Below are 144179 nucleotides of genomic sequence, written 5' to 3'. Positions count from 1 at the left end.
TGGAGACAGGAAAACCTGGCACAAAGTTGTACTGATAACTGCTCCCAAGTGCAGCAATTTGGTCATGGGTGAAAGATGGCTCTTGATGCTGATGAAAAAGCTGTGGCTTTGGAGGCAGGACAGAGTAACCTGTAGATCTCGATGGGCAGAGTGGATGGAGGAGGACAGTATTAACATGTCGTCCAAGTAGCATTGGATCCTCACTGGAACAGAACATAGCAAAGCCACCAATGTTGCTAGAATCTTTGTGAAGACCCTTGGAGCCGAGGAGAGGCCGAAGGGAAGGGCTCGATACTGGTAGTGGGCATTCTGATAAAATGGAGAAACTGGCGATGATGAGGCCAGATGGGGATGTGGAGGTAAGCCTCCATGAGATCAATGGAAGAGAGGTCGTCCTCCTGAATGCTCTCTAGAATAGAATGCAGTGTCTGCATTTTAAAACACCCCCTGAGGCTTTGGGAACAATGAAAAGATGAGAGTAAAATCCATGTCCCCATTGTAAGGTGGGGATTGGTTGAATAGCCCTTATGTCGACTAGGTGTTGAATGGCTGAATTCATAAGGGCTCTCTTTGAAGTGTCCTGTGAAACAGGGCAAATCAAAAAAATTTCTGTGAGTGACAATAGAAATTCCAATTGTAGCCCTGACCTAACAGTGTTGAGCATCCAGGCATCCGTCCTTGACGCCTCCCATTTGGAGGTGAAGAAGGCTAAACGACCTACGATGGGTGGGGAGAACGAGATATTACTTAGAGCGATGGAAGGAACAACCCCCTCCCCCCGAAAGGGTCGTTTACCAGCAGAAGGTTGTTGTTTGCCAGGTGCTTCTGGGCATTGTTCTTGGCATTGAAAATATGCCCTCTGTGGCTGAGTAAAGCGGGAGGTGGTCTCTGCCTGGAAAGCAGGTGGGCAATAAGGAGCTGGGAGATAGTCACCTTTTTCCCTGAGGAGGAAAGAATTTTCCATTTATCTCTGATCTCAATGAGATACAGCTCTAGAGCCTCACTGAAAAGCTTGTCTTCTACACAGGTGGCAGAAGCCAGCTTCTATTTTTGGCATCACAAAAGCCTTCTCGCCACCACCGAAGATGCCATGGCCTTTGATGCAAATTTGGCGGAATTGGAATCCGCAGTGAATTCCGCAGCTGCTATAATTTAGTTAAGGTCCTGATGAGACCTGAGGTCAGAGGCTGGCAATTGGTCCTGCAGTTGGTGCAGCCATTGTAGAGATGCCCTCGTCAAAAACAATGCAGCAGTCAAAGCCCAGACAGCCCACACAGCTGCTTGGTGGTTGCATTTGAGGGTCTGTTCGGAATGCTTATCTTCTGCTTTAAGTACATCTTCAGGCTTGGTGGGAGTGCCAGAAGAAGAGAATGAGGCCACAACCGAAGCATCTACAGAGGGCACTGCAAGGGCATTGGCTAGGGATGTGCTGACACTGTAGAACCGCTTGTCCAGAGATGATGGGAGAGGACCTGCCAAAGGGGAGGAGCACTGCTCCTTGACCATATCGAGAAACAAAAGGAGGGAAGGTAAAACCTCCGTGTGTACTACAGGCTTGGAGAAGAGGGAGTCTCCTTGCCCAGAGGGTTCCCCTTGTGGTTCAGGAGCCACTTCCTCAGGTGACAGCTTGGCAGTGACCAGGGCCTGAGCAAGGGTTTAAAGAGGGCTGGTTTAAAGACCAATGCAGAGGAAGGCTGATCTGGACGAGAGTCTTCTTCCTCTGAAAGATTGCAATCACAGATTTCGCCCTCTTCACATTCTGAACGAGAAGCAACTGTGTTCAGATGGGGAGGCAACCTCTTTCCCTTCATAATCCTCCCATTCAGCCTGTGAAGAATGGGCCCTGAGGTCCTGAGGCCTGTGAAAATCTCACTGAGGAGGTAAGGAGCCTATGGACTGAGGAGGGAGAAGGGCCTGAATCCTTTCCAGAGGCTGAAGAATCTGTTGAAATCCTTCAGCTAATCCCTGTCTAATGGCCAAGGAAATGACATCTTGGATCTCCCTGGGCCTTTTAGCAAAGGTAGAGTTGGAGAGCCAAAGGCCAGCTGCTGTGGGTGTGAAGGTAGCTTCCGGCCTGATTTGGGAAGAGGCCTGAACTCTAAAGGGAAGAGAGGGGGCATAGGTCCCAGAGGCTTGCTGGAAATAGGGCCCAGATCTGCTCAAATCCTGAGGATCTAGTTGTTCCTCAAATTCCTCAGGAGACCGGGGGGTTCCAAAGACTCCATGAATAACTTCCCCTCCCCTTGGGGGGGCTTCCCTGGGAATCCTGATGTTCACCTGGCTGGGAAGCTTGTTGCAGTTGCCATCTCATTTGTTGAATTGTTTTGTTAAATTGCTTCTCTAGAGCCGCATGTCTGCGTTTCTCTGTCCTCAACTCAGCCTGAGTTGTCCTTCTTTGGGGCTAGAGCCTTAGCTCTGAGTTTTGCAGCCACTTCCCTCTTGAGTAGTACGCTGTCTGTGTCTTTTCCTTTTAGTGGGTTGGAGGGTCTGTTCCACTGGGGGGGAAAGCTCTGCATGAGCCTTGTCCAGATCCATATTAATATATGCAAGGCTCAAGCATAGTGAGAATGGCTCTCAAACTGAGCTTAAGGCTGGCAGAGAGTCCAATTGAGTCTTTTTTGATCTGAAAATGGCCGCCGGGCCACTTAAAATGGCCACTTACCTCGTGGTCTGAAGAATCTGCACTCCAAAATGGCCACTGCATGTGTCAAGGGCTCCAAAAGGTGATGTCGCTCCTTAGGCTATTGCGAGCCCCGAACAATAGTATCAGTTGGAGAAGGTAAGAGCTGCCATCTGAACAATCACCTGTCTGGCACTGTTATCGGTTTGCTGATCGGATTTACGATCGTGCAAACCGCAGGCTATGGGGAAGGTAGCTCAGACGCTTCCCAGCTTGCCTTCACAGCACGTGGGCAACATTGATCCCAACATTGCAGGAGAATGGAGCCCCGCTCTCCTGAAGATGCAGCTACCTGGAGCCCCGGGAGCTGATTGAAGCAAGGATAGCTTTGTTTGAAAATTGCTGAAACTAATCACTAACACTTTCAGAGACCCAGCTTGGGACTTAAAGAAGCTGAGTCAAAGCTGGGGATACTCCCGAGGGCTGGCTTTTATATACAAGAACAGACCCAGCTTAATGATGTCATAAGGAGTCTACCCATCCTGGGCTCTCACTGCAGCATGGAGGAGAATAGGTTGACCGCCTCTTCTTTGTGTCACCCCACAGATAATGGAACACTGCTATCATATCACTCCCAATCCTTCTTTTTATTAAACTAGACAACCTAATTCCTGCAAACATTCTTCATATGTTTTAGCTCCAATCCCATAGTCATCTTTGTTGCTCTTCTGTGCACTCTTTCCAGAGTCTCAACTTCTTCTTCTTCTTCTTTTTCTTCAGCGTTTGTCTCGCGCTCGGGCGAGGTCCGCTAATGTCCTTAAGTACTGCTTCCACACCTCTCTGTCTACCACGTATGCCGGGTCTGCCTTCGCGATCTCTAGATCGGCCTTGATCGTGTCCATCCAGCGTTGCTTAGGTCTACCACGCGGTCTCGCTCCTCCGACAGTCACCTTCATTGCAGAGTTGATGATAGATTCTTCCTTGGCGCGGCTCACGTGGCCGAACCAACGTAGCCGGGACTGCCTCATGACCGTGGGGATGGGCACGGCGTTGAACCGTCTACGCACTTCTTCGTTCCTGACGCGATCGAGTCTCAACATTTTTTATAAAGTGGCAAATAAAAGTGGGTGCAATATTCTAAGTGTGGTCTTACTAAGGAAGCAGCATTCCTGAACTGTATTTCATGCAGAGAGTATGTAATAGCATTTCCAGCATAGCAGAGCAACTCAATGCATCTTTTCTCAAAAGTAAAATACATAATTATGGGATTGCAACCAATATTGAATGGTAATATTGAATGACAGATCATGGGGCTTTTGTTTACACCTTCCTTGGGAACACTTTTGTTTTTCAGGTTATAAAGGACACTTCTTTATTGCCAACCATAAACCAATTTTAAGAGCTGTCCTATGAGCATGACTTTTAAGAAATTGATTTTTTCTCTCTATAGTGAGCCAAACATTGCCAAGACTGGAGTAGCATTGCTTTAGCTGTATGAGTAAACAAATATAAAATTTCAATCATCCCACCATCATGGCATGTAGTAGCCTGTAATGGATAAAATAGATTTTGATTATAGTTTTTCAAATTAAGTAAGTATTCACAAATAATGGTTTTATGGTCAAATGCTCAAAACATTGTTTGAATTTGAATATTTCATCTGAACTAGCCTATTTTAGCTGATGTCTTCACTAGTGTAGCTTTTTTCATCTTACTTTAAAAATAACTAAGGGCAGACCGATGTATACATGATCAAGCTGGACTGTTATCACAATATAAGCAATATAATACAATAGTCTTGCTGATGGATATGAAACATTCAAAAGAATATCATCTCAAAAGTGAAAAAAGGATGCTTACTACTTACTGGAAGGATATTAAAACATAATGTAAGTTTGATTTTTGGTAAATCATGTAGTTTGCCACAGCATAGCAATGATGTTCCATTGCATTCTTTGCAGAAGTTTTTTTTTCCTATTTTTCAGTCTAGCTTATAATTCTGGGATATCCCATCTAACAACTGAATTTACTCATATCTTGCTTAGTTTTTATGCATGTTGTTCAATGCAGTTATATTTAATGTGCAGATTTTAATTTTACAAATAGTATAATTACAATAATTAATTATTGTGAGTTGGTAATTATTGGGAGTCCGGTAGGTATAAGCAGGAAATTTAATAAATACTTTCCCAGAAAAAAAGTACAATTTGTCACTAATAAAGATTCTCCTAGAAAGCAAAAGGTTTCTAAAGAACAAAAAACATTTATTTCATGGCTACTAGAGTTGAAATTTACTTTTGCCATTCTAATAATTATTACTTTATCTTTCCAGTGGATGTTACTTGCATTCTTAAAAAAAAACATGTTCCTTGCAAACATACATTTAATTTAAATAGTGTTTGTACTGGAGATCTTCCTAACAGATTGTTCTCAATTATTAATTTTTGCTTTTAAAAATAAGTAGGGACCTGACCCTTTCTTTTTAAATTCAACAGAAAAAAATATGTGTTTGGATTGTGACACATGATATTCTTGAGCTGTCACTCAATTAGCAGGATCTTTTGAACCTATGTTGTCTGTTTTTCCTTCCTTCCTTTCTCCTGCTGACTGCAGCATGGAGTGTTAATGAACTGCAAACATGCAGAAGCTTAAACAAAGACAAAAATCTTTCAGTCAGCCATTTGTTTTCTTTACAATTCTAAAGGGCATAAATGCCATTTAATATCTGGAGACTGTGTATGTGAACTCTAATAACTTAAAATTGAGGTATTACTTAACTATTATTGAACTTAACTTTAGAAGACACATTAGTTATATTGGACTATGGTTCTATAGTACATATTTTAAATTCCTAATGAAGATTAGAATTAAGTTCAACAAAATGTTCTACAAAAAAAAGTGTGGCACATTGTGATATCTTTTGTAACAAATGCAAACTGTTTTCTTACTTACGGTTTATTTCAATAGATAAATGTCTATAACAAGCTTTTCTTTGAAAACATTACATAATCAGTACCAAAATCTACTCCAGGACTCAGACTTCCTAGGTTAAATAGAATCTGACTATTTGATGGAATACATTTTTCCATACAATTGATATTGTTAATCAATGATTTAAACTGTTCACCAAATCTCTTTCCAATCTCTGTTTCAATTTTTCCATGACTCTCTAGAAAGACTGGGTTGGGAGGCAACCCCACATTCTCTTCAGTATGCATATAACAGTACGTATATTAACAGTATGCAAAATCTATATAAGCCTTGTGCATTTTGGCTTCCCTACCCACTCATATATAATGGGCAACCCTGGAATACTAATTCAGGTTCAAGCACTGCCTTCTCAAGATTTGAGATCCTGGTTTACAGAAAATGCATCAATTAGCTTAAATGGCATAGCAAAACAACCCAGTTTACCAAAACTGCAAGTTTTCAATTAAGGAAGTAAAAAGAAAACGGAGTTGTGGACACATGTATCAATTGTGTAAGTAATGTATCAATTATACATTACTTTAACATTACGTATTTATTACCACTTGCTGTTCTGACGCAGGTCACATAGGCACATGCAGGCACCAATAAAGTGTTTTATTGCATTGCTAAACCATAAATGTGTTGATAAACCTCCACTGCACTTTTCCCCATAAAACAACCACTCACAGTCAATGTAACCCAGCACCAGCTGGTCCACTAGTCACCAGAACCAACTCCTCCAAACAGAAAGGAAGTCTAAGTCCACAAACCAGACGCAGAGTTTGCAAAACAAGGGTCTGTAAGCCAAAATCCAGAGTCAGAAACTGCAAAGCAAAGTATGCAAATCCAAAGGCTGAAATTCAAGCCAAAGTTCACAAGTTAAGTTTTCCAAAAGTCAGGGAAGCATTGCCAAGACAAATGGTTGTTCCTAATGAACACCCTCTCCAATTTCTGGTTAAATCAACCTGAACCAGGTGTTCCTTATGAGAAGGGGTGAGGCAGCCTCCTTGCAAGCAGCTTCACAGTCATCCTCTGCACTTCCCTCTGCGCCCATGGATTGGATGGGGGAGGCAAATGTTTCTCATCAGGGGAATTCTCCTCCATGCTGCATCAAGAGCCCAGGATGGGTAGACTCCTTTCTATGATGTCATTTAGCTGAGGCTGTACTAAGATATAAAAGCCAGCCCCCGGGAGAGACACCGGCTTTTGACTCAGCTCCTTTCAGTCTGTAGCTGTGTCTCTGAAAGCATTCTGTTAGATTGCACTCATCAGCGATCTTCAGTACTTTTTCCTCACTTCAAGCAGCTCCCAGGGATCTGGGCAGATGCTCTTCCAGGAGAGCAGGGCTCTCTCTCCTGCAACGTTAGGAGCAGCATTACCAGAGCTCTGTGCAGGCAAGCTGGGCAGCGTCTGTAGACCTCCCCCATGCCTGTAGTTTGGAGCGACTGTAAAAGCAATCAGCAAACTGATAAGAGCACAAGCCAGATGATTGTGTGGCTGGTTGCTGCGTTTTTCCCTTGCTGACTTCGCTCGGGGCTCTGTATAGCCTAAGGAGCAATTCTTCGATCTTGGCGCCTGTTTCCTCTAGTCAGTGGCCATCTTGGATTGAAGCCTTCCACTACAAGGTGAGTGGCCATTTTGTAAGCCTAGGGGGCCATTTATACCCTAAGGGGCTTAATAAAAAAATTTCTAAACAGCTTCTTTCCAATGCAAGAGCCTTTATTCTACAAATGGAGCAAGATAAGGCTCAGGCAGAGCTTCCCCCCCCAGAGGAACAGTCTCTTAAGCCCAATAAGAGAAAAAGACATAGGCAACACACCCAGTCAGTCGAGAGGGAGGTGGCTGCTAAAATCAAAGCTAAGGCTCTAGCCCCTAAGAAGGCAACTCAGGCTGAGTTGAGGGCAGAGAAGCACAGACATGCAGCCCTAGAGAGGCAGTTCAACACAACTATTCAACAGAAGAGAGTGCAACTACAGCATGTTTCAGGTGATACTCGTGGGCCCCAACCAACCAGGGGAGGAGAAGTTATCTATAACCCTTTCTATCCTCCATCCTGGTCTCCTGAGGCTCTTGCAGTACAATCAGATCCTCAGGATCTAAGCAGATTTGGGCCTTATTTCCAACAGGCTTCTGGGCCCTATGTTCCTCCCCCTCCCTCCAAGCCTTGAACCTCTCCACAATCTGGGCCTGAAGCCACCTTTACTCCCACAGCAGCGGGCCTTCGGCCTTCTGCCTCTACCTTTGAGCATAGACCAGGGGGATATCCAAGATGTTGTCTGATTGGCCATTAGGCAGGGATTGGCTGAAAGCTTCAAGCAAATTCTTCAACCTCTGGAAAGGGTTCAAGCCCTTCTCCCTTCTCAATCTATCAGTTCCTTGCCTCATCACCCTGATTTACACATGCCCCAGGGCCTCAGGGTCCATTCTTCTCTACCAGAATGGGAGGAGGTTGATGAGGAAGGAAGGCCTTCACCATCTGAACACAGTTACTCTTCTCGTTCAGAGTGTGAAGAGGGAGAGATTTTTGACCAAAATCTTTCAGAGGAAGAGGATTCTCGCCCAGAGCAGACATCCTCTGCATTGGTCTTCAAACCTACTCTCTTCAGACCATTACTCAGCAAGGCCTTGGTCACTGCCAAGCTGTTGCCAAGGGAAGTGGCTCCTGCGCCACAAGGAAATCCCTCTAGCCAAGGGGATTCGCTCTTCTCCAAGCTTGTAGTGCATGCAGAGGTTTTACCTTCTCCCATTTTGTTCCTGGACATGGTCAAGGAACAGTGCGCTTCTCCTTCGGCAGGTCCTCGCCCATCTTCTTTGGATAAGCATTTCTACAATGTCAGCGCAGCTCTGGACAATGCCCTGGCAGTGCCTTCTGTTGACATTCCGGTTCTGGCCTCGTTCTCATCTTCTGACACTCCCACAGAGCCAGAAGATATCCTGAAACCGGATGATATATGTTCCGAACAGACCCTCAAGGGCAATCACCAGGCCGCTACTTGGGCTGTTCGGGCTTCAACAGCAGCATCCTTTTTCATGAGGGCATCCATACGGTGGCTGCACCAACTCCAGAATAGATTGCCTGTTTCTGACCTTTGGTCTCACCAAGACCTTAATAAGATTATCGCAGCGGCGGAATTCACTGCGGATGCCACTCTCAATTCTGCCAAATTTGCATCCAAGGCCATTGCATCTTCTGTAGTAGCAAGAAGACTTTTATGGCTCCAAAATTGGCAGGCGGAGTCATGCCAAAAATGGAAGCTGGCTTCAGTCCCATTCGCAAGCGATAAGCTTTTTGGCGATGTTCTGGAACTTTATCTCATCGAAACCAGAGATAAATGTAAAATTCTCTCTTCTTCTGGGAAGAAAGCCGACTATCGCCCTGCTCCTTATTGCCCTCCTGCCTTCCAAGTGGAGACCTCATCTCGCTTCCCCCACTATCAAAGGCCGTACTCCCAATGCCAAAACCAATGGGCGGAAGCATCTGGCAGGCAACAACCTTCTACTGGTAAATGGCCCTTTTGGGGGAGAGGGGGTCGTTCCTTCCATCGCTCTAAGTAATCCCTCAATCTCCCCACCCATCGGAGGTCACCTAGCCTTCTTTGCCTCCAAATGGGAGGAGTCAACAACAGATGCCTGGGTGCTCAGCACTATTAGGTCAGGGTTACAATTGGACTTCCTAATGCTACCCCGCCACCCCAACTTTTTGATCTGTCCTGTCTCTCGGGACATTTCAAGGAAAGCCCTCATGAATCAGGCCATTCAGCACCTTCTTGAAATCAGGGCTATTCAACCTGTTCCCCCTTCTCAACAGGGACGTGGGTTTTACTCTCACCTTTTCATCATTCCCAAAGCCTCAGGGGGGTGGCGAGCCATCCTTGATCTAAAATTTCTCAACCAATTTGTAAAATACAGGTGATTTAAAATGCAGACTCTGCATTCTATTTTAGAGAGCGTTCGGGAGGGCGACCTCCTCTCTTCCATTGATCTCACTGAGGCTTACCTCCACATCCCAATTTGGCCTCATCATTGCCAGTTTCTCCGTTTCTGTTATCAGAATACCCATTACCAGTATCGAGCACTTCCCTTTGGCCTCTCATCGGCTCCAAGGGTCTTCACAAAGGTTCTGGCAGCATTGGTGGCATCTCTGCGTTCTATTCCAGTGAGGATCCAATGCTACTTGGACAACATTTTGATTCTTTCCTCTTCCATCCATGCGGCCCATCGGGATCTGCAAATTACCCTGTCATATCTCCAGAGCCATGGATTTTCCATCAACACCAAAAAGAGCCAGCTCTCTCCCAGAACCAAATTGCAACACCTGGGAGCAGTCATCGATACCACGTCGTGCCAGGTTTTCCTGTCCCCAGCTCGTGGAAAGAGCCTTGCAGAGATCATCAGCCAGGTCCAGCAACATCAAATTTTTCCCCTGTCACTTCTGTCCAAACCTCTGGGGAAGATAGTCTCCTGTATTGGCATTGTCCCGTGGGCTCAGCTCCACTCCTGACCCCTCCAATGATTCCTGCTTCCCTACCAATGAGCAGAAACCAGCCACTCATCCATCAAGGTCCCGCTCCCACCACAAATCCAGAGATCTCTCAATTGGTGGCGTTCCCCATCAATCTGGAGGGGACCCAGACAGGCTAGTGATAACCACCGATGCCAGCCTCCTGGGTTGGGGTTCCCATATGCAGGGCCAGATAGCTCATGACGTTTGGTCCAGAACGGAACAGACCCTTCCCATAAATTGGCTAGAGCTCAGAGCCATTTTTCTGGCTCTCAGGCATTTCAGGCAATCAGTGACTGGCTCTCATGTTCTAGTCCTTACGGACTACATGGCCGCAAAGGCTCATGTCAACCAGCAAGGGGGGACGAGGTCCAAAGCCCTCATGAGAGAGGCTCTACGGTTGGGGTTATGGGCAGAGAAACACCTGTTGTCGATCTCTGCGGATCACATCTCCAGGGTCGACAACTCCCAAGCAGACTGGCTCAGCAGGAGCCTAGTTGACCAGGCAGAATGGTCCATTCCTCCATCTCTATTCAGGGACCTTTCCCTCATATTTGGAACACTGGAGGTGGATCTCTTCTCCACTCCTCAAAACGCCCAAGGCACAAGATTCTTCACCAGGTTTCCTTGCCAGGGAGCAGAGGGGACCAATGCTCTTCGATACAGATGGCCCAAGGGTCTCCTCTACGCCTTTCCCCCATTTCCCATCATTCCGGCAGTAATTCGGAAGATGTTGGAGGAATGAGCGGAGCTCCTCCTCCTGGCACCCTATTGGCCAAGGAGGACCTGGTTTGCGGACCTGGTCAACCTATCGGTGGCTTCTCCTTGGAGGATCCCAGCCCATCTAATCTCGCTTCAGCAGGGGGCTCTGCTCCACCCAGAGCCCCAGTGGTTCAAGCTGACCATGTGGCACTTGAGTGGCAGTGGCTAGAGGAGACTGATCTTCCAGAAAGGGTCATCCTCACTATCCTGGCTTCTCGCAAACCTTCTACAAGGCCCATCTATGATGCCACCTGGAGGGCTTTTTTCCGATGGTGCCTCAGGGAGGGTCTTTCTCCTGCTTGAACCCAGTTGGCAGAAGTTCTTAGCTTCCTTCAGCATGGGCTGGAGAAAGGTTTGGCCCCCAACACCTTACGCAGGCAGGTTGCGGCCCTCTCCTCGGTCCTTTCATGGGGTTCGTTTCCTTCCTTATGCCATCACCCTTCAGTCAGGTGGTTTTTGAAAGGGGCTTCCAACCTGCACCCTCCGGTGGTTCACAGGTATCCTTCCTGGGACATTCATATGGTCCTTAATGCCCTACAAAGCCCCCCTTTGAACCCCTTAGAACAGTGTCTCTCCGTTTCCTGACTCTGAAGGTAATGTTCCTTGTTGCCATAACTTCTGCCAGGAGGGTTTCCGAGCTTGCTGCTCTTTCCATCAGACAGGAACTTTGTACCTTTCACGATGATAGGGTTGTTCTTCATCTGGACCCCTCATTTATTCCGAAGGTTAACACCTGGTTTCACAGGTCCCAGGACATTGTTTTGCCTGACTTCTGTCCTTTCCCGTACCATGACTTAGAGCGGCAGTGGCACATGCTAGATGTAAGAAGGGCTCTTAGAATATACATTAAGCGCACTTCCTCCTTCAGAAAGTCGGAAGCCATGTTTGTTTCCTTTTTCCCTTCTCACTTGGGGCACACTTGGGGCTCCTACTATTAGCAGGTCAGTCAGGTCTTGCATTGAGCAGGTCTATAAAGCTGCGGCCCTTCCAATTCCCCGAGGTCTGACGGCACACTCTACCAGAAGCGCGGCCACTTCTGCTGCCTGGACAACCCAAGCATCCTTGGAAGAGATTTGTCATGCGGCCATCCCCATCTCCTTTCATCAGACACTACCATCTGGATGCCTTTGCCTCGGCGACTGAAGCCTTCAGAAGATGGGTGCTTCAACAAGTGGTTCCACAGTTGGTGTGATGAGCCGGACGAGGACCCGTCTGTGGACATGCAAGCTTTGGTATGTCCCATCCTGGGCTCTCGATGCAGCATGGAGGAGAATGGGCATTGGTAGAAGTTACCGTGAACGCCCTATCTATGCTGCGAGAGAGCCCAGCCCCTCCCTTGATTCATCCGGAGAGGGTAAGACATATTTCTGTATTCATTTTGAGCTTTCAAAGACACCTTTCAGTCTGTCAAGTATCTTCACCAAAGCTGGGGTCTCTCCTGCGGGCTGGCTTTTATATCTTAGTACAGACTCAGCTACATGACATCATAGGAAGGAGTCAACCCATCCTGGGCTCTCTTGCAGCATAGACAGAAAGGGCATTCATGGTAACTTCTACCAACACCCAATCTGTTACCTCTCATCACATCTGCCCATCTGCAGCCAATCTTCCCCTGCATCTGTGAAGGCACAAGGCTCCCTGTCCGTCTGACTACTTTCTCCAATGCCGTAGGGGTCTGGGACAGCATCGTTTCCTCAGCCCCTGGGCTCTCTGAACATTTCAGGGGAGATGTGCCAATGTCTGTCAGATAGTTCTAGTTCCAACTCCTCCTCCTCTGAACTGGAATCTGATGGAGCCATGACACTTGGTTCCTGGTTGCAATTCAACCTTATATTCAAGATCATCATTTTTATGTCTCTGCATACCTCTGGATCTGGTTATCTGAGGGGTAGCCTTTGCTACCTCTGTTCATCCAATTAAATCAAGTAGCGTTAATTCTTTCCAATGTCTATGTGATTCTCACCTGACAGAGCTTCAAAAATAAGCATTTTCAGTAGCTGCCCTCCACCTTTGGAACCCACTACCAGTAGAGACCTGATAAGTTTTACCTACTTTGGACTTCAGGAAAATGTTGAAGACTTGGCAAAGAAGGTTTCTATTACTTAAGGTAAGATTCACAGCTTCCTGACAATTTGCATTCTTCAATTTAACATTTATTTTTTTAGAATACTTTGTATTTTGGATTACTTTGTTTTATTTTAATAATGAACCACCTTGAGACTTTGGGGGAATTAGTAGTGTAGAAAAATAAAATAAAAATAGGAAGTAAGTACATGTTTCCAGGTCCAACCAAGCCTGGTTCTGACACATAAAGTTTTTTATAGCCTTGGTCCCTTTGCAAAACATCTCTTCTGAAGTTATTCCATTGTCATGAGAGAGGTCAGAGGACTGTGGACTAGGAAACAATCTATTCTGTGACAGCCCCAATGCTGTGGAATGTCACAATTCCAGAGGTTTAATCAGTGCCTTCTTTATGTGCTTTTCAAAAGGCTATCAAGGAAAATTGTACATTTGTGGGGCTAATAAATTGATTCAGTTTCATAAAAGATGTGTTTATTGGGTTTTTATTGCAGTTAGGTTTAAGTATTGCAAACCTCTTAAATCCTGAGCTCGCACAGAGTACTGGCTCCTACAGAGCAAAACCTGGCAGGACAGTGATAATCCTAGAATTCCTTTTTTCAAACTCGCATTGAAGAATTTGATAGAAAGTTTAACTTGATTTCAAATATTTGCAACCATAGTTTTAGTAAAACCATAGTTTAATTTTGTATGTATCCCTTCTTTTAGGCACACAGGTTTAACTGAACACTATTTAGAATAACTTAATGATATACTGAAATGCTACTTTATCTTTTTCTTAGCTGGCATCCTCCAGATGTCTGGGACTTCCTGTCATTGTAGCCACTAATCACACTGTCTGGGATACACAGTCCCAGCACACCTGCAGTATGCTGATTGGAGAAGGTTGCTATAGGCTGTTATAAAGGAACACATTCAATTTACACCTGAATAAACATGCAAAGAATTAATTAAATATTTCAACTTCTTTGACATTTATCTACTTTCCTACCACTTCTGTCAATGGATGGGGCGTTGGTTCTTACCTGATACGCTTCTTTTCGTAGAGCTGTTGAGAGTGTCCAGGTTGGGAGGAGCTCCAGTCTCGGCTCTTCCAGGCTGAGCTTGAAAATTGAGGAACGCCCCTCACCGTCACGTGGTCTCGGGCACTCCCAGGTTTTTGCACAGGCGAGAAGGAAAGTCCTGTTCTCATCACACTCAGGAAAAAAATATATTAGATTGCTCGGTCGAACAGCCAGGTTTCCCACCAGACGGCCTACGGGTGGGGCTGGACACTCTCAACAGCTCTACGAAAGAGCGTATCAGGTAAGAACCAACGCCCCTTTTCCATAGAGCTGTCTCGAGTGTCCAGGTTGGGATTCTACCAAAGCTTGGCTAGTCCTGCGGGTGGGGCCCCGTCTGGTATAGAATCTCTCCTGGAACCCCGATGACCCGCTGGAAGGCATGCCCAACAGGAGAAAAACCCTGGATATTGGAATGTCTCAACAAGGGGCCTAAAGAGGAGGCGGAGCTATCCGGGAGGCAGTCCCGCCAAATAGGCAAACAGGTGTGCACTGGGACCTGGATTCAAGAAACTGGGAAGATCGACCCGTGATGGGAATTCCCCTGGGAGAACTCTGGGACAGAGAGAAGGAGGGAGGCGCAGAGATCTGTGTGAGGCCGGGAGCTGCAAGAAGGGACCCGGCTAGCATTGAATGGGGGTAGATGTGTTGCCGACCAGTTGCCCAGGGCAGGGTGAGGAGGACAAGAGTGCTCCTGGGGTAGGAGCCTGTTGGAAGCAGGGGTTAAAGGTCGGAGTAGAGAAGGCCTTCTCGCACTCCTTCCTCTTTTTTTTTTTTTTAAGGGACAAGCGCCTGAGGCGATTGCATTATCGAGCGACGGAGCGAACCTCTCCGGATCCCGGGAGGGCTTCCTGGAAGAATTACCTCCGGACCCATCCGGCTCCGCTCGGTAGGGAGATCTATAGGGAGAGGATCGGTAGTATCTGGCAAAGGAGGAGGAGTGATAAGAACCCTGGCGAGGAGAGGGGGAGCCTCTGAAGTCGGACCTCCTAGAGAGGGAAGGGAGGTACTGCGCTTGTTCCGGGTCTCGGCCAGGAATGGGTGAGAACCGGTCCAAATAATTTCCCCCAGAGATGGGGGCTGTTGCTAGCTTAGTCTTGTTTTTAACGTCCGCTTGCCAGTGGCGGAGCCAGAGTAGGCGGCGGGCGGTAACCTGGGACGAAATGGCCCTGGTGGAGAACTTTGCCGCCTGGAAGGTGGCGTCTGCAGAAACTTGGCTGCGGCCAGGATCTTGGCAATGTCCTGGTGCGCCCTGAGATTGGCTGTGGGGACATGCTGCTTGAGCGGCTGGAGCCACTTGATGGAAAGACCTGGTGAAAAGCAGCGCGGCAGTGGAAGCCCTGACTGCCCAGCGTCAGAGAGGTGAGCGCGGCACAGGGCCAGTTCAGCTCGCTTGTCCTCGGGCTGGAGAGCATCAGTGAGTCGCTGGGAGTAGAGCGGGAAACCAGGCCCACCACGGGCTCGTCCACGGGGAGGATCGAGCAAGGTGGAGAACTGCGGTTCCAGGTTAAAAAACCGCTTGTCCTGGGCGTTGGGGGGGAGGGGGCCCGAGGGAGGCCAGCTGCCTAGAAACCATGTCTGAGAATATGGGCGGGACAGGGATCACCTCAGTTTCCGCCACGGGCTGAGAGAAGAGAGAGAGTCGGGAGGAACCCCTGCCGCCGCTGGGTTGGGTGGGGGAGGGGTTCAGACCCGAGGTGGTCCTGGCTTTGAACAGGAGGGACCTAAATAGGTGCGGTTTAAAGAGCCCTAGAAAGCGGGCTGACCTGGAGGAGGCCCTCGTCCTCCGACATGTCCCCTTCTAGGGGACCTGTTCCCGAAAGAGTTCACTGCCTATGAGGGACCTCATGTCAAGGTCCTGCTCGTCCCCAAAGAGGGAAGGGTCCCGGGTTCTTGGGCCTCCATTCCTCCAACTCCAAAGGTAAGGTTAGGTCCTCTTGAGGAGTTGCCTGACCATGCGAGGCCGCCGATCCTAGGGCCTCGGGGCCGCGGGCCGAGGAGCCAGACCGGCCAGCTGCTGCATCTGTTGCGCTACCCTTTGCCGGATGGCCAGCTCCATAGCCTGCATTAGGTTTTCGGGTATTTCCGCCATGGGGAGAGACTCCTCCGGGCGCAGTTCTACAGCAGTGATGGGCAAGGTGATCTCAGGGGCCTGTCCAGGCTGTGGGGAGAAGCAGAAGCAGGAGGGGAGGAGAGGAGGATGGGTGGAGGTTGATGGAACGGAAGGGTCCGGGGCACAGAGGCTTGACTCCTGAGAGCGTCTGTCAATTTCCCCTTCGAGGGCCCTGTGTCGCCTGAGGGCATCCCTTTGGGAAGCTTTGGATGGTTCCTGTGCCTGTTTGCGCAGGTGGTGGGATTGGCCTTGGCCTTCAGAGAAGTGCCACGAGAGGTATTGTCGTCTGCCATCTGGAGAGGAGAGAAAAAGGAAAAAAATTTTTTTGGTTAATGGGAGGCGGTTAACGGGTCTGGGTACAGCCTAAGCAGAGGCTGGAACTCCCAATGCTCGTGTTGCACCCCTTTTTGTCAAGGCCACAGAATTGTTCTGTAACGTGTTGGGAAGTAGGGCCTAGCCGGGGCCAATCAGCCAGAAGAACGCCAAGCTGTCCCTGCCGGGCGAACCGGGGGAAGGGACATGGCAAGCAACTAACTCCTTAGTTGGGGGGGACTTAGGCAGGATTGCAAGGTATTTGAGCAGTCCCAGGATCTGCCCAGGAGTCAGGGAGGCAATGCGGCCTACTGGTAGGCCTCTGAAAAAAAAAACCAATGACCCTGGGGCCGCAGGCAGAAGGGAATAATGTAAGCTGAAACCAGGTCTGGATGCGGCCTACGGAGGCCGGGAATCCCAACGCACGTTCCACGCCCCCTTTTAGTCAAAAAATTTTTTTCTGTTTTGAGTGCGAACCAGGGCCTAGCCCAGAGACCAATCAGCCAGAAAGGTGAAGCCAGGCAGCTACCCCTGCCGGACGGACCGGGGAGGGGGGGGGAAGAGCTGCTACTTCGCCTGCTGGGGAAAAAAAGGCTGCAGGGCCAACAGACCCTATTTCTGCAGGAGGCCTGTTGGTAGAATAAAAGACAGGCTGAGACGAGGGAATCCCAGGCTGCCTAATAGTCAGTTAAGGCTGCGGCCTGTAAAAGGGCCTCTAGTAATGGCGGACGGCCATGCGGCCACTCCCAAGATGGCGGCCGTTCCAGGGCACACCCAAGATGGCGGCCGTTCCAAGGCACACCCAAGATGGCGGCCGTTCCAGGGCACACCCAAGATGGCGGCCGTTCGGGACACACCCAAGATGGCGGCCGTTCCAGGGCACACCCAAGATGGCGGCCGTTCAGGGGCACACCCAAGATGGCGGCCGTTCAGGGCCCACCCAAGATGGCGGATGCCACAGGGGGCCCGAGATGGAGGCCGCAAGTAACGGAGCAGCCCCAGCAGCAGTAAACTCCCAGGAAGATTAGGGCCTTTGGGAGAACCAGGGAAGCGTACCCTGGGCTAGAAGGCGTTCGCGGGGCAGCGGCTAAGGCGAGAGGCAGGCAGAAGCGAAGCGGCCTCGCGCGGAGCGGTGGCGGCAAGCGAGCGGGGGGAGTGCTCGAAGCGCTCGTTTTCTCCCCTTAAAAAGCGGCTCGGATATTAAAAACACTCCCTGGGGAGTTCAAACCTGAGTTCCTGCGCTGCCTGCCGGTGATCCACGTGAAAAGCAATGAGAGAAGAGGCCTAGAATGCTGAACGACCGGAGCAAGGAAAAACAGCCTGTTAGCCACGAGGCTGAGCAAAAAACTGGGGAGTGCCCGAGGACCACGTGACGGTGAGGGGGCGTTCCTCAATTTTCAAGCTCAGCCTGGAAGAGCGAGACTGGAGCTCCTCCCAACCTGGACACTCGAGACAGCTCTATGGAAAAGGAAGATTTTTACTTCCAATTCGGTAGTTTGTTCCCTGCTGCCTTTAACATGCAAACATAGAACTTTCTGAAAAGTTGAAAAATCTATTCACGATGGCTCCCAGCTGAAATTAGTTAAAAGAAAATTGTGGATAGAACTGCCTTTTTTTTTTCACTAATTCATACTTTTTGTGAGCAAAAGGTCTTGCCTCTAAGACAGAACCCTGGAGAGAAAATTAATGAGCCCTTAGCAGTCCCTGGGTATAAATGGCAATATTTTTCAGCTATTCATCTTTGTTACAAAGGACTGCAAAAAAAGAAACTTTACAAATTACGGTCATGTAATTTAAGCATAATTTGGCCAGGAAAGTCTTTGATCATCTAAAAAGATAGATACCCAGGGGAATTCTTGGAATTCTGATATATAAATGACTTTGATGGTTCCAGATTTCAGACTATACATATAACTTTTCAATTCTAATGAGTTTGCAATTATTTTTTCCTGCTAATACTGAACCCAGGAATCCAATTATGCAATATAGTTCAATCAAACAGTAAACTACCAATGATAGTGATCAGGCAAACCATGGTATAGAAACAGAGAGCAAGCCCCACTCTCTTTTAGCACTGTAGATGTTACCTGGCTGGGTAATGAAATATGTACAGGAAAATAACCAATCTCGGAGAGCACCAAGGACTTCACATTTTTACCATGAGCTACATATATTATCTTCTATTCAAAGAACAACTTATTAAGCTATGTAAAAGCTTGAAAATAAAATCTGAAACCCTTGGATAAGTGACACAAAATAGAATCCTTTTTTGCAGAACTTCTGGACCTCAGGGAGAAATTTCAGCCCATTGTTATTATATTGGTTTGGGACTTAAAAAAAAAAAGCATATACACACACCTAAGCAAAAATGGAAGCTCACTCCACTAAAGCCTACATAACTGATGACCCAGGCAAATTGTACTCTTCACTATTAGAAGTCTGAAACTTCCCACTTTATAATCCTATAAGGGAAAAGCAGAATATTATGTAGTTAATTTTAACTTACTACAGATGTCCTTTCAATTATGTGACAATCTCTCCATCGTCCTTCTTTCTACATCACTAATTGAAGACTATTACTGCATGTCAGGAATACATTTCCATTCCATTTAAGCCAACCTTTGTAAACTGTCTGACCTAGTTTTAAGCTTTTCCTTAAACACAAGATAATTGCATTTTATATACACTGCTCAAAAAAAATAAAGGGAACACAAAAATAAGGCATCCTAGATCTGAATGAATGAAATATTCTTATTAAATACTTTGTTCATTACATAGTTGAATGTGCTGACAACAAAATCACACAAAAAATATCAATGGAAATCAAATTTAGCAACCCATGGAGGTCTGGATTTGGAGTTACACTCAAAATTAAAGTGGAAAACAAACTAGAGGCTGATCCAACTTTAATGTAATGTCTTTAAAACAAGTCAAAATGAGGCTCAGTAGTGTTTGTGGCCTCCACATGCCTGTATGACCTCCCTACAATGCCTGGGCATGCTCCTGATGAGGTGGCGGATGGTCTCCTGAGGGATCTTCTCCCAAACCTGGATGAAAGTATCCCCCAACTCCTGGACAGTCTGTGGTGCAATGTGGCATTGGTGGATGGAGCGAGACATGATGTCCCAGATGTGCTCAATTGGATTCAGGTCTGGGGAACAGGCGGGCCAGTCCATAGCATCAATGCCTTCATCTTGCAGGAACTGCTGACATACTCCAGCCACATGAGGTCCAGCATTGTTTTGCATTAGGAGGAACCCAGGGCCAACTGCACCAGCATATGGTCTCACAAGGGTCTGAGGATCTCATCTCGGTACCTAATGGTAGTCAGGCTACCTCTGGCGAGCACATGGAGAACTGTGTGGACCCCTAAAGAAATGCCACCCCACACCCACTGCCAAACCAGTCATGCTGGAGGATGTTGCAGGCAGCAGAACGTTCTCCATGGCGTCTCCAGACCTTGTCACGTCTGTCACATGTTCTCAGTGTGAACCTACTTTCATCTGTGAAGAGCACAGGGCGCCAGTGGCAAATTTGCCAATCTTGGTGTTCTCTGGCAAATGCCAAACATCCAGCACGGTGTTGGGCTGTAAGCACAACCCCCACCTGTGGACGTTGGGCCCTCATACCACCCTCATGGATTCTGTTTCTGACCGTTTGAGCAGCCACATGCACATCTGTGGCCTGCTGGAGGTCATTTTGCAGGGCTCTGGCAGTGCTCCTCCTGTCCCTCCTTGCACAAAGGTGGAGGTAGCAGTCCTGATGCTGGGTTGTTGCCCTCCTAAGGCCTCCTCCACATCTCCTGATGTACTGGCCTATCTCCTGGTAGCGCCTCCATGCTCTGGACACTACGCTGACAGACTACAGCAAACCTTTTTGCCACAGCTCGTATTGATGTGCTATTTTGGATGTGCTGCACTACCTGAACCACTTGTGTGGGTTGTAGACTCCGTCTCATGCTACCACTAGAGTGAAAACACTGCCAGCATTCAAAAGTGACCAAACCATCAGCCAGAAAGCATAGGAACTGAGAAGTGGTCTGTGGTCACCACAGAACCATTCCTTTATTGGGGATGTCTTGCTAACTGCCTATGCTTTCCACCTGTTGTCTACTCCAATTGCACAACAGCATGAGAAATTGATTGTCAATCAGTGTTGCTACCTAAGTGGACAGTTTGATTTCACAGAAGTGTGATTGACTTGGAGTTACATTGTGTTGTTTAAGTGTTCCCTTTATTTTTATTTTTGAGCAGTGTAGTTCTCTATAAGCTCTTATGTAACTAAAACAGCATTCTTGAAAGAGAAGTTACATCTCCTATATGCAACATAATGAATAGATGACAACTATGGCAAAACACCTATTGTATATGAAGCTTTTAAAGTTATTACAGTTCAAAAACACCATTTTCCAATGCTCTTTAAAATATATTTTATAATAATCTGGAAATTTATCTGATAACTTTACTCCGTATGTTAGATCAGTCAAACCCAACTTGTAGTATTATCTAGCTAGTAGGTCCCCAAAATTCCCACCACTATGGCTGTTCTCACTGGGAATTCTGGGAATTGTACTCCAACACATCAGTAGAGGACTCGGCAGAGAGAGCTGTGTTAAATGAACATTTTTCCCCTTTTCTTCCCACTTAAAGCTTTATAGTTCTTTGAGATTTTACCTATCAGGTCTGTTTTTAGGACTTTGAACTAATTTAACAGGTAATGATATATAATTTATTACACAATATGCTTACCTTTTAAGCATGAACTGATAATTGCCTTATTTATATGACTAATATAAGAACTATTGATTCTAATATAACTGGCTGTAATTAACAATGTAGATGGACAAATAGCACATGATGTTTTATGTTGTGCTTCCTTGTTTTATTACAGATCACATTTGAATTTATGTGGTCAGGTCAGGTTGGCATTAGTCACACCCAAAGTAAATGCAGCCCCTTCAGCTGTGAATTGTGATCTTTTCAATTACAGAACAAATGTTCCTTCACCCTGCATTTTTAATTCTGTAATGCTAGGCAGGAAGTAAAACCAAACTTATTAAGCCTCATTTGCTGGTAACACACCACATTCCTTCAATGGTTAAAAAATATGGCTTAATCTTAAGAAGGTGAAATTGTCACTGCAGTAATAAGAAAATGCTGAAAAACCATAACAAAGGGTATGGAATTTAATATCTAGGTATTAAATACCTAAACAGAATTTAATACCTAGGTATTTAACACCTTTGGATCTGACTTGGACTGAAGAAGCACTTCAAGCATCCTCTGAATATGCCTCCCCTGTCCACTGAAGAAATCTAAAACATTTAGGCTCCACATGGATATGAGAAATATTTCTGCTGGTTTAAGAAATCCCATCATTAAAGGCATTACAGCTTTTGAAAGCGGTCACACCTTTTTCAGGCTTCTGCAGACACATCTGAAAAAAGAATCAATCTATAGTCCTCGACTTATGATCACAACTGATCACATTTATGATCACATTTATCTTGCTAAATGAGGCAGTTGTTAAGTGAAATTTGCCCCACGTTATGACCTTTCTTGCCATAGTTGTTAAATGAATCACTGCAGTTGTTCAGTTAGTAACATGGTTGTTAAGTGAATATGGCTTCCTCATGGACTTTGCTTGTTAAAAGGTTGCAAAAGATGATTGCGTGACCCTGGGACACTGCAACTACCATAAATATGAACCAGTTGCCAAGCATCTGAATTTTGATCACATGACCATGGGGATACTGCAGCAGTCATGTGAAAAACGGTCATAAATCATTTTTTTCAGTGCCATTGTAACTTCAAACAGTCACTAAATCAACTGCTATAAATCGAGTACCACCCACATGTTAATAAATAGCAGAGATGTGCTGTGTTTACACAAAATCCAAATCACTTCTTCAAAATAATTTTCAAGTATCAAATGGTTGGAATGAAATATAACTGAGCAATTTGCTTTGCTAGTTTTTTGAACAGCAAAGAAATTATAAAACAAAACTTGATTACATCCAGCTGCCAGCTATTTGCCACAATTCTCCCAGGTCCATACCCCTATGGAAGTTTTATTTTCAGAGTTTTCATCTGTAAGACTGTCAAAGACTTATAAAGAGTTTTGTATAGCCATGTCAGCAGTTTATAAGGAACTACATCACTCTAAAACAAAGGATAAAGTGTGCATCTGCAACCAATATCCAGGTGTTTCAGTATATCACCTACTAGCATTGAAAATTGAGTTGGTTCTGTCTTTTCCTGCTGAATATTTAAATTGGAAAACATCTTTTTTATTTCAAGACATAATATTTTTGTATTTTATCTCACTTTTGTAGTAGTTTGTATAACCACAGAAAGACCAGTAGAAGTGGAATATCGGTAGCAGTAATGATAAAAGAGAAAAGCACTCCCTTGCTAGGTGAGAGTCTACAAATTCAGCACTATTTTCTTCCTGGGCTACCTGGTCAACCCTGAAAAATATTCAGTCACATATTCAGTCAAGAAAAGGACAACTGTACAACCAAGGAGACGTCATAATGTTACATACCTGAGGGAAAGATGAATCTCTGCCCCATAATATTTTTGTATGAGAGTACTAATTTTAAAAAAATTACCAAAATACCCCCAAAGAAAACCCTAAAGAAAAATAGCTTCCTTCATTTCAAAAAAATATTTTAGGAAAAGCTCTACTTTTAAGTTCCGTCATCTGTCCACTGTTTCTTTTTGAAAATGTTTAAACCACCAGCCAAGAGTATCTCAATTTCTAAACACACAAGAAACTTTTTAGGTGGACTGGGAGGAAAGATATTGTGGCAGTGATTTACCATCACAAAAAGACAAAACAAATAAACATTTGAGTTATAACTGTACTTCTTTATATGCTCTATGAATACCTTAGGGGTAAAAAAACAATTGTGTCTCAAATGTTCTTAGGTATATTAAACTTTTGTTGAGACTGAAAATTACTTTAAGCTTCTGTTTAGTATTATGCTGTCATGCTAGATTCCCTCATGAACAAGTTTTGTTTTACATGGCTGTTTATTGGTTACTGACTCTGATTCAGAACTGAACAAAATGCCTTTTGTTATACTATAACATGTTTGTGAATATGTCTCCTTTAGGTGTCACTTCCTGAAATAATAAAACTGAGAGGATAAGGCTGCAGTGCATTTGCATAGAAATAATCTGAGAAATTTATTAAACTTCTTTGCAGAATAGATATGATGCAGCCACGGCGATGTATTTGTGCAATGATATATTATTGGTTTTAGTTGGGATTTAGTGCAAGCCACATGAGTGCAGAAGCATAACTTTTGATATGCACTTCCTACCCTTGCTAATGAACAGTATACAATGTTGGAACTATAAAGCCCAGTAAAGATAAGGTTTAAAACTAGAACAGGATCATTTCAGCTTACGTTTCAAAAAAAAAATAGCATAAGTCTTTGAATATTCATTACTATGACATTTAAATTTCGAAGTCAGTAACAAGTATTCTGAATAAAAAGAATCTGTTTTATTACTAAATGTTGATCTTAGCACCAGGGCCAAAGAAGATAACTCCTTCTTGCATAAAAGTCTGTGCTGACCAATTGACCCCCATCTTCACCCGAATCTTCAATAGATCACTAGAGATGTGCGATGTTCCTTCCTGCTTAAAATGTTCTACCATCATCCCAATGCCTAAGAAGCTCTCGATCAAGGAACTGAATTACTACAAACCAGTTGCTCTAACATCTATAGTTATGAAAACCTTTGAAAGGCTAGTGCTGTTCCACCTGAAAACCACCACGGATCCGCTGTTAGATCCCATGCAGTTTGCATACCGAGCAAATAGATGGACAGATGATGTTGTTAATATGGCTCTGCATTACATCCTACAACACCTTGAATGTCCAAATACCTACGTAAGGGTCCTCTTTGTAGACTTCAGTTCAGCATTCAATACCATCATTCCAGACATTTTTCTAACTAAATTAAACCAACTAGCGGTACCTGAACACAATTATAAGTGGATCATAAGCTTCCTAACAGACAGGAAGCAGCAGGTGAAGCTAGGCAGAATCACATCTGATACCTGTACAATTAGCACAGCCCCCCCTCAAGGTTGTGTGCTTTCTCCACTTCTCTTCTCCCTGTATACCAATGACTGTATCTCAAACGATTCATCTGTTAAAATACTGAAGTTTGCAGATGACACAACAATGATTGCTCATTCGAGACAACAACAAATCTGCATACAGGCTCCACTTGCCTCGTGGTGTAACTGGAACAATCTGGAACTGAACACACTCACAAGCGTAGAAATGGGGGTAGACTTTAGAAGAAACCATCCCATAATACCACCTCTTACAATACTAGACAACACATTATCAACAGTAGAGATCTTCAAATTTCTAGGTTCTACTATATCACATGACTTAAAATGGACACCTAACATCAAAAACGTCATCGAAAAAGCACAACGAAGAATGTTCTTTCTGTGCCAACTTAGGAAGCTCAAACCCCCAAGGAGCTGCTAATACAGTTCTACAGAGGAATTATTTAGTCTGTCATCTGCACCTCTATAACTGTCTGGTTTGGTTCTGCAACCCAACAGGACAGACCCAGACTTCAGAGGATAATTAGGACTGCAGAAAAAACAATTACTACCTTCCTTCAATCAAGGACCTGTATACTGCACAAGTCAAAAAGAGGGTTGTGATAAAATTTACAGACCCGTCATATCCCAGATATAAACTGTTTCACCTCCTACCCTCAAAACGATGCTAGAGCACTGTACATCAGAACAACTAGACACAATAACAGTTTTCCCCAAAAGCCATCACTCTGCTAAACAAATAATTCTCTCAACACTGTTCAACTATTTACAAAATCTGCACTACTACTACTATTAATCTTCTCATCACTCCTTATCACCCACCCCCCTCCCACTTGTGACTGTATGACTTTAAGTTTGTCGCTTGTATCCTTAGAATTTATATTGACCTTTTCCTAGTATGATGATTGCTTATTGTACGCTATACTATTACTAAGTGTTGTACCTTATGATTCTTGACTCTTGACAAATGTATCTTTTCTTTTATGTATACTGAGCATTTGCACCAAGACAAATTCCTTGTGTGTCCAATCATACTTGGCCAATAAAGAATTCTATTCTATTCTATTTCAAAACAAGCAAGTAAATAATATTAAGATAGCTTTGTCTCACTTACAGGTAGTTCTCCACTTATGACAATAGAGCCCCAAATTCTGTTGCTAATCAAGGCAGCTGTCAAGTGAGTTGTGCCTCATTTTACAACGTTTTTTGCCACAGTTGTTAAATGAATCATTGTAGTTAAGTGAATCATGTGCTCATTAAATGAATCTGTTTTCCCCCATTGACTTTGCTTGTTGAAAGCTGGCTAGAAAGGTTAAAAATGGTAATCACATGAGTCTGGGACAATGCAAGTGTCATAAGTACATGCCAGTTGCCAAGCACCCAAGCTATGATCACGTGACCATAAGGATACTGCAATTTTTTTTCAGAGCTATTGTAACTTTGAATGGTCACTAAATAAATGGTTATAAGTTGATGACTACCTGTATTCTAAATAACAGTAAATCTAGCAAAAAAGAAAAAGAGTCTCTTGTAATACCGAAATGCCATGCCTTTGAGTAAAAGCAAACAACAAAACAGTTATAGTTTTTCAGTGTGTACAATAATTCTATTTTTGTAATTGTACAAATGATAAGTTAGTAAAGTCAAATCTCTATAAAATCTTGGAAATAATCCTCTTTTTCGCATTACTCAATATTAGTTACATTTTAAGATGTAACATGTAGGCAATATATGAACAATAATCTTAATTCCTATCTAAATCACAGTTTGGGATGTTCTTTCTAAGAAATATTATTTAGCTTATTAGCTCTTATCTGCAAATTACTACATTTTCACTATACGGCTATCTTAAAAACAAAAATGTTCCTTTTAATGATTATAGAGAATACTATTGTTATATAATATAGTGACACTAATATAAATGGACTATACAAGGTTTCCAAATATTCATATCTTAGAAACACCTGGAATTAAACTTGATCCATAGTAATTATATGGCAATGTTCTTCAAACTTGAAAATGTTTAAGATGTGTGTGGACTTCAGTTCCCAGAATTCTCCACCAAGCAGGTCTACAGACTTAAGTTGTAACATAGCATGGTTGTATTTTAATTAACCATATACAGGTAGTCTTAGAACCATTTATTTAGTGACCATTCAAAGATACAAAAGCACTGAAAAAAGTAACTCATGAACCATTTTTCACACTTACAACTGTTGCAGCATCCTCATGGTGGTGTGATCAAAGTTCAGACACTTGGCAACTGGCATGTATTTATAGTGATTGCATGTATTTATAGTGGATGGGCTCTTGGGTCACCCTCTGCAAACTTCTGAAAAGCCAAGTCAATGGGGAAGCCAGATTTACTTAACCTAGGCCTATCAAACTGGCAGCCCATGGGCCGTATAGGGCCCAGGCAGGCCATGCCCAACCCGCTTCATGAAGGCAAAAATTTCAGATATGTCACAATCTGACATGTGACACGATTGAGTTTGACACCCCTGACTTAACCATTTCACTAACTTAACTGCTGTGATTCATTTCAGAACTATGGCGACAAGGGTTGTAAACTGGGGAAACTGTCTTGCTTAGCAAAGAATAGAATAGAATACTTTATTGGCCAAGTGTGATTGGACACACAAGGAATTTGTCTTGGTGTAAATACTCTCAGTATACATAAAGAAAAGGTAAATTCGTTAAGAATCAAGAATCATAACGTACAACACTTAATGATAGTCGTAGGGTATAATCAACAATCAAATCATACTAGGAAACAGTCAATATAAATTGTAAGGATACAAGCAACAATGTTACAGTCCTACAATCACAAGTGGGAGGGGAAGGGTGATAAGAAGTGATCAGAAGATTAACAGTAATAATAGTGTACACTTTGTAAATAGTTGAACAGTGTTGAGGGAATTATTTGTTTAGTAGAGTGATGGCTTTCGGGAAAAAACTGTTGTGTCTAGTTGTTCTGGTGTGCAGTGCTCTATAGCGTCATTTTGAGGGGAAATGTTGGGTTCCATTGTGGTCATACATTGAGGACTATCTGTAAAGCATTTTGCCTTTGTTTTATTCTGATAAGTTCCACCCCTCAAGTTATTACAATAGTTGAGCCTACAATCCTAAAATTTCCTAATGAACTCCCATTCAAGTATTCACTAAATCCAACTTTACTTAGCTTTTTCAAGATCAAAATTGGTACTATGGCTTCTATGTATAATACAAAGCAAAATTAACCAAACAGCATAACAAATTCCCTGAAACTAAAACAAACTACCAGTAAACATCTTATTTGGCAATAAAGGCTGGATATTTGTTTGGAAAGTGTGTGTGTGTGTGTGTGTGTGTGTGTGTGTGTGTGTGTATAGTATATATATATATATATATATATATATATATATATATATATATATATATATAGAATTTTTGAGAGAAATCCCTGGAGCATAGTCTAAAGCTATAAAGAGTTATCACACTGTTATAGTTGGATGACTATTATATTTAAAAGGATATTTCCCTACATATCTATACTTGCATGTATAGAATCTAGCTAAACAGATTTGCAGAAACTAAAGTCTGGCAGATTTTAGCTAACTCGGTTTGGTATCCTAACTATAAATGTATTCCTTGGAATTTGGAATTGCTCTAATGTGCAAGCAATTTTTTAAGTTTTCCCAGTGTTTTGACATATTTTACCTATGTATATCACTTTTATCCTGTCTTGCAGGGGTTTATTTTCCTCTGCAAATGGATTTTTACTCCATTTTAGAATAGTACCATTTAATGTTGTTTTAACTTTCTTCCTTTATAATTTGTATTCATTATAAGATTTTCTGAATTATTTCTAGATTTTATTTTATCTTTGTATTTTATAACCTTCAAGTGAAACATGTTGTTCTTCAGTTAATCAATTATTTAATAATTTATTTCATACCTCAAAGCCTAGAATACTTTTCACAAGCTATATTTTTATGAATAAAACTAGATACACAGACTATACATGAGAATAGAAAAACTACTTAGCCACAATAAGCATCAAGTATTTGAGAACTGAGCAGGTCTGCATTTCTGCTATTAATAAACAATATTTTCAGAGTTTTCTGAAAAACTCTTAATGTTGTGCAGGTTTGTGTGACATGCCAAGTAGTGAATGATTAACAAGATCACCCAATTAACAAGTCTGCCCAATTGCCTTTAATATTACTATTGTTGGTTACATAAGCTTTGTGTCAAGTCCACTTGGAAACCTGACACTTTTTACACAAACCTGGAACAGCAACCAGTCGCTATCAGTACCAAGCAGAATTTGAAATCTTAATTGTTAACAGAAACATACACTAAGTTATATTGTGTAAATTGTGTTAGGTTTTATTTAAAGTGAGTGACTTACATGTACAGGTAGTCCTCGACTTATAATAATTCATTTAGTGACCATTCAAAGTTACAACAGCACTGAAAAAAGTGATTTATGACTGCTTTTCACACAACCGTTGTAAGCATCCTTATGACATGATCAAAATTCAGCTGCTTGGCAACAGATTAGTATTGATGACAGTTGCAGTGTCCCAGGGCTATGTGATCACCTTTTGCGACCTTTTTACAAGCAGAGTCAATGGGGAAGCTAGGTTCACTCAACTGTGTTACTTAATAACTGCAGTTTTTCACTTAACAACTGTGGCAAGAAAAGTCATAAAATGGAGCAAAATTGATTTAACAAATGTTTCACTTAGTAACATAAAATGTTGGGCTCAACAACAACTACACCTGTATAAAAGTCAGGTATTTTTTATTCTTATGCCTTCTTTTCACCTACAATTAAAATTGCCCAACTTCCCCCCATCAGAGAAGAATCTTGCAAATCCGGTTTGTGGACAGAGTAAGGAGCTGCCCCATTTGCAACTCTTTGAAGAGCCTTCTCCTCACCTACTCATTTCAACATACACTTGATAGGGAAGTAGTAGTACTTCAAGGAGGCTTGCAGTAGTAGAACTCCAATCTTCACGCACCCCTATATTTTAAGTAAATTAATGATACATAATGAGGCATAAAGCCAGAATTGCAGCAAACTCCTACAATTTGAATATGATAATACGCCAAAAGATTTTGGCGTTCACAAACAATCTAGTGCTCCTCAGGTGGGGCGGACCGCAACTTCTCTTAATTCCCAGACCTTTGATCACACACTGAAAATCACATACATGGACGACCTGTTCCACTTCTTCCCTCCGTTTCTTAACCCACCCCTCCATTCACCTCCTCTTCCACCTCCTTTCTTGTTCCAAGGGCCCTTCTCACTCGCGAGGAGAACCAACCACCCGCAACAACTGCCACGGGTATTGCTAACTCATCCCACACTTCCTCCTCCTCCAGGTCGGTCCCCAAACCTGAACTTAAGCTCTCGAGGTTGATCACATGGGACGGCAGAAGAAGGGAAGGGCAGAGCTAGGATGGTTCCGCGGCTGCCTCTTTCCATTGGCTCCGCGCAGGCACGTGGCGCTCCTCTTCCCACCGCTGGCTCACAGCTGGGTAGCCCCACTCTGCTGGCAGGGAAAGAGCAGTAAGAAGCCGCTCCCGCTAAAGTGCCTTAGAGGAGCGTTGAAGAAGAGGAGGAGGAGGAGGAGGAAGAAGAAGGCGGCAAAGAGGTTTTTTTTTTTTCCCGCCTTGGGCTCATGGGTCTGACTGATTAATTACTGTTTGTTTTGTGGGCGAGCCCCTCGCGTGCTGGTCTTGTCGTTTCCCTTGGAACCATAGAAGGCAAGAGTCCGGAGCTGCGGAACGGGGCGTTGGGAAGGTAGGTCTCGCTTGAAGGTAGTTTCGACGTACGGCGGTTTCTCTTTTTCCAAAGCGCCGGGACTCGGCAATCTCTTCCCCCGCTGGTGGAGCCTTTCTGTTCTTTTCCCGCGCAACTCGCCCCCAAGTTCGGAGCTGGTGCCGAAAGAACCGGGCTAGGTTCGCCGAGGCGGGGAACCGCGAGCATTAGGTGGGCGAGACCTACCCGCGACTTTTCCGTTCGCTTCTCCGGGGCCGGTTCTCTCGTGGAGCGAGTGAAGAGAGCGCGGGGTTTGGAGTTAAGACCAACCGTGGGCTGTCGACGCGCAGAGAAAAGGGAGGGGAGTGTCTTGCGTCTGAAGCCTGGCGCGAAAGCTCGTCCCGTCGCCTCCTGAGAAGGAGAGACCTGCACGGGATGATACTCTGGAGGAGGGAGAGATCTAATCGTTTTCCCGGGTTTGCTTATGATACTGGTGCATAAAGACATCCATACACGCATCTGTGCTGCATCGGAATCTCAATATATTTTGCGTTGGGGGAGAAAAAAAAAAGTTCACCGGGCTGGCACACATTCATTAAATAGCTTTCAAATGGCCGGAGAGATGTTCGGTTCTGTACTGCGTAAAATATGAGTTGCACGGCGATGGAGGAGGAGAAGGTAAAAAAAAAAAAAAACTCCAGGAGTGAAGCTTGAATCGCCTCCATTTTACTAAGCGCTTGTGGCAAACTCAGCGGAGGCTGCCTTCGGAAAGACTAAACAGAGCGAGCGGCTTCATCGCCGGATTGGAAAACGGGGCAGCTCATGCCCTGAACGCGCCTCTTGGCGCTTCGCCTCTTCTCCTTCCCTTCCGACTCCTTCGTTTATTGCAGAGCGCTGCTGAATTGAACAGTTTGGCCACGCGAGCTTCATTCAGTTTAATGGGAGAAGTTGCACTCCTTTCTGTCTTGTCCGCATTGTTTCTGTCTCCTGGCTCTCTCTTTCGTCCTTCTCCAAAAATCTATTAGCCAGTTTGCCTGATGCTGGACTTGTGGGGTTTAAAAGCCTGTATAGTGGGAAATGGTCCAAGCGTTCTTATGCAGTCCAGAAATGGATGCTCCTTGCACCCACTCCCTCCTCTAGTGGCTAGATTTTTCATTCTTGTAATGTTTTATTTTAAGCCCGAGATCAAAACACACTTAACTTGATGGAAGCACTAGAATTTGTTTTGAAATAATAATCAAGATGGGGTAGAAATCCATCAGTAATTCCAGTACTCCAAAGCCTATGCTTCAATTCTTCTAATGACTGCAGTTGTAATTAGTGCTAGCAGATATATCCTAATGTGTTAACTATAAATGTCCATTTTTTAAATATATCCCATCATGGCACAGTTAACAGTCAAGAAGAGTAATTTGGCCATAGATTACACTTCAATATTTTTTCAAAGATTTAAAAATAAAAGCATATACATTGAAAAGCAGAAAAGCTCTGGTAGCTTTCCTATCAAAACAGAATTTATCATCATGAATCTCTCAGTCTTAAGTTTTCAGTTTTTTTACAATTTAATTCTTTTACTTCCCTCAGTAACAGGTTGCTATTATTTTATAATTTTTTATTCAAATATATATTTCTTAAAATTTTCCCAAGAATTCTAGTTGAAGTGCGAGAATAATCCTGAGAATATTTCCTGACATATAGTTTCTTTGCTTTAGTATGAAGATTGGATCTCCCTAAAATTGTGTGTGTGTGTGTATCTGTTTTTCTTATCAAAGCCTAGTCAGCAACTATAAAAGTAATTTATTTTAATAATATTAAATATATATTTAGATAGAACTTTAGAATATTTAAGCTCTATCAACATACAAGAGTTGCAATGAGTATCTTGAAGTTAACAGTAAAAATCATACCCAATGATTTCGATCCATCAATAAAAGGGTAACAGATTAAAGTCTTGAACTTTTTAATGATTTTCTTTTCTTGTCTGACAAGTTTCAGATCTATTGCCTGTGGAGTCTTGAAAATAATTTCAGCAACTGATTGCCATTTGATGTAATTACCAATTGCTATCATTTTTCCCCTAATTTTCTGTGTATTGTTTTCTATTGCTTAAACAGGCAAATCAGTTTTGTACCCCTAATCTATTCCACCCTTATGATTGTATTTCATATTTCTTAAGTCAGCATCTTAGCTGGGAAACCATTGCTTTAAAAAGGGCTGTTATTTTTTAAAAAAATTACAAGTTTCTTAAGAAAAAAAACAAGTACACATTTTAGGAAGGTAGCCTCTAAAAGATCAAAAAAAGTTCCAGTTAAAGTATAGGAAAAGGCCTCTTTTCAATGCATTCAATTGTTAATACAGTTGGAATTTAGCCTAAACTGTGCAAACCTTTTGCAGGAAAACTTTGTATTTTCCTATTCTCAGGCAATGTTTATTTTAATACAAAAAAGAACCAATAGTTGGTGGAAAGACTATGGCCTATAATTCTACTTCAATATTATTTAGTAATTTTAGGACCCCTAAAGGTTCTATGAATATCTCATGATGTAAACTTCGTGAGTTGCATCCAGTTAGTATTGTATCAGTAGGTGCAGGAACAATTTACTATCCAAACCCTGCTGGGAAATCATCCAGAGCACATCTGGGAAATAAAGGAAGGGAAAAGTCCTCTGCATGGGCAGACATCTGTTCAATATGGTTAGATTTTAGTCTGTATTTGGTTCTTCAGATAAAATAGTTCTAGTGGAATGTGACTATTGATTTTTCATTTGGTTGAGAAACATTTGAATGTTTAAAATATAAGTAAATACCTAGAAGGCTGTATGCATAAGGTATAGTTGACATTTTTAAAGTGATTTGAATAATGGTGCATTTTCCTTGATCAGACCTTTAGGAGTGCTGTGAGTTTATTCTAGATAATGGCTGTTCTAGCACAAAAGTTGCATCAGACTCTTTCTGTTGTGTTTTGTTTATCCTCCATTCAAACCAATCCTAACATTGTTGGAAATGTTTTATTGTTGCTTTTATAAAGTATTTTTTTTTAAAAAAAGTTTATTTGTTTGCATTTCAGTTAATCTGCCTTCTGAAACTAGCCATTTGACAATATTCTTACAGTTTAGTATTATAGCTATGCCATGTTTTGTATTCAATTCCAAAAATATGCTTTGGAGTGTATAATAATGTGAAACCAATACTTGTCATAATTATTTTTAAAATAGTTACATAACAAGTTTGAAGTAATGCATAGGCCTCTGAAGTCCCATAAGCTGAGCTAATCAAATCAGCACTATAAAATCATCTGCCAAATTATAGGTACACTGTACTGTATTTGTTACAGACAATTGATAAGCAACTCTTAAACACACACACACACACACACACACACACACACACACACACACATTTTAGAACCGTCCTAGGGCAAGAACAATAGAAGCACTGTTGAGAGGTAGTGAAAGAGAAGAATAACATGCACACCTTTTTAAATATATTTTGTTGTCTCCTCCTGGCATGTTCTCCTTTGTAGTTAGAAAGTCCTAGAGTTCTATACAATTCTAATTCTTGAGCATTTCAAGGGTAGGAGCAGACAGGAGCTCCTAGATAGCAATAGTTTCTTCCATTTTAGGTTGTTCCTGGAATGAATTTAGAACAGCCCCCTTTCCCCCTCCCTCCCTTCCTCCATTTATATCTTTCTGTATGTGTGTGAAATATAGCATCATACATACTATGTTTCTGGACTGATCAATTTTCCTTTTGAAGTGTTAGATTTGGGAATTGTTTTGTTGCTCGGAAGGAATTATTTGTATGGCGTAGTCTTGTAATGGTTTTTGTGTTAATACATTCTCAAAGCAGTTTACAATATATCAGCCACAACTATAAAAACAAATTGTTTGCCCCTGGAATTTTATGTTGTCAGTCTAGATTAGTCTGTTGTGTAAACTCAGTCAGAATTTCAACCATGTTTTATGCTTTTGATTAGAGAAACTATTTTAATTTATATAAATCATAACATTTGGAGCAAGCTGGTATCTTGGAAGACTTTATAAATCCCACTTAATATCTCCTGAATGTTATCTAATTTAATTTAATTCAGATATTATTGATAGTAGGTTTATGCTTCTAGTAAATCTGCAAATCCATGCCTTTTGATCAGACAAAGAAAAGGTATTTTGGATATAAAGCAGTCACCACTTAAACAGGACAAAATCAGAATAATTTGCTATGTTGTGATGTCAGAAGCTCCAACATTATACTGCAGCAGGATAGATGAACACGTGATTTCCTGTCCTCAAAGGATTGCAAGGAATGTTAATTACTTTTAATTTCCTTGCTTTATAAAATCTCATGTTATTCAGTCACTGTCTCAATACTCCCATCATGTACCTGAGCAAAAAAAAAAAAAAAGATTTGTACAGTATTTAATTTGATACTAGCAAATAACTAATTTTTAAATGAAGTCAGCTTCTTGATTTATGCAAGATACAAATTCTTAGTCTTCACTTTAATCTTTTTGATAACTTTTCTCTTACAGTATGGAAAGCCTTCATTCTGAGTTATGGGGGGGGAAAGCTTATTGAATGTGCTAATATTTTAGACAGCCAATAGTGTGAAGTCTCTATTCATACCTATGATACTTACTTTTTTACTATTAAATAAAAATATTTAATTTTCTGTGGGATTTCTGATGTGATGCATGGTCATAATATGCTGTATGGGTAACTTTCAATTAGACTGAATGGTGGTATTATTTTTTTCAGCCTGAAAGTCATTGATATTTTTAACCTTTTCTTTTTTACCAATATTGCCTAATTCAGTACAATAAAACTTCTAATTTTGAAGCATAAAGTTGTTAAGTTTGTATTTCTCTTACATCTTGGAAAACTTAAGTGTAGCCAATTATTCTTTCTTGCTTTTCTGCAGAAGCTCCCAAAGTATTGTATAAAGATCTAGGCAGAATATCCATGAATTCCTTTAATATCTGTCCCCTTATCAGGTAGACCAGACGAGCAACATAGCCAGATAAGCAAATTCTACTTTATTGTAAAGCTACATTAACAGAATCTTCCAAGTCTTGGCAATACTAAATTTATTTAATGATAAATTAAATAACTTAATTATTTAATAAAGGTAGTTTCCCTTGCACATACATGCTTGTCATTTCCAACTCTAGGGGTTGGTGCTCATCTCCTTTATAAAGCCAAAGAACCCATGCTGTCCGAAGATGTCTCTGTGATCATGTGGCCAGCATGACTAAATGCCGAAGGCTCATGGAATGCTGTTACCTTTCCACCAAAGGAAATGGTCCCTATTTTTCTACTTGCATTTTTACATGTTTCGAACTGCTAGGTTGGCAGAAGCTGGGACAAGTAACAAACAGCTCACTCAGTTACACAGCGCTAGGGATTCAAACCTTCAAACTAATCATTAATATTTAATAATATTTAATAATAATAATCCTCTGAGATCCTTTACAATTAGAGAAGCTAAGGAGAGTCCTTTCTGAACCTCTTTCTCCATCCATTATCCAGCTCTGGGCCATGCCTTCTTTTATCTGACTTTTCCCTGGCAGTATTTCTTTATCCCATCTCCCAAGGTCTTTCTCACATAGCAGTATAGTTTCCTAGGATTTAGTTCATCTGGCCCTGGATATTTAAATTCATTCAGAGTAAGTATTCTAAAAATTTGCTTCTATTACCTTAGACTATAGTCCTTGCTGCTTTATTCAGCTCTTTACAGTTGCCTGGGATAACCCAGGCTCTTTGTGAAGAGCTTAGTTTTTCCGATTATCTTAGTAATAACGGGTTACCTAAATATTTTTGGAGATCTGATATATTCTTTATTAATACATGACTTTTATTAAAACTTTTAAAGAGAAAGATAAAAATTAAAACAAAGGAATACACACTAAGGAAGAAAGATGAAAAAGGGAAACAAAGAAAGCAAAAAGTGCAAGGAAAGAACACTAAAGAAAAAACAAAGAAGTGACTTCCAATATTCTTCTGCGGAGTTATAAGTATAATTATATTTTAACCACCTCTTAATTTCATGCTCCTGTTTGTATAATCTGTCTTATCTAATCATCAAAATCATATTCATTTTTTTAATTTTACACAAAAGCTGTAAGGGGTTAATGGTTCCAATAAATGTAAATGATGAGTTTTTTTTCCTAATCAACAAAATTGTTTTATTCATCCTGGCAAGAAGATCTGTCAGTTTCACCAACCATTCCTCCATAGTATCTAGTGCCAAATTTCCTTTTGTGCTTATAATCCGGCCACAGTAATCATATATTGAAATAATCTATGATTATTTTGTATTTGTTATGATTATATATTTTTATTCTATAAGAAAAAGTCTGACTTCAATTGAATATTAATCTTTAAAATCTTCTGTATCAATGTATTATTTGAATCTAAATTTTTCTAGTTGTTCTACCTGGCATACTAAAAATTTCCTGGTTCACATTTCCAATATACATTTGAATTGCCTTTATACTTTCCAGATAATTCTCTAGCACATGGACCAATAATATATTGTTTTATAATAATTATCTTTGAGGTAACAAAAATTAAATTTCAACACTTTTAGCCATATTTTTCTCATTAATCCATCTGTATATTATAACTCAAAAAAACCCTCTTAGCCTACTTTATCATAGATTCTTTAACAAATTCTTTCTGTTTCAAATTTCAAACAAAGTTAGCATTTTTAGCTACAACAAAAAAAGTTAGCAACATTTTAGCAATCGTATGTTCATGAATGTACAATTGTACTTCAAATTCTTACTTTGTTCTATACTATAAATCTTTTTGTCCATTCTGGATCTTATCCCTGACTTCATGTAGATGCCAAAAAGAAGCAGAGAAAACACTGAACCCTATGGTACCACAAAGCAGGGGCCACAGAATGGACCTCTTTGACCCAATCAACAGTGATTGATTACAAAACCATACCCCCCAGCTCCTAAAGACAAGACAAAAGAATATGATGTGTTATCTCCACCTCACTCTTCTCAGAGGTAATTCTGAAATCTGAGTGGAAGGAGTCCAGATAATTACGTTATTCAGGATTCAGTAGAGTAGGGGTCCCCCAATCTCTGGCCATGGCCACATTCACAAAGTGCTACTTGCATGAGTGGCAAGCATGCACGAAGTGTTATTCGTGCAAGCAGAGGATGTACTTGCTGGTAGCTTGCACAAATGGAACTGTGCACCCGCCTGCCATTCTCTCTCTCTCACATACACACACACCAGCATGCTGAGCCACCAAGCTGGGAAGGTTAGGGACTGCTACTCTAGAACCATAGAATGACTTATCTCACTTCTAGAAAGGGGAGATGGGTGACTGGATGAAAATTATCCAGAACAGTGGAGTCCAGAAATGACTTCTTGAGAAAAGGGCACACCAGTACCTCTTTAAATAGTGCTAGAAATACCCCCTCTCTCAAGATCAATTGACCATTACTAGGACCCACCCGCATGCCACTTCCTAGGTGCCTTGACTCTGTTCACACTTCCTTGGGTCCAACAGGATCAAAATTTTCCCAGATAACTGGGTAAGTTCTGCTCTCCAGACACCCTTGAAGGACCTGCAACATGCTTGGTCTCCAACTAAGAACAGATCTGAGCAATTTTATTGGTTAGACGAACGTAATTGTTGCTCTAGGGTTATTGAAATAAGTTCTTTGAAGTTTAAGATACATATTTGACTATACAATATTCAGTTTTATTTTCCCTTAAAATCAAGAATTCTAGTACTGTATGTACTCATCTAAAGTCCAAGGATCAATAAGCTCAATTCCCATTAGAGGGTTTGAATCCATAAACTAATATCTGGCTATCCAAATCTGAGAAATCCCAATTCATATAGTGCTTTCTGGTGGTATAACCCAAAATACTTGTGTAAAATAGAGAAATTCTCCTCAAGAATGGGATGCTGAATGTCATATAAAACCCTGTATACATAACATAATGCAATATCCATATCTCCTTGCTCTGAGGCTATAAGGGAAAGTAGGCTGGTACATGGATAACGTTTTTAAGAAATGAATAATATATTTTATAAGTACAGTGTTTAACAGTAATAGAATCTAGTAAGATTTGAAGTTTTGTAGTAATCAGCTACTTAAAGTTTCAAGCTTTCAGTAGTGTAACTATGGGGCTATAAATGTGTCAGGCTATTTACGTTTAAATATAAATTGGTTTTAAGTTCAATATTATGGTTCAGTGATTATGATGTTTTTAGAGGTTGATGGTTTGGGCTTTTTGACCAGTTATGATACTATTGGCCTTAAAGTCAAGGCTTTAATGTTAATTTTTGTAGGGCAGTGATTTGCTAGCTCAGAATTAAACTTTCAATATTCACCAGGCCAGAATGGTTATATCAAGATAATTGGAATTGTGACTCATTCATTTATTTTCTAAAGCTATCCAGTTGCTTATATCTTTGGGCAACTTATTAGGGGTTTAAACATTTTGCCTAGCATGATGTCTGAATATAGTCAAAGGAAAGCAGAAACTTTTAACATGCAATCACATGTTCTGTTTTGAGAATCTTGGAAACCAAACAGCATTAATTATCTAGCAATTCTCTAAAGTTTCACAGTAACATAAGCAATGTTTTCTCCATAATAATTAAACATTATTGCTTTGTGTTTATGTTTTACTTTGTTCCTATCCAGACTTCTTTTACGTCTTTCATATATTTGCTATTATATTTTTATGTGATAGTATATGAAATGAACTATTTGAGATGTCAAAAATATTCTCCTTTTTGCTTCTGCAATAATTAGAATTATGATTCCAATATAGAAAACAGCCAGCAAGCCATCAAATGGCATTAATATATGCATGACATTAATATATGTGTACATTGTATATAGATTCACATGTGGACCTTTCCATAATGGAAATTATGGTTATACATTCCGTAACTGCGTATTTTGAATGTGCTTCTCAATACTTAAAAATATAGAATTGTTTCTTTATTTCGAATTTAGCTAATAAAAATATTGCCACAAGGCATGTTAGGAAAGGAGGAATGATAAAGTTGTATTACAAATGTTCAGGTACAATTCACCAGGTTTGTTCAACAGCCAATTCTACACTAGGATAAAATGTGTCTTGTTTTAAAATTCCTGTGTTGGCTTGCTGTCTCATCTGAGTTGAAGGGTGGTAGTGTTAGCTTTACATATGTTAGATCAGCTTGGCTTTTTGTTCATTTTGTCAAGGTATATCTTTGAATGAAAAGTAAATGGCAGTTCAGTCCTTGGTTCTGAAAGAAAAGGACTTACTATTATGTAATCAAAACTTTGGACTTACGTTCTTTAATAATACCCATTCACCTTCATGTTGCTTCACCCTATAATTGTTACCTTTACAGGAATTTGTTAATAATTTCATATTCCAAAATAAGCTTTCTAATAAATCTAGTTATGTGTCAAGAAATGCTGTTGAGCACAAATATTCTTAAAAGAATAACCAGGTGATCTCATATTTATTTTTATAATTTTTAAAAATACCCTTTGTAACTTTTCAAGCTAGGGAAAGAATTACACACACACACACACACACACACACACACACACACACACACACACCCCCTCTCTCTGTGTAGTAATAATGTTAAAGATAACTCATCTTTATTCAATGGGACCCATGCAAGCCAATGCATTAGAGACTTTATCGCAGTAGTATTGAAATCTTTACTTCTACAAGTGCTTAAATTTAGACTACTGTGTTTCTTTCTTCTAGAATGCTAGCACATTCTTAAGTCAATATGTGAATCCAGAGATTATATGAAGGTTTTGAAATTCTTTTGGGGACTGGCAGAATCCTTTAGCCTTTCTTTTGAACAATCTAAATGTTAATTCAAAAAGGCTCTAAGTAGTTAAGAAAACAGTATCTTAAAAAACAAGTTGATTGATGTATTATTTCCTGGAACATTTTTTACAACATCATCAAACTAGTTGTGGCGAGGAGAGATGGGGGGGAAATACAAGGATGTTGATTTATGTTTCATCTGTTAGCATGCTTATAGTTTAATGTTTCACCACATGAGGTAAGGAAAATCTAGTATATAATTATTCACAAGGTTCTACTTAATTTAATAGCCTACTTTAAGAATAAAACAAAGAACAGAATGGATTCTTCAGACTTCTGTTTTTTTCCAACAACAACTTAAGCTGTACAAAAACAAAACAAAAAGAAGAAGTTACACCAATATTTTGTTCCAATATGTGGAGTATATTTCCTCATAAAAGGAAACTTGTCACAGTCTCCCCAAGAAAAACTTGACAATGTCAATTGTCTTCCTTCTTTTCTTTCTGCTTAGCTTCCATTGTACAGTTTGCCTTTTGGAAATGAAAAGGAGAGCTGATAGAGAAAACATTCCTTCTAGCAGTTCATATTATACTCGATAATATTAAGAAACATTTCCTGATTTAGCTAATTGTGCAATATTTTTCTGCAGAAGTAGCTGATCTCTACAGCAGCCCGGCTCATTTTTCATTTTAACACCTATGTATGTTAAGATGGGATAACCAGACACTGTTTTTTTGCAGCTGCTTACTATTTAGAATTTGACAGGTGCCTTATATATTGCTTCTAAATAAATATGATTTAATTAGTATATGATTGCTTTCTGAGACTAGATTTTTGGGCTTAAATCAGATGAAGTTACCCTTACTGAGAGTAATGGAGAACTGTATAGCAACTTGAATTAGATTATCAATCAAGTGGGATACTGAACGTATTTTGAATTCTTTGGTCATTAAGAACTCATTTTCAAAATAAAAAAGATTTGTGTGCATTAACAGTGTTTAGTGATACTGAAAATGTGCAGTTATTGCATACAGGTATAACAGGAAACTGAGAATTACAACTTGTAAGATTATTACATTTGTATCTATTTCTCTTTTTGCAGTTCACACATCCTCCTTTAGAAAACAGAATTATTTAACATGTTATCTATTTGTTGTTTCAGTTTTAGTGTTTAATTGGTTTTTAAAAACAAGCCTATATTTTATTCAGAGACGTCTAAGTTGAATATGAGGAAGCTATATGTCACAGTAGCTGCATCTGATATATCAGTGAAATGTCAGTGTCTGTATCTGACATCTCCATGAAATGTCACAGTTGGCACATTATTTATGTATTAACCAGATATCTTCCTTGCCGCAATCCAGTGTCTCAGTGCCTTGCATAAAGCATAATACCAAAATCAGTGTAATTTAACAACAAAATAATCCAAAACAAACAAGAAAAATTTTGTAGCTTCAGACAACTTCTATGTTGAGCAAACATGTTGAAATTCTTTAATTTTTTATTTGAATCTGTAAACCACTAAATTTCTCCTTCTTTTCCTCTCACAGACACATACACAGCCAGTACTAGACACCAGTTGGATGTCTTCCAAAGTATGACCTCACACTTAATTCACATGAAGTTTTGGACAATAAAGTATATCTTCCCAAAAGATTCTTTTCAAAATATTTTGTTGCACACTGAGACATTGATTTTTATCAGACAATGGATCTTTCTGCCTTCTATGGAATAGCTTCTAGATTTCTGTGCCTATTCATTTAATATATATACATATAGTACTAAGATAAAAAGGAATTAAAATAATTTTCTTCCTTTGCAGTTAGCAAATCATGTAATGCTTCTGCTCTTCTTTTAGGCATTTGGGAAGCATCTTATAGTGGTCACTATGTTCGTGCTCTTATTCAAGATCAGTTACACATGATTATTGAAAATTCATATTTTACTTCAGTGATGCGCAACCTTTGCAGCTTGGAAGCCCAGCTGAGGTGGAGGAGAGGAATTGGGCTCTGCGAGTGGTAGGCTGATGCATGATGTGATACAGCCTTTGCACAAGGGGTGGGTTGACGTGCATGCACCCAGCTCAATTTGTACAAGCGGTGGGCTGGTGTGTGAAGTGCCCACTGCCACGCCGCTCATGCAAGTTGAGCTTCATGCACATGATGCATGTTCCAGCCAGCCACTCACATGGGCCAATATTCTGAATAGTCCATGGCCTGGTAGTAGCTAGTGGCCCAGGGGTGACTGATCTGTGAAGTTGCAGCTGGCACAGTCACCCCACACCTGGTTCTGATCTGGATGCTCAGACACCTGGCTTGTGATTACAATGTCACAGTGAATTGCAATCATATGATTGCCATTTATGCCATTGCAACCTTCCTTGTCAGCTTCCCACAAGCAAAGTCAATGACAAGGTTGACAAGACGGAAAGTCACAAGTCTGCGCCTCTAAGTCTGTTGCAAATATCTCATACTCCATAATGTGAACCTGCCCTCAGTACTCCATAGTGTCCATCCATCCAGCTATACTCATATAGTATTGCAGCAACCCCTTCACTTGCTCACTTCCCTTTCCAGCCAATCCATTCTTCCCACCAGCCTGCCTGCCTGCAGTACCCTCCCATCCCTGCCCCCAAACTCTTTAACCTGGGACTTCTGCCTCTTGCCATTTAATAACGTGTTTCAATGACAGACAGAACTGTTGGGATTGTTATTTCTAAGCGATGCATTCGTATGATATTGTGCTTTATGATAGCATCACTTAGCGACAGCAATCCTTGTACCAATTGCTGTTGTAATCTGAGGATTATCGTAAGCCAATAAAACCTTAGTTTTTTAAAAAAGTGATATCAAATTTTCTTAGGTCAATTGGCTTCTTGTTTGTTGCAGTTTGCATTCTGATGTAGGACCGTTTTGGAAAGAGTTTAAAAAGTCACAGCAAAAACTGCTTTGGATAATAAAGCAAGATGATGGCTTCATGCTTCTAATATTTACTTAATGAATTATGCTCACGTGCTAATCTGTCATCATTTATTGGTCTTTCTCAATTGTTTGTATGAACTATTACTTCTGACCTACTGAATTCAGCTTCTGTGTCATACACTGTATGTGACTTGAGAAATAGCTGGATGCATTGTATCCACATGAAATCATATTCATTACTCATCAAAATATGCTGTAAGCAAAATACATCTACCTCATGACTGATGAAACAGAATGACCAAATATTCTGTAAACAATGTGTAAGTTAACAGCAGCTAAATCTAAGTATTGTATGGTCAGGTTTCCATTCCAACTTCATCCTCTTTAGAAGGATTTATTAACAGCACTGTAGATAAAAGACATTCTGAGCCCTTTATTTAAAAATTAAGAAGTTTAATGTCAATTGATTGCTGTCACTATAAATTCATGGAACGAAATAAGAATATTGTCTTCCCATGCTCATTGGGTTTCTTTAAACAGTTTCCTACCCTCATCCTTCAGAATAAGGAGATGCTTGAATTCTGTGTTGCAGTTGGGTTTTTCCCCCATGTTTGGCTTTCTGCCATTTCTAGAAACTGAGATATTGGTGTTTTATCTCAGTTTCATGCTTGGGATGTTGGGAGAAAGCCAAGTAAATGCCATGGCTGTGATGCTTTAGCAGTATCTCACAAAGCAGTAATAGAAAAGGTACTTGCTCGTTATTCATTCTGCAGTGAAGAATCTTTCACACCATAGGAATAACATCTGTAATATAAAATGGTCTTTATTATATATGTGAACAATTATTCCTTTTTTTGCACATTATCCGTTTAAGTAATGGAATGATTTATAGATGATTCTATAAGTCCTCTTTTTAGTAACTTTGCATTCTATGTTTATGTCCTGATCCTCTTAGTTTGTCTTGAAATACCTTTATCTGAAACTGAGCTTGGATATGCCTAGATAGATAAAAAAGAAACAGCTGCTATCTTTACTCTTGTTACTTCTTTAAATGTATTAGCCTTACAAAACACCCATAAAGGCATAAATAAAAATCCAGATACATGAAAAAACACATTTTATTATAGTGTTAGATGGTTCTCATGAAGCAACTAAAATTCCTTTGGCTGTTCATTCCTTACTGCATTGTGTGAAAGAAGTAACCTAGCTCATAAAGCAGAGATGGGTATGTATACATGTTTCAATATTCTTATAATTGTGTTGCACATTTCATGATATGAATTACATTTCATAAAGTTTTATTGTAAAAGAGTTAAGGTTATATCTGGCCACTATTGACTATCTTAACGAGAGAAATTTCTCATGCCTGAAATAAAATCTACAAGCAACGTGGAATCTTATTTGCTACATAATTCAATTTCTGATAAATGTAGAATAGTTTTTCTTTAATGCAAAAATCTTACACTGTTAATAATTGTTCTTGATTGTATTTAACATTGCCTCTTATTTTGGAAACTGCTCTTATTCCACTATGTTCTTCCTTATTATGCTCACACAAAAATATTAGGGTTTTTAAATCAAAGCTTACTGCAAAAGTTATGATGGCCTACTTTGTATATACTATTAACATACAGTTGAACAATTGACATCCTGCACTACTTGAAAACAAATTTTTGGTAAAGCTGTCAACCAGGGTGGATAAAAATGATGAATTTTTTTGAAAAAATAAAAAAATATCAGATTTTTTTAAAATTTAAACTTTATTTTTATCAAATTTATTTTAATATAGTTTTCTATTTAAGATACATTGATAATTTAGTTTATTCAGCATGAAATGGAGCTTAGTTATGTGGCTGCAATATTTACATTTTTGGTAAACTCATTCAGTGAATCCAAGCTCTGCAAGCTGAGATAACATGCACTGAATTGATGCATTCACACAATTTCACAGTAACCATGAGATAAATCATAAAACAAAGTTCAGGAATATTCCTTTATCCCATCGTTTTGCAAATCTATGTACATTACAAACTGTATGATTGTTTGAAGAGAGATGCATCTGTACGACCAGGCTCTAACTGTGAGGAGGAAGGGCGAGCAGTAAAAATGAAGGTGAAACCTTCTAAGCAGCTTATAAATAAAATATCAAAAAGCACCTTTCATTTCAGATCCATAATGGAAGCGCCTGTTAGTGGGCATCCACTCATCTTCTCCCTGCCACGTCCCTCACCTTGTTGTGTCACTACTGCATCACCAGCTATCCCATTAAAGTGAATGGGACTATTGGTGAACTGCAAGTCAGAGGAGGAACCACTGTGGGACAGAGATGATAGTTGCTCTTTAAAAATTATGATTTAAATCAAGCCTTTTTACTAGTGATTTAAATCATAATTTAATGCAAGGGTCTTCAAATTTGGCAAGTTTAAGAGTTGTGGACTTCAACTCCGGAATTTCTGAGCTAACATGACTGGAGGAAGAATTCTGGGAATTGAAGTCCACAAGTCTTAAAGCTGTCAAGTGTGAAGACCCCTGCTTTAATGGAACGGCTGGTGATGTGGCAGTGTTACAACAAGGTGAGGGATGTGTTTTTCTAAAAAAAAAAATGTATTTAGCAAATTTATATGGCCGTTTAACTCACTGGACATGACTCTGGGCAATGAACAACTAGTAACAATTAAAACAACTATACTGCTGTGTAATTGAAACTATAATGTTTCTGTGAATTGCCTTGTTATCAGTTTGCAAAAGCAACAATGAACTGGCATCTTTGTGACTTTAACATAGTGAGAATGTTTATATAAGACAAGAAATACAGTATGTAAATAGTTTTTGTGTGTGAAATGCTGATGGAGCTGCTGATGAAACATTTTCCAAGGTTTTAATGGTTAACCTTGCACTGTGAATACTTTTATTTCCTGTTTAAGTTCAAAACCATGGATTATAGCAACTTTCGTTACATTGTGTTACAGACTTTTACCACAATAAATAGTATTTCACCTTTTCCTGCATTTTGTAAGACCAGCTAGTAAAAAATGCAATTTTATACAGTGGTGAATTATTGCTTTGTATTATGAAAGCTGCAATCTTATAAATTATCTTTGAAACCCTCTTAGCAAATCCATTGTGGATGTAGGTAAAATAATGGTGTATGATCTGGGAGAGTCAGGTTTCAATCCAGCCACAGAAGCTCACTCAGAAATCTTTTGTGGAAATGATAATCACTTACTAGATTGTCCATTATAGTACAGGTGGCAACTTCAGGGCATGCTGGGATATGTCCAGCTGAAAGTAGTGCAGCTGGTGATGACAAATTGCACTCAGTGAACTGTATCTATTCATGCTGCTTTAATCCAGCACTTTATATCCCATGTCACCCATCCAATTGAATCTAAAAACAGTATATGCCATGGTCAATTGGACTATGCAAAACCATTCATAAGGATTTATGAAGCAGGTAAAGTGCTCCTCTGAACATGTTTAAAGTTTAGAACCTCTGTCTAATAAAGACTTGGAAAAACCGTTTTGAGCAGCTTAGCGCATTGGCCAGATATATGTAAATACACAGATGGCAAACAGAAGTTCCCAAAGTAGCTGCTCCAAAACTTTGAGAGAATGTTGCTGCTGAACACTTTGATCCTCAGTGGGTGGGTGGGGATAGGGAAAAAAGCCTCCCTTGAAGGTTGTGCGCATCTGCAATGACATGTCCCTGTTGCTATATTGACTAGGGTGAGAAAAAGTTGCAATAAATCATGGCCTAAGCAGAAACCACAGAACAGCTCAATGGCAGATCTTAGAACCAGGTGAAGTTTTCAAGATGAAATCGCTGTATTTTTGTTCTGGTTTTAATGCTAAATTCCTAGAACTTGTGTATTTTGTTTCAAACTTGTGGTTGAAACATTTGTAGATCCATACAGATTTCTGTATCATGGCAGGTAACTGATAATTAGATATTGTTGTCTTAAAAAAACCTAAGTAGGGTCAGACTTGGTTAGTACTTGGAAGGAGATATTCCTTGGCTATTAGGTATAAATCAGATAAAAAGTTAAAATCTTATCCGAGTTCAAGTGAGACATTGAGCAATTAAAAGAACCCTAATTTAAACATTGCATTGACTTTCTGCACATGCCATAATTGTCACATTATGTCCCCAAATACTGGATTACAAGGAACTTTAAATATACTATATATCTGGATTGTTGCATCATTTGTATTTTTCAAAAACCCATAATAACAATAGTAACAGAATAAAAATAAGAAAAGAAACAACAATAATAAAATCATCCCAGGGCTATAAGTTAAAAAAAAAAAGATCCTGAAGGTATAGCAACCATTTCCATTTAGTTGCCCAGAAAACTACAGGTACCACTAAGAGCCAAGGATGACTTCATATTCTACCTTTTTGTGTTCTATAATTTCTCAGAAGTAAGAGTTTAAGGAAAATTATTTGCAAGCAAGTATATATAGGATTGTAACATGAGGCCAACATTTATATGATGTGCTTTATTATAGACTTAGTGAGTAAAACAGCTTTTCATAGATTTAATGCATCTTTTTTTTTTAATTCCCTTCCTCCTCCCAATCCCCTCAATTGCTGGTCTCTTTGGTACTTATGACATATGTAATGCCTTAAAACATATGTACTTAAGCAATTGTTTCCTGAAATGCTTAAAATATCTGGATGTTTACATACCCATGCTTTTGAATGCATTGTGTTTACTTTCCAGTGGGGAAAAAAAGGTTTGGCTGAAATGCAAACATCTGGGCTTTCCTGGAAAGATATCAAGAGATAAGAGGAAAAAAGAGCAATGTATTTAAAACCAGTTGAATACTTTTTTGATACCACTGGAAGTGTAGCTCACTTCTTGTATATTTGTATGTTTCTTGCTGAGAAATGCCATGCCGTATTAAGGTTGCTATTGTAATTAGGTAGAACTGTATCTTTTCCATCAGCATGTGATATACTTCCAAAAAGAGTCATTTGAAACAAATCAGTGGTGAATGAATGAATGAAAGAAAGGAAAGAAGAAAGAAAGATAGATAGATAGATAGATAGATAGATAGATAGAGAGATAGATAAATGGAGGGCCCACTTTTGATAAAGTCATTCTGGGCAACAAAGTATTATGTCTAGAACAAGAAGCACCTGAGTAGCAATAAACTGGTTTTTTGTGCTGCTGTATCAAAAAATAAACAGATTCATAATGAAATTAATAAACTTTTTATGATTATTTTCATATCCTATGGCACTTTGCAAGCTTTCTAAAACAGGGGTCTCCAACCTTGACAACTTTAAGCCTGGCAGACTTCAACTCCCAGAATTTCCCAGCCAGCTTTGGGGAATTCTGGGAGTTGAAGTCTGCCAGGCTTAAAGTTGCCAAGGTTGGAGACCCCTGTCCTAAAAGATGTATGTCAACTCGTAAAGCATTCTAGCCAGCTCTTGAGTTGCCATAGGCAGGAGGGGAGAGAACTGATGGAGAAGCTCAGTTGCTATGACCAGAAGCACATTCCATGCATATTGCACGTATATCAGGTTACTAGAGCAAGCCAGAGAAGTGTGTTTTCTACAACCTGCAAAAGTGCTCCATTGGCAAATGTGATTTATGACACACCCTGAGAGGAGGGTGGAAACAAGGTCATAGATGGGCAGTAAATTATGTGAGGCAGAGCGAACTGCACTTGGGAAAGTGCCAACATGTTGCTCCTAATAAATAATTGGATTTCTTTTTAAACTTGGCTCGAGGCTCATGAATTAATTAGGGCATCCATCGGAACCCTGACAATGTATTTGGTTAACCTAGCTATCTAATAATACTTATGATTTGAGTGCTGTTAGATTTCAGGGTGATCAATGGTTCCATTGCTAGGCACATCTATTTAAACGTTGGTAACAAATGAAAGAATGACCCAACATATTAGTAAAATAGGCAATACAGGTTGCTTAGAATGGAAGTGTGACTACAGTTTTGGATCAAATTGTACCAGAATAGCCTCTCCATGCCCATAGTTCCCACAACTCTTATGTTATGTGAAAGGGCTGAGGGAACTAAAAAGGTCTAAGAAATGGTAGAGAACTATTAGCAAAAGACAGGAGTTGAAAATGATTGAACAGCTGCTAGAACTGCTATTAGAGCCTGCCTCTTGATGATAAGGGGGGGGGAAATGTAATTGTGCCTCCACAGATAGTGACTCAATGAATGTTTCAGATGACTTGATTCTTCCTTGAAAGAAATTATACTGAGATTGGGGGAGGGGGGGGTCTCTGTAAGGAATATGCTGTCCATCTAGCAGATAAAGTTGCTCATATTTGGTCTAGATTGAACTTTGGCCTTGAGGCAGAACCGGTAGAGGTTATGGGAGCTAAGGCTCCCATACTTTGAGGGGAGTTTGATCTTGTTGGACCTAAGGAAATGAACAAGCAGTTGCAACTGCTAGCTCAGCCACATCTGTGTTAGATTTCTGCTCTTCCTGGCTGGTTAAGGCTGCCTGCATGATTGGGTCTGGTTAGTGATTAATTCTTTCTGAGGGAGAAAGTGGTCTTACTGGCTCTTAAGGAGGCCTTGATGAACCCTCTCCTCAAGAAACTTGACCTATCTAATCAGGACAGTTTTTATCTGATCTCCAACCTTCCCTTTTTAAGGAAAGTTGTGGAGAAAGTAATCACTTCGCAGCTTCAAAAAACCCTGAATGAAGCAAATTATCTGGACTCTTTCAATTAGGATTTAAGATGTATTATGGGAAGACAGCAACATTGATTTCATTTTTAGATGCATTCTGGTAGGAGCTGTCTAGGAGTAATGCCATTCATCCTTATTCTTTCTGACCTCTCAGAGCCTTTGATACCATCAGTGATCATATCCTTCTGAATCAGTTCTAGGAGTTGGGCAGCATTGTATTCCATTCTCCTGCTTCCTCAACTATTTATTCATGGTAACAGCTGTACCATGTTTCTTGCAATGCTTGTACATAGAATGGAATAGTTCACACACTTTTCTCTGGTACCACAGCAATTACCTCATGCGGGTGATTGCAATTTTGATAATTCTGATTTTTTGGTCATAGAAAACTTTAATACGGGACTATTTTCTAAATTACCCTATTCTGAAGCTCTAACTGTGGAAGCAAACTTACTGGAAGGAAATGTTTATGAAAACTTCTGTAATTGATGTTTTGTGCCGAGAAAGACCTGAATTTAATTAAAAATTAAAAGACAATTAAAAAAAAGAAATTTGTTGTGCCATAATCAACCTCCTCATCTTGTCAGGAATTGCTAATTCCAGTTGAAGCCAGCCCTGAAAATTCTCCTCACTGTTCCCCAACAAATGTACCTATATATGGGGCAAGAGTAGTGCAAAGAACCTTTGAATATTGAATACTTGTTTATTAGTTTATTTTATCCCTTTTTATTATTTTTTATAAATAATTTTGTAAATAATCCAAGATAGACAATATACCTAATATTTCTTCATTCTGTTTTCCCTATAACAACAACCCTATGAGGTGGCTTGGGTTGAGAGAGTGTGACTGGCTCAGTGGCCCAAGATTATTCAGCCAGTTTTCATGCCTAAAGTGGGACTAGATTTCTAGCCTGGTGCCTTAATCAATATATCAAACTGATTCTGAAGATCCATATTGTAAGCAATGGAACATTCTTCTGTATATTAAGTATTTTAGCTTTCTTGAAAATCTACAAATAATCTAGGTGATGGTTTGAGTTTTCAACTTTATGAATCACATTGAACACTTTTCAGTATAGTTCTTTAAAATCTATTTCAAATAACCATCAAGAAATGGCGATAAAGATAATATATACATGGCACAAACCTCAGTGAGTTGTAAACAGATTGGCACATATAACCATCTTGGGTCATAATGACCAATTTAGTCTTTTAGGTTAAATGTTTTAAAGCGTTAGAAACGTCACCGCTCTTTCATCATGAATCCTTTTGGCTTAATGCTCATGTTTCCTAAGTCACATAGATTAATGCATCAGTAAAAATCAATAATTATGGTTTTTGCTAGGTCCCAGATTTGTCATTGTATTACAATAGAAAATCGAAGTATAGTTTCACAGAACCAGTGATATTTCGAAGTGTACAAATTGTTCTGAGAAATAAATACCAAATAACAAAACCCCTGTTTAAGAGTTCCTTTCATGTATTCAGCTCAACATGAAAGGAACAGGGACAGGAAAGAAGAAAGCAGAGAAGGAAAGAAATGCAAATTAACAAACATCTCTTGGAAAGAAAGCTGGCTTGATTGATTTCACTTTCAACAGGACAGGCAGAAGAGTAATCAAACTTCAGTCCAAAGTTCAGAGTCGGGTTTGTCAGCCAGTCACAGATCAGAGTTCTGCAGGAATGCCACACCCCAAAGCAGGAAACAGTTGCTTTCAATAAAGAAGCATGGCTCCAGGCTGCTTTTTAAATCAGGCTGCAGCCAGCTGCCTTTAATCAAGAGAGCTACTCCTTTACTTGGCAAGGAGCTTCACTGAGTATCTTTGATCTATTCACTGGATACAAGGGTTTGGAGGCCTTATCTCATCATTTGACTGCTCCAGCTGTTCTGATAGTGCCTGTGTTAGATTACTCTCAAGTGATTCATGTCTTGATATGTCTTGAAGTGGACATTCCACTGGGTTAGTTGTATCAGGATTTTGGGGGGGGATTTGCATCCCGGGCCATGACACTGGGTCTCATCAGGCTCACATGAGAATTTGACTCCTGAAATATTGGAAAAGGCTAATGTCAGAGGTCCAAGTAGTTCTCCCAACAATTTTACCTCCTCTGCAGAAAAGAATATCCTTGGATGTCTTCCTTTCAGTCAATCTCTGCTATTGATTGGATCAGAAAAATGTATATGGTAGAGCTCAAGAGTCCTTGAGCTGGATCTGCAGAAAGACAGATCCAAGGTATGAAATTATTATGAAAGCTTCTGTAGCTCTTTCTGGTTTTCCATCATTCTCTCTGTTGCACATAAGAAGTGCCTCCACTGACAATCTTTACTGCTTTACCTTCAAACATTTTGGAAGGGAGGCTGAGCAACATGCTATACTTGGAACACCACTATCCATGCATGGACATGGCTATCAAGATAGGTCTACCTCTTTTTTCTGTTCTTCTTGTAGACATATTTTGCACTTTGTGCTTTTAATTAATATTTTTACTAAATACGCAGAGTAGCCTGAAATGAAATTTGATGCTTTTTACCAGTGGATCAGCCTACCAAGATTTCTATGAAGTTGCTTAGTTATGATTGTTCAAAGGTATTACATCTGAATTTACTTCACGTTTAGATACTCTGGAGGGGTTTATGCCATGTGTGAATGTTCAACATTTATTGCTAATATCTGGCCCTCTAATTTGCTAATTTCTCATATCATTGAATTGAAAACCCTTATTGCTTCATCTTTTACTGTAAACTATTTTTTTAAAAAGGCCCTTCCCTTCAATATTAGCACTTAGTTTCATCCTTTCATATTGAAGATAATAACCATCCAGGCAAGTTGTTCAAGCTGACTCTGAAGCTCTTTCTGTTGTTTAAAATGGCAGATTATTATAGACTTAAATAAGTTATTTGCTATTTTGGTTCTATGTGTAAATGCAAGTATGTACTTTTATTAGGGGGAGGGACAGAAAGCCAGTTTGTTATATAAATATTTCTTCAAAAATGTAATACTTGCTGTACAAATTCATTTTAGGAACATCTTCCATCTGTATCTGATTTATAATGAGTGCCAAATCTGCTATCAATAAAGAGATTTTTGCACCACATGATGAAAGGATGCTGGGTGCAGTCCAAGTAAAAAGGAGAACGAAGAAAAAGATTCCTTTCCTGGCAACTGGGGGTCAGGGTGAATACTTAACCTACATTTGCTTGTCAGGTATGCAAATCATTTTGAAATCCAGCTATGCTTTCAGTTTGTTTGTAAAAATTGATTGATGTTGTCTGGATAAAAATAATGTGGCATCTTGAATTTTAATTAGACAATTAGATGAAAAATCAGAGCATAAACTTTCAGTATTCCTATATTTAAATTATAAAGGGAACGTATGGACAGAGTTATGTCATGTGATGGAGTCAGTAATATATTTATAGACTTTAAAATATTTCTCAATATTTGGCCATATTCTTCACAAGATCTATTCTTTCAGGCATTAATGTGGCCTGAAAAGCCCTGGAACCACAGTGGTTAAAAGTGTAGTATTGCAAGCAAATTTGCCCACAGTCTGAAGTTCAATAATGACAGGGCTCAAGGTTGACTCAGTCTTCCATCCTTCCAAGGTTGGTAAAATGAAGAGCCAGATTGTTGGAGGGCAGTATGGTATAAAGCACTGTGAGGCTATATATAAGGCCAATTGTCATTGCTAATGTGCCAGTGAAAGAATGGACCTAGATTTTTGGTATTGCATAAAGAAATTTCTGTATGTATATTTCCTATGTTCTTAAAGGAGACATTATCATACATACCTGTAGATCAACCAAGAATTTTGGGTGCCTAAATAGACAAAAAAAATGAGTTCATCTGATCTGCATGAATAGATGGCACAGGTGTTCCTCAACTTACGACCATAATTGAGCCCAAAATTTCCATCATAAGTCATAATGGTTATAAAGCAGGCCATCATGTGACTGGATAGGCACCTCTTTTGTGGCAGTTGTTAAGCAAATGCCATAGCCATTAAGCAAATCTGTTGTTTGCTATGGGACATGTTTTGCTGGAAACTGGAAGTAAGGAACAGTTTCTGGGAAAAATTGTGTTGTAAATTGTGATCATCTGGCCACAAGGCACTGCAAAGGCATCACAAGGGATTGAGTTTGTAGACTGTATAGTAGGCAAATGCAAAGGACCCAATGCAGTGTACTGTTGAGATTTCCAGATTATAAATGATAAATTCCAATATTGTATTTTTGATTTAGTCTGTGTGTGTGTTAGTGTGCAACCTTTAAGCAACCGGACCATTACAGTATGTTCCAGAGTATATTTAAATACATAGAGTACTCTATTGTATTGGTTTTGTTGGCTTGTTGAGCTTTAGTATGTATGTGTTGTACATGGTTTCTACATGGTCTTTGTTGTTGTTGATAACTGGTTTTTTTTAGGTAGATTTGCAAGTTAAGAGTAGCTGACAATAGATGAAATTATCATTTTTGGAAAAAACAAAGAAAGAATATTGCTTATCCTAATTCAAAAAGAGTGCAGGCAGTTTACTCTGATTTTTCCATATATTTCTAAACTGTGAGGTTTACTGAATTGTCCATATCAAGGATATTTTCCTACCTTAAAGATGGAATTTTCTCCTCCTCCCCTTTGCTATTGTTGAAATATGTATGTATTGAAGTTGTTAAAGCTCGCTAACTTGTAAAACTATAATGGTAGAAGATTCTCTACTTTTCTATACCAGTAATATTGAAAACTGTAAAATTTATATCTAAGCATACATTTAGGTAGTTAATAACATTTCATACATTTGCTGCTCTGATGAATATCACTTCATTCCATTGCATCAGTGCTTACGTTGCTTGTAGTTTAAGCCTCATTGCTTTTTCCTAATCAATTTGTATTTAATCTTTCAAAAGCTTGGGGCTGCTAAATGTTTTTGGGAGACTTGACTACCAAAGCAGAACAAAATCAAAGTTACCTTATCTACTTGTATACCTGTCAGCTTGACATCTGTGTACCAGGCAAGTCCTCATATTATTTTTCAGCACTTCTGGAAACTCTCAGATGTAGTTGATTCAATTAAAAAGAGCCAATAAGAGTGATTTGCAAACAAATGATGCAGAACCAACTTTATCTTCTTCAGATTAATTTAATATATCAAGGGAATGAGATAGACTGTAACTGTATCTCAGAAAAGTCTTGGAGATATCTTGTGTATTGTGACATCATCTTAGCAAAACAAAAAAATATATGGCGGATCCTAGATGAACTTACAGTTGGCTGAATGACTATTCCAAATAAAGTTTGTTAATGGTTTCATTTCAGCACAATGGGACATAACAAGTAGAAGTCATTTTAGCAATGATTTTGATGAGAATGTGGAGGAAATATTTAACAAATTTGCGGATTACACAGCAGGAACAGAAAAATCTAGATAGGCTTCAGCAATGGACTGAAATTAACAGGGATAAAATTTAACAAGAAGAAATATAATGTTCTACATCAGGCAAGGAAGAATATATGTATACGATGGAATTAAAGGATGGAGAATACCTGCCTTTGCAGATGTATATGTTAAAGGGACTTTGGAGTTCTTGTTGCCCACATATTAACCAAGAACCAATATTGTTATGCATTAATTGTTCCACTTTACTCTGTCTTCAGGTCAGATCCTACTTGTAATATTGTGTTCATTTCTAGATGCCACCGCCATTCAGAAAGGAGAATTAGAGAAGTCACTCCCCAAGGTGGGGAGCCTGGAAACAAAGCCAATGAGAACCAGTTAAAGGATCTGGTGGATATATCTAACCTACAAAATATGATAACAGTCTGTAACTATCTAAAGGGCAGTCATAAAGAAATGATTTTCTTTTGTCCTGGAAGGCAGGACTAGAATAAGTGGGTTGTAACTACAAAGAGGGTGAGATTACAGGTCTAAAGGAACTTCTAATGTAAGAATTGTCAGTCAGAGGAATTGACTTCTGGACAGAGTGGTGGTGAGTTCTCTTTTGCTGAAGATCTTCAAACAGAAACTGCATGTCATTTGTTAGATATATTCTGGTAAATCCTAAACTGATTGGGGAACTTAAATAACAGCAAGGTCATTTCCAGATCTATGATTCTTTGATAGAATCTGCTCTGCTCTAAGAACTCTGGCTCTTGACTTATTTTTCACCCAGTTTATGTTATGATCTTTTTTAAAATGACACTTCATTTTTATAAGCTCCTTTGTAGACTCACTTGAAGATAAAAGAAATACCTTAAATGTAAAAATAATAGTATAAGTATAAACAATACATTAAATGGATACATATAAGAAAAATAAAAAGAATCAATAGGACAGGAACGGTAGGCATGATGGTGCACTTATGCACACCCCCTACAGACCTCTTAGGAAAGGTGTGAGGTCAATAGTAGACAGTCTAAGGTTAAAGTTTTGGGGGGTTGGGGAAGAAACCACAGAGTTAGGTAGAGTATTCCAGACATTGACTACTTAGTATGCTAATTGTTTCAAATTATATAGATTTATAGATTGTGTACCCAGTTCTAAGACAGGAGATTAACCCTAAAAAAGAACAAGTTGCCAAAGATCTCTGTATTTAATGTGTATGTTTTCCACAAAAAAATATAGTGGTGTAATCTGTTGCATAAATTCTTTTACTTTATTTTATAGTGCTCATAATCTTCCCCAGTTACGAAGTACTTTGAATGGTATACAGCATCAACAAACAGAAACTCAAAGACATAATAACAAAGAAGGCAGTCGGAATAATCATGGAAACAAAAACAGCAAATATAAAAGCCAAGATAGATAGCCACAGTTAGTCAGCTAGGACTGAAAGTGCTTTTAAATAAAACTATTTCAACAGGTTTCTGGGATTGCAACAAAGTGTGAGCTGTACTTTCTTCTGGAAAGAGTGTGCTATTGTACAGAAGACCTGCCGTTTCATTCATGCTCTGGGACCTTAAAGATTAGAGGGAATTTTCAGCAGATGTGCTCTCAATGATCAGAATAGACATGCCAATTCAATTCTAGCACTGATGTATCCTGATGCTATTCAGTTTAGGGCATTAAAAATAATAGCCAGCACTTGGTCTTAGAAGCCTAGTGGCAAACTAATGCTGCAGCTTTAATATTAGCGATAATTCTTGAATCAACAGGGCTGTCTTACCTATGATCTCGTTTCCCATGTTTTGTATCAGCTGCAGCTTCAAGGTTGTCCCCAAAACCAGTTTTGGTGACCTTCCAATATTTTAGTTGTAGTTTTTCTAATGAAAAGTAAACAGTAGTAGGATAAAAGAGGAAAGTTTATGATCAAGGAGAAAAAAAATATATGAGTAGGGAGAAAAGTTACTAAGCCATTTTTTATCTTTTTTTTTCCAAAAATTTTATTAATTTTTTAAAAAACAAACATATACAAACAAAACACAAAACATGAAAACATAAAACATCTTTTTTGAAAGCAGCTTGATCCTGGGTTACATCTCTTCGTACAGAATATAAATTCAAGTTCATGCTCACTTTTATATACCATTCCATATCTTATTACCATTCTACATTTTTTATATAGCTTCTCCTCTCTTTTCACTCTCTTAATTCTATTTTATTTATTTCATCTTAATTTAAATCATTATACATATATCCTTTGTCTGTCCTATTTCAGCTGTCTATTATCTTTTCTCATTAACACAAAATTTCTCCTGTTATCACTGATTGGAGTATGACACCTTTATATCTTTCCCCTAAATTTAACACTTAATATAATTAACTTTCATTCGGATTCTGCTTAGTACATTCTAAAGCTACGCATTATATTTTAAGAAAAGAAAAAATTATAAATATATAATATAATTAAAACAAAAATCCATACCAGTTGAACTCTATTATTAAAATTAATATTCATTTAAATCTTAAACTTTTTACACATTCCTTTTCAAATAGGTATCATGCTTCTATGGGAACACTTATAAATTTTGCGTAGTTACTTCTCCCCCATTTCACTTATATTTTAAAACATTATATAATTAAAATGTTCCCATTCCTTCTTAATTCAGTTCTCTCATATTTCATTTCATTTATTTTGTTCAAGAAAAAAAAGTTTCACTAAATTACATTGAATATTTTATCCCATTTTATAATCATATGTTATTCCAATTTTCTAACATTATTTCTAATACAAATACAACAATACAGTCTTATGTACCTTTGCAGAATCTCTTTTTCAGTTATATTTTTACCCATTATCTCTAAATAAATCCTGTTTTTTTACATCTTGTTTGAAACCTTTGTAGCTTCTCTTCTCTTCCTTCCTCCCTTGCTTTTTCACTCTGCCCTTTTTACCCCCTTGTCTCTCCATCTCCCTTTCTCTCTTCTGTATTCCTCTTTTCTGTTGCTTTCTGACATTATATCCACTTTTCACCTTATTTTCCCCTTTTTTGGTTGTTTTTTTATGTCTTAAATTCTCCATTCTCTTTCCCCCCGTTCCCCTTTCTTCCACAGATAAAGTTACTTGTTCATTAAAGATGGCTTCTTCTTTGTCCCAATCTTCTTGTTCTTGTAGTTTCTCATAAGTAGAGATCACCATTTCTAAAAAATGAAAAACGGAGCCAAAAGAGCTCTTCCCTTCTTGTTCCTCTTCTTTATATTTTTTAAATTCCATTTTCAGTTCATCCACAAGTGATGCCATTGTAAAAAAAATTTAAACAACCACCCAAGTGTTTTTAATCATTGAAATATAATTTCCACAAGTCCCAAAGTCACCAAGCAGTCCAAATACACACAAGCTGTTTCATTTAACACTTTCTTCTTTTTTCACTTTCACTTCCTAGGGTTACAATTCAGTTACAAAGTTCCAATTAAAATGTATCTTTTAGAAGTCTTGTTACAATCTAACTTTAGATTCTTTTAAATTCCAAGCAGTCTCCTCCAGCCAAATCTTACTGTTATTCTTTTCCTCTCCCTTCCCACTTACAGCGAAAAAAAGTTTTTTCAATGATCAGAAATCTTTATTGTCCCTTTGGCTTTGATTTTCCAGTTTAATTACCTGCTGATGCCAAAGTGGGTTTTTCCGATTTCTCATTCATCTGCTGTCACCGTACGGAAGGAGAGTGAGAAAAAACAAACATTCCCTTTTCACTTTCATTCGCTGCTTCTGGATCTTCTTTGGGAGCAATGTATCTTTTTTAAAATTTAAATTCCAGGATATCTTGAATGTTGCTTCTTACCCCGGTCAGCCAAAACTTTCACTTCTTAGCTTCCTCCTGCTCATTCTTTTCCGGATGAATGCTTCTTTGTGGTGGCCATTTCTGACCGCCGCTCTACCGCCTTCAGAAAAGGAAGTTAAGCCAGCTGAGGAGGGGAGATGCGGCTCCCCCCGAACCCTGCCGGGTCTCCCCTGACTTAAGTCACCTCTACGGGGTGACTTAGCCCCAAAGCCGGGTGGCTCGGGGCACTCCAGCGGCGAGCACAAGCAGAAACCATGCACAATTGCGGATTCCTGCTGCCGCCAAAGGCCTGCAAACCGGAAGTCGTCATTTTTTTATCTTGATCATGGCTGATTCTGGAAAAAGATTGGAAAGCTCTGGATCTGCAATTGTGAAATCTTATCACTTTCTAGGGAAAAAAATTGGAAAACCAGAGAAGACTAAAGCTTTACTTTTTAAGTTATAAATTCATATTCTGCAGTTAAGCATTTGTCTTTTAAATATTTTTATAAATTTATTTTGGACATAGAGTTTGCTTTAGAAATCACCACTACATGGTGAAAAAAAAATAGATTTTGTTTTGCCAATTTGAAATGGTGCCCACAATTATGTATATATAATTTGTTAGTTATAAACTCAGTAGAGTAGCGTTTTTAATGCAAAAACGTAGCTGTCTGTCACCTATTAATTGGTTTCAGTCATAACATGAGTCATGAAAAACTAGCAGTATTCTATTCATGCTGTGAACAGTATCTAGTTCAATAGAGGTGGACTTAAGAACAGCAGAAAGAGACTGACTGCTGCTTGGAGGCATGTCAATCAAAACCTGTAGCACTTGCCAAAATGTTTTCTGTCATCGTCATCCACTCTCACAGCTGATTAGCAGCAGGATATTCATTCACTGTTTAAGTATGCCAATTCTTAATTTGTCCTTACTGTGAAATGCAATTTTCTACTTCCCATTTGTTATGTTTATTAGAGGAAAGGAAGTCTACATCTACAAAGATCAGGATCATGTAGGGAATGTTTTTTCTTGGGACAATCTAGGGAAGTGAAAGTTAGACTTTGAAAAAACAAAAGGACAAATAGAAAATTCAGGAGAATATCATCAATAATTAAAAAAACAAACAGATGGTTCAGAGAACAGTTGAGTCCAGAATTCCCAGCCAAGGCACAAAGGCTCTCATAACTTCTGGGCACATTTTGCAAAGATCTAGCTCTTTGGAGAAGTCTATGATGCTGAGAAAACTGGAAAAATTGAGCAGGATATTGGGCAGGAAGATGGATGGACAGTTGTTCTGTCTCGCCTTTCCTCTTTCCCAAAAGATGAAAGAGTACAAACTCACCCAAACACAGGCAGGCAAGCTGGCTTGGACTTCACAGAGTTAATTCTTTGGAACTGATAATATTCTTTGCATTCCAACACAACCTGCCTGCCAAGTCCGAACTGATAGCAAATAAAATTTTACTCACAGAAAATCACAAGGCAGTCCACAAAGAAAATCTGAAGTAAGGTTAAACTTTGTCCGGTACAAAGTTTAAGGAGAAAACACACCCCCTTTTATCCCCTGTGGGGTGTGGCTCAATGACTCAGCTCACTCCCTGACCCTCCCATGCCTCCTACGTTGCTGCTCACGTTTCTCCCTACGACGCTGCTTAGGATCAAGCCAACACTCTTCCTATTTACTCCCTGTCAGGGGCTGCTCCGATATGCCTTCCTCCTGATTAATCTCAGGCTGTTCCTCTTGGTTGTCTGATGGAACCTGAGGCATTACCAGGGAGGAAGGTCCTGGGGAGGAAGGCATTGCCAGAGAGGAAGGTCCTGGGGAGGAAGGCATTCCCAGTTCCTCCTCCTCATCTTCCAGGTCCTCTTCCTCTGACAGCATAAGCTCAGGAATCAGGGCCACAAGAGACAGTCATGAGTGGACTTGAAAGACCTGAAGGGCTGGATTTGGGATAGATCATCCTGGAGAAGGTCTACTATGTGACTGTTAAGAGTCAGAACTTACTTAATAGCGCATAATCTAAAGAAAATGAAATTCAAGTTTCAGTTTTGTGAAAATGCAGAGTTAGTTATCTTAAAGTCCAACTGTTTTTATAAGTTAATTCAGTTAAGTATGAAGCAAATGCCTATAAATAATTGTCAAGGAATTTGGCCACATCCCTTGACTTGGAAGAAAGCAAAGTGCTATCCACTACACCTGAAACAGTTATGCTTTTCAAGCCAGTACAGAGGCTATTTTATCTGTAGACCCTGTATAAATTGGACTTTATGTGGTTATTTCTTGTGACCTAAAATTTAATACCCCTTTGTTTGATATTCCAATAACTAGGATGGATCCCAATTTGGATCCTAGAAATAGCATATATGGCTCTGAATGTATGGGATAACCTTGTTTTTAATATCAGACTTGCCTCAATTGTGATGGCCTTTTCATCACAATGTTTCATCAGAGTTCCGTGAAAAGCCTTCCCAGGATCGTTTAAAAATTTCTCTTGAAAGCTTGCATTTGCTCTGACTACCATTTTCTTTATAATAGTGATTTTCACTTAGTAAATATTTCGTTTAATGACTGAATTGCCTATCACAATTGTGATTGCTAAAAGAGGACTATCTGTACTATAAATAAATTCCCATATATCCTTCCTCCCTCCCTCCCTCTCTTTTCAAATGTCCCTCATACTCAGGCCTGTTTTTTCCATTATCACCATTCACTGAAGCATTACATGTAACTATAACCAACCTGTGGATTCCTATTTTTACACACACCAAGAACAGCCTAAGTGACATAGATTAATAACTTCTGACATATAGTTTAATTATTCAGAATTAAATCTACAGCTTTAGTTCATGTATGTCTTCCACAATTACACTCCTGAAAATCAGGCCATTTTCATTCAGTTTTATTATAGCCTGCTGTTTTATTTTAGCTTCACAATCACAAAATATATGTTTTCTTTCATTCATTCCATTTGTTAATTCATGATCTGTACTATTTACGTTTTGTATAGTTCAAGTTTTAGATGTAAAGAATCTAAACCTAGGACTTGGCTTAATCAGCCTCTGTCCTGGTATCTATTAATCTTTAAATGGAAAGACCTGAAATACTATTCATAAAGTAAAAAACTTAGTTTTATTGAAAATCTTTGTATAGCCAATCTCAGTTATCTGAGATGAAAATTTCTCTCAACTCTCCTTCCTTTCATAGACAAAATTAAGAATAGTTTGATGTAATTTCTCCAATATTTTTTCAACCAGTATTTCTACCAATTTTCTAATTTTCAGTAGCTTATGTCATTACCAATATTTCTGAGATTGTATTTACTCTGAATTATAATATTAATGTTAATATTATACATACTTGGTAATCATGGCTTAAAAGGATGCTTGGAATTTTAAGAAGTCAATACTTGACTCAGCTATATTAAGCAATCCTGTCTTTAACATTCTGCTTTGTTTTGTTTTGTTTTTTAAATTAATAACAATGGTGGCAGGGCTGCAGTTACAAAGGACATTGGATGAAGTGAGATTATTTGGATCCCATCCAATTGGGATTCACACCTGAGCATGGGATAAAAACTTTGTTGATCACTTTTCTGGATGATTGGTTGAAGGTGGTTCTGTTAAATCTCTTCATTTCTATCCACAGTAGTATCCTTTTTTATCACCTCTGAGGATTGACTTTTCTTTTTGGAGTGTTTCTGCTCCTTCTTCAGCAAGCAGTTCTATTCACTGTTGATAGGATAGTAGACATTAGGCCTTTGAGTATTTCATTGTGATGTGCCACAGGGCTCCTCTTTAACACCTTTATGAAGCTGCTAGGAGAGATGCCATCACACGGGATTGAAATGGCATTAGTATGTTGATGATACCCAATTATATATCATCATCCCAAGTCAACAGAAGATCTACTGGAAGTCTTTAATACAGGACCTACAGGCTGTGAAAGACTAGATCAGTGGTGGCTAATCTTTTCGGCACCAAGTGCCCAAAGAACTCACATATCCTCAAAATGCAATGCGTGCGCATAGCATGCATGGTCACATGATCCCACACATATGCCCCACCCCCGAGTATGCACACTCAGCCCCATGTGTGCACCCCACTCCGGTGTATTTGCACCAGCTGGCCAGCTGGAGGCATGCACGCGCATGCGTGGTGGAAGTGAGCTGGGACGACAGCCCGCGTGCCCAGAAAGAGCTCTGCATGCCACCTCTGGCACACGTGCCATAGGTTTCCCGTTATGGGACTAGTTGGCGGGAATGAAACTTCTACCTGATTCCAGCAAGTTGGAATTGTTAATGCATATGTCTTCAGGTATACAGAAAAAACCTTGCATTTCCCTTACAGAGCAGGTTTGTAGTGTAGACATTTTGTTAGATTCATGGTCCTCACAAATTTGTTTATTATCCAAGGACAATATCTAAAGTAGTAATATTCATGTCACTGATCAGAAGCATTTGTGGTGGTCACATGTTTTCATTAGAATTATCTAGTAACTAGACAAACACGTGCCTACCATCTTGGTCTTTCTTTCATAATAGTTGTATGATTTGTTTAATCTATTTCATCACCTTGACAAGCATATTTTCTCCTAATCTTTCATCTGCTCACATCCACATATTCAATGTGTGTGAGTTATATTAGTAAATGAGCTTAGTGATCAAACTTTTAAGGGAATATTTGATTTTATTTGTCCCAGGATTGATCAATTATTTTTTATTAGTCCATGGTACTCCTGTGCCAGTCGCACAGCCATATAAATGTGTTTAATAAATACGAAATCCTTTTCACTACAAAGGTGACATTTATTGTTTATTGCATAATGACTGTCTATTTTCATACAGTTGGCAAAGCTGGTTCTTGGGTCACTAAACTGGAGCCTTCGGTTTCTTTAACATTTCTGATCTTAATCGGCTTCATATGAAGCTTTTATCAGCTTTTCTTTCTATGTCCTTCAAGCATTTACCATGAATTGGCTTCTCTCAGTTGACAGATTGATTTTCTATTGTTTATTTTCAGCATGTTGCTTTAGATGTTTTCAAAAGCTTCCCTTAATTGACTTCTTCAACAAGCATTCTTCACTTTTCTTAATATATTTCATGCAAGCCTTTTTACTTCCTCTAAAATTATGTCACCTGCAGGAGTCCTATCCCCTTATTATTGTATTAGCTACCGGATTCATTACCGACCTTTTTAGAAACCATTCAATTCATTCAACATATTTTCTCCATGTCTAGTTCTTTTCTCCTTGGTAAGAAATCCACTATACTAATTTTTCATTGGTGGTCTGGATGTTGAAGAAGAAGCTTTGAATCAACCCAATCAAGAAAAACCCTGTGTGAAATTAGTGTATTGATTTCATAATAGATACATCTCTTTTTTCAATATGTATCCTTGCATCTCCTTTTTCAATGTGTATATACATACACCAATCTTTTCTGCTGTATTGGCCACATAGTTTCATATTAGTTGGAATTTTATGTTGTGGCCCACCAGCGACTGATGGAGCTGGCAGCAGAGTTGGACAGTGGTGAGGAGGTTGGGAAAGAACCTGGACCAGTCTTGGAGGCTGAGGAGAGTCCAGACAAGGGCTCTGCATTGGAGGCAGGAATGGGGCCAGGGCAGGCTGGCAGTCATCAACTGCCTTCAGACTCAGACAGCAGTGAGGCAGGGGAGTGTCTGGAACCAGTTCCCAGCCTGCGCATGCGTAGGGCTACCAGAAGACAAGAACAAATGAGAAAGCAGGGTCAGGAGTGAGGCCACACCTCAGAGATGATTGGCCCCTCCCATAGGATATAAAAGAGGAGCGAATAGGACGTGAGCTTTTGCAGGAAGCAATTAGTTTGTCTGGTCAATTCAAGCTGTTAGACTCTGTGTCAAGTTTGGCCTTGCCCTGCGTTTGGCAATTAGTTTTCTGGCAGCATTCCAAGTGCGATAAGAAAGACTGTTTGTGAAGCCTTGCAGGCTGTGAATGAATGTAACTCATACCCATGGAAATAAAAGAGGTTTTGCCGGGACTAAGATTGTGTTTTATACTTTCTAAGGAAGCCTACGTCAGAACACTTTGACTGATGCTTCTCCTACAGGATTGAACAGTCAATGAATATTTGATTTCAAAGTGCATATCCTATAGGTCCTGTATTTTATTCTATAGAAAGTACAGAACTATGTGCATGAAATTCTACAAAGCTGAAGGAAACAGTTTTGTTGGTTGAGGATCCATATCTTTTATCCTTTCTCTGTTATCATTCAGTCACAGCATAGTTCTCATATAATTTAGCAAAAGTTCATGGAATATGAGTTTTGATCTGGAATTTACTTTGTGGTGTGCAAATACCTAAGTTATAAATTAGTGCTGTGTTGAGTCCAGAGTAATGTAATGAAAAAGGCACAGTATATGTGGAAAAGGCTTGCTCTTTTATTAAAGGTCATTTTTGGATCCTGGACAGGGATTTATAGCAATTTAGAAGGTTGTCTTGTTGAAGCCTGTTCACAGAAATGTGATATGATTAGAGGCAGGGTAAATGGTGACTGGTGTGAGATTTATTCTTTCAGTATTTTAGCTATATCCATTTGAAATGTAGCTTCAACAGTTCTTGGACTAGTGATTTAGAATTAATAGCTTACATTAGATTTGCATCGGACATTCTTCTTGAATTGCAATAGTGGCAATATCTGTAGCTCAGTTATGGGATGAGGATGAGAAAGTTTGTTTTCTTGAAGATGTTACCTAGGCTGGTAATGAAACATTTGGAAAAACAACCTACAAGCTCGGATAACAAACCTTCACCCTCACTTTTCTTGAATGTTTGTTATTATTTGGGAATACACTGGAATAGATCAACCTGTGTCTGACTTTTATAAGACTAAAAATAAAACTGTGTGAGTGTTACCATTTATCAGAAAAATCTCCTGAAGGCTTCCTGCATTAGCAAATCCAAAGTTGCATTATTAATATAAATCTCAGTTTCCTATATATACAGTAGGTGGAAATTTCATTAAAACTTAAATGATGAACCACAAAAATAAAATTGTGAAGAATTTCTATAATGATTATGCTATTTTTGTGTTACTGGATTCAATAGTATTCTATATTCAACATTATATACACGTCCTCTCATATTTCATAACTGCCTTAGACTTTTTCCCTCCTTCCTGCCTGTTTGTTAGATCTTTTTCCATACTATAGTTTAAGGTCCTTCAGAAAGAAAATATGGCATATCACTTTAGACTCTCATCTAATGTGCACATTAGTTCTAAGTATATAAAAAGATTCAACTTGTTTTCTAATTCTGACAAATCAGATTTATAATTTGCTGCCGTGTATGACAGGAAAATTATAGAGATTATATTATACAGGTTATAATTATACAGCCACTGAATGTGCTTCAGAGCTGGTGATTTTCAGTTATGGATGTACAGCATTATATAATCATCCAGGTTTATATCTGCAAAAGTAATTCCACATATAATATATTATATAATGTCTATCAAAATTGAATTAATCAGTGTGCATGCATACATGCACCCACACTATATACATTGGGCCTTTTTTACAGATTGTCTGAACTGACAGAAACCTCCCATTACAGTGTTCCAGTTTTATCAGAATTCATCTTAAATGTTTGCTATATGAACATAATCTCTCCCCCCCCCACCCCCCGAGTCCTGCTTTGCTATTTCAACATGGCAGTGGGAGGTGTTCCTGGGTGGAATGAGCAAAAAAACATCAGGAGCCAAGAAAATATATTCCTACCACCCAAGATGTTAAGGACATCCCAGCTTTCCAGCTAAATCAAGCAAGCACCTATATTGGGCAGCAGCAATTCAAAAAGATAGTAATAACAATAGCATTTAGACTTATATACCACTTCACAGTGCAATACAGCTCTCTCTAAGTGGTTTACAGTGTCAGCGTATTGCCCCTAACGATCCGGGTCTTCATGATGGAAACATATCACTTTAGTGACAATGACAAAGGGATTCATATTGTACAGGAGAAGGCAATGGTAAACCATTCCTATATTTGTGCCTAGAAAAACCCATGGATATAACATGATTGATGATATAGTGCTGGATGATGGGATGGCAGTTCATATCCTCTGGTTGGATGGCACTCAACATGCTGAGGATGAGCTTAGGAACTTTCAGATTGCTAATGGTGTTTATGATGTGGCTAGATTAAAATAATCAATGTTGATGCTGCCAGGAAAAAGAAAATTCAAAGCTACAAACATAGAATTGCAGTGGGAAGTAAGAAGCATGAAAGCACAACACACTGACAATCATTCACATTTATGCTCTAATCACCAATGCAGAAGGGGAGGATGATGACTTCTATGATCGGGTTCAATTCAAAATCAATAGCACATGCAAGCAAGATGGTATTGTACGTGTTGGTGAGTGGAATGCTATACTTTCAAATTCAGAAATGTGAAAAGAGGAAAATGTAGTTAGATTTTATGATTTAAGAAAACAATGTGGAACAGAAGGCCAGTTTTACCAGTTTTTACCACTCCAGTTATTTCCTCATAGCTAACACTATTGTCAATTATCTAAAATGGAGTCTCTATATATGGACATCACAAGATAGGGTATATAGAATAAAATTTATTTATTTATTTTATTTTATTTGTATGCCATCCATCTCACCAAGGGGTTACTATATTATTGATAAAAGGAGATGGAGGGCCATAATTATTGCATCAAACACATGGCAAGGTGCTGGCTATGGTACAGACCACAAACTGCTCAGATGCAAGCTCCAAGTTAAGCTAAAGAAGAAGAAAATCAGTTTCCACAATACGATCTTGAACATAATACCCACCATTTTTGAGGAGAACATCAGGAATCATTTGAAGTCCTAAGGCTCAATGCTAGACAACCAGAGGATTCATTAAGAGGATCAAGTCTTTAAAAATGAATGTGAAAATAGGCTACCAAAAATAGAGAAGAAAGCAAACTAATGTCAGAACAGCATGTGCAAATTGCAAAGAAGGGAAGGGAAGCCAATGCCAAGAAAGACAAAATTCTCAGAAAGCAACAGATAACAGATAATCAGAGTTGGAAGGGACCTTATAGGTTATCTAGTCCAACCCTCCCACCCAAGTGGGTGACCCAAACCATTTCTGACAAATGGCAGTCCAATCTCTTCTTGAGGTCTCAAGTCTCAAGTGATGGCACTCCCACAACTTCCAAAAGCAAGGTGTTCCATTGGTTGATTGTTTTCATTGTCAGAAAGTTTCTCCTTATTTCCAGGTTGAATCTCTCCTTGTTCAGTTTCCATCCATTATTCCTTGTCTGGCCTACAGGCGCTTTAGGAAATAGATTGACCCCTTCTTCTCTGTGGCAGCCCCTCAAATATTGGAAGACCTCTATCATGTGTCCCCTGGTCCTTCTCTTCACTACACTAGCCAAGTCCAGTTCCTGTAACCGTTCTTCATATGTTTTAGTCTCCAGTCCCCTAATCATCCTGGTTGCTCTCCTCTGTACTTTTTTAGAGTCTCGACATCTTTTTTATAATGTGGTGAGCAAAACTGGATGCAGTACTCTAGGTGCGGTCTTACTAAGGCTTTATAGAGTGGTAATAGTACCTCCCTTGATCTTGATTGTATCCCTCTGTTAATGTAATTTAGGATTGCATTAGCTTTTTTGGCTGCTGCTGCATACTGCTGGCTCATATTTAGCTGGTTGTCCACTAAGACTCCGAGATCCCTCTCACAGTTACTGCTATTGAGCCTGGTTTCACCCAGTCTATATGTGTACTTTTGGTTTTTCTTGCCTAAATGTAGGACTTCACTTTTTTCTACATTGAATTTCATTTTGTTAGATATGGCCCAGTGTTCTAGTCTGTCAAGATCCATCTGGCTCTTGAGCCTATCTTCCTGGGTGTTAGTTATTCCTGCCAGCTTAGTATTATCTGCAAATTTGGTAAGTTTCCCTTCTGTTCCCTCATCTAAGTCGTTAATGAAGATATTGAAGAGTACTGGGCATAAGACAGAACCTTGTGGCAGCCCACTGCTTACTTCCCTCCATGTAGACTTAGATCCATTAAGGACTACTCATTGAGTACGATTTGTTAGCCAGTTGCAAGTCCATCTAGTGGTGGTGCTACCTATTCCGCTTCTTTCTAGCTTACTAAGAAGTAGGTTGTGGTCTAGTTTGTCGAATGCCTTGATGAAATCTAAATATGTTAGGTCCACAGTATTTTGCTAGTCTACTAATTTAGTCACTGTGTTGAAGAATGAAATAAGATTGGTTTAGCATGATCTGTTTTTAACAAACCCTTGCTGACTGCTAGTTATTACTTTACTTGTTTCTAGATATTGGCAGATCTGTTTTTTTATTATCTTTTCCAGTATCTTCCCGGGTATTGATGTTTGGCTGATTGGTCTATAGTTTCCTGGGTTTTTATTTTCCTTTTTTGAAAATGGGAACCACATCAGCTCTTTTTCCAGTCCTCTGGTAGTCCCCCGGTGCTCCAGGATTTTTGAAAGATGTAGTGCAGTGGTTCTGAGATGACCTCTGCCAGCTCCTTTAAAAACAAAAACATTACAAAGCGTTTCAGAGAGCTGTTGAAAGAGATGTAAAAGAGCTGTTAAAAACGCATTGAGGATTGAAGCAATCCTGGAAAAACAAGGAAAGTCTTTCAAAATATCTCCGCAGTCAGAAGGAAGTTCCATCCTTGAATTGGAATATTAATGATGCCAACTGTTGGAGAGTAACCAATTCAAAGGAAGATGCAAGGAGTATACTGCAACACTATGTAATAGAGATGTCAATATCCAAAATACCTTACTGTAGAACAAGGGTGTCAAACTCGTGTTGTTACAGCAGAGTCACATGACATACTGCAACTTTTTCCCCCTTCACTCAACCAGGCAAGGGTGTAGACAGCACGTGACACATCTGCAAGTTTGACAGCCCTGCCTTAGCAAGATATTCCTAATAAGAACCTCTAGTATTAGAAAATGAAGTTACATCACCACTCCATTGCCAGTTCAGAAAACTATACGAACTAATGGAATACCCACTTATGTTTGGCAAGCAACAGAAGAAAAATCAGTCAAGATTCCAATCAATTTATGCCAGCAATTTTGGAGAATGACATAGTAACCAACCGATCGGAAATCTACATTCCAATATCAAAAACAGAGTCTTATAGAATATGCAAATTAACATGGAATATCCTTGTGCAGACTGGCTCTAGGTTGGTAAAAAAGTGCGAAAAGGCTACATATTCTCCCTTTATTTATTCAATATATATGCAGAATATATATTAAGGGAAGATTGATTAGAAAACGATAAGTATAGTTTTGAAATTGGAGAAAGAAGCTTCAATAATCTGCACTATGCTGATAACACTATTTGAAAGCTGAAAATGCAAAGGATCTGCAAGCCATGGTACCAAAACAAAGCACAGTGAAAAAATGGAACTAAAATTAAATATAAAGAAATCCATTTTTTTCATTCTAAAATGTGGGTTCTGAGCTAAAATTATCTTGCTGCCTTATTCCCCCCGAGTATAGGTTCAGGTTCCCAGCAATAAAAATGCCACTTCTTCTGGAGAGTTTTGCAATTTATAGTATTTCTTGCAGCCAATATTAAAAGCTCCTATGGTTTGTCAAAATCCTTCTTAAAAAGCAAGGTAAATAGCATTCCAAATAGATGGAAGCTGAAAGAAAGTATAGTTAAGTAGGAAAATTTTTAGTAGACAGCTTAGTAACCTTTAAATTTTGTACAAATGCCTTACTGCCTATGGCAATAGCGAAAGAAATAATAAAAGCTGTAGATTATGAATTTCAAGGATTCAAACAGGAACTTCTGTGGTATAAAGTATGCCAATTTATTTGCTGTGGATTATTTTCAGTAAAAAAAATATACACACTAAATAAAAGCATATTTTACGTGCACTGAATAGACTCTTAATAACTTGATAAAACTAAAAATGTATTCTACTTTTCTTTTCAAACTGTATGTTTCAAAGCTTTGGGGTTTATAAAAAAATATGTTATGCATTTGAAATACTCTTTAAACAGGGATTAATACTAATATGGCTTTGTAATTGTAAATAGGTAGCTCAGTAGGAAATGCCTAAACCATAGTGAAAACATCGACAAATGTAATGTTTAATTTATAAATAATTCATTCTGAGTTTGACTTATTGCTGAAATTATATAAGATCCAGAAAGCAAGCAACTAGATATGTATACTGTAGAATTAAACCCAGTGAATCTATGTGTGATAAACAGTTTTCAGAATCAGAATAGAGCTGGAAGGACCCTTGGAGGTCCTCTAGTCCAGCTCCTATATCTTTTCAGACAAATGACTGTGCTGTCTCTTTTTAAAACACTCCGGTAATGAAGCACCCGCAACATCTAAAGGTAGATATTTGGGGAGGCTTTTGAGTTAAAGGTTGAATTAAACATGATATAATAAATAAAAAATTACTAAGGACCAGATGATTCTCAAGCAAAATAAGTTTACAATGTTTTAATACTTATTTCTATGCAGTTGGGCTTTATTTTTTTAAATCCCTAGAGTTCCATCCTACATAATACATAATGCAAATAGACTATATGTGGTCTTTAGCTTAACAACTATTTGTTTAACAGTCATTCAAATTTCCAGGGGCACTGAAGAAAGTGACTTATTGGTCTTCAGACTTACAACCATTAGAGCATTCCCATGGTTACATGGTCAAAATTTGGGTGCATGGCAGTCAGCATGTATTATGATGGTTGCAGCATTCCAGAGTCATGTGATCACATTTGCAACTTTTCAAACTGGATTCTGACAAGCAAAGTCAATGGGGGCAGCTGGATTTGCTTAACAGCTGTGGCAAAAAGGTCATACAATCAGGTGCAACTCATTTAAATACCTTGGTTAGCAGTGCAAATTCTGGTGCCAAATGTAGTTGTAAGTCAAGGACTACCTGTATTTTTTTCTTTATTACTTGCAATTCTGGAATCTGCCTGAAAGAATCTGCAACAATGAAGTAAAAATCTGGTGAACTAAAATGCACTACCCTGCAAAATTCGAATAGCTATATACAGCTCTGGAATTTTATAACATTTATGCCCCATATTAAATTATAAGAAATAATGGAGAAATGAACTTTTTAAAAAAATCTGTGCAGGAAAAAAATTAGTACCGTTTAGTTTAACCATAATATTATTACTCCAATTCAGTTTGAGATCCTGTGAAATCATATGATCAGGATCATTATGATCATTAATTGTAGTTCAGCATTATTTTTAATAGCTTTATTAATGGCCTCTCTGCTTGAAAAGACCTTTAAATTGTATTTTGTAATAGGACAGCAGGAGAGGACAAAGTTGGCTCTCTTTTAGGAAATTATTGCTGCTCATTTTTTCTGGCATCCTTGTAAAAAGTTTGACAGTATTTAAGAGAGATTTATTGCTTCCCTGGATGCAAGGACTAATTGAAATTATTTCCCTTTTCCCCCTAATGCATATCCAGCATTAGTTAATAAAAATACCAAAGCTTAAAGGTGATTATTATCTCACAAAGGATGCTAAAGTCTCTCTACAGTAACAATACTGTATTGTTTTGCCTTTGTTTGTGGACCTACTAATTAAAATAAATTTCATCTGGACAAAACACTACAAATTATATGGAAAAAGAAGACTATTTCTTTAGCGCTATAGTTATTTTTAAATTAAAACAGTAAGACCTGTGGAAACTAAACCTAGATGGATCGGAATAAAGGGGAATGTCGTTTAGTGAAAAATCAGTCTGTTGGATATATGTGGAATCAAGTGTTAACAATATTTAGTCTTTTGAGTAGGTATGCAGATGATCTTTGTCTGGAACAGATATTTGATTTAAGATGAAAATTTGGCCAGAAACCTGCCTATTCCTTCTGTTTCTTTAATGGTTTTTCAATAAGGAACAAGCTGCTTTATTGTTGGTATAGTGTTGGATTGGGTTCAACAACTTAATGACATGTTAGAAATTGTTATCGTAGAAAAAATAGTGGCTGTATTCGTAGACCTTTCTAAAACTTTTCTGAAAGAATGTTAGTATCACATTTGCAGTCTTATAAGAGTTCCAGGAGATAAGATTTTCAGTTCAGTAAAGTGCAGAAGATTTTTTTTTCCTTCTGAGTTAGTTGCCATAGAATTAAAAAATTCTGATACACCAAGACTCTACATAACCAGAAACATTCTTGATGAAGTTTTTGAAATGTATTAGACCTTAATGCCATTATGTGGGATAATGTAGGTAGCAATTGTTGAAGTGCTGAATTAGGTTGGGGATATCTAATACTGAGCTTTGGATGACTTTAGCCAAATTATTAGCCTTAGAAACTTCAAAAGGCTGTGTTTGAATAAAATGGAACGGAGAATAACTCTATATACTCCTCACAATTTGTGGACAAAAGGTTAAATAAAAATGAAAGAATGAACACTGAAAACTTCAAACATCAAAGCATTATACAGGTGCTCTTTAACTTAGTGACCATTCAAAGATACAACAGCCCTGAAAAAAATGACTTATGAACATTTTTCACACTTGTAACCGCTGCAGCATCTCTATGGTCACATCATCAAAATTTAGACGCTTGGAAAATGACTCATATTTATGATGGTTGCAGTGTCTTGGGGTCACATGATCACTTTTGTGACCTCATAAAGCAAAGTCAATGGGGTTCCCTTAACAACTGTATTATTAACTTTACTTCAGTGATTCACTTAACAACTGTGGCAAGAAAGGTGGTAAAATGGTGCAAATTCACTTAACAAATGTTTCGCTTAGCAACAGAAATGTTAGGTCAATTATGGTCATAAGTTGAAGATTACCTGTAGTAAGATAACAACAATGTTTTTTGTTGTGATTGGATACATAACGAGACCTCAGTGATACATAGGTGCTGCATTTTATGTCAGGCATCCTTACCTTGGTTATTTGATGGTAAAAACAAGCTTGTTTGAATTATATTTCAGATGTGTGCAATCCGAAAACTATCTAGAAAGGTTCTTGCAATTTGGTAAATCATAGAAAGTAAATCATTTGATAGGATGAGTAGGTTTGAAAGACCAGGGTTTATTTCTAATCACCTTTTTGTATGTTTGTGTACCTTTATTTTTATTTTTTTTAAAAGCTTATCTTATCTTGTTCCTTGTTGAAAAGCACTCCCACCTTCCATAAAAGCTAGATTTTTCTTGTTAATAAAGTCTTCATTGTAAAACCATACATAATTATTTCATAGAAAATTAAGTCTGCTTCACATTATCCTAGTAGGAAGACTATTTCTTTAGTGTTTCCTTTTCATGTTTTCAATGGACTAAATTATTTAAAAGCTCTTGAACCACCGCCCCAATTCCAGCATGTATGTAGAGTGCATGCATATATTTAAGTATTAGAATACTAAATAATTCAGTTCAGTTTAATACATTTGCTTTGAGGTGAAATCATAATAGCCCAGCTTTGAAAATACACATTACCTATTTTTCTTAATTGCACTTTACTCCTTTTTTGGGGGGGAAAAAGAAGCCTTGGAATAAACTAGCAAGTGGAGGAGGATGCTGTTTAAGGCTAGAAAGAATTGTGTCAAGCCTCCTTGTCTCGTATTGTTCTTTTCTCCTCCATACTGCTGCGAGAGCCCAGGATGGGTATGACTCCTCCTGATGACATCATCAAGCTGAGTCCGTCTAGTATAAAAGTAGCAGCCTGTTGGAGAAACCCCCCAGCTTTGACTCAGCTTCTTTCGATGACCATAAACTGGTGTCTCTGAAAGCAGTTTAGTTAGCAGCAAAAGCGAAAGCTATCTTCATCATTGGCATAGCTCCCGGGAACCGGTGCAGCTGTACCTTCAGGAGAGTGGGGCTCCACTCTCCTGCAACACCAAGGACTTGACATTTCTCATCCAAGGGAGACTGTAAGTAGGGAGCAACCCTTGATTCTCCACAATCTTCCCTTAGTGATTTCGGCCTCCAGGATCGTTAAGATCGCATCGGCAATAACAGCGCCTCTCAGCTGATCGTTAAAACCGCAGTTTTCACTTTATTGCCGATTTCACCATTCGGGACTGTTTACAGACTAGGGAGCGATTTAACCCCTGAGTAGCCTGTAGCTCTTGTGAGTGGCCAATTTGGAGGCTTCTTCTTCAACCGCAGGTGGCGAGTGGCCATTTTGAAAGCCTCTTTTTCTAAAGAAAGTAGCGAGTGGCCATTTTAGGTGGCATCATCTTCAGGCCTTCAGACAGACCTCAGCCTTCCTTCCTGGCTTTTCCTCTAGCTCAGATTCCCCAAAGGGAACTACCTCACCATGTAGAATAAAAGGTGCACCTTACCTATGCGGAAGGAGTGGACCTCACTCAGGGAGAGTATGACGAATCATCTGAATGCAGCCCCTCCCTTGATTCTGATCTGGAAGAGGGAGAAATCTGGGACCCCAATCTCTCGGAGGGATAGGAAGATCTGAGGCCTGATCAGCCTCCTTTAGCTTCTGTATTCAAATCCGCTTTATTCAAACCTCTCCTACACAAGGCACTGGTAACAGCCCAGTTGTCAGCGGAGGAAATTGCCCCCGAGCATCAAGTGGTACAATCAGGGCATGGTGATTTCCTCTTCTCCAAACCCATTGTTCATTTGGAGGTCCTTCCTTCCCCCATCATCTTTCTTGACTTAGTCAAGGAACAATTTGCCTTCCCCACTGCAGGCCCCTGACCATCGTCCCAAGATAGGCGGTTCTACAACGTGGGTCCTTCCTTAGCTACGGCTCTGGCAGTTCCCCCAATAGATGCCCCAGTTGTGGCCTCCTTCTCCTCAAGCACTCCAACTGAGCCTGAGGACGTACTAAAGGCAGAGGACAAATGCTCTGAACAAACATTGAAGTGTAACCATCCGGGCCTCGATTGCTGCATCATTTTTTACAAGGTCTTCCATCCACCGGCTATGCCAACTTCAAAGCCTCATACCTCCAGCAGACTGTAGGTGGCATCAAGACCTCAATATGATCATAGCAGCAGCAGCAGAGTTCTTGGTGGATGCCACCCTCAACGCCACCAAGTTCTCATCCAGGGCCATGGCATCATCAGTGGCAGCTAGGAGACTGCTATGGCTACGAAATTGGCAAGCGGAGCCTCGATGCAAGTGGAAATTAGCTACTGCCCCATGTACCAGTGAGAAGCTGTTTGGAGATGCCCTTGACCCATTTGTTGTTGAAACAAAAGACAAAAGTAAAGTCCTTTCATCAACAGGAAAGAGAGCAGACTTCTGTCCTACCCCATACCGGCCTCCCTCATTCAGGCCCGAAAATGCTTCTCACTTCTCCAGACCTCAGAGAGCGTATTGTCAGTGTCAAGATCAACACCATGAGGCTACCGGCAGACATCAAGCTGCAGGTAAACAGCCCTTTTGTTGGGGCGGGGGTCGCTCCTTCCATCGCTCTAAATAATCTCTCATTCTCCTCTCCCATTGAAGGTCGTTTGGCCTCTTTTGCTTCCAGATGGGAGGAGTCAACGACAGACGCCTGGGTACTCAATACAGTAAGGTCGGGGTTACAATTAGAATTTTTATCACCACACCCAGGAAAATTTCTACTCTGCCCTGTTTCCCGGGACAGTTCACGAAGGGCACTTATGGAATCGGCCATTAGTCACCTGGTCGATATAAGGGCCATTCAACCAGTCCCTGAATTACAACGTGGACGTGAGCTTTATTCTCGGCTTTTCGTGGTCCCTAAGGCCTTGGGTTGGTGAGCCATTCTCTATCTAAAATTTCTGAATGAGTTTATCCCATATAGGCGTTTCAAAATGCACACTCTGCATTCTATTCTGGAGAGCGTTCAGGAGGGCAATCTCCTCTCTTCCACTGATCTCAGGGAGGCTTACCTTCATATTCCCACCTGGCCTCATCATCGCCAGTTTCTCCGTTTCTGTAACCAGAATTCCCACTTCCAGTATCGGGCCCTTCCTTTCGGGCTCTCATCTGCCCCAAGAGTCTTCACAAATTTAATGGCAGTATTGGTGGCTTTGCTCTGGTCTGTTCCAGTGAGAATCGAATGCTACTTGGATGACATCTTGATCCTGTCATCCTCCACCCTCTCTGCCCATCAAGATCTTCAAACCACTCTCCATTGACTCCAGTACCACAGTTTTTCCATCAACTCCAAGAAAAGCCATCTCTTCCCAACAACCAGATTGCTCCATCTAGGGAGCCATCATCGACACAACTCTGTGCCAAGTTTTTGTCTCCAGCGCGAGGGCAGAGCCTTATCGAGATCATTCGACAGGTCCAACGTCAACACACTGTCTCCCTGTCGCTTTTGTCCAAACTTTTGGGCAAAATGATCTCATGCATAGGCATTGTTCCGTGGGCACAGCTACACTCATGTGCTCTACAATGGTTCCTGCTCCCCTTTCAATGAGCAGTAACCAGCCACACATCTACCAAGGTCCTGCTCTCTCCAGAGGTCCACTGTTCCTTCAAGTGGTGGCTTTCCCCAGCCCTTTCAAAGGGTCTCTCATTCAAGGAACCGGACAAACTGATCATCACCACCGATGCAAGTCTCCTGGATTGGGGAGCCCACATGGAGGGTCTCATGGCTCAAGGGATCTAGTCCCAGTTAGACAGGATTGGGCCCATAAACTGGCTAGAACTCAGAGCCATTTATCTAGCCCTGAAACATTTCAGGGACAGGATAGTGGGGTCCCGTGTGCTAGTGTTGACAGACAACATGGCTGCAAAGGTGCACATCAACTGGCAGGGGGGCACAAGGTCCAGAGCCCTCATGAGGGAAGCCATAAGGTTGGTGAGGTGGGCAGAGAAACATCTGCTGTCTATCACAGCAGATCACATCTCAGGAGTTGACAACTCCCAAGCCGATTGGCTGAACAGGAGCCCAATCGGCCATGCAGAATGGTCCCTTCCCCAGTCCATTTTCAGGAATCTCTCCCTCAGGTTTGGGACACCGGACCTAGACCTCTTCGCCTCTCCCCCAAATGTTCAAGTAAATAGATTTTTCACCAGGTTTCCTTATCAGGGAGTGGAGGGGACCAAGGCACTTTGGAGCAGATGGCCCACCGGACTCTTTTACACCTTTCCCCCTCTTCCCATCATTCCGGTGGTCATTCGGAAGATGTTGGAGGAACAGGCAAAGCTGATTCTCCTAGCCCCCCATTGGCCCAGGAGACCCTGGTTTGCAGATCTGGTGAACCTGTCTGTAGATCTGGTGAACCTGTCTCCTGTGGTTCACAGGTTCCCATACTGGGACCTTCACAAGGTCCTCCAGGCCCTAGCAGAACCTCCCTTCGAACCCCTCAGAAAGGTGTCCCTTCAATTCTTGACCTTCAAGGTGGTTTTCTTAATAGCCATCACTTCAGCTAGAAGGGTGTCAGAGTTGGCTGCTCTACCTATACAGCAGGACCTCTGCACTTTTCACGACAATAGAGTTGTTCTTCATTTAGATCCTACCTTTGTTCCAAAAATAAATTCTGTATTCCACAGATCCCAAGAGATAGTAGTTCCTGATTTTTGTTCCCGTCCACACCATGCCTTAGAGCGCAAGTGGCACACCTTAGATGTTAGAAGGGTCCTTAGAAACACACTTCAGCGTTTAGGAAGACAGAGGCTATGTTTGTATCCTTTTCCCCTTCCCACTGGGGGAACAAGGCCCCTCCTGCCACCTTAAGCAGGTGGATCAGCAGGTGGATCAGGGCTTGCATCGCACAGGCCTACCAAGCCAAAGCTCTGCCAGTACCACATGGCTTGACAGCACACTCCACTAGAAGTGCTGCAACTTTGGCTGCCTGGGCCACCCAGGAACCCCTAGAGGAGATTTGCAGAAGAGCTCCATGGACATCCCTGTCTCCATTCATCAGACACTACCGCCTGGATTCCTATGCCTCCACAAGCGCGGCTTTTGGCAGACAGGTTCTTCAGTGAGTCGTGCCTACTTCGGAGTGAGAGACCAGACGAGGACCCTCCCGAGGACATGAAGGTTTTGGTATGTCCCATCCTGGGCTCTCGCAGCAGCATGGAGGAGAATGGGCATTGGTAAATTTACCTGAGAACGCCCTTTCTATCTCTGCTGCTAGGGAGCCCAGCCCCTCCCTTGTTGCATCCGGATTGTGGTAAGGTATGTTATGGTTCACAATATTTTTTGGCTTTCAGAGACACTCACTAAAGTCTGTCAAGTATCTTCGCCAAAGCTGGGGGGTTTCTCCCACAGGCTTCTACTTTTATACTAGACAAACTCAGCTTGATGATGTCATCAGGAGGAGTCATATCCATCCTAGGCTCTCTAGCAGCATAGATAGAAAGGGCATTCTCAGGTAAATTTACCAACGCCCATTCTTGCAGTCATGCTGCAGCCTTCTAATAGGAAAGAAGCAAATCTCTAGGCCTGACCTCGGTAGAGAGCTATGGTATGTAATACAGATGGGCTGCCCAGCCTCAACTCTGACTAGCAATAGAAACAGTAAAATAAAACTATAGAACTGATATATACACATATCCAGCAGTGCAGGGGTCACCAACCTTTTGGACCTCGGGGACTACCAAACTCATAATTTCAAGTCCCGCGGACCACTCATATGAATTTTGACTGACGGTGGCTTGCTGACATTGGTGGGAAAGTCAGTCCCATATTCCAGAGCTGCAGTAGTCACAGGACTGGCCTGTGCACCAGCCTGCCATGGATGAACTGCTCCAGGATGACCAAAGGGCCAGTCTTGTGACTACTGCAGCTCTGGAATATGGGACCGACAGTGCATTGGCCTATAATACAATCCCACAGAGCAACTACAGGTATTCCTTGACTTGCGACCACAATGGAGTTCGAAATTTCTGTTGCTAAGTGAGACATTCATTAAGTGACTTTTGTCCCATTTTGCAACCTTTCTTGCCACAGTTGTTAAATGACTGCTAAGTGAGTCGGGCTGCGCCATTGACTTTGCTGGTCAGAAGATCACAAAACATGATTGTGTGATCCCAGACACTACAACTGTCATAGATACGAGCCAATTGCCAAGTGTCTGAATTTTGATCATGTGACAATGAGGATGCTGCAATGGTCATAAGTCTGAAAAATGGTCATAAGTCACTCTTTTCAATGCTGTTGTTACTTTTAACAGTCACTAAATGAACTGATGTAAGTCAAGGACTGCCTGTATTCCCATCCTCCTGCTTCACATGGCATGAAATGCTGTTTCTTGCCATATATAGAAAATATACTGATGTATGTTTTAAAATTTGTTCAAATGTTTAAAAAATAAATTGGTAAGAAGAAAATCATATTTTAAATATAACAGTCAATTTTGCTTGACTCAGCAAAATAAAAAGATTTTATTTTAAATATTGTGCACTATAAACTGAGACCTTTTATATCTTAAAATAGAATAGAATCATGGACCTGGAAGGGACCTTGGAGGTCTTCTAGTCTAGCCCCATAGCCCAAGGCAGAAGACCTTTAACCAGGGGTGTCAAACTCAAGGTCCTTAGATCTGGCCAGTGGGCCCACCCTAGAAATAGCGAGGGACCAGCTTGCGGTGCCTCTGCCAGCAAAAACACAGCTCAGGTGGGCTGCATGCAGCCCTCTCAAGCTCTGTTTTTGCTGGCAGAGGGTTCCAGGAGGCCATCGCAGCCGGAAATGGAGCTTTGGAACCCGTTTTCGTTGGCAGACCCATTTTCGTTGGCACAGGCACCACCGACACAAGTGACGTTGAGCTGGCCACTCCCACCCTGGTCACACCCATCCCAGCCCCAAGGTCAAACACAATCCTGATTTGGCCCTCAATGAAATCGTGTTTGATACCCCTGTCTTATACCATCCTGGACAAATGGTTGTCCAATCTTTTCTTGAAAACCTCCAACAATGGAGCATCCATAACTCTGGGAGGCAAGCTGTTCCATTGATGAATTTTTCTCACTGTTGGGAAGTGTTGTCCTTAGTTCCAGATCTCTTTGACAAGCTTCTACCCATTGCTTCTTGATATATCCTTATTTTGGAGAATAAGTCAAATGCAGTTTCACTTAGAAGGGGTGCATTCTATGTAGACAAAAAGCGAAGGGAGTTTGATAGCAGCGTTTTCAGATTAACACATTTTATTGAAAAGCTTATACTTTTAAATTAAAAAAGTGTAACAAAGTTCGGATAGAACTGTTGACATATGTTATTTTGGCAGTCTCTTACTCAATTGTGCTGGTAAATTTTCCTTTTTTTTCCAAAATAGCTACAGTACTTTGAGATCTGTAATAGAGTGGTCAGGAGAATAAAATGTTCTAATATTACTTTTTTGTTGTCAAACTTCCATCCACCAGTTATTTTTTTTCCCCTCTGGATTCTCCAAAGTTTGTACAACATAGGAGCTCTACAGTTGTATAGAAATGACAAATAACACATGTAAAAAATTTTATCTTCTAATAATTGAAATTTTGAATTGATTTAATAGCAATATTTGTTCAAATGACAGAACATCTGATAAATAAAATGCAAGCAAATAATAGTTAACAATTATTCCACACGATTGCAGCTTACATTGTAAATATCCAAAATTACAGCAAAGATCTATTTAGCAGTGAAGTTAACTTTACAGAATACACAAATACAATAGACAACACTAATTCTTCCCATAAACCCATCAGTTTAAACATTTTAGTCAAAAGTCTGCATGAAATTTTGGATGAATTTCTTTGAAAATGAACATCTATTTTCCTATACTGGACATTTTGTATGAAAAATAAAATTTGAAGAAGTGTGTAAAGTGAGTGACAATTTGTAAAATATTTTGGCAGCTGTAAATAAAATTAAACAGTAAAATCGTTTTCAAATTATCTCAGCTCCTGGTGACTTCTCAGGTACTTTCATACAGCTTTCTTGGCAATATACAAACATGGTTTTCCATTGCCTTCTTTGGGAAAGTTTTATGGAATAACCTCCCTTTGGACATTAGACTGCTTTCCAAAAAGCATTAAAAAACTGAACTACTCCAAAGAGTCTTTTGGAACTAAATGTTCTCTTATTGATGTTCTGTTAGCTGTGATCTTCTTGGATATAATGCAATATGGATTATTAATGTTTTATGATACTAAGATTTTAGTGTGTTTGTTTTATTGTACCATGCCATTTTAGTGTCTGTTATTTATCATGGATATTTTAGTTGCAGGATCCAATCTAGATCAGTCATCAAGGACTAGAGGTTTACTTAGCTTTCAGACTTGTGCTGAAGGCCATCTTCAGAGTGTGTTTGCTAAAAGTCTGAAAACCTCAGAAGACAAAACCTCTGGTCCTGATGACCTATCCAGATTGGATCCTGCAACATTATCCTGGGACACATATATTTGCCTTCATTCATGAATATTTTAGTGGTTTCTTTTTTTTTCCTTTTTGCATAGATGTTTTATTGTTTCATTGTTAATCATACAGTACATGCCTTAATGCTTTACATTTATTTTAGATTTCTTATTTACTTATTTTTACTTGTTAAGCTACCATGAGTCAACTGAAATTGGTGACAAACATTTTTGTTTAAATAAATGGTTTCCCAGTCTAGCCCCTAGCCCAGTATTCTTCTATCTAACTACTGATGAGCCCTAAACTTGCTTGGTTTCCAATCTGAGACAAGATCAGCTGAACGCTACTTCTTGAGAAGTCATCAATAAAGTAGATGTGTACTAAAAAGCAAACAAAATATTTTTTCCTACTTTAATTCAACCCAAGATCTATAGTACAGTCCCAAAAGTAGCATTTGTGTTCAGTCCTCTCCACAATTGTGAGATGAAAATATTCCATATTTCTTCTTTCTTACCCCCACTCTGTTTTTAAAACAGAAAGAGGCTATTTGAGAAGCCCACATACTGTGGGATATATCTTTATTAATCATATCATTTTATGTAAAATTGTTGGGCTATACAAATGAAAAATGAATGAAACTTTATCTGCAAATCATTAGACTTGTTTTTTTCCAGGCTGCATAGCTTCATACTCTGCAATAAAATTTATCCTCTTGTAATAATTTCTTGTTACAATGTAAACTATCAAGTAGATCTTTCCCAGAACTGATGCTCTAATGAAATTGGTTGCCATACATGAAGAAAGCCTTAGATGGGTTTCTTTGGACAAATGATAATAATATTTTAGTTTAAATTAAACTCATTTTGGCCTTTCAGGTGAATACACAGAGGGAGAAGAAGAGGGAGGCATGCATAAAATGTTATATGTATATCCAGACACATACATATATAGGATTATTATTATAAATATAAGTTTTTACTTGAAAAAGAAACCAAAACCTGTTGTTTAAGTATCCAAACATGACCTCTATAAAATACAGCTTTTGCGGACCTTAAAAAGATTTGTGTATACTTAGAACTGAATGCTGTGGACATGGAAAATAAAGCTTGCAAGGGAAGAATAGAAAAGCCAAAGGGCCAATGAGGACAAAGATTAATAGGAGAGTTGTTTTCATCTATTTTGCTGAAGGTTGTTTTTGGCAGACATTCTAAGCATTACATGGAATTTCCTCCCTCCTTTGCTGCTACTACTTTTTAGTACTTTCTACAATTCCATTTTTCCTAAAATAAATATTTGTTACCACAGTGGAACAGCTTTATGAAAACATAACAACTTGTTAATTTAAAAATTGTATAGTATACTAGAATTTTTATACTAGAATTTTTTATTTCTACAAATGCTGCTGATTTGCTTGATTTTACAGTCAGCTAAACTCCATTGTAACTGTTGTGTTTCTTAATTTGAATGTTAGGAATGTACAGAATTTCAGGGTGGGGACTAAAAGTTACTGAAGTGGTCATTACATAATTTTCCCTACCTAAATGCTTAGCTATTCATTTTCTATTTAACCTCTCATAGGAATATGATAATTGGCATAGTGTTCTGTATTAAACATTTTCAGCAAATTTCATTAGTAGCCACCAAATCAGCAAAGGGTCTGAATTTAAGTGGGCTTTATTTACCACAATTTACAATTCAATTTTCATTTAAACAAAACTCTTCCTTATTTAATCATAAATTGTAGGGGGATAGAGAGAGATCTTCAGCAGCACATTTACTTCAGCTGCAAAGTTTGTATAATCATCATTTTCTCACAGGCATGGTATTTCTCAGAGTTAGAATTTACTAATGGTATGCAAACTGTTACACGTAACTATGCCTGAGTATTTCTGATGGTATTTTTGTCATCTATTAGAATATGAATTTGGAAATTACTATTTAACTCTTTAATAGTTTAAGTGGTAGAGAAAAATGAAATGCGGGGACATTGATTTATTAATGTAATTATAGAACTTTGAAAACAAAATGAAAGATGGATATGTCTTGGCATTCTGCTGAAAATGTGAAGGCTGTCCAGCATAATCATATTTGCCACTTTAACATTCCAATTTAGCATTGCAAATTTGTTGTTTATGCTTTCCAATTATTATTAAAAGGGGAGGCGGAGGCAACAGTTGAAAACTTTAAGCTGAATTTTTGGACAAATGCAGAATAATGATCAAATAAAGGGATTAACTCCCAGGTTCTACCTTCTGATTCAGAGCAAGTTTTTCTAAGTAAAGCTGTAAATTTAATTAAGGAAAGGAATGATGGAACAATAAGGTTTATTGGTTTAATTAATAGATTTGGATATCAATATATAACACCTTCTGGACTTAAATAAAAATTGAGTAAATTAATGTACTGGGATTTGAGAAAGCTTTACAGTCTGTGATCCCTTACTCAGATTTGATTTGGTATGGCTTTGGGAATTTGAATGTTAAAATTTCAGTCACTGTACTTTCTCTAAGATGCCTCAAAGAAAACTGCATTTATCAGGAGATTAAAACTGCAAGTAGATTGATTGATTTACTTGACTTGTATTCTTTGGAGGATCATCTGAACAGTAAATGTTTGCTTTGTCTTTGTTCAAGATTCTGTATTCTGAAGCCAAATAGACATCATTAGAGAAGGAAAGCAACAAACATACGAATATTTACTCTTCTGTCCGTCCATCCATCCATCCATCCATCCTGAGAACAGATCAGCAGTTAAGTGAGAATTTACAGTGGATAGGAAAGGAAGGTTCAGAAAAGAAAGGAATGCAGCATCTTACTCATTGTGGTTAGTCGTAAAGTTGTGTCCAACCCATCATGACCCCATGGACAAGGTTCCTCCAGGCCTTCCTTCCTCTAACATCCCCCAGAGTCAATTTAAGCTCATGCCAACTACTTCAGTGACTCCATCCAGCCACCTCATTCTTTGCCGTCCCCTTCTTCTTTTGCCTTCAATCGTTCCCAGCATTAGCCTCTTCTCCAGTGAAATCCTTCCTTCTCATTAAGTGGCCAAAGTATGCATCATCTTACTAGTTTTGTGCAATCTGAACTGCTGATCTATCCTCCTTCAAGGTATAAGTCATGGTGGCGCAGTGATTAAGATGCAGTACTGCAGGCTACTTCTGCTGACTGCCGGTTGCCTGCAATTTGGACAGCTTTGCTCAAACATGTTCTAAGACATTCCATTCTGTTCTCTCTTGTACACATTTCAAAGCTTTCTTCATCAACTAATGCATGCCCAAGTAATATGCTTAGCTCTCATTTGGCTGTTTTGAGCTTCTCCATCCCATGTTTTATTTCTTTTGCATTTCTTATAAACTTTGCAGTTATTTGAGCCTGTTGATTATTCTCTGTCAATGTAAGAGCTCTTTAGATCCAGACTTAGAAAGTAATTTCAATACAGGTAATCCTCAACTCAAAAGTTTGCATGGTGACCATTGAAAGTTGCAACATCTCTGAAAAAACTAATTTAAGACCATTTTTCACTCTTATGACCATTTCAGCATCCCTATGGTCACGTGATTAAAATTCATATGCTTGGCAACTGACTCATATTTAGGGCAGTTTAATGTCCTGGGATCATGTGCTCTTCTTTTGTGACCTTCTAACAAGCATAGTCAATGGAGAAGCCAGATTCACTTAACAACCATGTCACTAACTTAACAACTGCAGTGATTCACAACAAATGCAGCAAGAAATATCATAACATGGGGCAAAATTCACTTAGCCACAGAAATTTTGGGATCCGTTGTCAAGGACTACCTGAAGTATTCTAAAAATGTTATCCAGAAATCATATTAGTTAACATTTGTGGTTAATACTAAACTGATGCCCTACATATGTTTTCCATGATCATCTCTCTTCTTATTTTTATAGAGATTCTCAGTCATCCAGCTCATAGTTGTCCCAAAGGTGCTTTTCAAGAGGCAACTGGACTTTCTGGAAAATCCAGTTACCTCTTGAAAAAGCACCTTTGGGACTCTCTTCTTGTTTACACTGGTTGAGATGGCAATTAAAATGTAAAGCATCTAAAGAACATGAAGTTGCTTAACTTCGTTTTCTACCTAGACTTATTATACAGACATATTCTACTTCACTGTGCAATACTTTTTAGATGACATTATTTCAGCACACAACTATTTCAGTCTAGCATTACATTCATTACTCAGGACCAGGTGAGAGGAATAAAAATGCAACTAAGAAGATGTATGTACTGTCATAATTATAAGGTTTGGTGAGATTCTTAATATAGAAGGCTTTATTATAACCATTTTTCAATGCACTAATGTTTCCTCCTATATCCTTTCATTCTGGTCTTTACAAATTAAAAAAGATTTAAATAGGCAAAAATATGCTCCCCCTTTTCAATTAAGGACGTGCCTTTTTTAGTCTCTGCAGCACTGTTTAAAATTGCAAAATACAGCATTTTTTAAATTTCTGTCTTGCATGAAGTAACGGAAGCTTTTTTAAAGATTTAAATTAACAAGTTGCGGGGTGTTCGTAGTAATGTCGGTATTCGGCTTTTTATGTAAGCAAAGCATTCATGATTTTTCGTTCCCTTGATAACCAATAGGGAAAAATAAAAAGCTAAATGCATAACATACCATGGGAACTTTTCCTGATTTTACAGTTCAACCTAAAGGTCTTTTGGGGAATAAAATGTGAACAATTATAGTCATCATTTCCCTTTTTAACAACTTAGGCATGAAATACTTATGTGCGTCAGTTCATTTTTTTTATGCCATCAGCAGTTTATAAATATATAGAAGGCTTTTCTAGGAAAGCAATCAAGCTGTTTGTCAGAAGAGTTATGATGATGAAAAGGGTTTTAAATTTTCTCAATACTATACTGGCTCTTAATTTTTAACAGGCCTTTTATTACAAGTAGTCTTTTGGGGTTGTCAATGGTATTAGACTACAGCTCTCACAATTTGCTGCAAGCACCACACTGGGGAAAACTCATTCTCAGTAGTGCTAAATATCAATCATCTCAAAATCAAAAGTTTATCAGCTCATGCCTACTACACTAGATCCAAAGGTAAAGTTTGGGCTGGAAGTTATCAGGCCACACTTTTTTTCTAGCATGAATCATTAGATCAATACATATCAAGAGTTTTTTTATTGTCCAATCAGTGGACCCAAATACTGTCTTCATCCCTGTCACGGCATCTTGCTCATCTTTTCTCTCTAAAAATGGCTTGTGTTAGTATCTGGCCTTTCCTCTGCCCTCGATAGGTAAGGTAGGAAGGTAGGTAGGTAGATGGATGGATGGATAGATAGACAGATAGACAGATAGATAGATAGATCTCACACACAGGGTTGACTATGACTTGAATTGTTTCATATATTTCAGATATGCTGCAACACCAATAATATAGTTTTTTCTCTGTTTCACCAGTAGCTGTTTTCAGATATATGTGTGTGTGTGTGTGTGTGTGTGTGTGTGTGTGTGTGTGTGTACTGTTTTCAGATAATCTTGTGTAAGGTATTCAGTTCATGCCTTCTTACATGACGCTTGTCCTCACTACTAAAGCAGACATATCCAGATGGGAAGTTCACTTCAAGCTCTCTGCATCTGATGTGCCTGTTCAAACATAAAGACATATTAATAAACTCAAGTTTCTTGCAGTTTGAAAGTATTTCAAGCCTTTCTCTTGAATAGATTCTCTTCATGGTCAGATTACCAAAGTAATATTGGAAGTTATAAACATAATCTGATATATAAACAAAAAGTCAGCCCAAAGGCCATCCTTCTTTTGCAATTTACATTAAAAATATGGCATTGTTGCATCTGTCATTTCATTTTCATCTTAGAAATCCTTATATCTGGAAGCAGCAGCACGCTTTCTAACCATTTCCGCCATACCAGGTTGAATACCAATAAATGGGAGCTCCCTCTTTCAGCAATGATCCTCGACAGACCCCAAGATCTATCTTTTAATATCATGCCAACAGATAATACCCATTTTGTAGCAAGAGTGAGACAAACTATCCATCTCTTGGTGATACTTTCCTTTTTTTCTTTTAGTAGAACCATTTTCCTCTTGGCTGTTCATTATCAGTCTAACCAACTCAGCACACTTTAGAAGCATCAGGAGCTATAGTTCACCCTATTCTCAGTTTCAATATCCTTTCCATCCATCAGAGAAAAGACTTTTACTCAGAACTTATAGCATTACATCTTGGAGAATTCCACTGCACTTCAAGGTTAGGTAAAGGAATCCTGCACAATGACAAGAAACATGAAAATAATCCGTAAGAGATAACAGTTCTTTCACATTTTGCAATAAGTGAGGCAGCATATCTTTTTTTTCTTCTTTTATCATGATGTACTTTTTTTTTTCTTCTAACTTACTAATGGAGATTTTTTTTTTTTAAAGACCAGTAGAGTTTTATCTCCTAGTGCAGGGGTGGGATTCTACCAATTCGCACCTATTCGGAAGAACCGGTTGTTAACATTCTAAGCAGTTTGGAGAACCAGTTGTTACAAGAAATTACTGGCCTAATCCTGGAAGGAAGGAAGGAAGGAAGGAAACATTCTGGAGTTGCTTACAGAAACTGCCTCTCCATTAACCCTTATTACATTCTTGGCAGGATTAGACTTCCTGTCTCAGGAATGTCTCTGGAGTTTTCTTTCCCTCTTTTGCTGGTACTTTGCTTGTGTGGAGTGACCATTCAAAGTTACAATGGCACTGAAAAAAGTGACTTACCACCATTTTTCACACTTACGACTGTTGCAGCATCCCTACAGTCATGAGAGGCCAGGCAAAGAGATGCATGCCTCGATGTGAGTGATATTGAGTTGGCCATGCCCAGCCAGTCACATGACCACCAAGCCACATCCACCCAGTCACATGACCACCAAGCCACACCCACCAGCTAAGCTATGCCCACAGAACTGGTTGTTAAAAAACTTGAATCCCACCCCTGCCCTAGTGCCCTTGCTGCTTCTGCCCTTGAGCTTCTCCGTTGTTCTTTCGGTTAATGCTTTTTGAACCTATGACTACTTCCCTAATTTATTGCTTATGAAAAGTACTTGATGACCGTGACTTTGGAGATTTGTGTGCCTTACAAAGAAAACCTCCTTTATTTTTTTCAGAGGAGTCAAATAATCCTATGCCCGGATATGCCCTTCTTTCCAGAATCGATTTCAATGTTCTACTTGAATCAGAACATCATACTGTTTTCCCCAGCCCCTTAAAATCATTGAAAACATGGCTTCACTCTTTTGAGTGTCTGCTGATGTTGCCAGTATTTCTCCAAATGGATGGTGACAAGCAACATGTTTTGCTATGCGCTGGTCAATCCTTCACACCCACTTCCAATCTGTACTTATCACACTTTAACAACTACAACTTTAACAAATTTTATTGGGAGAAGTGCCCTCTCAGACCTTTGTCATATAGCAACAAGGGCTCAGCCCACAACATTCACAAGTGCTGCAGCCATTGGCCAGTGCTTCCAAAGAAAGTAACATTTGGAAGGGGGGTCCTTTCTTGAGTCTGGTTATGACAAGCAGCCATCCTTGTAAAAAGGATAAAGCTCACTACATACTTGCTAGTGTGTGAATCAAAGAGACAATGGTGAAGACCTGGTTATTTCCCTGTAACTACAGTTTTTCAAATGGTGATGTTCACACAACCCATCCTTTTCTTCTTCTTAGTCTCAAATGACCTTACTCTTCGTACAATGTACTTTAGCAATCTTAGCAGTTGAAGGAATTTGGCAGGAGACTAATTGGGCTTCTGGGTACAGGTGGAATCTAAGACTTTCTCCAATTCTGTATGCATTAGAAAAATCCAATTAAGGTTTTGCACAAAGGCACAATTTTGCAATGTGAACTCACATTTTGCTTTCCAAAGAATTGCGAATGCAGGTAAATAATATAATGGTGTTTTTGTTTTCTTTCTTTAGCTTAGAAATGATAACTCATTATAGAAGACTCTATAGTGAGACTCATTAGACATTAACATTCAGATTTTTAATTTTTTTATTCCCCATATGTTATTAACTTACAGAGGTTAAGAATGAAAGATGTTACTAGCTTTTTTATGAATTTGTGATTAATTATAAGTTGTTTTAAAATTATAAAGACAATAAATAGCACTTTATAATCCAGAAAATAAAAGTCAAATATAATAAAAAGCACTATGAAAAATATTTTATGTAAACATAATTAGTTCATTCAGATAGAATTGTATTTAATTGTTTAATATATGCACAAATATAACACTTATGTCCAACTTCTATCCGTTCCCCCAAATAAAAATTACATTGTTATATTTTTAGCTGTATTTGTCATGATTAACTGAACTGATAAAATGTTGCTTCTATAAGCAAGACTATTTTAAGCTTGTATGCAGTTCTCAAAGACATTTGCAATGCTTTTATACGATCCTTTTTGTTTTATGTTTACAGTGACAAACAAGAGACCTGCACAAGCATATATTACAAAAGTTAAACAATTTGAAGGTTCTACATCTTTTGTACGAAGGTCACAATGGATGCTTGAACAGCTTCGCCAGGTTAATGGTTTAGATTCTCATCGGGTAAGTATCTGATAATTTAACAAGGTCCTTTGACTTGTCTGTTGTTTCTTGTGATTACTCAGACTGCCTTCATCCTTTTTTGGGGGGGAACAGTTCAGTCATTAGTATATGTAGGAGAGGGGCAGTTGCTTTGATATTACTTTTTAAAAAGTAGATGCTATAATAGATATTTTGAGATGATAGCCCTAAATCTTCAAGATCCTGAGTAATGATTCCAGATATTCTTGTTTTTTTCACTAAATTGTTGTAGATTTTACCACTTTATTATATCCAGCAAGCAATTAGTCTAATGGACGATTTGGATAGAAGCTAATAATACATATTTCTACTCTTTGCTGTTTTTAACCAGTTAGTAATCCATAAAAGGACACCTCTTCCAATCCTTTGACCATCCAGTTTACTCAAGATCCTTGGCAAATAATTTTTGAAAGGTTTTTGAACATTCAAGAATGTCTACTCCATTTAATAACAAATGGCACTAAAGTATATTAACAAGACAGAGTTTGCCTTTGCAAAATCCATGCTAATTTTTCTTTAGTAATTTTTTATTCTCCAAATGCTTAGTTATTTTTAATTTGATTACCATTTCTACATACTTGTCTAGAATTGATATCAAAATGACTGGCCTATAGCTTGAAAGATTTTAACTGGTCACTTTAGAAATTGCTGCTACACTGATCTTCTATCTTGGTACTGAGACTTGATTTAAGGTACAAGTTGATTGTTAGAAAATCAATAGTTTCACATTTAAGTTCTTTAAAAACCCTCCATCGAGTGCAATCAGAACCTGGTGGTTTGTAACTGTCTTTCAAGATGTCCTAGAACTGTTCCCTCAGTTTGCTTTAGTTGTTCCAATTACCTCATTGAGAAAATCAATATAAACTCTGATATCTGTCCTATATATTTATAGAAAAGATGGATATAGAAATTAACTTCATTTCTTTGCAATTCTCATAGCCACTTTAAATCCCTTTTGTTGTTGTCTAATAATTTCCCTGTGGGCGCTTCTCTGTTCTGTCTATAGTTTTAAAAGTTCTTACTCTGTAATGTTGCTCTGCATCCTTAGGTACTTCAGTTTGCTGCTTTATACTATGTCAGAACTAATATATCCTTCATAAAAAGAACAGCACCTTCCTTATCATTTCAATAATGCCTGTATCCAGGAATTAATACTATACTCGATTTCATTAAGGGCCACATCAGGGTTGTGTTCGACTTCAGGGAGTGAGATGGGTGTGGCCTGCTTGATGTCAATCATGTCGGGGGTGCGTGTAGCAGCCTGAGTGCTATGCCAACGAAAATGGGCTCCTGATCTCCGTTTCAGCTTTGACGGCCTCCTGCAACACTCTGTCAGCAAAAACAGAACTCAGGAGCGCCAGAGGTCAGGAGTCTTTTTTTTGCCGGCAGAGATACTGCGGGCTGGTCCCTTACTGTTTCCAGGGTGGCTCCACAGGCCAGATGTAAGCACCCTGCAGGACAGATGCGGGCCGCAGGCCTTGAGTTTGACACCCCTGCTATTTACTATTGATTCTCTCCATTATACAATCATTATGTTGTGCCCATTATATCTGTTCTCAGATTCTCGTATAGACTTTAGAAATTTACATGTATTTGAAGCATTTACATATATTTAGTACTTTTCATATAATGTTGCTGTGAGCTTTTTTCACATCCTCTTTGTCTCCTTTTCATGTCCTGAAAATCATATCCACTTATTAACCACCATCCAACTTTCTTTTATCCCTTGTAGTATTATCAAAAATATTTATACTTTCTAAAAGATGTAATTCTTTTAAAGGAAACCACTTGTCATCTTTTCTATAGAGTCAGCTTAGAAGTTGCTCTGTCACATTTTTGACCAGCAAGTTGACTTCATTTGGGTTCAACAAAGCCCATCTCTATCATATAGGATTGGCCTGTCTTCAAATATTCATAGTGTTTAGCAAATCTGTTATACCAATTTTGTCACTCACTTACTGAAACTTCTCATCTTTGCAGCTGGCCCTATAACAAAGAACATTTTTAAGAATGCTACATTTACAGTTCCAAACATCAGCCTGCTAACAAGCAATCTAGTTCTGGCTTCTAAGATTGGCCAACTTATATTGTACAATGGTATGGATACCAACATGGACTTCGACCATTGTCATTTTTCTCCAGTATCCAGAGGTTTACATATATAGTGTGTGATAGCTTTTTCACAAGCCAGGCAAGCTTCAGGGTCATCTTCATGCCTCCCGCAAACTTACATATTTAGGTTTTTGATGAAAAGATGAATTGCCTGCCACTGCCTCCGAAGGAATGTTCTGGAAGCAGAAAATGAACAAAAATGAGCTTATCACCTAAATATCTGATTCCCCTTATCAGAAGAAAGAGTTTAGTGTTATAGTTAAGGCATTAGGCTAGAAACTAGGATGTTTCACTTAAGGCACGAAACCAGCTGCGTAACCTTGGGCTAGTCACTCTCTTATCAGTCCTAGGAAGAAGGCAATGGCAAATCACTTACAAAAATCTTGCCAAAAACCCTGCAGGAACTAATCCAGGCAGTCAAGGCACATATAGCATGCACACACACACACACACACACACGCACGCACACACTCAGGCAGGCAGGCAGGCAGACACCCAAACATCTTTATTGGAACATCTTTCATCCTTGAAATGATAACCTCATTTCCCAAAGAGATTCTCCATAACAAGGAATATCTGTTAGTAGGTAGTTAGAAATAGACCATCAGGAAACTGACTCCAAGGTTTTAACTATTTCAGCTATCATAAGAGAATCTTGAAAACCAGTCTGTTTCTTTTCCTCCCTTTACACCCCATTGGATTAGGGATTACACCTCATTGAAACTCCCGTCTGAGTTTCTTTCTCTGTTTCTTGGATTTAACACACATTTTTGTTCCAGTCTACAATTCTCTCCTTGATCATTTCTATGGCTTTCTAAACTAACATTCTGAAAGTTGGACAAAGCTTTCACATGTTGTTTACATGGCTCTCTAATTCTCAATATCTGCAATTCACCCACCTTGGTTTCAATGGAACAGACTTGTTCTGCAAGAATTCATTGTACTGGGTATGAACATTTACTATATACACAGAAGGCAGGTAGATACAAATGAACTGGAAAGCAGTCTCTCCCGTACTTTTACCTTTATGCCAGTTACTTTTAGAAACGTGGTTTTTTTAAGGATTGGTTGACCTAAAAGATAGATAGATGCAACCATGTTTCTCACAAAATAAGGCCGGGCCTTAGTTTTTTTTGACCCCCGGCTAGGCCGTCTTTTTGGGGTTGACTTAATTTCATCCTCCACCTAGAGCGGCCCATATGCACATACCTCTCCACAAGGCCGTTTCTATCAGCCAACGAAAGCTCCCTTGAGTCCCCAGCCGCTTCAGAACGAGGCATGGCTGCCTGTGTCCCCTCGCCATTAGGCCGTGTCTTTCGGGCAATGGAAGCTCCCCAAGGGCAACTTCTCCTGGCCGATCGAAGTGGCTGGTGACTGCCCTTGGGGAGCTTCCATCACCCGAAAGACACTGCCTAATGGTGAGGGAACACGGGCAGCCACGCCTCGCCCCAGAGTGGCTGGGGACTCTGCCTTCAAGGGAGCTTTCGTCGGCCGATAAAAACGGCCTTGCGGCGAGGGAAGTGTATGTGTGCGCTCGCCCCGAAGCCACTTTTACTGGCCAATCGAAGTGGCTGGTGACTGCTCTTGGGGGGCTTCCATTGTCTGAAAGACACTGCCTAATGGCGAGGGGACATGGGCAGCCATGCCTCGCCCCAAAGCAGCTGGGAACTCTGCCTTCGGGGATCTTCTATCGGCTGATGTTCTATCAGTAGATCGGGGTATTCTAGCCTAGGCTACCTGTAGGGCACTCCTCAAGGCAAGTTTTCTCCCCACCCCATCCTTCCCCCCATTTCTCTTTACCTCATGTAGTTCTAACGAACGATGTGAGAAATGGCAGGGAAACGCATGGATTAAATAGGCCTAAATTTGGGGGATGGGGCTTAATTTCACCTCATGCCTAGAAATCATGCTGGGCCTTCCTATTGGTGGAGGCCATATTGTTGGAGAAACACGGTACATTTTTACCCAGTTTCCAAGGCTGGCTTTCTGGAGAAGAAAGATCACTGGACTTTTTCTCCATTCTGCTCCCATGCAAAGCTTTCTGTCCTTCCTCTGGCAACGTCCCAAATCTTTATAAAGAGGCAGAGACTTGTTATCTATCCTAAATTTCTTGGCAGAAAACATATTTCATTTCAAGTGCAGATTCTTGGAGTTCCAAATGATCAGCGAAAGTAGCATCTAATGTTGACAACCTAAAATTCAAGACTAAAACATTCATCATAACTTGTCAGTATGATCTATGTTTGGAGATTATGGAAACTAATTCAAAAATATTTCAGGGATCCAGAATAATATAAGACTCTTTATCATGCTGTCTTCCAGCAGCGTGACCATGTGTTACATTCTGAAATATACTCTTATAACTTGACAACAGATTATTTCAGAGCCAGATAGATTCAATGTTTGTTTCCATTATTACACTGAGAACAGCTGCCTTCCATCGGTTATTGAATTATCTATTTGTCTTCAAATAGCATTTTATAATAGCATGGAATTAAAACTATTATATAATACAATTATTGTAAAAAGTTGGTCATGAACTTTTGCATAATGTTTTAATGTGTTATTAAAGAAAATCTAATATAGCAAGTAAGACTTTGTAATATTAAAGTATTTCCCTGATAATCTGATCTGTTTCTTTCTAGGATTCCCCAGAATTTGATTTATTGTTTGAAAATGCTTTTGACCAATGGGTGGCAAGTACAGCCTCTGAGAAATGTACATTTTTTCAAATTCTCCATCATACTTGTCAACGGTATCTTACAGACAAAAAGCCAGAATTTATTAATTGCCAGTCTAAAGTTATTGGAGGTAAGTGCTACATGTTTTAATCACTGAAGATTTTTGTTTTAGGACATTGCATCAATTATAAATTGAATCTATTTATATTTATTTATAGTTTATTTAAAATCTAGACCAGTTTGCTATGGGAGTCCGTGAGTTCTAGTCCTGCCATAGTCATGAAAGCCAGCAGGGTGACCTTGGGCCAGTCACTGTCTCTCAGCTCAGCTCACTTCGTAAGGTTTTTTTGGGAGAAAATAGGAGGAAAAAAGTGTGTCATATACAGTATGTTTGCAACCTTGAGTTATTTTGGAAAATAATTAAGGCATGATACAAATACATACATACATACATACATACATACATACATACATACATACATACATACATACACTGCTCAAAAAAATAAAGGGAACACAAAAATAAGACATCCTAGATCTGAATGAATGAAATATTCTTATTAAATACTTCGTTCATTACATAGTTGAATGTGCTAACAACAAAATCACACAAAAATTATCAATGGAAATCAAATTTAGCAACCCATGGAGGTCTGCATTTGGAGTTACACTCAAAATTAAAGTGGAAAAAAACACTTTGATGTAATGTCCTTAAAACAAGTAAAATGAGGCTCAGTAGTGTATGTGGCCTCCACGTGCCTGTATGACCTCCCTACAACACCTGGGCATGCTCCTGATGAGATGGTGGATGGTCTCCTGAGGGATCTCCTCCCACACCTGGACTAAAGCAACCCCCAACTCATGGACAGTCTGTGGTGCAACGTGGCGTTGGTGGATGGAGCGAGACATGATGTCCCAGATGTGCTCAATTGGATTCAGGTCTGGGGAACATCAATGCCTTTGTCTTGCAGGAACTGCTGAAACACTCCAGCCACCACATGAGGTCTAGCATTGTCTTGCATTAGGAGGAACCCACGGCCAACCGCACCAGCATATGGTCTCACAAGCGGTCTGAGGGTCTCATCTCGGTACCTAATGGCAGTCAGGCTACCTCTGGCGAGCACATGGAGGGCTGTGCAGCCCCCTAAAGAAATGCCACTCCACACCATTACTGACCCACTGCCAAACCAGTCATGCTGGAGGATGTTGCAGGCAGCAGAATATTCTCCACGGCGTCTCCAGACCCTGTCACGTCTGTCACATATGCTCAGTGTGAACCTGCTTTCATCTGTGAAGAGCACAGGACGCCAGTGGCGAATTTGCCAATCTTGATGTTCTCTGGCAAATGCCAAACATCCTACAGGGTGTTGGGCTGTAAGCACAACCCCCATCTGTGGACATCGGGCCCTCATACCACCCTCATGGAGTCTGTTTCTGACCATTTGAGTAGCCACATGCATATTTGTGGCCCGCTGGAGGTCATTTTGCAGGGCTCTGGCAGTTCTCTTCCTGTCCCTCCTTGCACAAAGGCGGAGGTAGCAGTCCTGATGCTGGGTTGTTGCCCTCCTATGGCCTCCTCCACATCTTCTGATGTACTGGCCTTTCTCCTGGTAGTGCCTCCATGCTCTTGACACTACGCTGACAGTCACAGCAAACCTTGCCACAGCTCGCATTGATGTGCCATCCTGGATGAGTTGCACTACCTGAGCCACTTTTGTGGTTGTAGACTCCGTCTCATGCTACCACTAGAGTGAAAGCACCACCAGCATTCAAAAGTGACCAAACCATCAGCCAGAAAGCATAGGAACTGAGAAGTTGTCTGTGGTCACCACCTGCAGAACCACTCCTTTATTGGGGATGTCTTGCTAACTGCCTATGCTTTCCACCTGTTGTCTATTCCATTTGCACAACAGCATGTGAAATTGATTGTCAATCAGTGTTGCTACCTAAGTGGACAGTTTGATTTCACAGAAGTGTGATTGACTTGGAGTTACATTGTGTTGTTTAAGTGTTCCCTTTATTTTTTTGAGCAATGTACATACTGCTACTATTTTTAAATTTCATCTGGGCTTATTGGTAATATACATATACAAGATTAACTTTGATCCTAATAAAAAGTATCAAAACATTCTTCTGGGCTTTGAAGTGAGATTTATAGACATTCTAATTATTTAACTAAAGCATTATTTAATAAAGCTAGAAGAAGATTTTCCTACATAATCATTTCCTGCCTGGTTTTAATCTATTTTGCTTCACTGCATAAGTATATTCCCTATGGAACATGTGTCACTTTTTAATTCCTTTCTCTATTGGTTTTATTGTTTCCCATTTAGCAATAATTGATTTTACAAGTCTTACTAGAAGAGAAATTTCTAAACTAGAATAGGAGTTGTTGGACAATAATCACTTCTCTTAATGCACTATTTTATTGTACTAAAACATTTTTTCTTTCTGAATCAGCAACATTGGGATCAGCAGATCTTGCAAATGTTAATGTGCATCAGATCTTTTAAGATAACAAAATCCTTATGTGTGGCCTACTCTGTATTTGTGATTTCCAGGAAGAAATCCTGCAATTATATTTGTTCGGTCTTCAATTACATTAAGTCTTGAGGGCACAATTTTAGAGCTGGTATAAAGTGTGTAGCTTGTATACTGCGGAAACAAATTTGCTGCTCCAAATTCTTTATTCATGGTCACTTGATCTCTAAAGAGAAGAGGTCTTGCTACATAATTTAAAATTGCTTTGAAACCCTGTAATTTAGAACCAGCTGAACTTCAGAAATTGGCAAATGCTCTGGTGCACTTCTTCTCCCTGTAGGCCTAAGTGAAGTGAAGTTTATGTTGGTATTTCAGCAGGAAGAAGTAAAATGCCCAACTGAATAATGTTTTATGGTAGTGATGCTTAAAGCATTCGTTTTAATCTCCCAAACCCGTTAATTGGAGTTTCAAAGGGATAATTGATTCTGAACTTATTCCCTATTATTAATATTCATTGTGTGTGCTTGCTGTACTTTTCTTCCTGTAGAATTGCTTAATGTCAAAGGAAAAGAAGGAGGCTGATGATGACATAAGAGACATAGTCTTTTGTATGTTCCCTTAGTTTCTCTTGGTTCTGACAATGCACTTAGATTATAATAGTCCTCAACTTAAGACTATTCATTTAACGACCATTCGAAAGATGTACTGAAAAAAGTGACTTAAAAGAGTTACAGTTTGTAGCAAGTTTCAACCATTTCACCAAACCCTGGGATCAGATGGTTGTGATTTGGGAGCTGAGCAATTGGTTTCCTTTTACGAAGGTCCTAAGGCCACATGATTCCTATTTGTGATTTTTCAATGATAGAAATGATCAAAAAAATAGGATCTGGTCATGTGATGACTTGCTTAATGACTGCGTTGGTTAGTAGCCAAAATTCCAAACCCAGTTGTGGTCATAAGTTGAAGACTACCTGTATAATCCATAAATGAAAAATCTTGTACAAGAATTCATGTTGGAGCTTCAAAATGTGGTATAGCAATTAAGATGTTATTCTGGCTGTAGGAGATCTATAGGGTTCAAGTTCATCCTCAGTCACAGAAGCTCACTAGGAGACCTGGGTCAGATGGTCTCTTAGGCTAAGCTACTACTGAGGGCTGTTGGTATGAAGAGAATAAGACAGAGGCTGTTGTTAGAAGAAAAATATGAGGATATATGCTACCTTGAGCCTGTGAATAAAAGGCAAGATAGCTCTTAACATTGTTATTTTGGAATTAAATATTCTATAGTGTTTCATTTTCATTTTTATCGTATTATTGGAATACATAATTCCCATTGAAAGGTATTGTATGTCTGATTTCTGAAGGACAGAGTGACTTTACGTGAAAACGAGTAATCTGTCTATGGATCATAGTTGTCTTAAAGGTGATTTTTCAAAAAGGCAATTGGTCTTTCTTGAGGGGTTTTCTTTGAAAAGGCTTAGCTTGAAGTTGCTCCAGTTCTAACTGAACAGTTCTAATAGATTTAACTAGGGACTGAAGAAGTTATTTTGGATGAAACACAAAATCTCTTCAAAGAAAATGACCAAGAAAGTCCAGGTGCCTTTTGGGAAAAACACTTTGGGACAAAAAAAAATGATATGATGAAGAGATTTTTGCACTTTTATCAGATCACTGAGAAATTAGTATAGGTAACAAAGTTAGTTGTACATTTGTTGTTTGAGAGAATACCTTTGATTAAATGAATAGGTCTGAATCTTAGAATATCAAATATGGATTTAAAACCTGGTTGCTAAATCTTCATGAGAACAGTGAATGAATAATATAAAACACATATAAGAATGAACAGAATGTCAATAATTCAGCCTTCATCATAAAATTAAACAAGGATGTGTGTTGTTTAAGATATTTACAGATCAATATGTAAAGTATGTTTTTAGTGTTGTTAGAGGTACAATTATATGTACTTTCAGATACAAATAGTGTTATGTTATCTAAAAACTCAGGTGATACACAGACCCTGGATTTATCTTATTTCATATTTTATTGTACTTTCCATAATATTTTCCCCAAAAGGGAATATCACAATGTGCATATATACAATATTGCATAAGTTCTAAAATAATAATCATTGCCATAAAAGATCAGAATTACCTCAATATCTAATATGTGACAGCAGTTTCTCACTTCACAGATGTTTAACTGTCATATTAAATTCAAAATACTAAATCTTCCACCTGCATTATTCAGGATTAAAGAGGGAGCTAAAAATATAAATGGGGAAGAGATTGGTTGGTTGATTGATTGATGATTGATTGACTTTTAAGTGTCTTTTGAAAGACATTTAAAGAAATACACATTGACATATTTTTTTGAAGTACAGATGCTATTATATATGTACAGATTTGACATTTTGTGTAATTTGCACCATGGTAGATTGCAGTCTGATAGAATATCCAGAACTAATTTATAATCTTATAGCTCAATTTCCTATGCATTACATTGGGGAGAGATAATTCACCATATTTAAATGGTTTACTGTGGAGATGATAACTTATATTAATTAGCCATTACCCCAGGCACCCAACAATATTCATTTATCTCAACAAACAAAAAAGAATCACTGAAAAAATCTTACACTGAACCTATCTTCAGGTCCATCTCTTGGAGCCTTTCAGAATCTATGCCTTCCTGATATATTGGGACTGTGACATATAACATTCACAGATTATTGGAGTGGTATTTTTTAATACATGCGGTTGAGAAAAAATGTTGGATGTCAAGAGATCAGGAGACATGATAGCAGTAATCCAATATTTGAGAGTCTGCCACAAAGAAGAAGAGGTCAATTTGTTTTCTAAGGCACCTGAGGGCAGGATAAGAAACAATGGATGGAAACTAATCAAGGAAAGAAGCAACTTGGAATTAAGGAGAAACTTCCCAACAGTGAGGACAATTAACCAGCTTGCCTTCAGACGTGGGTGCTTCATCGCTGGAGGGTTTTAAAAAGAGACCGGACAGCCATTTGTCTGAAATAGTATGTCATGCCCCTGTCGGAGTCTGAATCTGAGGAGGAAGACGATCAGGTGACAGGGAGTGGGAGTTTAGCACCTTTGGTGTGGAGAAAACTGGGGAAGGGCAAAGTCCAGCTGGGCAGAGCAGGGGAGAGGGAGAACAAGGGAGAGGGAGTTCAGAGGAAAACCCAGGCCCACCTCTTCTTTATCCTAGGGCATGCAGGGAGGAATGGAGAAGAGAGCAACCTGAGTTGTTTGGCTTATGGGGAGGGAAAGGGCCCTGATTCCCTTCATTAGCCACAGCTGGGAATGAGAGTTTAAAAGAAATGCATGCTGAGTGCAGTAGCTGCTGGGAGCAAATGTGAGTTTATCTTGTGTTGACTTTGCTTATCTGTGCTCCTGGCGGCTTCCCAACCGTGTTGAGTTATTGCTGTGCCTTCGCATCTGGAATTCTTGCTCCTGCCCTGTAGGAATAATTACCTCATTTTGTGTTGATTGGACTTATAGTTACAGTTTTTGTTGACCACGTTTTGGACTTGATTCACTGCAGCCAAAGGCTGTTCCTGGGAGAGGAACAGCCAGAAGGTAACCAGGACATTGGGGGGCAAAATTGGAGCTAATTAAGGGACTCCTACTGTTTATCTGACTGTGTTGCCTTTGTGCCATGCTCCGGGTCATCACATATTATAAGAACTCCTGCTTGAGCAGGGGCTGGACTAGAAGATCTCCAAGGTCCCTTCTAGCTCTTTTCTGATTCTGATTCAGTCCCTTTCAGTTGGAATGCTCATTTGAGAGTTATTTGACCATTTGCTGTTATTTTAACATAATCTTTTCTCTGTCTGATGCAAATATAAAGAGAGAAATGTATATACAAGTAGACATCAACTTACAACTAAATTGGGTCCAGAAATTTCATTGCTAAGCAATGAGTTACACTTGATTTTACAGCATTTTTGCCATGGCTGTTAAGCAAATCACTGCAGCTGTTAAGTAACTTTCGCTATCATTAAGCAATTCCGACTTCACCCATTGTCTTGGCATGTCAGAAGATCGCAGGAAAGGTGACAAATGGCTATTGCATGGCCCCTGATGCCGCAACTATCGTAACTACATACCAGTGGCCAAGCACATAAATTTTGCTCACATGATCATGGGGATGCTGCTGTGGTCATAGGGGTGAGGACTGGTCGTAAATCACTTTTTCAATGCCATTGTAATTTTGAGTAGTCACTAAACCAATGCTTCTAAGTCAAGGGCTACCTATAAGATATCTCTCTGGACTTTTGAAAAAAGGGAAGTATAAAAGTACCCCTCAACTTACGACCACAATTGAGCCCAAAATTTATGTTATGAAGTGAGATGGTTGTTAAGTGAATTTTGCTGCATTTTATGACCTTTCTTGCCATCATTGTTAAGTGAATCACTGCAGTGGTGAAATCAGTAACACCGTGGTTAAGTGAATCAGCTTTTCACATGGATTTTGCTTGACAGAAGATACTCCCATGACCCTGGGACAATGCAACCATCATAATTATGTGAATTTGGATCATGTGAAAAATGTTCATAAGTCATTTCTTCCGGTGCTGTTGTAACTTGAAACGGTTCTGAATGAACTGTCATAAGTCGAGGACTACCTGTACAGACATAGATACATATAGTTAATGTCTGTCTAGCTTACTATTTTAAAATTCAGAACAAGAGGTCAAATTCTTTTTGATGAACTTATCCAGTGGTAGAAACTTGAAAAAGAACCAACACACAGCCATTGATGTCTTTAGTGAAGCTATAATGTTTCAGCCACATGCAGATGTTATGACTGATGCTGTAAATCATTTGACAAACTGAAGTGCTATACAAATACCCAATAGAATGACCATTAAACCGATGGAGCACTGCATATTGAAAAGCCAAGACATGTCTCCCGAATCCACAGACATAGGGCTCCACTTATAATTCTTTGGCATTCAAAGCAAAGTGATCATGGATCGGGGAACAAAGGAGTAAAATCAACATTATTTTTCAATCGAGCTGGAGCAGCATTTTCATAATGCTTAACACCAAACTTCAACATGAAGAAAGATGTTTCTCAACTTGAAATGCATTAGAAAATATGAATAGCTCTCTGCATGAATCATGAAATAAATGAGAAAAGTGATTTCGCTGCAGCTCATTCTTGAACAGCCAAAAAAACATTTCATCACATCTCCCTTATAATAAGACAATTCCAGAGGATTTTTTTGTTACGTTGCCTCATTGTAAGTTTGTGGTGGTCTCTCACATAAGTTGAACAGCCACAAAATAGCCATTATACCTTAAGAGGATATAGATCACTGCAGATGTGTTCCTAATATTAAACTTTACTTTTTCCGTTGTTGATTCACCTAGTTTACATTAGCGGACAGTTTGTGGTAAAACTGATGGTAGCCCTGGTATCACTTCCCAAGGTGGATACTGATTGCTTCTGAAAAGAGAACGATTGTCTCTCTTTTGCTGTTCCAGACATTTTGCTCTTGGACTTTTTACATGTTCAGGCAATTGGTGACAATTCTGCAAGATACAAAAGTTAGCTATATGGCCAATATATATCACATTGCAGTCTTAACTGAAGGACTCCCTTTGTGGCGGTTGCAGCATTTCATTCCATTCTGAGAACCATGTTTAGACAGAACCATGACATTTGACTATAGCCACAATATAAGTTTGCTAAATAAATAAATGGAATATTAAATCATTCAGACTCAGCTTAGGTCACAGTCGATGCAATAAATTATTTTACTTTATTTCCAGTCTGATTCTGAAACTACCTGTTATTGTTATTGTTTATATGATTTATATTATTTTATGAGTTCTGTGCAGTCTAATAATTTGGGCTGATATTAAAACTGGCACACAATCACTGGTAATTTTCCTCTCTCACAGAGGAGGAGAGCTATAACCTTTTTTTCCCTAATATTCTGTAAACCTCTTCTAAATCAATACTTCACAGTTGGAAATAGTATCATTTTCTTTTTTAAAAAAATGAAAAACCTTTTCTGATGTTTTTGCTCATAAAAAAGTGACCGTTTTTTAATCTGGAGGGCTCAGGTGTTAAGGTATGAGATTTTTCAAAACAAATATTTCTAGTAGAAAATTCCTCCATAAAATGTTTAGTAAAAAGTCTTGATAAATTCAGGGAGTCTTAGTAAATGTTTATGGGATTTAAATTACAGTTGTTTCTAAAATATATTTTTCCACATCATTCAAGATCAGTTTGTGACTGAGAAAATCTCAAAATTAATAGCAAATTTTATTGGGGAAAGGGAAATATATATTTCATAGGAAAATGACACAGGAATGATCATTTGTGGTCCTGATCTAGATCAGACATTGATTTGCTGTTGTTTATTTAAAAGAAGAAGATCCCAAACAAGATTATTGATCTAAAAACATACATACTACTTTTACTGGAATTCTGTGTAAATTCAGAAGTTTACAATGATGATAGTATAATAAACTACTGATGAGAATTATTGGTGGCACCTAGAGGTAAAGATTAGGAATTGCATGTTTTTTTTAAATATAAAAGAAATGAGAAAAAGCAGAAAAAGAACTTGTGAGATAATTGGAATTTTGCATAAGGCATCCTCTGAGGATGAGTTTCCCAGCTAAATTAAAGAATTCCCTGGCTGAGCGTCAGACAAAAAGAAAGAATACATCTGTAATTTTTTTTCTCGTATTCTCTTCAGACAATACTTTTTAATCATTTAATCATTTGTTTTTCTCCAGCCAAACATAAGCATGAATCCATATTTTGTTTGTTTATTTCTGAGATTTCTTGAAACAAAGAAGCAGCTTATTTCCTCTTCTGTCCTCATTGCTGCAGAGATGGATGTGAAAAATAAACTCTGGGTTTCCAGCATAGTTATTTGAAGCAAACCATCTAGCTGACATGGAAGTAAACAAGTATAAAGCTAGGCCTTCAATGATTGTCTCCCAGCACTTTCCCAGTCATTAAAATTAGTAAAATGCTACAGAGTAATGCTTATATGGTGAATAGAACTGTTCTGGTCTAAATGCAGCTGCTGTTATACTAAACTATACTAAGAAACCAAATCAAACAAAACAATGCATTAATAGGAGTATCTGTCATGCCACTGTTGGAGCCTGAATCTGTGGAGGAGGGCGAGCCAGAGCTGGAGCCAACAGAGATAGAGCGGGGCACTTTGGAAGAATGTGGGGAGGAGCAGGACAAGGCAGCCCAGGGCCCGTCAGGATTGGGACGGCTTGCTAGCAGGGTGGAACAGGACAGGATGACTGTCATGCCCCTGTTGGAATCTGATTCCGAGGGACAGGTTAAACAGCTGACAGGGAGTGTGGCTCCAGTGGCTGTGGAGGAAACTGGGGAAGAGCACAGTCTGGCTGGGCATTCAGAGGAAGACCCAGCCCCCCTACTTTTCATCCTATGGCATGCAGGGAGGAACAGATAAGGGAGCAATGTGGGTTATGGTAGGAGAAAAAGATGCTGATTCCCTTCATTAGCTGCAGCTGGGAGAACAGGATAAAGTTTTTGCACACAGCTCCTTGCTGGAAGCAAAGCGTGAATTATTTTGATTTGTCAAGTCTTACCTGAGTTCTGACGTCCTCCCAACTGTGTGTGTTTTGTTATCTTCTGAAGTCTTCAATTCCTTATCCTGCTCTCTCTTGTTAATTGCTGCAACGTGGTTTGTGACGGTTTTTATTTATAATTTATATGTACTTTGGGTTCGGGCAGAATTTCTTCCCTTTAAAAACTGTTCTTGGGAGAGTTTTTTCTCCAGCCAATGATAGCTGGACATTGGGGGCCAGGTTGGAGGTATTAAAGGGACTTTACCTATTTTTGTGATTTTGTTGCTTTTGTGCCATGCCCCGGGGGGTCATCACAATGACTGAAAGAGGACAAGCAGTGGAAATGAAAAATGACGGGGCTCAGGCAATGAGCAAGGACTGCCCCCTCATGATCCATGAGCACGAAGAGAGGAGAGAAGACGGGAACAGCACAGGGTGACCCAACAACTTTGGGAGAAGAGCACCACACCACAAGGCATACCTGGGGACTGAGATTAAAGGAGATACTGTGGGGAGAGGCATTTGTCAAGAACAAATGCTGAATTAGTGGAGTTTTGTGTGCCATTGCAGACATCTGGTGTTTGCAGGACTGCTTGCCTTGTTTCCTGCTTTGTGGACTCAATGCCTTGTTCCTTGCTTTATACTTTCATTTCTTTGTTCCTTTGTTTTGCTGGACTGCTCGCAGCCAGAGGCTGCTCTGTGTGTGTGTGTGTGTGCACGTGCGTGCATGTGCACATTTACACGCTTTGCTTTAGGACTTGTCATGAATGTGGGAGCTTTGGGGGAAAAGTTGGAGCATTAAAGGAGAGTTTGAACTCTCAGCTGGCTGTGTGACCTTCATGCCTTGTCCCGGGTCATCATCCCAGGTATTTATTAATATGAGTATCTTCTATAAACCGCTGTTTTTTTCTGCCTGCTTTTAAATTACAGGTAGTCCTTGACTTATGACTGGCCACTTAACAACTGTTTAAAATTATGACAAAGGTAACAAAAGCTACTTACAACCCATCTTCAAAATTGCCATACATCTATCAATAGCATTTAGACTTATATACTACTTCACAGTCTTTACAGCCTTCTCTAAGCCATTTACAGAGTTAGCATATTGCTCCCAACAATCTGGTTCCTTATTTTACTGACCTTGGAAAGATGAAAGGCTGTGTCAATCTTGAGCCACTCAGAATCGAATTCCTGGAGTGAGCAGTGAATTATCCCTGTAACCGCTGTGCCACTATATACCCCACAATCCCATGACTGCATTTCAGGCTCTTGATAATCAGCTTGTATTTGTGATTGTTGCACATCCCACAATCACATAATCACAATTTGCAACATTTTTGCTGTTTTCCAGTAGAAAATGGCAAAAAAAAAATCCATTGGATACACTGGATTCATTTAATCATCACATGATTCACTTAACTTGCTCTACAGCTGTCATAAAAACAGTTATAAAATCAAGTCTCATCATTTGGTGCCTCAACTTAACCATTGCAATGACTTACAATTGGTATCCACTGTGGTCATAAGTCAAGAACTGCCTCTAGTATAATATGACCATATGAACTCCTGAAGATTTAATTTCTGTTTATCCAGGTAAGGACATTTTACTTTCCTAACTCTCTTGAGATTATTACAAGGTTCTAATAATTCCTTGCAGTAAGATTACATTTAAACCTAAATTAACCTTGTCTGAACAGTCTTTTGCTACTGGAGTCCATGATATATCCTTGATACTGTCTGCTTCCTGATTACATATGATTTTGAGAAAGATCATCTTTGTACCAAAATACTACTTTCACAGTGACTAGTGCAGATTATTTGGAAATTTGGTGATTCCTAAATTCTAAATGTTAGAAATCTGCATATTTTTCCTAATAGCGGTCTTGTTTAAACTAGATTTTAATGCCACATGACTGAATCTAGTACTTACCATATATACCCCAGGAATGAATGGAAGCTGAAATCCCAACATCTGGAGGACATTACATTGGAGAAGGTTGCTATGTGTACAAAATTCAGTAGTTGCCTATGTATCTGTGCAATGTTGAACTTGATATAGTGAGTCATCCTTTCCTATAAAGAATTAATAGAAGTCTGTGGTGTATTAGATGCATGATGTGTAAACATTTCCAGCAGATTCCTCATGTATTAAATCACTACACATTTACTGATTTGGGAGACTGCTCAGTCTGGACTTTAACAGTAACCAACTCTTTTCTATCATCAACAATGCATTTCTGTCTTCCAGCAGCTGAAAATAAACAAGTAAAGACATGGATAGTGATTGTTTCTCTCCCAAGTAGCTGACAATTTTTGTGACTTTCCATATGTTGATCCTACTTAACATTTCTATCCTCCATAGGAGCCGACAGCATCTTCAGAACAGAGAACTCTCTCTTGAGTCTCTTACACTGCCTGCTTTGTTGTTGTGGTTTTCTACCACTTCAGGAGAGGCAGTCTGTTTTTTAAAAAAACTGCTGCTGAAGAGAGTCAATTTCCCTATTTCCTAATAGGTCTATAATTTCTAATCCCACCCACCCCATTAAAAATTTAAGAAGTCCCGTATGATGACCAGATAATTCTGGGCATTCACATTTTACAAAGGCTTCCTTTTTGCTGATGCCTGCAAAACAGTCTGGCTGAGAGACAAAAAAAAGTTTTTTTTTTCCTTAATAGGATATTTTTGTAAATATATTTATTTGTTTTAAATTGGTTTGAGGTAAGCACTTTTGACTGCAGAAAGGAGTCATTAGTGTCTGTTAGGTTCAGACTACTTGGCTCAGTAATGAAATTAAATATAATTGTATGTTTTTCAAAACTCTTGGGTCCTGCAGTTAAAGAGGGAAGGAAAAGAAGTATAAAAAGCTCACACCATGCTGTTCTGGTACTTAACCTATTATGGTGGTAAATAAAAATGAAATGAAGCAAGCAACTTAACATAGGCTACAGTATTTTTGTCACAAAGAGGCCACAAGGTAGTGACAGAGGTGATGGAATAAGCCAGCCCTATTTTTAGGAGTGTGCGAAAGAGAGGTTTACCAAAATAGGAACAATAAGCTACTAATTGGTTTAATGCAACTGTTTTTCTTCTTTCTTTCTTTATCGAATAGAAGATTATGCTATTGTTATTCAGCAATTTGATACCATATTTAACAGCCTTTAATTGGATTCTTGGAATGCAAAATAGGCAGAGGCCATTGATAAGAGCACAAGTTGCTTACCCCTACTCTTCAGAGAATGTAAATCAGTTTGACTTAATTTTCTGTGTTATTTACAGTTCCAAATGACTGCATTGTGGGAAATCACAATGTATACATCACACATGTATATTTCTTAACTTCAAAGTGTAGCACTCAAAATCTGTGACAAAATTAAGGTAGAGGGATAACACCCAGATGCTTGTTAGGATGTACATTGATTGGATTCTACGTGAAAGTGAATCCTCCAGTAATGTAATCAGTATCATGTTCCCATGCATGAGAAACCTAAAAACCATGTCCATGTGTCATAGAAGTTATATTGCCAAAATAACTCAGACATGATTGATTGAGTCAAAGGGAAAGCTACATTTGGGTGGTGCAAGAATCTTAGCTGAAGGGGCTCAGAACAAGATTGAGTAAAATGGGAGTTCTGGTTTGTAGCGCTTCGGCGGCAGGCAGGAATCCGCGATTGTGCGCGGTTTCTGCCTGCGCTCGCCGCTGGAGTGCCCCGAGCCAGCCGGCTTTGGGGCTAAGCCACCCTGTAGAGGTGGTGAAGACAGGGGAGACCTGGCAGGGTTGAGGGGAATTGCACCTCTCCTCCTCAGCTGGCTAAACTCCCTTTTCCGAAGGCAGTAAGAGTGGCGGTCAGAAATGGCTGCCTCAAAGAAGCACTCAGCCGGAAAAGAAAATGCAGGAGGAAGTTAAGAAGTGAAAGTTTTGGCTGACCGGGATAAGAAGCAACAATCAAGGTTTCCTGGAATTTAAATTTTTTAAAAAGATACATCGTTCCCAAGGAAGATTTGGAAGCGGCGAATGAAAGTTAAAAGGGAAAGTTTTTTTTTTCCACTCTCCTTCATAACGTTGACAGCGAACAGAATTGAATGAGAAATCTGAAAAACCCGCTTTGGCATCAATAGGTAATTAAACTGGATAATTAAATGTCAAGGGGATAATAAGGATTTCTGAATACTGAAAAAAAACAAAACTTTTTTTTCTTGCTGTAAGTGTTTGTCTTTAAAAATCAATAAAATTTTCAAAAAAAAAATACTCAGTTAATAAGAGAAAAAGAATATACTAACAAACTCAAGGAGGAATTAAACTATTTTTTTTTTGAATAAATTTTATTGAATTTACAATTAAAAACATAACAACATTACATCTACAACGGGGGAGAAAAAGGAAAAAGAAAAAAGGGAAAAAAACGGAAAAAAAAACGCTCGGTCTTGCGAACCGAAAAAGGAGAAAAAGAGGTATAAAAGAAAGAAGAAAACAAAGAAACAGAAGAAAAAAGAAAATACATTAAAAACAGACAGATATCCTTTTTGACAGTCTGCAAGATCCAATTCTCCTACCTTACTTTAATTATACACATCTTATCACTATTTATGCTTAAATTACCCATTGTTCATTGAACAGTTTATCTCTGAGATAACCAATTATACCACGCATTCCAATTATCATAAAATGCTGAAGGCTCTTTATTTTTAAGTGCTATGGTTAAATTGTCCATTTCTGCACAGTCACATATTTTCTGGATGACCATTTGATCTGTAGGTATATAGGATGATTTCCAGCACTGGGCAAATGCTAATCTGGCCGCAGTTAGAATATGAATTGTTATATATTTCATCTTTTTAGGTAAATGTTTATCAGAGATCCCTAGTAGGAAGAACTCTGGTTTGTATTCGATTTGTTCTTTGGTTATTTCCTCCAACCATTTTCTAATTTTTTGCCAGTATTTCTGGGCTTCCTTACAGGACCACCACATATGAAAGTAGGTTCCTTCTATGTTTTTACATTTCCAACATTTTGGACTAGAGTTTGGGTTCATTTTCGCTAACCTCGAAGGGGGTAAGTGCCATCTATATAACATTTTATACATATTTTCTTTATACGCCGCGGATTTCGTAATCTTAATGTTTCTATTCCAGATCTTTTCCCATTCTGTTAATGTAATGCTTCTTCCAATATTCCTACTCCACATTATCATGTTCCCTTTCACTGTCTCTTGCTCTAAATCTACCTCCAATAAATATTTATAAAATTTGGAGATATTCTTTTTATTTGATCCTAATAAGATTTTATCTAAATATTGTAATTTGCTATAGATTCCAAACTCTTTGATATCTTGTTTGTATCTGCTATGGATTTGTATATATAACCACTGGTCAATTTTAAATCCCTGTTCCTGTAAGTCCTGTCGAGTTCTTAATTTTCCTAAAGGGTCTAATAAATCTTTATATTTAGTCATTTTTATTATATCCAAATTGTTGGGATGAACCATTGCCTCCATTGTTGAAAGCCAAATCGGAATTTTTAAATAATGTTTTTTGCATATTTTTTTCCAATTAGTTAATAGTGAATCTCTAATAAGATTGTGGTGGCAGGACAGGGAGAACGGAGGTGAAGAAGTCTGGTGCAGGCTTCGAACACCTTTTCTGGTGTCAGGAGCGATCCCCCAGGGATACACGAACCCCGGAGAGGTCCGTGTCAACGTGGAGATCCTCGAGCTGCAGAGGGGGGAAGGCAACCCCCCGACAGTGAAGAGGGAAGCTCCCGAGCCCGGCGCAAAAGAGTAAGCTGTCATTCTATGGCGGCTTCCAATCCGGTCTGCCACTTGAGTGAATAAGCAAAGCAGTGACAGCCTGCGAGATCGAGTAACACGAACAGAGAAACGGTTTATAACTTGGATTCTTTGAAGACTGAAGGGAGCAGAATGACAGAAGAATTATACCATAAATTCTTCTCTCCTGGTTGTAATTAGCACCTCTCGGAAGTCGGGCGGAGAGCGGCCAGAAAAGCAGTTGGGAAAATGGAAAGATTATAATGGAGAGCGGAAAAGTCTAAGCACAAAAGGAAAACACAGTTTGACCCTGTGAAGGGGAAGCTCTGGGAAAAGAGGGAGATTGCTAAAACCCGGAGATCGGAGGTCCGGAATTGATCTGAGCACAACATGACTATTATATCTACTTAATATTGTGGAGAAGACAAATTGAGCATTATATTGGACTTTGGAAGATTTGTATGTTGATTTAAAAGTTGGAAAGCAAAGAAAGAAGAAGCAGCAAGAGGAAGAAGGCAGAGGCGAACAGAAGGCTGGGAAAGATGGTTTTGGGACTGCAGATTAGTCAGCACATTACACCATTTGCTGATTGGAAGGCTGAAAAGAATCCTCTAGCTGGAAGATGGACCTTTAGCTCACCCAACTTGCTTTTTTTATTACGTGGTACTACTTAAGTTTACTAAGTTGGCACTATTTTCTCTTTAAGATGACTTCCTTGCTGTTTGTTTGTTGATTTTCTGAAGCTGTGGTAATCTCTCTTCTACCTTTTCTCTTATTGTCTTGCCCCTTGCCTCCCTATTGTATCTTCTAAATACCTTACATAATTCTACTTACTTGGGGGGGGGGGAAGAGGAGGATATACTATTATTATAGAGTTAAGAGATTACTGTTGTAAGTATTAATAGCAAAAAGGGATAAACTTTGTTGATATAATCTATTTATAAATCATTTAGACTACTTAAGACATTTAAGATTAATGTCTTAAAGTGTTAATTGATGTACTATTGCTGACCAATTCTCTTATTACATAGACTAGAATATTGTTGCAGATATCTATTTATGATATAGGGGAAAAGACTGTGGAGTGAGATATTAAATTGAAATACGTGAATAGACTTTCAGATACAGGACCCAAATACTGAATGGTGATTTGGGATAATATATCTAAAATTGTGCATCAACAAAAACAAATACTTAGAGAGATGACATCCACAACAACTATGGCCTTAAAAACAGGAAGGAAGGCTACCCCGACCCTATCGACTACGTTGACATCCACCCCACCAACAACTCAAAAAACTATCGAGGAGTCTTTAACAGGGGAAAAGCAGCCTAATGTCCCCAACATTAATATACAAACTTCCATATTATCCTTGCAGGAAGCTATATCTAAAATGCAAGAAATGATGATTAAAAATCACAAGGAAACTAGAGCAGATATAAGCAAATTGAAAGATGAGATGGGGAAACTGAAGGCTGAAATGAAAGCGGATTTATCGAAGGTGGAGGGTAAGATAGGGTCTCTACAGCAGGCCATGGAGAGAAACGAAGTGAAAATAAAAGATATAGAGAGTAGAACAATACGCATGGAGGCTAACTTTGAAAGGATGGATGAGGAATTTAAAAATGTACTTAGAGAAATGGAAGACTCTCTGGTCCACCTCAAGATGGACAAAGCAATGGCGTATTTAAGGTTCCAGAATGTGGCGGAAGCAAAAAATGAAGAATTGGAACATTTGATGGCAGAAATATTGGCTGAATGGTTAGGAAAGGAAAAAGATGATCTAATTAAAGAGTTTGATGAGGTATATAGGGTTAGCACAAGCTACGCCAGGCGTAACAACTGTCCAAGAGAAATTCATATCCGCTTCTCTAGGAGATGTCTGAGGGATTTAATTTTGAAAATGTCTAGGGAGGAAACAATATCATATAAAGGCAGAGAAATTAGGATTTTAAAACAAATTCCAAAGAAAGTGAGGATGATAAGACAAGATTATAAATTTTTAGCTAATGATTTAAATAAAAAAGGAATCCAATTTAAATGGTTAATCCCGGAAGGGATGTTAATTACGTGGAAAGAGAGGAAAATCAAAATAGAATCGATAGAACAGGCCCAAGATTTTCATCAACAGCTCACAGATACGAATGGTCAATCCACTAAAGAAGAACCTAAAAGGAGACCACAGGAGGACCGATATCATCACAGAACCCAAAAGGAACGACTTTCTCTAATTTCAGGAAGTGATAACCCACAACCTGGGAGAGAAGAGCAAATCCCACAACAACAACAACAAGAGAACCGAATCATTACTAGGCAAAAATCTAAGCAGACGTAGATAAATGGTGGAGGGGAAGAAGTTGCTCTCCATCAATATAAACGGATTAAATTCATTATCAAAAGAAAAAGGATATTTTCAAAACTTATTCAACATAACGCAGATATAATATGTCTTCAAGAAACACATATTTCAAAAAATGACGAAAGACATCTAATTTGTCCAAAATTAGGGAAACTTTTTACGGCACCAGCCGACAAACACAAGAAAAAAGGAATTGCAATTTACGTAAAACAAGATGTAAAGGCAGAATTAATCTGGTCGGATCCCGAAGGAAGAACTCTGGTTATACAAGTTTGGATAAACCACATCACATTTTTACTTGTAGCAAACTATGCCCCAAATGATGACCAGGGGAAATTTTTTAAACACCTTCACCAAAAAATAGTCGGCTTTGAAAAAAGAAACATTTGCTTGATTGGCGATTTTAACTCCATTGCAGATTACCAGAAAGACCATAGTAATATGGGAAAAAACAAGAAGGGGAAAAGGGAACTTTCCGCGGCATGTAAGGAAATGTTGAAAGAGTTAAATTTAAAAGATTTATGGAGGGAACGGAATCTTGAAGGAAAACAATTTACATACTATTCTAATCCACATAAGACTTGGACTAGAATAGATATGGCTTGGATGGATTTGGATCTGGCTAATGAAATAAAAGAAATTAAAATCCTACCGAATGAATGGGCTGACCATAACTCAATACAGCTAATTTGGAGAGATAGGAGACGAATAAAAAAAAAGATGGACACTAAACAACCAAATTGTAAATGAAGAAGAGTATATTAATAAGCTGAAAGAGGAGCTAAACTATTTTCTAAAAGATAATAATAATGAAACAACTTCAAAACAGAACATTTGGGATACTATGAAAGCAATTATAAGAGGCACAACAATTTCCTATAATGCTATGAGAAACAAGAGAATCTATGCCCGACAAAACGTATTACAACAACAAATCCAAGACTTAGAAATACAATTACAAAAAACCCCTAAGATCCAAGGACTACAAAACCAGTTAATATTAGCCAAACATAAGCTGAATTTAATTGAACAAGATAAAATAGAAGTTAGCTTGAGAAGGTCCAAACAAAATTACTTTGAACACGCCAATAAACCAGGAAGATGGCTATCTTATAAACTTAAAAAAGAAAAAGAAAAGAGACTGATACACCAATTAATAGACGAGAAAGGCATCCCACAACATGAGATTGAGAAGAAAAAAGATATTATATTAAACTATTTTCAAAGATTATATAAAAAAGAAGAAATCAATGAGGACAAAATAAGAACTTATCTGGAGAATACGAATGATAAAACAATAGGGGAAGGAAACAAAGAATTACTAAATAAGGATATTACATGGTCTGAGTTAAAATCCGCAATGGAAAATCAAAGTAATAATAAATCCCCAGGTCCAGATGGGATTCCAGTAGAATTGTATAAAGCCACAATAGATTTAGTAGGGCCTCTGATGCTGGAAGTGTTTAACGAAGTACTTTTGGCTGCCAAAATGCCAGACTCATGGAGGGGGGCGTTGATTGCGTTAATTCCGAAGGAGGATGTAGATGCCAGATATGTCAACAATTATAGACCAATCTCACTTTTAAACGCCGATTATAAATTATTTACTTCAATTATAGCGAATAGAGTAAAACAAGTTTTAAATTTATACATTCATGAAGACCAAAATGGTTTCCTTCCATTCCGCCAAATTAAAAACAATTTAAGAACCGTTATTGACGTCCTAGAATATTATGAAGCTCATCCAGAGAAACAATTTGCACTCATGTTTTTAGATGCTGAGAAAGCATTCGATAACTTACATTGGCACTTTTTAATACAAAAAATCTATAACATGAGTCTGGGCACTAAATTCGAGAACATTATCACAACAATTTACAATACCCAACAAGCTAATATACTAATTAATGGCGAACAAACAGGCCCATTAAGCATTGAAAAGGGCGTTAGACAGGGTTGCCCTCTCTCACCCCTCTTATTTATATTTGCTTTAGAATCACTGTTAACGCGGATAAGACAAAACTTTGAAATCCAAGGAGTTAGGGTCAAAGCAGAGGAATATAAACTACAGGCGTTTGCAGACGATATGGTTTTTTTTCCTAGAGGAACCCATGGAAAAAGGACATAACCTAATAAAAGAACTAGAACAATATGGCTCAGTAGCAGGATTAAAGATTAACAGAAATAAGACGAAATTACTGACTAAAAATCTAACAGAGAACCAGAGGAAAGAATTAGAAAAAACCATGGGGATACAGGCAACAAAAAAGGTCAAATATTTAGGCATATGGTTAACACCACATAGTGAATCGCTCAAAGAGAATAATTATGATAAACTGTTACAGCAAATTAAGAAAGATCTAGAATCTTGGAATAAGTTGCAGCTTTCTCTACTGGGCAGGATTGCCACGATCAAAATGAACATCTTACCAAAACTCCTTTACTTATTCCAGACAATCCCAATAAAATTACCAAAAAATTTTTTTGAAGATATAAATAAGGTAACTCTTAAATTTATTTGGCAAGGGAAAAAAGCTAGAATCAGTATTAAGGCCTTACAAGATGCAAAAAGTAGAGGTGGGCTAGCGCTCCCAAACTGGGAATTATATTATTGGGCAGCCAACTTATTATGGTTAAAAGACTGGGTCAATTTACTGAATAAAAGAACTTTAGTCTTGGAAGGGCACGACCTTCAGAGAGGATGGCACGCATTTCTATGGGATGTGGGGAAAACTAAACAGTCGTATTTTCATAGGAATTAAACTATTTTTTAAAGGAAAATAATAATGGAGCAACTATGAAACAAAACATTTGGGATACAATGAAGGCAGTAATAAGAGGTATAACAATCTCTTATAACGCCAAGAGGAACAAAGAAAAATATGCCCAGCAAAACAAATTACAACAACAAATTAAGGAATTAGAAACTCAATTACAGAGTACCCCAAAGGATTTAAGATTGCAAAATCAGATAACAACAACTAATCATAAATTGAATTTAATCGAACAAGAGAGAATGATTATAAATCTGAATACAACTAGACAAACTCATTTTGAGCATGCCAACAAGCCAGGGAGATGGGTATCATATCACCTTTAAAAAAGGAGAAAAAAAAGATTGATTTATCAGCTAATAGATGGAAAGGGCAAGGGATAGAACAGAAAAAAGAAATTGCCCATACATATTTTGAAGAGTTATATAAAAAGGAAGAAGTTAACGAAGATAGGATAAGAAACTATTTAGATGAAATGAAGGATAAAGCAATTGTGGAAGAAATGGAAAAATTATTAAACAAAGATATTACTTGGTTTGAATTGAAATCAGCAATAGAGAACCAGAAAAACAATAAATCCCCATGACCAGATGGGATTCCAGGGGAGCTGTACAAGGCAATAGCAGAACAAATAGGACCTCTTATGGTGGAAGTTTTTAATGACGTTTTATTGGCAGCCAGGATGCCGGACTCATGGAGGGGGGCATTGATTTTGCTGATTCCAAAGGAGGATTTGGACCCCTGATATATACATAATTATAGGCCGATTTCACTGTTAAATACTGACTACAAAATATTCACTTCTTTTATAGCAAGTAGACTAAAAAGAATTTTAAATGAGCATATACATGAAGACTAAAATGGATTTCTCCCGACCAGACAAATCAGGAATAATTTAAGAATAGTATTAGATGTTTTAGAATTTTGCGAAGCCCACCCCAAAAAACAAATAGCACTTACGTTTTTAGATGCAGAGAAGGCCTTTGATAACTTAAATTGGCAATTTTTAATCCAAAAAAATTATAATATGAATTTAGGCACCAAATTTGAAAATATTATAACCATTTATGATACACAACTGGCGAATATTATAATAAACGGGGAATATAACCGCCCAATAAAAATAGAAAAAGGAGTCAGACAGGGCTGCCCACTCTCACCCCTGCTCTTCATATTATCACTAGAAGCATTATTAACGCGAATTAGACAGAACCCAGACATAAAAGGATTAAAGATTACGAAGGAAGAATATAAATTGCAAGCGTTTGCAGATGATATGATTTTTTTCATTGAAGAACCAATAGAAAGAGGACAAAAATTGATGAATGAATTAGTACAATTTGGAGCAGAAGCAGGATTAAACTTAATAGGAAGAAAATGAAATCAATGACTAAAAATTTAACAGGAAAACAAATTAGAATTAGAAGTTATGGGACTACAAGTGATAAAGAAAGTTAAATTTTTAGTCATATGGTTGACAGCACATTGTAAGACACTAAAGGAAAACTATTATGACAAATTAATGCAACAGGTAAAGAAGGATTTAGAAACATGGGGCAAACTGCAACTTTCAGTATTAGGCAGGATTGCTGCTATTAAAATGAATATTCTTGCAAAATTCCTCTGTATATTTCAGACGATTCCAATTAAAGTACACAAAAAAATTTTTTGAAGAACTTAACAAAATAACTGCAAAATTCATCTGGCAAGGGAAAAAACCTAGAATAAACTTAAAAGCAATGCAGGATATGAAGAGCAGGGGAGGGCTGACATTCCCAAATTGGGAGTTGTATTATAGTGCAGCCTCTTTAGTATGGTTGAAGGAATGGGTGAATTTAACCAATAAGAGAATATTACTCTTAGAAGGCCATGACTTACAGAGAGGGTGGCATGCTTTTTTATGGGATATTGGGAAAACTAGACAGAAATATTTTCATAGACACCTAATCAGAGATTCATTATTGACTAATTGGAAGAAAGTACGGAAAAAACACTACTTAAAGATACCAATCTGGATCTCAACAATGGAGGTGCTGACTGACCCAAATAATCTGGATATTACTAAAATGATTAAATATAAGGACCTATTGGATACTCAAGGAAATCTGAAATCGTGCCAAGTTTTTCAAGATCAGGGATTAAAAATTGATCGGTGGGCATATCTTCAAATTCAAAGCATATACAAAGAGGACAAGAAAGAATTTGGAATTAATAATAAACTCCAGCAATTAGATAAAATTTTATTAAGATCAGGCAAAAAAAATAACAAAATTTTATAATTATTTATTAGAGGTAGAATTAGAGGAAGAAATTGTTAAAGGGAACATGATAGCCTGGAGTAGGAATATAGGACGTAGTATCACCTTAACAGAATGGGAAAAGGTCTGGGATAGAAATAACAAAATCACAAAATCGGTAGCATACAAAGAAAGTGTCTATAAAATGTTTTACAGGTGGCACCTTCCTCCTTCGAGATTAACAAAGATGCACCCCAATATGAGTCCGAACTGCTGAAAATGCAAAAAAAAGAGGGAACTTTCTTCCATATGTAGTGGTCTTGTACATAAGCTCAAAACTATTGGCAGAAAATTAGAAATTGGCTGGAGGAATTTACAAGAGAACAGATCAAATTTAAACCGGAGTCCTTTCTATTAGGGATCTTTGATAAAGAACTACCAAAAAAAGTGAAATATATAATAATACATATTTTGACAGTGGCCAGATTGACTTTTGCACAATTTTGGAAACAGCCTCGTGTTCCATCAGAGGAGATGATTATTCAAAAAATTTCAAGTTGTTCAGAAATGGCCAAATTAACTTTGGCATTAAAAGATAAAGACACTTCAATATATTATGACAGCTGGAACTGCTGGTACAAATGGATAGACCAAAGATAGATTTCACACTAAAAGGCAAAAGATGATATGATAGAATCGTAGTAGTGATATACAGATGTATGTAAGGATTAATTGTGTATATGGCATAAAATAAGGATAAAAAGGAGGTCTCACAAACTGTTGAAGATGAAAATGTTTTTAATTGTTTTCTATCTTTTTCTTTCTATTGTTTTTTTTTTGTTTTCTTTTTCTCTCTTGCATTTATGTATGTGTTGTTGGTCTATTTTAATTCTAAAATCAATAAAGTGTATTCAAAAGAAAAAGAAATAAAAGAAAGAAATAGAAAGAAACAAAGGAATAGAAGCTTATAGGTGTCAGGCACAAGACACCAGGAGCCAGGCTAGAGTTCATAAGCACTGCGAGTTTATTTCCATGCAACCTAGAGAATCTGAACTCCTAATAATCTGCGAATTAGCCCCAGATAAGAGTCAAGGGGGTCTGAAGTTAGGTTAGGACTCCAGGTTAATGATGCATTTGACCCCCACCCTTGGACTCACCTAGTCCTCTCCTACATCATGTAGGACATAACCTCTGATTTGCTGAAAGATTTTCTAGTATTTAAAAGCGCACTTTATTTCTTTAATATCTGAGGTGGGCATCTGTATAAATTTGATTCATAAATAAAATGTAATAAATTATAAAATCACAAAACTAATATTTACCTTCAAAAATACAAACTCAGTAGTATTACATTTATTTAGTTGTTATTATTCGTTTATAATTTTTTTCTGTCAAAGTGTTGGCAGTATAGTTTAGCTGTTAACAGTTGGACTGTAGGGAATTATGTCCTGATATGTTCTTCCCTCTCATCTAATCTGGAAAAGATTAGTAGAAGTTATACCAACAGTAAAAGTTTAGCTTCCCATAAAGCTATTAAAACATATTTTTTTATTTTTTATCAAATTATAGGCTGCCAATCTTACTACCCAAAACTCATGTCAGGCATTTCTGATGATTAGTTCTTTGCAATGTTGTACCTATTGAAAGGCATTAGTTATTGGAATCATTGATACACAATATTTTAATCAATTAAAAATGTCTACTCAAAAGATTGTTTTAAAATACTACATATTGAAATATTGTGTTGCAAGATGTTTGAATGTGCATTAGTCAACCATATCTACAATTCAACTTCAAATTCCTGTTTAGAATGACTGCATTTCACATACACACACACACACACACACACAGAGGAAATTAAGTCTTCCATATCCTCAAAGATAAATTGGAGTGGATTGGGCTGAAAATTTCAAGTTACTTGCCAAGAAATAAAGAATATTCATTTGGTAATAAATGAATATCTATCTTTGGCAAAAGAGTTTACAACAATTTCTTTGGCCAGGAGTATTCTGTGGTATTCTTTCCTATTGAGAATTAAAAACAAGATGTCAAGATGGTCACATAAAAATCGTTAAATTGATTCTAAAGCAAAATCAAACAATACTAATAGGCATTTTTTTTTCAAATTAACTATCATGTATACAATCTTATTTTTTATTGCATTTTACCTTTATACCAACAGACTATTTATTAGGAAAAAGAAGAAGCAATTTAACGTCCCCAGCTTTAAACATTCTCAAAGAATGTATGCAATTTTATCTATAGCCTACCGAAACGGGGCAAATTAATAATATTAATAGCATGTCCCTCCTTCAGATTTGAAAATGCACAGTAAGATAGACTATCTACAGCTCAAATCTTGCAGAAGTTGTAACTATCAATGAAAGTTAACATAATAAGGGTTAACAGAGAGGCAGTTTCTGTAAAGTACCTTTGTTGGAAGTCTGTGTTTCAGTAGAGAATGTTTCGCAGAGACATTGGGTTTACAGAAACTGATTATTACCTAGTGTAAAGATTCAATGGAAAATTAATTATATTTTCAGACAAATACAAATAAAATAAAAAAAGACCTCTTTATATAGTTTTGAAACTGAACCCAGGATCATTTTTCTGAAAACTGTTTCTGTCTACAAAAGTGCATTTTAATCTAAGATGATTAAAATAAAATACCTCTGTTGATGGAGCAGGATGGAATTTTATTTGATTCCTTATTCATTCTTCATTTCTCTCCTGAAGCTCTGCTTTGGAGACTTGACGGATCCTACAGAACAGTGGAGGAAGTACTATTAGGGACAAAATAATTAAAATACAGGCAGAAAATGATTTTTTTTTCCTTCGTTTTCACAGAGAAGAGCATTCCATTCTGCTCATACCATGCTGCCATTAAGCATTCTAACCTCCAACCCGGCACTTGGAAATTAGAAGGGATTAGTTTGTATAAGAAATAATAATAAAGATAAAACTGTATATACAGTCCACTAAGCTCCTTATTTAAAAACGATAAAACTATATACAGTCCACTAAGCTCCTTATTTAAAAATAAACATTAAAAGTAAATGATTATTTAAAAAGTAAATATTCTGAAGTAGTTTGCATTAGCTTGAAAAAATTGAAATCAAAAAGGGATCTTTTCAACACAAACAATAACTCAAAATGGCACGTTACAGATATAAAGATTAGCTCCAATTTTAACTTTATAGAAATAATTCTATATTTACTTATCTTGGGGTAAATCTTATTTTGCATATTTGGGGTTCTGCATAGAAATGTACTATGCTGGGGAATTGTATGAAGAAAAATTTGAAAAAAATGTTGGAAGATGGAAAATATATGATTATTGGATACAATGCGGTAGTACAATTTAGAAAAGAATAGATATATTTTACTGATAAAAATCCATCCCTCTTATGGCTTGGTTTGGTTTAGTTTAGTTTAGCTTAGCTTGGCTTAGCTTAGCTTAGTTTAGTTTAGTTTAGTTTAGTTTAGTTTAGTTTAGTTTAGTTTATTTGGAGGTCAGCCAATATGATTTCATTTTACAAAGTGGGAAACAAATATTTTCTCCCTAGATCAGGAGTGTCAAACCTTGGCAATTTTAAAACCTGTGGACTTCAACTCCCAGAATTCCCCAGCCAAGTTTTTTTAGAGTCCACAGGTCTTAATGTTACCAAGGTTGGATACCCTTGCCTTGGAGCTTAAAGACATCTTTGTTAGAATTACTGCCAACAAAGTCACTTGCATCAGGTGAAGTAAAAAAAAAATGTTTTATTTTTCATCCATAATTCTCACAAAGGTTTTGCTATGCTACATGTTTCAGAAAATAAGACATTCCATTCCAACCAAGTGTGATGTGTTTCAGGAAACAGCATATTACATTCAGCAGCAGACAGTGTGACAAGCGCAGTACAGAAAGCAAGCCAGGCTTTGAATGAGCGCGGTGAAAGATTAAGTCGAACTGAAGAAAAGACAGAGGACATGAAAAACAGTGCTCAGCAGTTTGCAGAAACTGCACACAAGGTATTACTTTATGTTTTTATTATATATACTTTTTCTGTTGTATAAACACTCATGAAAACAAATAACATTTAACTTAAAACGATACTATCAGTATAGATCAGGTTGCAAGGAGATACTTAATATGGATATGAAATATTTTCAAATATTGTCGTTATTTTTTCTTATAATTTCGGAGAGTGCCAAGCAGATGTATAAAAGAGCCATAACAGGTTCAAAGTCCAATTATTAGCTAAATTAGCACTGAAGGAAACATAATATTGTATTAGATATTGCTCCCTTAGTATTAAGATCAGCTGACAAGGCCCCACATCAAATCAAATTGCTTTTCTTTTTCAAAGTAAATTTTTATTAATCATATTTCCACCATTTTCATTCATTACAGCATTCCGGTATCGGTATTCACTCAAATTGACATAGTTTCTAATTATATAGATTACTATTTTATGTATTTTATAGTTATTTCTACATTTAACTTGTAACTGTATTTACAGGTGTGTGTGTGTGTGTGTGTGTGTGTGTGTGTGTGTGTGTGTTTTCATAGATTTTCACGGGTGTAGGTATGCAGGTTTTGGCATGTTCGGGTCTTTTCCCATGTAAGATTGAGAGTGTGTGTGTGTGTGTGTGTGTGTGTTTTCTTAAGTTTTCGTGGGTACTTACATGTATGGTATTCAGCTTTGTTCGGGTAATTTCCCACGTCATTATAGTGGAAGACACTTCCTCACTAGTCCAACACATGAAAGCAACAGGTCATAGCATCGACTTCAATGGCACCAAAACCCTAGCCACTATAGAAAACCCCAGCCACAGAATTATCAGAGAAGCCATAGAGATTGAAACAAGACCTGAAAGCATGAATAGAAGAGAGGATTCCACCAGACTGTCAATTATTTGGAAGCCTGCACTCACAAACAAAAAAATCTTCACACCACAAGCCAGGCAAATACCTGGGCACAAACAGATCCCCCCTGATACCTCCAGCTCAAACACACCCCAACCAGGCACCCAGATGAAACCCAGCTTCCTAATAAATGATAGCTGTCCATTTACTCAGAGCCAAGCTGCACTAAAAGCCTCCAATACAGGAACACAATGTTGCCAGCCAATCAAGACAAAAAAAGCCACAAAACAGAGAGAAGATACTAGAAACACCAATCAAGCAGAACACAGAAAACTCCAAGACCAATAAACACAGACCAAGACTCCCAACCAATCAGGATGAAGAAAAAACATTCTGGCACAGCAGTAGGCTAGCCCCAAATTTAAAACTGAAACGGCTGTGAAAGTCTGACTCACAGACGAACACAATACAGAAGCCTGATGATGGCAGATGAGATTCTGCCGAAACGTTGCTACAACTTTAAAAGCACAACTACAATGACGTGGGAAAATACCCGAACAAAGCTGAATGCCGTGTGTGTGTGTGTGTGTGTGTGTGTGTGTGTGTGTGTATGTGTGTGTGTATAAATAAAAATATAAATAAAAATATAAAACATATATGTGTGTGTGTATATACACACACACATACATACACACACACACACACACAATTTCCCCATTTTGCTGTAGCTCCTACGTACTCTTCATGTAACAACTTTTCTAACCACTTATACCATATATTTGAGATCTTATAGTATTCTATAATTCAAGAACATTCAAGAACCTTTTTTATTATCATTACATCAGAAGGACTGTTGTCTTTTTTTCAATTTTGAGCAAAAGTAATTCTGGCCGCTGATATTATATGAAGTATAATGCATTGAAGTTTTTTGCAGGTATTTTGTCTTAAAATGCCAATAAAAATAGTTCTGGTTTCATCTCAATTTTTTATAACAAATCAAATTGCTTTTAAGAATTTCCACCTTGACACAAAATACAATTGAGCCTATGGATTCATTGAATCTATTCTTACATGTAGTTGTCATCTGAAAATGGATGGGCTCTTGGATTTAAAGTTGTCCTATTTCAAATGAGAATTTAACCTGAAAGCCATTGGGTAGCAGCTGACTGCTCTAAGGAAAACTGATTGCTGTTGAACATACTTTCTTTTAAGAAAACTTATCCATTCTTGTTTATATGTCATTTAAGCAGCCACTCATATAATCCTGGGATTCCTCAGAGAACACTTTAAAAGTCACTGCTTCATAATGAATAATAAGAGTCCTAAGGAATGGGGCAATAGCAAGAACAGTTTGTAGATTTTATGAAATATTGAGAACATTTTTATGGAGTAACTTAAATTATGGATATGTCTGGATTTAAGGTGCTGTTTTATAGCATTTTTCTTCATTTAACTTATTGTTATATTGTTTTCTATGCTGCATTCAAGTAGAATATTATAAGCTACAACCCAGGAACTCCACTGATCAAAGAAAATGTCTTTTATTATGATTCTAGATTGCCCCTTCTTTTAGGATATCCTTGGCACCGGAGGTTGCCATTAGAAGATAATTATTTTGGATTACGAACAGTTAAAATAGCATCTTCCTACTGTTTTCATGATCTAATGCTGATAGGGCATTAGAATTATTTAAAGCAATTCTTGCATCTTATATTATTAATAAAGAATGTATCTAACACTGCTGACAAATATCAAGCATTTCATTTCACTGCATTTTATTTTCATAGAATCATAAAGTTGGAAGATATCTCAATGAAAATCTATTTCAACCCCATGCGTAGTATAGGATCGAGTAAAGCATCTCTCACAATTGACTATTTCCATAGGTTTGAAAATCTGTAGCAATAAAGACCTTACCGTCATACACAGTTGGCAGGACAATTCTGATGGCTAGCTTGAATCTATTCTCATACTTCTAACTCATTGGTTAACTTTTAACTCCTGACATCTGAGTCAATACAGAAAAAGTCCACTGCCTCTGTGTGATGATTCTTCAGATATTTGAAACTATTGTTATATCTCTCCCCAGTCATCATTTCTGTAGGTTAAACCTATATATTGTAGATGCTTTGACTGTTCTTCGTAGGACTTGGTTTATGATTCACATTAGCTGTCTTCTGAACTTGTTGCAACTGATCACTGTCCTTTTTGAACCATGGTTGCAGTTAGACACAATGGATCAACTACATATGGTGGAAAGGTTTCTATTGCTAGATATTTTCACATGGGGTCATACCATGATAAAGCAAAATGGAACAATTACTTCTCATGATCTCAGTGTCCTTGTTAATAGCATTTTTAGTAGCTGCATAATATTACCAACTTATATTTGATTTGCAACCACCCCAAACACCCAGAGTCCTTTGACATGTATTACTATCAAGCCAGATTTTCCCCATTCTATATTTATGCCTTACATTTTTTCACTCTGATATATAACATTGCATTTCTACCTTTAAGAATATAAGCAGTGCCCTCTGCTGGATTGGATCCCTGGCCAATTTAGTTCAGCTGTTTGTGTTCACAGTAGCCAGCTACCTGCACCAAACTACCCAACAGTCTCCTCACAGAGGCCATCACACTTCCATCAGGGCTAATAACATTGATTTCCATGAATAGATCCAACTCATTTTTGAAGCCAGCCAATCTGGTAGTGAGTGTGCATCTTATAGTACTAATTTCCAAAGTTGAATTATATGTTGTGTAAATTCCATGCTAATTCATTCCAACCCACTGTTCAAACCTGTGTAGATTGGTTTGTATTTTTACTTTGTGTAGTAAAGTAATAACTATCTCTTCCAGCATTGTGCCATTGGCATTGTCCATTTATCTTCATCATTAATTATAATATTACAGTACAGAACCTAGGTCAGGGAGGTGTGGTACTCTGATAATTCCATCCAAGCTGAAGTGAAGGCATTAACAAGCACATTGGGGGTAGTCCATTCAGCTAACTCTGAGTCAAATGACACAAGTATCATCTAACCCATATTTTACAGTTTTACTAAGAAGGGTATCGGTAAGGTGCTCTGTTGGAGGCTTTGCTGAGATCCAGATACACTATCTCCAGGGTAATTTCATGATCTACTAAGCCAGCAACAAAGAAGGAGGTAAGGTTAATCTGGTGCAATTTCTTTGCAACAAACCTTTTCTTTCTCTTGCTTGATAACTTGTTCAAAGATCTTATGTAGTCTTCAAATCTGTAGTTTCTTATTTTCCCCTTTCCCTTTTTAAAAATAAGAATATTTGCTCTCTTCCAGTCTTCTAGGAACTCTCAAAGGCATCAAGAGTCACTCTGCTCTGCTAATTCCTTTAGTGGATATTTCTAACATATCCTCAGAACTCAATTTTTCCTTTCCTTGATCTTGCATATAAAATTGTTTCTTAGAACAGACATTATTGAAGAGCGTACTGGCCTTATGAAACTTCATAACTTTGGATAGTATTAATTAAAATTTCCTGTCCTCAGTGATGGGAATATCTCTCTCGACACCCGAAGTGGTAAAAGAGGAAGTAAAGAATAAAAGAGATCCTCAATAAATAAGTGCTGTGCTTTTCTTGAATCTTTAATTTTTACAGCCAAGTCTGAATCTTAAACATTGATGATGAGATGACAGCTCCTCAAGCAATATGGCATGTGTTTAGATGGTTAGAGATAGAATTGGCATTCACTGGCAAATGTCAACATTTTATTAATAGAGTTAACATTATGAAAAAGTAGCCAATTTTCAAAGTGTGTCATTTGATATTCTTCAAGCATCTAAAATTACTGGTTATTTGCATCACAAAATACAGTAAATAAACTGAATCTTACTGAAGTGCAAGATCATGGGTCTGTTTTCCCTTTATGGCCCTGTATGTCCTTATACTTTATATTTCATTGCCTGTGTGTCAAGGGCCGGGGAAATCAGGAAATACAGTCAGTTCAAATGAATACAAAGGTTTATTGCAAACTTAAGTTCTCTACAAGAATCTGAACTACTAACAGGCAAATTAAATTGGCAATAGATAAAGAGTCTATGGAACTCAAAGTGGGCTCTCTTGTGGGTGCGAAGAGACGCAAGATGATCCATTTGATCCCTTCCTCAAGCTCAGTCTAGTCATCTGCTATAATCTGTATGATAAGGCCACCCTTTCAGAGAAGAAAAGACTTATCTCTGACTATCTTCTCTAGTTTATTTGTTTAATGATGAGTTTCATTAGTTTTGTTCTTCCCATTCTTTCTTCCCATTTCTTCTTGAGCACTTAGAGTAGAACCCAACTATATCTTTCCGTTAGCAGAAGCAATTTCAGTTACCAGAATGGGACATTATTTTGCCCTTTCTTCTTCCTTTTTTGAAATTAATGTCATAAAAGTGGAAAGCTGTCTGGAGAGTTCTGAATTCATCTGAGAGATATAAAGAAAAAAACCTATTGAATTAATGGAAATGTGATGTACAGTGTAACACAGATTCAAAGTGTAACCCAATCCATTTTGTTGTTTCCAACCAATAATCATGTTTGACATATCTTAGCTTTTCCCCATATTGTTGGTTTCTTCACTAGGCAATTGTTCTTGCATACATTCTTTGATAGTTTTGCTCAGATGTATCAAAATACACGTCAGTACTATTCCCTGGATGCTCCCAGAGTTATATTAATTGCAATGCAAATCATATTTAAGTAACTCCAAATATCATAGTTTGAATAACCATAATTAAAACAGGAGTAGAAAAAGCTTGGGAGGCTGTAGATAGTAAAGAATAGTTGTGGTTGTTCAGTAGCTAAGTTGTATATCTGACTCTTCATGACCCCATAAACCATAAAGCACCAGGCTCCTCTGTCCTCCATTGTCTCCCAAAGTTTTCCCTGATTCATAGTTCATTGGGTTGATGACATTATCTAACCACCTTATCCTCTGTCATCTCCTTCTCTTTTGTCTTCTGTTCTTCTCAACATCAGTGAGTCTTGTCTTGTCATTTGATGGCCAAATTATTTGAACTTCAGATCTGTCCTTCCAAAGAACAGTCAGGGTTGGTTTCTTTTAGGATTGACTGATATATTTCCTTTCAATCCAAGGAACTCTTAAGAGTTTTCTCCAGCACCATAATTCAAAAGCTTCAATTTCTTCATGGCTTAACCTTCAATATGATCCAACTCTCACAGCCATACATTACTACCAGGAAAGCCTTAGCCTTGACTATAGGGACTTTCATCAGCAAGGTGATGTCTCTGCTTTTTAGTAATCTGTCTAGGATTGCTTTTTTCCCAGAGAGCAAGCATCTTTTAATTTCATCACCGTGTGATGATAATACTGATATAAAATATGTATATTGGCAACTGAAATACATCATTACAAAGCAAGCTTGCTGTTTCCAAATAAACACCTATTTGCTTCTTATAATTATATTTCTATAATTTAGCTATGGATATGTATTGAAGAAAAACATTCAAGAACTCCAAATACTTTAGAACATTTTTGAAATGCAGATTGAGACACATGACACAATTGATAATTAAAATAACAGAGTTACATTTTTCCTAGTTCGTTTTATAATCATAGAATATAAAAAAGAAGAAAAATCCATTTTAGACCAACTTGATGTCTAACTTCCAGGCTTCTGGCACGAAAACTAGAGCAGAAACGTGAACAGGATTCAAGCTGTGCCTGTATCTTATACTGCCTTAGAGAATTCTATAGACAAAATTAATAATCTTCAAATACAAATGTCAAGCTGCAACTAGGATTTCCCCCAAATTTATGGTAAGGATCCCCAAAATTTATGTAGGTAATACTATAACTGACCTAGCTATGCTTGAACACAAGCCTTTTTCCTATTTGTGTGCTTTTCGGTGTCTGTCTGTCTGTCTGTTGTCTGTGCGTGCCTAGCAAAGAGTTCTTGAAATTGAAATGTTTGCATATTATGACATTGACATTACTTGGCTTAATGAACATTTCCAAGAATTATTTTATTTTATTTTTGAGTTTTTCTATACCTAACAACCTGAATGATATTTTAAAAATATCTATATTTTAAAAATATAGAAAAGAAAAAATGTATTCCAATGCTTCATTATATTCTACCTCCTACCTGCTTCTGATGAAAAAAAACCCTAATTATTCCAGCTCTTGCTTATTTTTAAACACTTTAAAATGACTTCAGAATCACTGTTGCAGAAGTCAATTATTTACACAAATTATTGGCTTGTATGTGGTATGAAATATTTATCTGTAAAGTGCCTGAAAGTAAACCCATACTGGAAAAAGACACTGGAAATTGTATGTTATGTTTTTAAAGAATGTAAGTAATTGTTTTAATACTATGTCTATTAAAAAAGCCTTGCTTCAAAAGAAATGGCAACATGCTATGAGACATCCTTGACTCCTAATCACGCTCTCTCAATGCTGTAATGAGATCTTAGATTGCTTTATAGTAGGTGGCTGCATGTCAAGTTAATTTTGCAGTTAAGCAGGGGAGATGCAGTGAGAGATATTTCCTGGCACCTCTCAAGAATAAGCTGTGCTGTGTGGATCTAAAATAGCCAGACAATCCCTTGACAATATAACTGAGGCTGATAATTGAAAGATGCAGCTGTTTACTTGCCATCTACTCTGGTTTTTCAAATATTTTCCAAGTAGAAGAAAAGAAAAACATTGTGGTAGATGGAAATGGCTCTTCTTTAGCCTGCAAATGACCCAGTTTCATTCTCAAAACACCTGAAATTGGAGCCAACAGGACAAAAAAAGGATTGACTTCACCTACTGCAAGTAAATGCAAGGATTGATTTCTGATAGTTTCAGGAATTGATACAAGGATTCTGCTTTTTAAAACACATATCAGGCAACACAGCTAATGCTGAATTAGATGGAAACATGTATTACACACAGCCTTTGGTAATTATAAGAAGGATCCCTTCATCTTTTAGTGTTGCTTTGAAAAGACTCCAGGCCTATTCTCAAGGCCAAATATTAAAATATGTGAACACTAATATTTCCCTCACTACTGCTTTCAACACTGGCAACTTTGCTAAGAATTTGTCCATGTTTTAGATTCTCTGGGGTAACTGCATACATAACATTCTGCAAAGGATAGTTTGGAAAAATGTGATTATGACAAAATGGTTTTTTAATCTTTCCTTGACCCAAAGGATTGAATCAGAATAACAATAACAGAGCTGGAAAGGGACCTTGGAGGTCTTCTAGTCCAACCCCTGCTCAGACAGGAGACCTATACCATTTCAGACAAATTCCTGTCCAAACTCTTCTTAAAAACTTCCAGTGTTGGAGCACCCAGAACTTCTGAAGGCGAGCCATTCCTCTGGTTAATTTCTAACAGTTCTAACTGTCAGGAAAATTCTCCTTAGTTCTACGTTGGTTCTCTCCTTGATTAGCTTCTATCCATTGCTTTTTGCTGTGCTTTCAGATGCTTTGGAGAATAGGTTGGCCCCCTCTCCTTTATAGCAGACTCTTAGTGGAACATTGATATCACGTCACCCCCTAATTCTTCCTTTCATTAAACTAGACATACTTAATTCTTGCAAGCGTTCTTCTTTATTTCTTATATTAATCAATCTGATACCTGAAGCATCCTGACCTTGAAACTATGGTTTGTACTAAGTTTGCACCGTAGAGTCAGATGTAGTTTGCATTAGCTCTGTGCTTGTACAGGAGAGAAGAAAATGTACGCTTTCTTGCTTCAGTATAGTGTTTCTTTAAATTAGAATTGGATGTAAAATATTTAGAAGCCAATGTTTTTTTAAACAGCACTTGAGATTGGTATAATTCAGTATTGTTTAGCACTAATAATGTATCTTTCTTTGTTTATCCTAATTAATTTTCAGCTTATTTGAACTGCCATTCAAACAGAGTAAAGGTAGTCCTCAACTTATGACCACAATTGAGTCCAAAACTTACGTTGCTAATTGAAACATTTGTTAAGTGAATTTTGCTCCATTTTATGACCTGTCTTGCCAAAGTTGTTAAGTAAATCACTGCAGATGTTACTTTGTTAAGTGAATCTGGTTTCCCCATTGATTTTGCTCATCAGAAGGTTAGAAAAGGTGATCACATGGCCCAGGGACACCGTAAGCATCATAAATATGAGTCAGCTGCCAAGCATCTAAATTTTGATCACGTAACCATGGAGATGCTGCAAAGGTGGTAAGTGTGAAAAATGGTCATAAGTCACTTTTTTCAATTGTTGTAACCTTAGGGCACTAAATGAACTGTTGTAAGTCGAGGACTACCTGTAAACCAAATTAGATGCCTTACTTTTATTTCAGTAACATCAGCTCTTAATATCCCACAAGAGAAAGTTTAATTTTCATTGCAGTTCTGCAGACACGGTTCTATTTTGCTTTCTATTTTCAGTATTTTCAAATCCTAAGAATCAGAGCTGTGGCTAGAATTGCAAATAAGTATCTTAATACGTTCTCTTCTTTTTCCTCTCTGCAGCTTGCCATGAAACACAAGTGTTGAAAACGATTGCCTGGAGATCTTTCTAAATGGAACTGCAAAAATAGGATTGTCCGTTTTTAGTGAAAATGCAAGTCTGTGTCTCTTTTTTTCCAACGATTGGTAATCAGTTCCAATTATCATGTAGGAAATTAGTATTCCTACTTTTTCTATTGCTATGCCATTCAATGTCTGTCTTTTTTTAATATTTAAAATGAGATGGTGTTAATATGTAAATTGGACCAAAGGATATATTGAACTGCACTGATCTGCAAGAATCTATTGTTCCCATTATTGTGTAAGGATACAGTATTTTAGCTGCAAGAAAGGTGATCAAGTCACAGTGAAATCCAGTAATTGTTATAAAGTTGTTTCTTAGAGCAAATTTTGAAGTAAACATGTTCATAACTTATATTATGAAGTGTTCACAACTTCTATCACAGGGCAACAAAAATAAGTTGCTATGAAAAACAGCTTGACTTCTCAGTTCTACCATTTTTAGCCAACTTATTTTGCACGTGTCATCACTAGCATGGAGAATTTAAATTTGAATTGTCCATCATGTTGTCAACACTGTTTTTTAAAAAAATCTTTTTCTTATGGTCTGAGTTTATTTTAATGTTACCAAAACACATTAAAAATGTTAAGGAAAGGCTGATTAAATTGATAAATATGTCAATATTTTTTCTGGAATCTAACTCTTACCTTTATAAATGGAAAAACTGTCCCTCTAAATAACGATTATACTGAATCTGTTTCAAGAAAAAATATATGCACAAGCACTATTGTAAGTTTTTGGAATTCTTCTATTGATAAAATAAGACTTGCTAGAGTTTTCCTTTATACTGTAATCTGGACCTGTGAAGATCAAAATTCAGTCTAATCTTTGCAATCATTATATTTGCAGTCACTGGATCATAATTATACATTTATTATAATTAACATTATTTACAATCAAATATACATTTTCACTTTTCAAGTTATAAAACACAAATGTTTTCCCATTTGCCAAAATATCCCTAAAAACAGATTTTTACATGCAATGAAGCCTTCTGGATTATTCCTGGTTTTCATTTTTCCAATGCTAATCTAGAGACCTGACATTGAACATTGAGTCTAGATCAGGGGTGTCAAGCTCGATTTCATTGAGGGCCACATCAGGGTTGTGTTTGACCTCAGGGGGCTGGGGTGGGCCTGGCCAGCATGACATCACTTGTGTCAGGGGCGCCTGTGACGGCCCGAGCACTCTGCCAGCAAAAATTGGCTCCTGAGCTCCATTTTCAGCTGCAATGGCCTTCTACAACCCTCTGCCAGAAAAAAAAAGAGCTTGGGGGCCCCACACACAGCCCTCGTGGACTCCATTTTCACTTGCAGAGGCACCACAGGCCAGTCCTTTGCTATTTTCAGGGCAGCCCTGTGGACCAGTTCTAAGCACCCTGCGGGCCTGATCCAGCCCCCGGGCCTTGAATTTGACCCCCCCCCCCCGGTCTAGATGGTTATGTCAGATTTTCCAGCACCCAGTAATTGGAGTGGTAATGTAGAACCATTAATTTCCAACATCTTGGGAGGAGATGAGCTGATTAGGAAGCTTTTTTTTCCTGTTAGCACTGAATTTATGTCAGACCTAAAAAAGATGAATGCACAAACAATGCTTAAACAGCCCCATAATGAATCTATAAAATTCTGGATAGAATCATGCACTTGCATAGGCTGTTACATTCCGAGAAAACTTTGAAAAGCTTGAAATTTTCAGTGTTTGAAATTCAAATGTCTAGGTCCAAACAAGCACACCATCTTATACCTATAGGGTCTAATATTTTTTTCATGAGTGACAATTAGAACAACAATATAAGCTAATCTGGGGATACTTTGAATAGAGTGGTAATTCTTGTGGGAAGGCACTTTTATATTCTCTCATGTTTGTATAATTATGAACCAAGCGAAAAAAGCAGTTTTAGTATAGCTAAAGAACTAAATTGTTATGGAGAGAAGGCATCCAGTTAATTGCATATTGTATGGTATCATAACATAAACATTTTATAGGCTATATTTATCTTTGTGGGTAATTTACTGACTGATCAGCCCAGGTTTGACAACTGCATGGACTTCCACCAATATGGTCTCTATAGTATTTTGTGGGCTATATTCGATTATAAGTTTACATAGAAGTTGTTTTTATTTCCTTTGTTAAATCATATTCAATGTATTGTCATTATTTATTTTGCACATTTAAAAAAAATTCATCTCAGTGAATTTTTGTCAATGCAGGGATTTTTTTTTCACATGCCAAAAAAAATAAAACCCTCAAGTCATTTCATCAACTTGATAATTCAGAAACTAAAACCTAATTTCTGTTTCTGCTATTAAGTAAATTTAAGTTATGTGATGTTTTCTTAGGATAATTAGAAACAAGTTTACTTATTCTGAAAATAAATGTGATTGTATTAAAAGATGTCCTCCTGGAAAATTGATGTAGTAGTCAATTATAGTGTTAGATATTTGTGTACATAAATTATACAGTAATTCAGATTAATATTTCATATTAAAATGTATTTGTAAAAAGTAGCAAGATCAATAGTTTCATTATCACCTTTTTAAAGTTCTGCAAAGAATAAAAATCACAAGTTATTAGACCTAAGATACATGACCTAAGCAACATGTTGTACATTAATGTGAAAATATTTAGCAGAATTGGCTCTAAATGAGTGAACCTAAAACACCTTTTATTTTAGAATGCCAAAATTGTCAATATTTTTTGTTGTCCTGAAGCCATTTAATTTTTATGCCACTCTAAAATAAAATTAAGGTACTTTGCTCCATTGCTATATTTCATAGACAGTATTTTTGTCACTTAAAGTTTTAGCCATTACCGGTAATTAAAATATACTTTTGTATCAGTGATAGACAACCTTAAGGCAGTATATAATTCCCATCCTATTTTTGCAGCCACCTAGAAGGCCCCCTACCTTTGAAATTCACTTTTGATAATCTACCAAGTTAAGTTTTAAAATAGACGTATTAATGCTTTGGGAGGCTCTTGTACCACTTCTGCAATGCTCCCTTTCCAGGACTACCATCCTCCCCATTTGAAAAAGGGCTGAACATTTCTTACAGACTCTGCTGTTGTCCCCGCACTACTATCACATTCCCTGTGACCCTCAGATGCCAGGAAACAGATACAGCTCTTAGTGAAAGGGGAGAAAAATACTCCTTCTCTGTATTATATGAAGAGATAGGATGGATGTACGTTATAGCTACACATGTTGAATCCACATGCATTCATTTTTTTTGGCTTGCATTATTTTGGGAAAAGGCAGCTTTAGTGAGTTTTATATAAAAGTATATCTTGAATGCATACATTAGCTATCATTACTGCTAGGTCTTATTGCCATAATTTACCTTAAGATGGCCATTGCAACAATTGATCTTATTGGTTTCAAGTAGCTTCCAACTCACCCCAATGCACAAAACTACATGAAGTGTGTGGCTGATTCAGCTTTTTCTTTGCCTTAGATCCAGTAGGGCCAAGATTTCTTTCTGAGTGTGATCCTGTGTTACATTTCTGATTTAAAGTGGACATGGACCATTTACCTAGACCTCTAAATAATCTATATGGACCATGTGCAAAAGTGACCCTCTTCTGCTTTTCATGACTTACACTCTGTGCATAGGCTACAATGTCACCATGATTTTCTTTTACCTGCATAGTATATAGAAGGCAACTTATACGAGGAGGGCCTCATATAATGCAAACTGAGGCATAGCTGAACCTTAGCAAACATATCACATGTGCAAATTGCCAATGTGTTTTTATGTTGTGCACATGTATATATATTTGCATACCATGTAGCTTTTCTCAGTTTCATCTGTCCTATTTACAGATGTTGCCTCTTGTGGAACCTTAGCTTTAATCCTTCCTTTCTTCCTTCCTTCCTTCCTTCCTTCCTTCCTTCCGGCAGAAGTGCCTAATAAAATATTAACATATTAAAGGCCCATAAGGAATCAGCCATTCAAACTGAAGATTTCATGGCTCAACTTATTGTATATATGCCTTAACAAAATGATTTACACAATACTGGCCATGGGTTTTAATCATTACTTCAGAAAGATGACTGACTATTAAGAATGTAATTATATTCTGTGGCCTGATAATGTGTGCAGTTTCTTGTAGAACAACTTCGTTGTTCAGCATTGTCATATCTTGCTTTGCTTTGTTCAGGATTATTTTGTTTTTCTTGTATTGTATTGTAAATATTCAATTTGCTAAAAGTATATTTAGCCATATGCTACAGGCACATTATTAAGTTGTTTCAGCCATTTACTCTCTCAAAAGTTAAAAACACTGTAGCTATAATTGTTCCCAGGACCTACATCACATTGCTGAATGTTGAGAATGCAAGTTAGCCTCTATCTGGACTCATGGATTGAGATGCTGGTTGTATACAATTTATATTTTGGCAACATTAGAATTTATTATATGCAATATTTTGGTTTTCATTGTACTGTATGTAATTCATATCAAATTGTACAGTTACAATTCAGTTTTCATAATAAATATTTTACCAAGTATGTGAATTTTCAATTTTACTTATAAATGTGTGATTAAATTTATTTAAATTGTGAACTGGATTATTTGGGGAAATGGTAATTATAAATTACCGTTTATACAATGCATTGCAATCATCCACAAAACAACTTTCTAGGCTGAAGGTCACACATGGCTTTTGAATGTCATGATAAGAGACACATTCCTAAGGATATCGGTAGTCTCAGTAGGATGAAAACTAGAAACTAGTAGAATAAAATTATAAAATATAATTTATGTAAGTTCTCCACTATGTTCAGTTCCATTAACAATTTTCATGAAATTAAAAAAAACTTCACTTAATGCTCTTGTTATTCCCAAGAAAAGTTTTAAGACTTTGTAAACATGGGGGCCTGCAGAGCAATCAAAATGGCTATAACAGCAGTCGAAGCCCCTGTGCAGCACAGACATTGCACACAGGCAAAAAGGGGGATGGAGTTCCCATCTGTCATGTGATCACATGCAACTTTCCCACATTTTTTTTGACACCCTACAGATGACAATGGACATAAAACTTCTATTTCTGCAACCCTGAATATGGCAGGTTATGGAACAGGGTCCTTTTTAAGTATTCAGGATTCTTCTGGACTAGTAACAAGCACTTTCAATCTTTGAAAACTTTTTATATCGTTAGCTCTGATAACCATACTCTATAACAGAATATATTTTCGTTGTTATTTATATGGATGTTTTTAAAACATGTTTGCTGGCCAGACATAGTGATAATAGTAACTATATTAATAGAATGCAATAAATACATACATATATAAATAGGCTTCCATAACATAATCTGCAGTCCTCATAGTCTTCATCTAAGGATTCGTGGCATTTTTCATTGTTCTTTCTTAAAATAATAGAATCTACACAGGCTAGCTTCTTAGACCATGGGGTCAGGGGAGGGAAGACCAGAGGTGGTATCCAGCAGGTTCTGACCAGTTCTGGAGAACTGGTAGCAGAAATTTTGAGTAGCTCAAGGAACCGGCAAATACCATCTGCCTGGAGATTTTACAGTATCCTTCCTTCCATGCCCACCAAGCCACGTCCACAAAACTGGTAGTAAAAAAATTTGAATCCCATCATTGAGGGAGACCATAGTTATATATCTAAGGTTTTGTAATAGAGTTTTTGCATTTTGATTGAAAAATAAAATTCTAGAAAAATAATCAAACCCCATCCTCCCCCCCCCAAAAAAAAATTAAGTGGACACTGACAAGGAGGTTGTTTGACCAAGGCATAAAAGACCACAGAGAAAAATGTATGATTTGACAATTACACATAACTTTTTTTTCTTCTTTCAAAGTAATTCATCCTTCCACAAATGTGTTCACTTTCTTCTTCTGTTGTTTTAATTGATTTGGAATTTGCACATGAGCAATTTGTGATTTGTTCTGCCGTCAGGCGGTGGCTATGTTTTTACTGTTATAATTGAGTTTCTCTGCTTTCTTTTTCCAATTCTGTAGTCAATTTGATTTCTATATACTCCACCTGATGACATCCATTTATTTAAGCATACTGTTGTTAGAAGACTGTTAGCAATTAAGAAATCATTGGTCTGTCAGAACTTGATAAGTCATTATTTCAGCTTCCAAAGCGATAGAATCCAAATACATTTTCTCCCTTAATATCTCTGTTAATATCTTAATATCTCATAAACTGTTTCAACTCCTTCCCTCAAAACGACGCTATAGAGTACTGCACACCAGAACAACTAGACACGAGAACCGTTTTTTCCCAAATGCCATCACTCTGCTAAACAAATAATTCCCTCAACACTGTTCAACTGTTACAAAGTCTGCACTACTATTACTGTTAATCTTCTCATCACTCCTTATCACCCATCCCCTTCCACTTGTGACTGTATGACTGTAACTTTGTCGCTTGTATCCTTACGATTTATATTGACTGTTTCCTAGTATGATTTGATTACTTATTGTACCCTATAACTATCATTAAGTGTTGTACCTATGATTCTTGACTCTTTTTGACAAATGTATCCTTTCCTTTATGTATACAGAGAGTATTTGCACCAAGACAAATTCCTTGTGTATCCAATCACATTTGGCCAATAAAGAATTCTATTCTATTGTTAATATTCCATGTTCTTAACCACAAGCAGCACAACTTGTTTGTATGTTCTATCAGTTTCATCCTACCCGCCCCCCCCCCCGGAAAATGCACACTGAGTAGTGAAAATCAGAAAACAGCTGTATGCTTCCTTCTAACTCATATTTCTCCAGCATCCTTAAAAATAGGATAACCAGCAGAGCAGCAGCCAGCAAGGCATTTCTGCTATTTGGATTTCTGGAAAAGTCTTCTATTGTTAGTAGTGTAATGTAACAATCTTAAAAGCCCGTGAAAGCAATTTTTCAGATCATCTTATATACAGCAAAGCTAAAGTGGAGTTATTCTGCATCTCTTTCTCACCCTTCACTCCTCGTCTGGGTTGAGGTGTCTGTTTTGCAGTGACATCGTTATGTTCCCCATGTTTGACATTGCAATGACAGTGCCTCTCTTCACAAGAAACCATTTGCTGCATAGTTCTTTTGGTAATGTGCCAAAATGGAAACTGCCCTTCAAGCTCCATACCATATCTTAGCAGGAGCTGATTTTGATGGCTTTTAGCAGAGTTGCTTATTCAAAAGAAACATGAGATGACTAATGCCTGTTATGAGTCTATAATATATGCATTACCAGTAGAAGCTCAGTGGGCCATATGGAAGGATTATACAATACTTCTGTGCTTTTGTGCCTCAGAGATAACCAAGAACTTCCTGCTTTATTCAGTCAACCCATCTATAGTACTAGCTGCTTTGTAATCTCACTTGCATTGTTTAATTGATGAACTCCATGAAGAAACCCTTTTAGTTTGTACAAGAAGACACAGAGCCAAGCAAATTAAAAGAAAAACCCTGAGGGTATTCTGCAACTATAATGCTGTCCAGATGTCACCTTCCATTGTTACTTATCATGTATTTGCCCTTCTTCCTTTCTGCAAAATAAATACATATATAGAATCTGTTATGGAAAAAAACATGGAATTGCCATGTAATCCCTTAATTTGTTGTAGTAGACTTTTCCATCTAGAAACATCACATCATCCTATTACATAGAATCTGTTCTCCTTAAATAGAAATACATGTCTAAGTGGAATGTGAAATGTTTAATGTGACATGTTGCCCAGCGAGCAAAAAATATATATCTTGCTTTTAAATACTATGGATCTTTCATTAATGTGTCATTCTTTCCAAGTATAAATAAAATTTACTTAGGAAATTATTAAATAAAACTTCAGGAATTAGGAAGTCAGTAACATGCAAGTGAAATGGGCAATAGCAGTAGCCCTTAGACATACTACTTCATGGTGCTTTACAGCCCTCTCTTATCGGCTTACAGAGTCAGCATATTGCCCCCAAAATCTGGGTCTTCATTTTACCAATTTCAGAAGGATGGAAGGCTGATTCAACCTTGAGCCAGTTAGGATTGAACTGACAGTGACCAGTAAGTTAGCCTGCAGCACTGCATTTTAACCACTGTGCCACCACCATGGCTCATAAATTCAGCTACATAAATTCAGTGAATAAGTAAATCTTGCCAGAAACTTTTGAGTCCATATATATGAGGATTGTAGCCTTGCATAGCAATACATGTTTACTTAAAAGAAACCAGCCTTACTGACTTCATTCGGGCTTATTAGGTAAGTGGATGTACAATTTCATCTTTAATTACATTGAAGCAAGAAATAAATTAATCCCACAATGCTAAAATAACTCCATGCTGCTAGCTAGGACAACCATTTTTTTTTCTTCTCCTGTAAAAAATTCATCTACCTTCAAATGAGGCTTTTTACTGAAGCTGTAGTTGGGTTATCACCTTTCCCTTTTAAACCCACTTTTTTTAATTCACTGATCTGTTCTCCATTGAAGTTTTCTGAAAATATGGCATACTAATTTTAATTGTTGTGAATGGCTCCTGAAACTAGTGCTGCAGCAAAACTGTCAGGAAAGTCAAGTAACCAAAATGCAATTTATAGCTCAATTATAAACATTTAGACACAAAGAACATTCATTGGGGCACCAAGAGATGGGAATAGCTCTAGGAAGCAAGGCCATCAGTAGATAATGGAAAATAATATGTTAGTATTAACTCTTATTCAGAGAACATAACCTCTCTAACTCAGTGACCTATTTTCGCCATAGTGCCAAACTTATTTCATTATTCATACTTCATTATCATGCATATCCAATCAAACTATGCTGCTGTAACTATTACCATATATATAGTATGTATACTATGTATAGTATAATCAGCGAAAGTCTGTAACAGCTTTCCATATCTGCCTTTAGGTTTTGCTTCTGCTTCCTCTGGTGCCATAATAAGTAATTTGTGCTTCAAAGGAAGTATATGCTGATCTCCCAATATAAATTGACGAGTTATGAAGCAAGTTTGTGAGAGATTTCTCCTACATTGCTTTCATTAGTTATAGGGCTGTGTCATCCTAATATCTCACTTGAATTTGCTTCTGCACCAAATTCAATATCAATTTTTCATGAAAGAGTGCTAACAAAACTCAGAAGTGAGAGGTTTTCCCTGCAGACTCATTTATTCAGAATGGACTTTTGCTTGAGAAAAGAATATATGAAAAGACTGGTTGTACAATATAAACAACACGTGTGGTATACAGTATATCCAGAGAAGTTTGAAAGCATGCTAACATTAGAGATAATACCTAATTCCTTCATCTGTGTTTTATCATTTTTATTATTCCCTTGTTAAAATGTGGAATAATACATTGTTAAGGAAATGGAGAATTCAGTAACTAAAATACTAAGGAGTTGTAGCCAAAACATCAAAATGACACCAGATTGGGAAAGATTGTGGTATAATTATTCTTCAGTTTAAAAACAGATGAAGGCAAGGATCAGAATGAAAAGTTGTACCACTGTCATCAACCCAGTAACTATCACACAAGTTCACAAGTTTCAAAGTTTTTCAGTTCTGAAACTGATTTTGTCATAAGTTAAAATGTCCTGTCCCATTTACATGTGAAACAAATGCATTTATTTCGATCCCAAAACCTGATTCTAACCATGTTTTAACACTTCATTATATTTATCTATTTCATCTCTTCCCTGCTTGGACCCTGATTCCACTCAGTGGCTGTCCAATCTACAACTTTCCGTTCTTCCTTGCAAGCTAAATTCTTCTATGTGGGTTTTAAGAATGGGCAATCTTTTCACTCTGACCCTAAATCTGATTTTATTTACTCTTGCCCCAGGGCATCTCTGACCTGGAACTATCCCAGGTACAGGAGGACATTGTTCATCCTGATCAGCTTCAGAAGATTTGTGCTTTATCTTCTTCCCAATGACTGTTAAGACCAATCCAAGTGCTGTTCTCTTTAGCAGGAGATAATACCTGATCAGGTAGCACATTGGCAATTACATCCTTTTAATGATTTCACCATATTCTCATGAAACATTGCTGTATGGGCTTCAAAGCAAACAAACTGATTTCCTTGGGGTTTTGTCCTAATTTGTTGTTTGTTTGCAGGAGACATGGATGCTAGCAGAAGGGTCCCCAACCCAGGGGCTGCAGACCTCTACCAGACTGCTGACCATTGGGAAATGGCCACCAAAGTGTCAGGCAAGTGCATAAAGCATCATTTGCACGTGGGCAGGATTTAGGTTGTGCGCACAAAACCATTCTCCCACAGCCACTGAAACTACCGAAGCTGCAGCTGCCAGTCCATGGAATCAAAAAAGTTGGGGACCTCTTGTGCTAGAGGAATGTTCAATCCTTCCCTACCCCTGTGCAAACTAGAGGTAGCATACCCAAAGAAGGGACTTGATATAGTTAGAGCTTTCAACTTTCACATTGCTTTTTAATATATTAATTTTTTGATTAAAACTGTACAAATTGTTGACAGCCAAGTGGCCAAACTAACTGACACCACCTCCCAATCCTACTTTATTTAGAAGAAGCAATTTCTCTCTCTCTCTCTCTCTCTCTCTTATGTAGTGCTCTAAAACCCCCAGCACCTTACTTTAAAGAGAAACAGTTAGTCATTAATGACAATAAATCTAAACTCTTAATTTTCTCTAATAAAAGGCATGTGGAATTGACTTTCAAAACTACGGCAAATTAAATGTAAATATTTGGGCACAGTCTTTCAGGATTCTGGGAAATGCAAGGAAATTAACAGCTCAGATTAATTCTGACACTTCTGTTACCCAAAGGATTGCTTTAGCTACTATTAGATTTTATAGACAACAAGGACAAATTACATTCTAGAGGCAAGTAAATTGTTTATGGCCATTGCTCAACTACTACAATCCTAAGGGCATATAAAATTAATCCAGCTTCCTTTGGACTCTGTCACTTTTCCAAAATATGTCCCTAGTGTACTTTAGAAGCGTGAAGCTCCTGTTTAAGCCTCAGGCTTGGGCCCAGATTTAAACATTATGGCTCAGAATCAAATTTGAACCTATGGAGCTGTAATCTCTACTGTTGAGAGACAGCTATCAATCTCATTAGTATTCCATTTATAAGGAGGAATTACATAGTCTTGGCTTTCTCAATACTCCTCAATTTAACAATGGGTTGTTTAAGGACTCTTCAAAGTTATGAAAGACTTTTAAAAAGCTACTTACAACCTCAAACTTATTCAACTGATGTGCCCCTCTGCAGTCATGTGATTGCATTTATTCCTTATTATTATCTGCAATTCACTACGGATTTCATACTCACGAGACCATCTGCTAAGAATTAGGCAATGTTTCCTTAAAGAGCTTTCTGATTCCCCAGCCCCACCTGACTTTGCAAAAATGGAGGAGATTCTAATCAATTCCTTGGTGCTATGGATTACAAAGAAAGCAAAGAAGCAACCACGCCAGAAGAAGAGACAAGGTAAACGAGCGGGAATTTTAAACAGACTAAGGAATGGGGGTGGGTGGGAAACTCCCTTCAATCTTTCTGACTAATTTATGCTCACTGGCTAACAAGTGGATGAAATTAATCTCTTAAATAGATGGAATTCTGATTTTCATAATTCAGCTGTTCCTTGTTTTACTGAAACCTGGCTTAATCCACAAATTCATGGGGACAACACCATATACATACCAGGATTTCAGACATTTAGATCAGACAGAATTGAAGAGACATCAGGTAAAACAAAGGGTGGAGGATTATGTTTATATATCAACAAGAGCTGGTCTCAGGATATAAATATAATATATAAGTTTTGTGATGAAAACTTAGAGTCTTTACACATCAACTGCAAGCCATTTTACTCTCCATGTGAGTTCTCATTTCTCCTAATAGCTGTGTATGTTCCTCCACAAGCCTGTGTAAACAAGGCATTACGAACTCTTGCTGATCAAATTATGGAGGCTAAAGCCAAACACCCAGGTTCCCTTCCCATCATTTTAGGAGATTTCAATCAAGCAAATTTAAGGAAAGAACTCCCAAAATATTTCCAGCATGTAAATTGTCCCACCAGAGACA

The 144179-nt window shown here is 38.3% G+C and overlaps 1 protein-coding gene across 2 annotated transcripts; it reads left to right on the top strand.

The window, feature by feature from the left end:
* Window positions 1-30023: 30023 nt before the first annotated feature.
* STXBP6 (syntaxin binding protein 6) lies at window positions 30024-136660 on the top strand. 2 transcript variants are annotated; one of them, XM_026705067.2, is made up of 6 exons: window positions 30024-30312; window positions 52707-52889; window positions 90594-90724; window positions 95500-95665; window positions 122602-122759; window positions 132092-136660. In XM_026705067.2, the coding sequence occupies exons 2-6, from the start codon at window positions 52736-52738 to the stop codon at window positions 132113-132115; spliced, it is 633 nt and encodes a 210-aa protein (XP_026560852.1). In that variant the 5' UTR covers window positions 30024-30312; window positions 52707-52735; the 3' UTR covers window positions 132116-136660. The 2 variants fall into 2 exon arrangements, with proteins under 2 accessions (XP_026560852.1, XP_087777974.1); XM_087921848.1 differs by lacking the exon at window positions 52707-52889 and having other exon boundaries at window positions 30056-30312; window positions 132092-132850.
* The last annotated feature ends 7519 nt before the right edge of the window (window positions 136661-144179 follow it).

The sequence above is a fragment of the Pseudonaja textilis genome, chromosome 1 (assembly GCF_049901715.1).
Source record: "Pseudonaja textilis isolate UNSWEBS1 chromosome 1, rPseTex1.2, whole genome shotgun sequence".
NCBI classification, from domain to species: Eukaryota; Metazoa; Chordata; class Lepidosauria; order Squamata; family Elapidae; genus Pseudonaja; species Pseudonaja textilis.
The sequence above is the reverse complement of the archived record's forward strand: the minus strand, read 5'-3'. Positions and strand labels throughout refer to the sequence as shown.

Bases quoted from the DNA above. Each gene is read 5' to 3' on its own strand.
- STXBP6 (XM_026705067.2), top strand. From the start codon at position 52,736: ATGAGTGCCAAATCTGCTATCAATAAAGAGATTTTTGCACCACATGAT. The intron at 52,890-90,593 runs GTATGCAAATCA...TTATGTTTACAG, and splicing joins AACCTACATTTGCTTGTCAG to TGACAAACAAGAGACCTGCA. The intron at 90,725-95,499 runs GTAAGTATCTGA...GTTTCTTTCTAG, and splicing joins ATGGTTTAGATTCTCATCGG to GATTCCCCAGAATTTGATTT.